Source organism: Mastacembelus armatus, chromosome 21, assembly GCF_900324485.2.
Source record: "Mastacembelus armatus chromosome 21, fMasArm1.2, whole genome shotgun sequence".
NCBI lineage: Eukaryota > Metazoa > Chordata > Actinopteri > Synbranchiformes > Mastacembelidae > Mastacembelus > Mastacembelus armatus.
The window spans coordinates 375,811-519,989 of record NC_046653.1 but is presented as its reverse complement, the minus strand read 5'-3'; the positions used below and the strand labels follow the sequence as shown (position 1 = coordinate 519,989).

General features: G+C 41.0%; 6 protein-coding genes across 19 annotated transcripts; 2 read left to right on the top strand and 4 right to left on the bottom strand.

The window, feature by feature from the left end:
* Positions 1-20,509: 20,509 nt before the first annotated feature.
* On the bottom strand, positions 20,510-38,856 carry insig2 (insulin induced gene 2). 3 transcript variants are annotated; one of them, XM_026295800.1, is made up of 7 exons: positions 38,701-38,856; positions 37,591-37,720; positions 30,868-31,040; positions 26,496-26,620; positions 26,075-26,241; positions 23,634-23,733; positions 20,510-23,453 (listed from the first exon to the last, which is right to left on the bottom strand). In XM_026295800.1, exons 2-7 carry the CDS (start codon positions 37,710-37,712, stop codon positions 23,412-23,414), a joined length of 729 nt encoding a protein of 242 aa, XP_026151585.1. In that variant the 5' UTR covers positions 37,713-37,720; positions 38,701-38,856; the 3' UTR covers positions 20,510-23,411. The 3 variants fall into 3 exon arrangements, with proteins under 3 accessions (XP_026151585.1, XP_026151586.1, XP_033181700.1); XM_026295801.1 differs by lacking the exon at positions 37,591-37,720; XM_033325809.1 differs by lacking the exons at positions 30,868-31,040; positions 37,591-37,720; positions 38,701-38,856 and adding an exon at positions 27,295-27,338.
* A 4,659-nt stretch (positions 38,857-43,515) lies between these two features.
* Positions 43,516-46,932, bottom strand: LOC113123900 (U3 small nucleolar RNA-associated protein 14 homolog A). The gene has a single exon (XM_026296263.2). It carries the CDS (start codon positions 46,859-46,861, stop codon positions 44,540-44,542), a length of 2,322 nt encoding a protein of 773 aa, XP_026152048.1. The 5' UTR covers positions 46,862-46,932; the 3' UTR covers positions 43,516-44,539.
* A 675-nt stretch (positions 46,933-47,607) lies between these two features.
* ccdc93 (CCC complex scaffolding subunit CCDC93) lies at positions 47,608-69,508 on the top strand. 5 transcript variants are annotated; one of them, XM_026296023.1, is made up of 23 exons: positions 47,608-47,734; positions 48,256-48,369; positions 48,531-48,625; positions 49,108-49,219; positions 49,540-49,638; positions 52,377-52,433; positions 52,708-52,808; positions 56,221-56,257; positions 56,472-56,570; positions 56,969-57,019; positions 57,428-57,514; positions 57,707-57,820; positions 62,057-62,119; positions 62,413-62,486; positions 64,415-64,496; positions 65,080-65,154; positions 65,325-65,396; positions 66,740-66,848; positions 66,951-67,033; positions 67,162-67,199; positions 67,350-67,434; positions 67,847-67,960; positions 68,564-69,508. In XM_026296023.1, exons 1-23 carry the CDS (start codon positions 47,648-47,650, stop codon positions 68,618-68,620), a joined length of 1,905 nt encoding a protein of 634 aa, XP_026151808.1. In that variant the 5' UTR covers positions 47,608-47,647; the 3' UTR covers positions 68,621-69,508. The 5 variants fall into 5 exon arrangements, 4 of the variants coding, with proteins under 4 accessions (XP_026151808.1, XP_026151807.1, XP_026151805.1 ...); XM_026296022.1 differs by having other exon boundaries at positions 57,704-57,820; XR_003294978.1 differs by having other exon boundaries at positions 47,623-47,734; positions 48,148-48,369; positions 57,704-57,820; positions 67,313-67,434.
* A 7,427-nt stretch (positions 69,509-76,935) lies between these two features.
* tmprss3a (transmembrane serine protease 3a) lies at positions 76,936-119,474 on the top strand. Its single transcript, XM_026295506.1, has 12 exons — positions 76,936-77,158; positions 78,649-78,762; positions 79,629-79,745; positions 95,442-95,565; positions 97,055-97,174; positions 98,963-99,009; positions 103,967-104,132; positions 105,621-105,790; positions 109,951-110,046; positions 112,179-112,321; positions 118,564-118,716; positions 119,420-119,474. Exons 1-12 carry the CDS (start codon positions 77,125-77,127, stop codon positions 119,465-119,467), a joined length of 1,332 nt encoding a protein of 443 aa, XP_026151291.1. The 5' UTR covers positions 76,936-77,124; the 3' UTR covers positions 119,468-119,474.
* A 150-nt stretch (positions 119,475-119,624) lies between these two features.
* On the bottom strand, positions 119,625-132,809 carry pknox1.1 (pbx/knotted 1 homeobox 1.1). Of its 6 annotated transcripts, none has more exons than XM_026295500.1 (11): positions 132,733-132,809; positions 131,077-131,189; positions 129,810-129,940; positions 129,360-129,531; positions 128,672-128,872; positions 128,281-128,431; positions 128,002-128,099; positions 127,540-127,668; positions 127,380-127,456; positions 126,313-126,479; positions 119,625-121,411 (listed from the first exon to the last, which is right to left on the bottom strand). In XM_026295500.1, the coding sequence occupies exons 2-11, from the start codon at positions 131,125-131,127 to the stop codon at positions 121,230-121,232; spliced, it is 1,359 nt and encodes a 452-aa protein (XP_026151285.1). In that variant the 5' UTR covers positions 131,128-131,189; positions 132,733-132,809; the 3' UTR covers positions 119,625-121,229. The 6 variants fall into 6 exon arrangements, with proteins under 6 accessions (XP_026151285.1, XP_026151289.1, XP_026151288.1 ...); XM_026295504.1 differs by having other exon boundaries at positions 128,314-128,431; XM_026295503.1 differs by lacking the exon at positions 132,733-132,809 and adding an exon at positions 132,610-132,628.
* Positions 132,810-133,107: 298 nt separating this feature from the next.
* On the bottom strand, positions 133,108-141,214 carry ndufv3 (NADH:ubiquinone oxidoreductase subunit V3). 3 transcript variants are annotated; one of them, XM_026296097.2, is made up of 4 exons: positions 141,137-141,214; positions 139,391-139,499; positions 138,875-138,886; positions 133,108-133,588 (listed from the first exon to the last, which is right to left on the bottom strand). In XM_026296097.2, exons 1-4 carry the CDS (start codon positions 141,179-141,181, stop codon positions 133,419-133,421), a joined length of 336 nt encoding a protein of 111 aa, XP_026151882.1. In that variant the 5' UTR covers positions 141,182-141,214; the 3' UTR covers positions 133,108-133,418. The 3 variants fall into 3 exon arrangements, with proteins under 3 accessions (XP_026151882.1, XP_026151881.1, XP_026151883.1); XM_026296098.1 differs by lacking the exon at positions 138,875-138,886 and having other exon boundaries at positions 133,248-133,588; XM_026296096.2 differs by lacking the exons at positions 138,875-138,886; positions 139,391-139,499; positions 141,137-141,214 and adding an exon at positions 137,987-138,867.
* Positions 141,215-144,179: the final 2,965 nt, after the last annotated feature.

Sequence of the window (144,179 nt, the reverse complement as noted above, 5' to 3'; positions counted from 1 at the left end):
AACTGAGCCCGGTTCTGCTGGAGGTTTTTTCTTCCGTTAAAGGGAGTTTTTCCTCTCCACTGTCGCCAAGTGCTTGCTCATAAGGGAATTGTTGTTTTTTTTGTTTTAGTTTTTGTAAAGTGCCTTGAGATGATTTGTATTGTGATTTGGCGCTATACAAATAAAATTGAATTGAATTGAATTGAATTGAATTCGAAAGACAAGTGAACAAAATGTGACAGGAGTTGTGGGTCATGTTCTTATGTGAATACTAAAGGTATACACATTGAGGAAATTCATTTTTAGTAAATTACTACTTTCAAAAAGCATCCTAGAAATGTTCATGCCAGTGAAAAAGTCAACGATATTAGCTGAGAATACCTGGGGTGAAGTGCTACAAACAGCAGGGGAATGTTTAGGCCATTCACCTCTGTGACTCCTATTTAGACTAGTCTTACTGGGACTCCAGGTAGGCCCACAGGCTCCCCCAGGGTTTTCCAGCCCATCTGTGAGCACGAAGTAGCAGCAGGGTTTCCTAAAAAACACAAATCATCTCTGAACCGTAGTGCTAACTACAGTACAAGGTCAGAGAATAACATCCCCTTCAGAAGTGATTTATTAAAATAAACAGTGACAGTAAAAACCTGCATAAAGTTTTACTCATTTGATTATACTTTTTTCATTTACATCTTATACATTTTAAACATTCATTTTTAACATTCAATCAACATACTTTTATCTCAAAACTGTTCTGGGTGCGTTACTATATGACCTGGATGGGATTAAACCAGCAGTATTAAACCTTGTGAAGTATACACTTCACAATCACAGTCTCTTTTCAAATATTCCCTTGCCTTGCCATCCATGCCTACTGACAACGAAGTGCACAGCCTGTCTGGTATGATATCAGAGGTGAATGTGGAGGGAGGGGTATAATTGATTTGACTTTGGCGGCAGCAAATCCCTGCGAGGTTTGAGGGCGAACGGAGGAGGAGCAGCCACAGAGTGTGTAATCACTGGGTATCCATGACACCACAGACAATAAGCCCTCTTAACAAGGCTAATCTCCATCACTGGGATAGAGGAAGAAGGAAGAGAGCCAGAAAAGGCAACAGTGAAAGAGAGAGAGAGCGACGGCCCTTTCATGGCAGCTAAATTGGTTTTTTTCTGGACTTGTAGCAGGGATTATGTGCAGTGTTAAATCCTTTAAGTGCCCCTGAATACCTTGACATTCATAAAAGCTGGTGCATAGCACAGGCAGCCGCAATGAGGATGTGAACATGCACATATGGCTGCATTATATGGGTGAAACATTTTGTTGGAGAATGAAAAACAGAAAAATGTGGCTTAGTGCTGTCAATTCGCCTTCGGTGGCAACATCTTGCAAATGTAACTAATAATTATTGTCCAATGAACTGGTGTATAAAAAGCTGTTGTGTGCACAGGTCTACTGTTGCAAAGGAAAACAACCCACTGACTTTTTGTGTCAAAATGAAAATGAGTGTTGTACAATAGCATTTTGCATGGTTCATTTTATATGTCAAGATGAGGATAGCACAAATTTTAAATGATCAGTCTTTAGGAAGTGTGTTTAATGAACAGTTAACATCTACAATCGGAATATATATAAAATAATTATTATTTTTTGTATTTTTTTTTATTCTATACTGGTAATCATCTCACAGACCTTTAATTACTCAAGGAAAGCTTGGACAATTCTGGCTCAACAGAAGAAAATACAATGATCTCTCTCTCTTTTATTTGCTGCTATAGTGCTGAACTTAATAGGAGCTTTGTAAAACTCGAGGTTTCCTTACTAGCTACTTGTGACACTTTGACCGTAGCTCACAAGCTTCGTTCATTTGTTAACATGGTGGTATGTTAAGGTAGCACGAAGAATATGGCGTTACATCAATGTTAAAACTAGAGGGCGCAAAAAAGAAGACATGAAAATTATTTGGCTGAAATCATGTTCCTTTAGAGCAGTCAGAGGTGTGCCCCTTTAGAGCTGGACTGCTGCTAAACAGTAGAGCAGAATGAATGATGTTATTGAGTCAACACGCCAAAGAACAAGTTCCTGTAGCCTCCTGTTGGACTGCTCAGAAGTAATTTGTCCTAAAATGTGTATGATGACTCAAGCCAGTGTGCGACAAAACATGGACAAAACAAAGGAAAGCAAACACAAGCTATAAGTCAAAGGGTAACATTACAGCGAACTGCAAAGGTGTGTCAAAGTCTGTTCCCCCATCAAGATGCCTTTCTGTTTTATTAACGTAGCTTTTCTGATTTACGCTCACACTCAACTGCTCAGTGTCATTAAACTAACCACTATGGGATTGTTATATTTTCAGCATTATATGCATATTATAATTTGTCTGATACAGACATGTCGTCACCTGCTTATCCAGTTTAGCTCATCAAATGTCATGTCATTAGCTAATGTCTACATCCAAGGTGGTGATAACATTATCAATAGTTTATAGAATCAATACATCATACACACTTTCAGAAGAAATACTGTTTGACTAATAAATAATTCACGTTACCATAATACAGACAAAGCATAGAGTGTATTAAACCTACGCTGGTTCGTCTTTGTCGACCATCTTAAACTCCTGGAGAAGTTGTCAATCAATCATTCAATGTAGAGTCAATCACAAAACCAACCAACAAGATTTACTGACAGAAACGTCCATGAGCCCACCCCCAAACTGTCAAAACAACCCTCATGTTTTGTCTGGCACAAAAATGTCAATCGAGCAGACAGAGCAGTCAAAGCAAATCCACTTGGTGAGCAAGGAAAATGGAGGATGAAAAACACATTTGAGGACTGTAATATTATGATAAATGTATGTGCAGCTCCTCTTTCTGTGTGTGCAAATTTCACATTTGTGCCCTGTTTTTTGCACCCTCTAGTTTTGACATGGTGTAAGGCCATAGAGGAAGGCTGACCTCTTAAAAGAACACTGGGTTTATGGTATTTTAACACAAAATGCCACAATATGTAAGTGTGTGAGGGCACCAAAGCTAACAGAATATTTGCCAAGCTATGATATCAGGACTCTAAGAATGCAAAGAATCACGGAAAAATGTTACCCACTTTGAAGTCAGTTACACAGTTAAACTAATACCTAACAATGATCTGATCATATGAAAAAGGTTAGAAATATTGAAAGACAAACAGCAGCTCTATAATTAGCTGATCGACCATGTGCTACTTGTCAGTTTAACTATCCCCTGCTCTTTCATGACCTGCAGTCCATGTACAGCTCAGAAGCTGTTATATTACAGTTTGTTATGCTATTTCAGACCACACACAAACACCATCTTGGTCTCTCTATCTCACTCTTTCTCCCTATCTCTCTCTTTCTCTCTCTCTCTCACACACACACACACAGCTGAGTGGATTACACACTGATGATTTGTGTTTGACCAGAAGCATTTAGTCACAGAGCACACAGCAATTCAAACCAAGGATTAGGACACTAGCATGTCATCTCTTTGGTCAGCAAGCATATCTAATGTTGTCAGTGATTTAGCATGTCATGTGTGTCTGTCAGTATACAAGCTAAAAGGACTGGATGGGGGTCATGTGCACACTATATAGGAAGAACATAACTGGAGAAACAGCAGCAAACAGTGGGACAGAGCTGACAAAGTTGAATTTGTTTTTAAAGCCTTATTAAAATTTGTTACAGGGATAAACACTAACCATTTAATTGTATGAAATGAAATAGTCATGTTCCAATAGTAGCACCACAGAATTACTGCCAGGAACCACCTTAGTGAAATGTGCATTGGAAATATACTTCAAGAAATGGTCACAGACATCAGTAAGAACAGATGGTGAAAATGTCACAAAGTGAACATCTTATGTAAAGGTTCAATTACAACCACACTCCATGATGTTTGTAAGCTCTACCTTCAGTCTACAACACACAAAAAGTTTACCTTCTGGACCACAAACAAGCCACTGCTCCAAACATACATGTATGCCTGCAGTGACAAATTTCATCTTCACCTCAACTTGATTTAGCTTAGTAGGCCTATATTCCCACCAGAGGAAGGAGGGGACAATCAAAATCATAGGGGGGACCGTGACAGTGCCTTTGAATCTTCACACCATCTCCTAGAAAATTTGCTTTGACCTCCATGACCAAGTGGCTGTGGAGTTTATGTCAGGGCAGGAAATCACTGTATGATGACAATGCCATATGCGATTAGACACAAACTCTAGGTCTGCCTGAATAGGAGCACAGTCTGCCTTTGTGCTTCGAGGAGGGTTCTCATGCCTGTGGTGACAAGCATCTTAATGAAAGACATTCAGTGCTCCCTAGACATGTTTTGGAAACTGTTAAGAAATTATTTAGCTCTGCAGGTGGTAGTTGTTGTCTTGGGAACTCCTTAAGAGTATATGTTACAGTTATCAAAAACCTTCTCCAAGCTAAAAGAATATTCACTCTGTACTTCTTTTAATCCATCAGGTGCTGCTGGCAGGACGTTATCATCACAGGTGACTGTAAAGCTATATGTATTGTTTGCACTTGTCCTGTATTGTTTGCACTATACACTTGTGAAGCCAAGTTTTATCCCACTCTGTTAACATTGGTCTTGACCTGTCTTTGTGGCAACACCCCAGCCTGTTGGATCCCCACTGGCTTGATGTCTATGGATATTCACTGATTTGAATGTTCACCACAAAACACAGCCCTTCATGTGTGACCAGATTATTGTTCCCGCTCTTACAAAGTCCTCACTTTGATGTGTGTGAGTCTTGCGGTCTGCAGATATGGACATCCTAAATAGAGACTGCTGGTGTGCATTTGCAAAACAAAACCTTTTCCTTTTCATTCAAGCCTTACCGCTACATCATGAAAACTTCTTTGATATTTACCTAAAATGAAAAAGATGTCTTCAAATACACAGTAATAACATTGGCCATGGCCCGTGATACAGACACAGTGCAAAAGAAAATATACAAGTGCTTTGTTGCTGAACATTATCGACTGATAATTTAATATCCTTGCAGTTGAAAAGAAGAGACCTTTCTGTGGACCCTGGTGTATTTGGGTTTGAGGGGTGTGTGGGCAAGGGGCCCCTGTCACATTGACTTTGGAGCTACCATAATGCCATGGGAACAGAGCGCCACATGGGGACACATCTTTGATTGACATACATCTTCCATGTACACTGCCTGAAGACGACAAAACAATTCAAGACGGAAGTCATCCATTAGTCTGGTCTTTAACCTCCACTTGATCCCTCTTGGTCTATTTGTGGTCTGGTCTCTATTTGTGTGTGTTTAGGTGTGTGTGTGTGTGTGTGAGAGAAAGAGAGAGAGAGAGAGATGGGATGAGATTATCTGTGGATGATATTAATGCTTATATTATTACTATAATATGTTTATATTATTACTATAATATTATTGCTTTATTAATCAATAATAATAGTAATCTGAAGCTCATAAACAAGAAAACTGGGCATGTGTTTGAAAATAGACTCATATTTATGAAGGAATTACAAATGTATTCCCCAACAGAAATTCCTATTTCCCACAATTTATTAGCTGAAACTCACTAGAACATAAACAAAATGAACAATTGTGTGCTCTGTAATTTGACTAGTGTAGTATTTATTAACCAGGGTTAAAAACACTTACAATCGGGCTGCTGACAGTGTTAGAGGGAGTTGGCATAACAATGGCACTTACTGAGAAGATGTGTAGTGTTGTGCCCCCTACTGGTCATACACATTGTGTGTTTCAGACTTAATGTTTACAGTAGACAGAAGAGAGCAGTTTAGCACAGTCTGCAATTAACACATATATGTTTTCAGTGAAACAATATTTTCCATATATTATTCTATTAGAAAGAAAACCTATTATTGTAATAATAATGGTTATAAAAATATTGCTGATGAATGTATAGGACTAGCCTGCGAAGTGTACTGACTTTACCTGTAGGATGCAGTTGTAGTGTGTATGGCTCATATTGTCAAAACTCCCATGGAAGGACCCATGTCAACAATGAATGTGTCCTAAGTATTGTGTGATTGTCCCCTCTCTTACAGCATATTTTGTGTTTCTGCCATTAAACACCATACACCAGTGCCGGTAGAAATATGAAAGTGTCCTTTTCATAGCTTAAAAACAGTCCCAGACTGTCACGGTTTAGTATGAAGAAGATATATGTGGACCCAAGTTTGCAGGTAAAGAACTGCAACCAGGCAGGCAAGCAACCAGGGAGCAGGTGAAAGCACACATGGGGTTCCTGTCTCCCTTTTCTGTTGCACCCTAACTATTACAGTGTACTTTGTTGAAGCCTTTAGAATGATCATGTCAACATATTTATTTTTATTTGCATAATAAACGGGAAATGAAATGGGATGAAAGTGATCCAGAGCTAAATCATGTCAAATCTTATTTTTTGGACCAGGATCACAAATCACATATTTGCCTCAAGTGGTATTGATATCTGCACAGCATACAACTTGCTCTGTTCCTAAACCCTCAAACTGGAAAGAGGTTTAACATATGTGAAGAGTGCAATCCTTCAGCTGCCTCCAACAGACCCAAGCCACATCACCCCAGACACAAACACATCATTCACACATGTACCGTAGTAGAGGCTAGCAAACATAAACAAAAGGCTAAGTGCACATGTTGTGTTCTCAAGTTGAATCATGATGGAGAAGAAACATGCAACTAAAGACAAGACAGCTGCCACAGATACAAAACCTCTCTTTTTCAGTTGTGGTTACTATGAAGTCTGTGAAGCAACCTTAATGCCATTCACTGACAAAGTACACTGACTGGAAATACAAAAAATGTACATTTGCCAATATCTACACTCCTTCTCATTCATGTATTTATTCCCTTGTCCTTTGTTTGCAGTCTTTCAACTATGGATGTAACAGAAGACTGAACAGAGTGTAATGAAAAACCAATTAGCTGCTTTTGGCACCAAACATTCAACATACTCATCCCACCTGAGACCAGCCCCTCACATTTATTCTTCTCTCCCCTAACGGCACAAGGCTTTGTCCAGGCTTTAACTGCTTCTCAAGGCTGTTTTGTGGCTCTCTTATTAAAAGACATGCTGACATAGCAAAACATCTATGGCTTTGGCTAGAAATATGACTCCAGGAAATACTGCTGCTGCTGCTAATCCACAAAACGCCATTTTTACCTCTATTCCTCTATACCTCTTACAGAGCTAAGGAGAGTGGAGACACCAGTAGAATAAGAGACTGATTGTGATTGATGGCTTCCCATTAGCAAGCCTGTTATTTCTCCAGCTGGGGGGAACGACCACTGAGTTGTAACACAACATATTACCTAAGTCTCTCTTCCCAACCCCAGTCAAGAGCTGCTTAAATAAAATATAGACCCTCTCTCCAAGATCCTCATTCCCCGCTTAAGCCACTCAGACTGTCATACCATCAGCTGTGATTTGCTGAGAATTCCCACATAAATAAACAGATCATTAGTATTCATATTAACTATACCCAGTGTCGGAGATATCTGCTCACCTCTCACTCTCCCCCTCTCTCTGCTTTGCAGGTCTGATTGTGGATGTATCCACTGCAGTTTCATCAGGTCTGATTTTTTTCTCCACCTTCTTCCTTTTCTCTTTGGTGCTCCCTGTCAAAATGATTGATTGGGACCAGGGCATAGAGTGTCCTGCATTACCCCAACAAATGATCTGGCCCTTGCTTGCAGACCTTGGCCAGAAAGAATCAATATTTCACCATTAAAATCTATCAAGGGAGAGTTAGGGAAGCGGCTGTCAGAGGCGACACTATCAAGCCACTGCAACATTAAACCTGACACTTGCAGCACATGAGTAATCAATATCTAGTGGTTCACAGATCATTTGTGGTCACCTTTTAAGCAGTGATGGATGTCTCCTGGGGCAGTGATTCATGTTGTGACACCATTTAACAGGGTTTTATTCCAGTTTAGACAGTCATCCCGCAGAGACGAGCTGGGGATGGGGGTATGTAGTTCCCCACCAAGACCTATTTTATAGTATTCTGCTTGATCTCAGCAATTACTGTGTGCCTTTATAGGTTTTGTGCCCCACTGTGTGTGAAAAACACAATAGTAAGTGCAAGGTCAAATCTAGCTAATATCAAAAGAGGTGTCAAAAGAGTGGCCGGAAGTGTTGGCTGCGTGGCAGGCTGGTGTGAAGGATTTTATAAACATTAGCTAGTAGAAATGTAAATAAGTCTTATGTTTAATCTGGTTCAATTGATTCTACATGCCTGTGTGGGAATTCTGTACCTGAAAATGCAGTTAAGACAGAATTCTGGAGATGATTGACCATTAAACTAATTAACTAATAGTAAACTAATGCTAATCAGTCTCAATGTCAGTGAACTGTGCTTTGATCTGATTATAGCTATGCCTGCTCCATTTAAACTATGTATTTTAAATAAAAGACTTACCTTAAATATAAGCACCAGGACTTTCACACACACACACCTGATTCCCTTAAAAACCTGCTCACTGGTCCAGCATTCCAGTAGATTACTTGCAGTGTCAGTACACTGCTAAAGGTCTTTCCAAAAAATGAACGGCTTCCATTTTTATGTTTAATTTGATACTGTAATTGCTGTAATTGCATTTAGTTGAATTTCACAGACAAAGTGACAGCATTGACCTGAACATGCAGCTTATCATCTTATCAAAATCCTTCTCGAGTGTTACAGTGCTTTGCTCTCTGAGTGCATTATTGAAGTGCATTATTGCATCATTTAATATGCCATAATGTTTACTGCCACTTCATGGTATTTCTGTCCACTTCAGGAGTTGCTGGACTGAATACAAAGCAAAATACAATACAAAAGAGGCAAGGGTCTGAATTGATGGGGTTTATCTTCAGGTAAGTCCAGTTTGAGTAACTAATCCATAAGTTTGAAGGTGTTGGAACCCAAAGACATGCATTTATAATAATATGAGACATGATTTCCCCTCCGGGAGGAGGCCTCGAGGTAGACCTAGGACACGCTGGAGGGACTATGTCTCTCAGCTGGTCTGGGAACACCTCGGTGTCCCCCTGGAAGAGCTGGAGAGGAAGTGTCTGGGGAAAAGGAAGTCTGGGCATCCCTGCTTAGGCTACTGCCCCCACAACCCGTCCCCAGATAAGGGGAAGAATATGGATGGATGGGCATGATTTTAGAGCTCTATTAGTTTATCATGGGCAGTATTTTACCCTCAACCCATGCAATTACTAGGTTCACCTGGCAAGATGATATGAAACTGCACTGCAGTAAAAAGTTAAGTTAAACTTTACTGAAACACACAGTGTTGTATCACAAAGCCCTCTAAGTCTGAGTGCTGTTTTCTGACCAAATATGGCATCAATCTGTGCTAAGACACACCGCATGTCAGTCACAAGAAGTGGAATATGCCCTGTGGATATATCTGGTGTTCAGCTCAGCCTGTGATTGGGTATTTGCTGTCCTGCCATCAAAAATGTGGAAAGAAATGTCAATAACTAATTTCTGGATGAAGATTATAAACCAGTTAATGATACATTGGACAAGGGATTCTTAAAGCGGTTGCCCAAAAACAAAAGATAAGTAGTATTGGCTGCTATTTTATGTCTCCTCTTCTGCAAATATCTGAGAAGCTCTCAACCTTGCCTCCTGACCTTCATTCTGTAAGAGGAGATAATTGCTTGTCAAGAATAAATAGAGAGATTAATGAATTCATTAGCGGTTGGGAGTTTAGCTCTTTGGAGCAACACTTACTGCTATGACACATTACGCCTATTGTTTTACTAGCTAGTTAGCCTGAACAATAACATTCACACAGCAAATTGCCTCAAACACTCATGTAAACTACAGTGAAACTGTGTCCTTATCCTAGAAATTAGCAATAATGCAAACAAAGGCTCTTCAAATCCTGATTATTCATCTTAATTACGTTTGTCTATATGAGCCTGTGTCTGTAGGAGCTCGTACAAGACAGGACACATTAATCCACATTAACAATAAACACTGTACCAGTTGATGTGTTCAATTTTGCAGTGGCACTACAGTTTGTGTGCGGTACTTGTGTCATATATATACTACCTACATTTAATTAGATTTATATAGGTTTTTAGATATTTAACGTGATGGAGACAAACAAGCGTATCTTATACAACATCTAACACAATTTACCTAAATTTCCATTTTGTTTACAATTCCAAAGTACAGTCTAGTCATAGCGTTGTAATGGAAAAATTCTAATTCACATAGTTGTGACTATAAATTTAAGGGTTGTGGTACAATACATTGATATTTTCACATGCTGGAGTAGCTTATAAATACGTATCATATGAATAATTTTAAAATTTACAATTAACATTTAAATTAATTAACATTTACAGATCTGCATCTTGACATAAATTACTTTAGACATTACTTTATTGGTTTAATGCAACCACAGGGGGTCACAATCCAGTGTCTTCATGTGCCAGTCCCAAGTCCAGGTAAATGCAGAGGGTTGTGTCAGGAAGGGCATCCGACGTAAAATTTCAACCAAACCAAACTTGTGAATCACAAATATCACTTTCATACCGGACCGGTCGCAGCCCGGGTTAACAACGACCACCACTGGTGCTGTTGACCAACAGGGTGCCAGTGGAAATTAGACTACTGTTGTTCGAAGAAGGAGAGGAGGAAGGCGTGTTCGTAGGCAAAGAGAGAAGTGGAAGGGCAGGAGTGTAGGACTTAGAGTAGGGACTTTGTCAGGGAAAACTAGAGAATTGACTGATATGATGGAGAGAAGAAAGGTGGAGATCTTGTGTGTTCAGGAGGTGGAAAGGTAGCAAGGCCTATAGATTAGGAGCAGGGTTCAAGCTGTTTTATGGATGGAAAGAGGTTATGCCCCACAGGTAGGATGTGAGTTAGAAGAGAAGGAGAAATTGTGGAGGGAGATGGATGAGGTGATTCGGGGTATCCCTAGTGGTGAGAGAGTGGTGATTGGGGCAGACTTCAATGGACATGTTGGTGAGGCAAACAGAGGTGACGAGGAAGTGATGGGTAAGTTTGGTATGCAGGACAGGAATGCACAAGGACAGATGGTGGTAGACTTTGCAAAAAGAATGGAAATGGCTGTAGTGAACACATTTTTCCAGAAAAGGGAGGAGCATAGGGCGACATATAAGAGTGGAAGCAGGAGCACACCAGTTGATTACATCTTGTGCAGACGTTTCAACCTCAAAGATATCAGTGACTGCAAAGTAGTGGTTGGGGAGAGTGTAGCCAGACAGCATAGGATGGTGGTGTGTAGGATGACTCTGGTGGTGAGGAAGATGAAGAGGACAAGGGCAGAACAGAGGGCCAACTGGTGGAAGTTGAAAAAGGAAGAGTGTTGTGTGGCTTTCAGGGAGGAGCTGAAACAGGCTCTGGGGGGTCAGGAGGTTCTTCCAGATGACTGGACAGATACAGCTAAAGTGATCAGGGAAGACAGGTAGGAGGGTACTTGGTGTGTCATCTGGAAAGAGGAAAGCAGATAAGGAGACTTGGTGGTGGAATGGGGAAGTTCGGAGATGGAAATGTTTTGAAAGGTGCCACAAGTGTTATGAAAAGATGGAAGGAATACTTTGAAGAGTTGATGAATGAGGAAAATGTTAGAGAACACAGAGTAGAAGAGGTGACTGTTGTGGAGCAGGAAGTAGCAAAGATCAGTAAGGATGAAGTGAAGAGTGGAAAGGCAGTTGTTCCTGACGACATACCTGTGGATGTATGGAGGTGTTTAGGAGAGGTGGCAGTAGAGTTTTTGACTGGTCTAAATAACAAGATCTTGGAGAGTGAGAGGATGCCTGAAGAATGGAGGAGAAGTGTACTGGTGCCCATTTTTAAGAACAAGGGAGACATGCAGAGTTGTGGAAAATACAGAGGAATAAAGCTGATGAGTCACACAATGAAGTTATGGAAAAGAGTAGTGGAGGCTAGGCTGAGGTCAGAAGTGAGTATTTATGAGCAGCAGTATGGTTTCATGCCAAGAAAGAGCACCACAGATGCAATATTTGCTTTGAGAATGCTGATGGAGAAGTACAGAGAAGACCAGAAGGAGCTGCATTGTGTCTTTGTAGATTTGGAAAAAGCGTATGACAGGGTGCCGAGAGAGGAACTGTGGTTTTGTATGAGGAAGTCTGGAGTGGCAGAGAAATATGTTAGAGTGGTGCAGGACATGTATGAGAGCTGTTAGACAGTGGTGAGGTGTGATGTAGGGGTGACAGAGGGGAGTTGAAGGTGGAGGTGGTACTACAGCCTCTTCTTGTTTGCTGTGGTGATGGACAGGCTGACAGATGAGGTTAGACAGGAATCTCTATGGACCATGATGTTTGCAGATGACATTGTCATCTGTAGTGAGAGCAGGGAGCAGGTGGAGGAAAATCTAGAGAGGTGGAGGTTTGCTCTGGAAAAAAGAGGAATGAAGGTTAGCCGCAATAAAACAGAGTACATGTGTGTAAATGAGAGGGACTCAAGTAGAACAGTGAGGTTACAGGGAGTAGAGGTGAAGAAGGTGGAAGATTTTAAGTACCTAGGGTCAACAGTCCAGAGCAACAGAGAGTGTTGAAAAGAAGTGAAGAGACATGTGTAAGCAGGTTGCAATGGGTGGAGGAAAGTATCAGGTGTGAGGTGTGACAAAAGAGTGTCAGCAAGAATGAAAGCAAAGGTGTACAAGACAGTGGTGAGACCAGCAATGTTGTCTGGTTTAGAGACAGTGGCACTGAGAAAAAGACAGGAGGCAGAGCTGGAGGTAGCAGAGCTGAAGATGTTGATAAATATCAACATACCAGTCTTGAAAACTCTCATGGTCCTGTTTGTATACAAAGTGTCCATGATGTGATCCCCTAACTGGACTTTTGAAGCTCTGAAGGTAAAAATAAAACTACACTAACTACATTAAAACAATAATTACAGTGGCAGAGGATGACAGGGTGTAAAAACAACAGTAAGGTTTTTTTATTTTAGGAAAGTATAAGTTATATGGTGTTTTAAGCGACACATTATTAGAAACAATACTATTTAGAGAATAGCTTTATGTGTTTGTTCAAAATTGCTTTATAAGCTTTATAAGGACCTGAAACAAGTTGAGAAAACTACAGAGATATTGGGTTACACTGACAACCACCCAGCCATGTTGACAAGTGTTAGACAAAGTAAGTGATGTTGTTAACAGTAAGTAAATAAGTGTAAGGGAGTGTGGAGTGAATTTAATTTAACACTCCACCATGGTTCATATTGTTTTTATTATTATCAGAAGTACCATGACTTAATTAATTATGTATTACAGACACACAGCAAGTTTCTATCATACTTTTATTAAAAACAAAGAGGAGTCTCTGAGTAGTTTTGACTCAGACAATGCATGCTGGGATTGAAGTCTCAGCAGTCCAGCCTCTGATTTTATGTCAAAAGAATCAACTACTCATGTTCATTGCTTCTGAGGTGGTATGATAATTAAAACTAAAAATTTTAGGTTGATTATTGTTGAAATGATAAAACTTTATTGGCACCATGTAAAATATCAATTTGATATTTCATTAGTTTTTCATCAGTTGTTTTATTTGCATTTATAAGTCAATACTCACAACCTTTTCTCCCGATTTTCAGCTGGCTGATCTTTGCAAATTAAGGGATCAAACCTCACCACAACTGTCCCATTGTGCCCATCTAACAGGTGCGACTAACAGGGTTTCTGTTCATCTGTTAGTCATCAGAAAAAGTGCAGTAATTCATTCAGTGATTTTTAAAAAATATTTTATTTAGACAAATTTCAGAATACACTTTAACAGAGAAATATCAGCTTTAACAGAGATGAACATAAATGAGATATTAAAAAAGAAAATAAAAACAATACAAAAAAATAAATAAATAGGCATTGTAACTAGTCAAATTATAGCAAAAGGAAAATAAAATATAGCCGCAAGCGGCGATAAGCGGCCCTAGCCTCGTGCACCCCCTGGCACGCCGCCCCCACGAGCTACCCGCGGCCGAAGCCATTCTCGATGCAGTCATTGCACCTTTAAGTTTCACCCATCCCCCAGCGAACCGCCTCCCCAAGCACCTCCCCCTGAGCGGACCACCCCCTGAGGAGACCACCTCCCCCCCAAGTGCTCCCCCTGTGCGTCCCCTTGAATTCAGACCCCTTTAAATTTTTCACTCTGTGTCATTGCAGCCATTTGCCAAAATCAAAAAAGTTCATTTTATTTCTCATTAATGTACACTCAGCACCCCATCTTGACAGAAAAAGCCAGAAATGTAGAATTTTTTGCAAATTTATTAAAAAAGAAAAACTGAAATATCACATGGTCATAAATTTAAAGGGGTCTGAATACTTTCCGTACCCACCGTAAATACAATAAGGATTTTATAAATTACTTTTCGAATCTACTGGCTGAAATCGTGCCTAAGTATGATCGAGTACTTATTCTTGGAGACTTTAATGTACACGTATGCTGTCCCAATAAACCGATGGTGAAGGACTTTTTAAGTCTACTTGACTCTTTTAGCTTTTTGCAGTGGGTATTGGGACCAACACATGAATGTGGGCACACAGTGGATCTTGTTTTATCGCATGGTCTTCCTGTTTTAAATTTAACAATTCTTGAGCCAGTGTTTTCAGATCATAAGCCTGTGATATTTGACATTACTTTGCCCTGTAGCGTTGGTAAACTTCGCGCTCCTGCGCAACGTTGTCGTGATATTAATCCGTCCACTGCTTTGCTCTGCTCCTGGTTTCATTCCACCTGCCAAACTGTATTAGATGCTGTGGCTCCATTAAAAACTAGACAGCAAAAAATTAAATCCGAGCCCTGGCTGAATGACACAACTCGTGCTGTTAGACGCGAATGTCATAGAGCCGAACGAAAGTGGAAAAAGGACAAGCTGCAGATATCGTTTCAAATAGTAAAATACTGTTGGCATCGTTATCAGTTAAGTGTGAAAGATGCCAAAAGAGTGTATTTGTCAAACATTATTCTGTCAAACTGTCAAAAGCCTCGTGTTTTATTTGGTATTGTAGATACTCTTTTCAATGCTCCTCAGACCTCCTGCATTGAACCTTCTCTTGAGGCATGTGAAGATTTTCTGAATTTCTTCGTGGATAAGGTGAATAATGTTAGGTCTCATATACCCCCTGCAGTTTCTGATGCGTTAGTCTCTGTCCACTGCTCTGCTGCCTTTTGCCAATTTCAGCCTGTGAGATTGTTGGTCAGTTGAAGCCCTCAGGTTCTCCCACTGATGTTATCCCACCTCGGTTTTTTTCTCTGTTTTAGGACCATTTGTTCTGGCCATTATCAATGGCAGCCTGTCCTCAGGTGTAGTTCCTAACATGTTTAAACATGCAATAGTGCAACCATTGATCAAAAAACCTAGCCTGGACCCTATGGGGGTCCTATCTATCTAGCTTTAGACCTGTCTCCAAACTTCCATTACTGTCAAAAGTTTTGGAGAACATTGTGTACACCCAACTGAAAACTTTTTTAGATGAAAACGATGTGCTTGAAGTTTTTCAGTCTGGTTTCAAGACTTCTCATAGCACAGAATCTGCATTACTGAGGGTTTTTAATGACATCCTTCTGGCTACAGATTCAGGGGACTATGTGATTCTAGTTCTTCTAGACTTAACAGCGGCGTTTCGACACAATAGACCATAATATTTTAATATCTTGTCTGGAGCACTGTGTAGGCATTCATGGTATTGCCTTGGAGTGGTTCAAATCGTATCTGGCTCAGAGAACTTTTTGTGTTAGGCTAAATGATTTTTGTTCCTCCGCTGCTACACTGTCATGTGGGGTTCTGCAGGGCTCCATAATTGGGCCTTTGTTATTTTCTCTGTATCTCCTGCCTCTTGGCTCCATTCTTAGAAAGCATAAAATTGCTTTCCATTGTTATGCAGATGACAAACTCTGGTTGTTTGCCTAGAAGAAGTGAAAGCCTGGATAGCGGTTAACTTTTTAAATTTTAATGAAAATAAGACGAGGTAATAATTTTTGGTCCGGGTGGCACCAGTGGGTCTTTTCCTTTTCCTGTGGACTTGGGACCTCTGGCACAATTTGGAAAGCCTGTTGTCACAAACCTGGGTTTTAGGTTAGATAACGATCTTAGACTGGACAGTCAGATCGGTGCAGTGGTGAAATCCAGTTTCTTTCAGCTGAGACGTTTAGCGAAGATAAAAAACATTCTATCAAAAGATCTCTTCACAACTTTAATTCATGCTTTCATTACAACTCGGGTGAACTATTGTAACTCTCTATATGTTGGTGTTAGTCAGTCCACATTGTCTCGTCTACAGCTGGTGCAAAATGCTGCCGCATGCCTTTTAACTGGCACACGAAAGAAAGAGCACATTATCCCTGTGTTATCCGCACTGCACTGGCTGCCTGTTCATTTTAGAGTTCATTTTAAGATTCTTTTATTTGTTTTTAAGTCTTTAAATGGTCTTGCCCCTTCCTACCTCGCTGAGCTACTACACTTGCACTCTCCTTCACGGCCGCTCAGATCGGCTGGGCAGCTGCTTCTGGAGGTGCCGAGGACACAGTGGAAGCTCAGGGGGGAGAAGGCTTTTTCCGTTGCAGCTCCTAAACTCTGGAATTCGTTGCCATTTCACATCAGACAGGCCTCTTCACTGCCCATTTTTAAATCTGCTCTCAAGACCGACCTATTCTCCTTGGCTTTTGATCCAGCATGAGTTGTTGTTTATATTCATGTTTAGTTGTGGCTATATGTTTTAATTTATTTAATTATTTATTAACTATTTTAATTATTATTAATATTGATTAATTATTATTAATATTAATTATTTTTAGTATTTCAATTCTTGTTATTGTATTTTATTCTAGTTGGATTTTTCTTATGTTCAGCACTTTGGTCAGTGGTTGCTGTATGTAAAGTGCTTCATAAATAAAGTTGACTTGACTTGACTTGACGTCCTTGAGTGGACCCCCGCGGAGGTTTGTGCCAAATTTGGTACCGTTCTGACAAACTAAGTGTAGGCACATAGGGGGCGCTATTGCATCTATTGTTGTAAGTCACATGGGTTCAGGAAAGTGGGGTCTACAATTCATCAATTGGTCCAAACCGCCCCCCAGTGAAGTCGTCCCTTGCACGTTGAGCGATTATAATAGTCCCTGCGCTGGAACTTTGGTCCTTGCTCGGGCCTAATAAATACATAATTAGAATGTCATCTTTAAATTTCATTCCTCTTTGAAAAAAATCACGGTGTATCTTCAGAGTCTTCCCACTCTTTTTGGTTCGAATGAGTGATAAGGATGGAATATACATTTGAAACAGTAAAGTTAGGGCAAATCTTTACAATTTACATTTATGTATATTGAATTTACCATAAAGGATTAATAAGTTCACTATAAGATACATATTCTTTTCCTTATGGTCAAAAAATAAAAATACTGTTTTACAGTCTTTCTTAATCCATCCATCCATCCATCCATCCATCCATCCATCATCTGTACCTTCTTATTCCTAACTAGGGTCACAGGGATCTGCTGGAGCCTATCCCAGCTCTTTTTTGGGTGAAAGGCAGGGGTACACCCTGGACAGGTGTATCACAGGGGTCTTTCTTAATATTTTCATTAAGTACAAAATTATTTTAATTGAACCTAATATTTTGCTTCATGAACACACGTGTACAAAGTCCATTTTCACAGAAACCACATTTACCATCAGAGTCCAGAAATTTTGAGAAGTATACATTGGTAGGCTATATGTTGTATAACATTTAAATGTGTGCCTCGCTGATTTTATTGCACATTTAAAACTTGTAGGCGTCACTCAGTGATCACATCTTTGATGATGACCCTGTCACGTATTTCCTAGGTAAGTGAATTCACTTCCTGTTGTTAGAGTGTTATGCTGTGTGTTTCTGTACAGCTTGTTTACAGACTAGCTCCAGTCTAACTCACCTAAAAAGTAAGTAGATTCTCTGTACAGCAGCTCATAAACAGCTACATACTCCTAGACCAGTCTAGTACCGTCTTTTTTGTCCAGCACTTCTTGCTATTTCCAGGCTTAGTGCTCGTTAGCCTGCTTGGCACCACATGTTTAGTTATTCCTCTGCCTCCTTTAGTCATAATGGGCCCTGGAATATGTGGAAACATTCGGCTAAGCAGAAGCCCACGGTTTATCGCCGGCCTGTTGACGTTTGTAACGGGTTGTGAGAAACCGACTTTGGTAATTGGCAGATCCATAGTCAGAAAGGTGAAGTTACAGACTCCAGTGACCATAATCCACTGTTTCCTGGGGCCAGAGCCATATAGAATCAGATCTGAAGCTGCTGGCTAAGGCTGATCGGAAATATGGTCAGATTGTTATTCACGTCGGCGGAAATTGGGCCACTTTCTGGGGAAAACCCGGTCTGGTAGCGAGGGATGGCATCCATCCCACTTTGGATGGTGGAGTTTATTAGGCAACCTAAAGTCTGACAATCCAGAGTGGGGACCTGGACACAGAGACTCAGTCTAAAACGCTTCTCTGCAGTTTCCTTAGAGCCGCCACCCCCCTCAAACATAGATATTGTGTCTGCTCCTTGAACATATAAATCAAATAATTCAGAAGTTAACAGAAGAGGCGTTATTCATAAAAACCTAATAAAAATTAAGACCACTCCTCTTATTGAACAGAAAAACAGAACAGTCAGATCTGGATTATGACATATTAGGTCTCTTTCATCTAAATCTCTGTTAGCAAATGATTTGATAACTGATCACCAAATTGACTTTGTCTTACTGAAACCTGGCTGCAGCAGGATGAATATGTCAGTCTGAATGAATCAACCTTCCTCAGTCATAAAAACTGTCATGTTCCTCGAAGCACAGATCGAGGTGGAGGAGTAGCTGCAATCTCCCACTCAAACTTATTAAACTTTCATCCTCAGAACAGTTATAACTCATTTGAGAGCCTCACTCTTAGTCTCTCACATCCAAACTGGAAAACACAAAAACCAGTTCTACTTGTCATTGTGTACTGTCCACCTGTCCCTTACTCAAGAGGTTTTAACTGAATTTCCACACAACCTGTCTGATTTAGTGCTTAGTTCAGATAAAGTCATTAAAATGGGAGATTATGTTGAAAATAACAGCCTCAGCATTGCATTTAATTCTATATTAGATTCAATTGGTTTCACTCAAAATGTTAATAAACCCACCCACTGTTTCAATCACACGCTTGATCTTGTTTTGACCTATGGCATTGAAACTGAACATTTAATAGTTTTTCCCCAAAATCCTATTTTGTCAGTTCATTCTTTAATAACTTTTGAATTTAAGATAATGGATCATGGAGCATTTGGAAGAAAATTCCACTACAGCAGATGTTTATCTGACAATGCTGTTAATAAATTTAAGAAACACATCTGTACCGTAAAGCAGGCATCATGAAGGCTGGAAAGGAAGTGGCAGTCCATGAATTTAGAAGAATTTTATCTAGTCTAGAAAAGTAACTCCATAAAAAGCCTCCAGTTATTCCAGGTCTGCAGCCACAGTCCTGACAGGAACTAGCAAGAGAGATCATATTTTTCCTATATTAGCTTCTCTTTGCACTTTAAGCTATTACTAGTTACCTGTTTACTTTTTACTATTCGCACTGGTACCTGTTTACATTGACTGTATTGCACTGTTTATCAGTTTACATTACTCCTACACTGTTTCACCCAGGACTTGCACTTCTAACACCCCATACTATACATTATATTTATATATATAGATATATTTATTTTTTTTATATTCCATAGCCTGCCCATATATCTGGGCAATATACTGTACATATATATTACATGCATATATTAGTTATATGGAAAACCTGTATTTATTCATTTATACACTCTACATTATTCATCTCTATTGTCTACACAACCATACTCTACCTGCACTTGGTACTTAATGCTTCTTTGCACTTCTGGTTGGATGTCCACTGCATTTCATTGGCTCTGTACCTGTACTCTGCTAAATGACAATAAAGTTGAATCTAATCTAATCTAATCTAATCTTCATTGGCTCCCTGTAAAATACAGAATATAATTTAAAATCCTTCTCTCACATACAAATCCCTTCATGATCAAGCTCCTTCATACCTTAAAGACCTCATAGTACCATATTATCCCAATATACCACTTTGCTCTCAGAGTGCAGTTCTACTTGTGGTTCCCAGAATTTCCAAAAGTGGAATGGGAGGCAGAGCTCCTCTCCTGTGGAACCAGCTCCCACGCTGGGTTCAGGAGGCAGACACCCTCTGTACTTTTAAGGCTAGACTTAAAACCTTCCTTTTTGACAAAGCTTATAGTTAGGGTTGGCTTAGGTAACCTGTACTGTAAATGAATTTCCAGAAATATTTATGCCAGCAATTATTTTTTCTTTCATAATTTATTGCTATCTGTTTTATACCGTTGTAAATCATGAGCTGTATTTTAGGTAGTGTTTTGAATATCACTGAATACTGGGAATAATAAGGTTCAAAACAGTGGGTAGTATAATACAAAACTGTTAGAAAGAAAGAAAGAAATCAGAGGCAGTTACCAAAAGGCCATAATCTTTATTACACCAAATTGCACATATTCTGGTTTCAGAGGTTGCTATATAACTATTAATCCCTGTTTAACCACAATACAATTCATCCTAAAAGAATTGTAACAATGTATCCCATTTTACTAAAGGTTAAAGTTCGTCTTGGGGAAAATATAAAAACATGCTACCCCAAAAAATGCATTAAAAGGGTTTCAATAATGTGTTTTCCATATCATGAAACCTAAAATCATAATACATTACAGAACACTATCCTGTTTTATATGCTGTAACCATAATTATAGCCATTATAGTTTATAAAAAAACAATTGTTATAAAAATGTTCTTTCCATGACCCAGTCCTCTTACTGATACAGATGTGCTATGTTATACATGTTAGTTATTTGTTTTGAATTATTAGTTTTGTAGGTTCCCAACCTATCCATCCAGCACTTACTGCATAGAGAAAATAACTTTTTTTAACACTGCTAAGCATTATAGTCAGTTTTCTCTCTGGATAACTTAACTGTAATGTACCTGCATTATAGTTCAAACCCCTAAAGATGAATTATCCAAACAACAAGAAATATGCATATGTATTACTATAGATCCTGTGTGCAATAAAGAAATCCAGAGAAGGTTTCCCAGAGAGTTGGGTGTAGGCTCTAATAATTAGCAATACGTCACACCTCTTCCACTATATGTATTAGTTCTAACCTGGTGAAACTTCTGAATTCTAAAAAAATCTAAATTGCCCATAACAAATAACCAGTTTATATTGTGTTAGTTCTATACCAATGTATGTTATATCTGTAAATATTAAGCTAGTTACACAGTTAGTTATATAGGACTACACAATCTTGACACACTCAAGATAGTTTGATTCTACTTGAAGTTTTGTTGCTTCTTTATCCAATTCACAATTCATTTTACAATTAGAAATTCAATATGCAATGTGGTCATGCAGATTGGAAATGAATTTTGCAATTCCATGTGCAAAGTGACAATTCAATATTAATTACTTAATTAATGACTTTGATTTAAATTTTAAATGAAAGCTAAAAAAAATGTGATACTGCCATGGGTGTTCGGTTTCTTTATTCAAATGTGCCAGTGAAACAGTGCCCCCAGTCGATTGCATTGTCATTTCTTTTGATGGCAAAATGAAAATGAAATGCAAACTGTCACTCCTCATCAAGGTGGGTCCACCTGTGCACTATTGACCTGGCCCTACCCGATCACTGACTGGCTAAGTCTAACTCTAACCTTGACCAACTAAGGCAACAAGTTCTAGCCAGTCAGAAGAGGAATAAATCTTTGAGGCCCTATTTACACAGCGAAATGGAATGGCAACGTCACCAGCAGCTGATTCTCTAAGAGGTTGCAGAAGCAGAAAAGAAGTAGTAACATTACTCTTCCACCTCCAAACAGACAGAACTGTATCGGCTGCCAGGGCACTGGTTGGGAGTGGGACTCAGGGTAGGTTAAATAATTAAGATTAATGTTTCAGATATAACTATGCCATCTGCTCAACAATGTGCAGCTTGGTCAGGTTCAGATATAAAGTAATGTGCAGATATAACTTGGACATGATGTAGTTCCCCAGACAGCTTATGATCCAAGTGATCGAATTTCAGCGAATTTCACAAGGCTGAAAATACATTGATGCATAGATACATAGGTGGACAGATGTGCATACCAGATGCACATGCTGGAAACATCAAGAAAAAATAAACTACTGGATAAAGAAGCTTCCATAGAGTTCTACTTAGTTAGGTCCATTATCTGTTTTCATAGTTCATAATTACTTTAATGATTTACAAAGGTTAGCCACCAAATTTTAGACAAATGCTATAAAGAAAACAAGCTGGGGTATTTGGCATTCTTGCTGTTTTGTGTAAAGCAAATGCTGCTTTTTGTCCATTTTTAAATGGCTACATACATTTGAAAAGATGTTTCTCCTGAAATGAATTACAAATAATTATTAAATAATGAATTATCAAATGGTCGTACAATAAGGGAATTATAAGAATATAAGGTAAATATAAGAAAATATCTCAATATACTTTAAGACTGAAGTCTGTATACATGTATGGATGAATTTTATCTGCCAATAAAATTTTAAAATGTTCCCTTCACTTTCAAACAAACAGCTTACAGCTTTGCATGGTTGATAATGAAGCACTGTGTTCATGTATAGCTTCACTCTTTAGGTCCGATGATATCGTGTATGTCAGTGCACGATGAACACTGAACATCCTGCATTCACATAGCCAGGGCAGAGATGTATACAATACACATCATCATTTCTAGAAAATCCAACTGTAGATATAACCTAATTACATACAATAAAAGATCTGGTATATAAATCCATATCTTTCTATACATAAATTAACCAGGCTGTGTGTGTTCTGCACTGATATGGGAAGGATGTGAACATACCACATTTGTTATCACATTTCATAAGAGCAGAATATAAAACTGATCCTGTGTGACTGTGTTTGGCACAATGGAGCCAAAGGCTTCAAACATCAGAGTTGATCTGAAGAATGATAGATGCTTTTCTGCTAATCCCTTTAGAGGTAAGCATTTATAAACTGCACAATAAATAAATAAATGAATAGATAAAAACTAATAACTCTGCTTTCATTGTTCATCTCAAGTTAGTGACTGCTCAGGGCTCTGAAAGGCCTGACGACAGCCAATCAAAAATACTGTCTTGCCCAGTGGATAGCACCAGGCAACCAATTGGGAGTTCAATTCTCATTTCACATGCCTGGCTGGCTAGGGTTAGGGCCAGCCAGTACTGATCTCTGTTACACACGGATATTTTATGATCACCTACCACTGGCTTCAAGTCGGTGCAAAGAGAGTATTGTTTTAAAAAGAGGCTGAATGGAGGTAAGACATTCATCAGTCCTGATGGGTTTTTTCCTGAATGAATTTGTAGTCATACTAAAAAAAAAAAAAAAAAAAAAAAGAAGAAGAAAGGAAGAACTTGTGAGACACATGACAGCAAAATCCACTTTTACAACCTATTTCGTTGAGTGTATACAGACAGTTTAGAGGACACAGAGCCAACTCTGGCACTTCTATGTATTGTATATATTTACTGAAATGATTTCAATTTCTTACCAAGGCTAGCTGCCGTCCTATGTTTCCCATAGTTATCACCCCTGCAAAGAAGACACAAGGTAGCCAGGAGCGAATGTATAAGAAATCTGGAGAAGTGTACCTGTGTAAAAGAAACAAATTACAGCAACTTGCAATTCTTTAAATAATGTATGCAAGCAAATAACTTTGGAATGTAATTTACTCTGACAAACTTGCTTTGACTGGTTGCATATCAGAGAAATTTAAACAGTGTTGATCTTGTAAACAAAAACATACTGCATCATTTTTAAAGTGTCATGAGGGGAGAATAATGTTTCCGGTTTGGGACATTTATTCTTGTTTTTCCTGCCTTGTCTGATTTAGTTATATTATTTATGTTAATCAGTATAGATTAGTTTCACCTGTTTTCTATTAGTCTCTTGTTTTAGTGCATAAATAGATCCCGATTTCCTTTGTTCCTCGTTGGAGGATTAATGTTGGTTCATGCTGTGACTACATGTTAGGAGGAGAGAGTTTATTTGTACACTCAGTGGCAGTGTTTCTCATGTACACCATGTAGCTGTAAAGTTTTGACGCCAAGTGGTGGAGTTGCCTTGACGGCAGTATTTTTATGTTTAAGGAGAGTGTTATCTTATCCAGGAAAATAAAGAGACTTTGCGTCCTGCATGTGGTTCCTGCACTTCCATCCTTCATCACCACCTCATAACATAAAGTCCATCTGAAATTCCAATTACTGTATTTTTGGGACTATAAGTCACACTTTTTTTACTCCTCTGTGCAACACGTGGACGAAATCGTTGGTACCCTTCCATTAAAGAAATAAAAAACCCACAATGATTTTAGCCTTAACCAGTCTCCCAGTACCTGCTGCTATAAAACACCATCACAGCCTGATGCTGCTACCACCATGCTTCACTGTTGGGATGGTATTGGGCAGCTCATGAGAGATGACTGGTTTTCTCCAGACATAACACACAAGTCAATCTTCGTTTCATCGGACCAGAGGATCTTGTTCCTCACAGTCTGAGAGTCCTTCAGGTGCTTTTTTGCAAACTCCAAGTAGTGGTCATGTTTTTTACACTGAGGAGAAGCTTCTGTCTATCCACTCTGCCATAAAGCCCAGATCAGTGGAGGGCTGCAGTGATGGTTGTCCTTCTGGAACTTTGTCCCATCTCCATTCAGGATCTTGAGGGCTCAGTCAGGGTGACCTTCGGGTTCTTGGTCACTTCTCTTACTAGGGCCCTTCTCCCATAGCCAGGTGACCAGCTCTTGGAAGAGTCCTGGCTGTGTCAAACTCCTTCCATTTGAGTATTATGGAGGCCACTGTGCTCCTGGGAACCTTCAGTGCAGCAGAAATTTGTTGCAGCCTTCCCCAGCTCTGTGCAGTATGAACAATGCTGTCTCTGAGCTCTGCAGACAGTTCCTTTGACCTCTTGATTTGGTTTTTGCTCTGATATGCATTGCCAGCTTCTATAGAGAGGTGTGTTTTTTTCCATAAACTAGAACTGAAGAAATAGTTTATTCACTGATAATCATTTTGGCCTCATATATAATTGCATTATTGATGGTTGGTGGTTTCCCCTGTTGGGAAGAGGTAAAATTTGTGATTTTTACTGTTGACAACCCAGTGGCCCCATAAACCCTTTACACAGGCCTGTGCATAGAAAGTTTAGTTTCTTATATGGAGTTTTATATGGACTATAGTGGCACCCTCATTGTCCTCTCCAGCTTTTTCCATAAAGTTATGGCCAAATTAAGAGTGAAAAATTACCCTGGATGGAAACATCCCGAACAGTACATGAGGGTTAACATACTTTGAATTTTTCTTACATTACAGAATTTTATCCACATATAAGGCTACATCTCCACCATTTTAATGTTCCTGTTACTGAAATCAACTGTTATTTGAAAGTCACTTAATGTTTCTGTTACTACCATTCTAGTATAGAGCTAAAAGTTACTAAAAAATGTTTTATGTTTATGAAATTGTTATTTAGGCTTCTTCTAATAAACCAACAGAAAAAACTCCATCTTTCCATTTTCACTGAATTGGTCCTCTGATACTCAAACACTCCTTAAAGTGTATGTTATTGTTTTTACCACTACACTTTAGTCAGTAGCATATTTCCCTTCAAGATTTTGCCATTGTTCCAACTCCCCTTAAGGGATTGTACAGGTAACAGTGGTACACTGTCTGAAGACGGTGTTGCCACAGAACAGTATTTTTGTGCAAGAACTATTATAGTTACATGTATTTCAATCTATACAAAAGTCCCATAGAAAATGAATGTATATAACAACCTACTTATTGTTGTAGTTCAGCTTTTGTTGAATTTTTGCCTCAAAGAATTGATTTTTCTCACATCAGCTTCTTTTTTGTCCTTCTAGATTTTCTGTTGTTTTCATCCATTATTTTTTTTTTACTCTCAATCAATATGCAAAGTATGTTTGAGGAAACTTACTGAAAGACTCCATTATACACCAGGAGTTGGGTGGCCAGCGTTGCCAGCAGGGCAATGCTGACCCCCAAGCCAAAGCCACTGCAGGAGCGGTCGAATGTCCACCACAGACCAATGGAGAGGGCTGCCAGAGTCAGAGACAGCTGGATATTATTGGCAAAGTCCACTTTCTGACAATGGTAGAGTCAAGGACCAAGCTGTTTAAGGCTGACAGCGCCAAACTTTATTTAAATAGCTTTGCTGTAGTCTGGTGTTGTGGTTAAGACAACTCAGCCTTTGCTAGCTAGTCGTCAAGTGAACAGCCAATCAAAGTGGTAAATGAAACTTACCAAAGGCACAGACAGGGCAAGTGTTTTTCTCACCAACATACTAGGATTAGAAAGAATGTCAGCTGGTGCATAGAGCCCCAAAGCTTTAAGGATACAGCACTTGCATGGTTGATGCCCACAAACACAGCCACACAGCGCATCACACTGGACCATTCCCGCTTGAACTTGTGTGGCTCACCTAGACAGCTGTCGATGCAGGGGTACAAGAGCCCAATCATTGCTGCGGGGGGGGGGGGGGGGGCAGGAAAACATAGAACACAAACACAAGAGGCATCAAAACCTGATGGCACACACACAACCATGGAGGGATTACAAAATAGTAGTGGGTATGGCCCAGTGGGCCAAGCAGCCTTTGTGCTCCTGGGGCAGATGCTTTGTGACTATTAACATTTCTTGTTGAAAAGTTCATAAGCCAACTCCAGGATAAATGCTCTGTCTCTTGTATTACAACATCTGTGTTGGAACAGGTAGACATGGTAGATAACCCTCTAGGGTCTGAGGGTATTTTGGGGCCATGGACAAGTTTTGACATGTGCTTTTTTCAGTTGATTTTAAACATAATGGCTAACAATAGTCTGATAACACTGTAATCAGCACAAACTGGGCTACAATAATATGTGAGCAGCATGTTTGTACGTGATTGTGTTTTTGAGAAAACAGTGTTTATGCATGTTTAGTGAAAAGCTAAGATTTTTAAGTCACTGAAATAAGACCATAAAACACATACAGAACATTGGTTCACAGGACTTTTAAGAACGACATCTTGTAGCCAAAAGTGTTTGCTTCAAAATGATGTGAAAGTCACAGAAAACAATACACTGATTTCAATTTTCTAAGTTTAGAAACGTTATATGCAGGAAGGTGTGCCTGATCATGAATACTCATGTGATTTACCTGAGAAGATAAAGACCCACATAATGAGGCTTTCAGTCAGGAATGTGGCTGCGAAGGAATTAGTGCAATACAATGCAGATGCAAACGTTCATCATCTGAGTCGTGTTCTTCCTCTGAGGACAAAGTCAACTATTCGTCTCTGTCTGGAACATACAAAGCGCTTCTTCACCCGCGTAGCGTGTCATCATCCAAATGCACAGAAAAAGTGAGTAAATTTTATGATGAAGTTTGACATTTTATGTCATTTCTTGAGGGCATGCACAGAATTACCTGGCTCACCTCAGATTATTTCCATATGAACAGTGCGCTAAGTGCGAGGCGGGATCACATTAGCTGTTAGCTGAGACAGGAGAAAACGTGCTTCTCCTTACGTTCATACAGATTAAATAAAAAAAATTATGATTTCTTTCCGACTATTTATGTGTCTGTGAAGAGAGATGAGAGAGACAGAGCAGACAGAGAGCGCACCCTGTCCCTGACCCTTTACACTTTACAGATTCAGATACTGCTCTTATCTGTATGAACAAAACTGATGGAATAATTTAAGTTTGTTTTGGCGTTATCTTCCTCCAGCTCTTACGGGGGGACACCAAGGCGTTCCCAGGCCAGCCGGGAGACATAGTCCCTCCAGCGTGTCCTGGGTCTTCCCTGGGGCCTCCTCCCGGCGGGACATGCCCGGAACACCTCCCCAGGAAGGCGCCCAGGAGGCATCCGAAACAGATGCCCGAGCCACCTCAACTTGACTCCTTTCGATGTGGAGAAGCAGCGGCTCTACTCTGAGCTCCTCCCGGGTGACCGAGCTCCTCACCCTATCTCTAAGGGAGCGCCCGGCCACCCTGCGGAGGAAGCTCATTTCAGCCGCTTGTATCCGCGATCTTGTTCTTTCGGTCATGACCATAGGTGAGAGTAGGAACGTAGATTGACCGGTAAATTGAGAGCTTCGCCTTCCGGCACAGCTCCTTTTTCACCACAACGGACTGGTACACCGACCGCATTACTGCTGCTGATGCCCCGATCCGTCTGTCAATCTCACGTTCCGTCCTTCCCTCACTCGTGAACAAGACCCCGAGATATTTAAACTCCTCCACTTGAGGCAGGATCTCTCCCCTGGCCTGGAGATGGCAAGCCACCTTTTTACGGTTGAGTACCATGGCCTCGGACTTGGAGGTGCTGATTCTTATCCCAGCCACTTCACATTCGGTTGCAAACCGCCCCAGCGCACGCTGGAGATCCTAGCTCGATGGAGCCAACAGGACAACATCATCTGGAAAAAGCAGAGATGAAATCCTGTGGTCCCCGAACTGGACTCCCTCCGGCTGCACCTAGAAATTCTGTCCATAAAAGTAATGAACAGAACCGGTGGCAAAGGGCAGCCTTGCTGGAGTGCAACGTGCACTGGGAACAGGTCTGACTTACTACCGGCAATGCGAACCAAGCTCCTGCTCCGTTTGTACAGAGACCGGATAGCCCTCAGCAAAGGGCCCTGGACCCCATACTCCTGGAGCACCTCCCACAGGATGTCACAAGGGACCCGGTCAAATGCCTTCTCCAAGTCCACAAAACACATGTGGTTGGGCAAACTCCCATGAACCCTCGAGCACCCTCGAGAGTGTGTAGAGCTGGTCCAGTGTTCCACGCCCAGGACGGAAACCGCATTGTTCCTCCTGGATCCGAGGTTCGACCACCGGCTGGATCCTCCTCTCCAGCACCCTGGCATAGACCTTCCCTGGGAGGCTGAGGAGTGTGATCCCTCTGTAGTTGGAACACACCCTCCGGTCCCCCTTCTTAAAAAGAGGAACCACCACCCCGGTCTGCCAATCCAGGGGTACTGTCCCCGAACGCCACGTGATGTTGCACAGGCGTGTCAGCCATGACAGCCCAACAACATCCAGAGACTTGAAGTACTCGGGACGGATCTCATCCACCCCCGGTGCTTTGCCACCGAGGAGCTGCCGAACTACCTCAGTGACTTTGGCTTGGGTGATGGATGGATCAGCCCCCGAATCCCCAGCCCCTGCTTCTCTTATGGAAGACGTGTTGACGGGATTGAGGAGATCCTCGAAGTATTCCTTCCACCGTCCGACAATATCCCCAGTCGAGGTCAGCAGCTCCCCACTTCCACTGTAAACAGTTTTGGTAGAGCACTGCTTCGCCCTCCTGAGGCGCCGGATGGTTTGCCAGAATTTCTTCGTGGCCGACAGTTAGTCCTTCTCCATGGCCTCACCAAACTCCTCCCATAGCCGAGTTTTTGCCGCCGTCACCGCCTCGGCTGCAACACGCTTGGCCCTGCGGTACCTGTCAGCTGCTTCGGAATTCCCACAAGCCAGCCAAGCTCGGTAGGACTCTTTCTTCAGCTTGACAGCATCCCTTACCTCCGGTGTCCACCACCAGGTTCGGGGATTGCCGCCACGACAAGCACCCGAAACCTTACGGCCACAGCTCCTAGCCGCCGCGTCAACAATGGAGGTGGAAAACATGGTCCATTCGGACTCAATGTCCCCAGCCTCCCCCGGGATCTGGTAGAAGCTCTCTCGGAGGTGTGAGTTAAAGACCTCCCTGACAGTGGGTTCGGCCAAACATTCCTAACAGACCCTCACAATACGTTTGGGCCTGCCAAGTCTGTCCAGCTTCCTCCTCCGCCAGCAGATCCAACTCACCACCAGGTGGTGATCAGTTGACAGCTCTGCCCCTCTCTTCACCCGAGTGTCCAAGAGGCCGAAGGTCAGATGACACGACTACAATGTCGATCATTGACCTCCGGCCTAGGGTGTCCTGGTGCCATGTGCACTGATGGACACCCTTATGCTTGAACATGGTGTTCGTTATGGACAAACTGTGACTAGCACAGAAGTCCAGCAACAGAACACCACTTGGGTTAGTATTGGGGAGGCCGTTCCTCCCAATCACGCCCCTTCAGGTTTCACTGTCGCTGCCCACGTGAGCGTTGAAGTCCCCCAACAGAATTATGGAGTCCCCGGTAGGAGCACCTTTCAGCACCCCCATAGGCCGAAACATCAGTGAGAGACCTATCCCCAACCCGAAGGCGCAGGGAAACGACCCTTTCACTCTGGGGGAAAAACTCCAACACGTGGCGGCTGAGCTGGGGAGCTATGAGCAAGCCCACACCAGCTCGCCGCTGCTCACCGCGAGCAACTTCAGAGTAGAAGAGAGTCCAGCCCCTCTCAAGGAGCTGGGTTCCAGAGCCCAGGCTGTGCGTGGAGGTGAGCCCGACTATCTCTAGTCGGTACCGGTCGACCTCCCGCACAATCTCAGGCTCCTTCCCCCCAGTGAGGTGACATTCCATGTCCCTAGAGCCAGTTTCAGCATCCAGGGATCGGGTAGCCGAGGTCCCCGTCCTCGACCACTGCCCAATCCACTACGCACCGGCCCCTTATGGATCCTTCTTGTCATAACACTAATCCACCTCCCAGGACATTTTAGCTTGGAGTCAAACATTACTGAGAATTTTCTGCCTTCTTTTTTTTTTTCCTCTTTTCACTAATCTAAAGGCAAGAATATAAAAATAAGAAGACGAAAAAAAAAAATAAACCACATAATTAAAGCTTCACATACCTGAAGCTGTACCACAGCAGGGTGGCACCCACCAGGCAGAGGAGAAAATACTGCTGATGACATCAGGGGGGAAAAGGGTAACGTTCCTCTGCACCTGGAGTAAGTTCAGCACCAGTGCCAGGAAGACACCAACAGAAAATAGCATAGCCCCTCGGATCATTACATTGGTGGTTCTAGAATACAGAGCAAAAGCTATCAGGAAGCCTAGAAAATGCCTACAGGATTAAGTTTTGTAGTACATCACAACTTGACAGGAAGAAAGCAGAGGCTAAAATGTAAATATACTACTCAAAAAAAACACTTAAATCACACAACAGTAATGTCCCATAGGCATTCAGTTGAATTTAGGTCACAGGAATGTGAGGGCCTGTCAGTGGTCTTTATCCCTTTGTCATCCAGGAAATGCCTATACACTCTGGCCACATAAGGTTGGGCACTGTCCTGCACCAGGAGCAACCCAGGGCCCAAAGTACCAGTGTAAGTTCTGACAGTCATTCTGAGGATTTCATCCTAGTACGTCACACCAGTCAGCATACCATTGGCTATAACATGGCTATGACATGTTATGCGCAAAAATATATCAGATAAATATTTTTTTCAATTTTTTTTTGCATAAATCTGTTAATCAACTTCAGTTCTGATCAAAACTACTAAATGTTAAAAAAAATCTATGATTTTAACTCTTTAAATGCCAATTTCATAAGTGATGTTGCAGATTTGGGGAAAAAAAAAAAAAAACACAAAATGACTTTTTTTCCATATAAAAAGTGATTGTGGACGGGATATTTTTTTTTACCTTTTATCCCAGTCTTGCAAATGTCAAAGATTAGTAACACCACTGATTTTGATGCATTGTTAGTTTTTGTGCAGCATCAGATTTTAATTTTTTCTGACTAATTTACTGTTTGTGGATGTTTTTGCCCCATTGACTGCAATTATAACAACATTTCTTGACTGCACAGCCATTACACTATATAATCATGCATTCTTGATGATGTTACAGTACAGTATTACATGTACTCTAGCCCCATTGAAAGCCTGGAATTTTTTTTTAAACATTTAGTAGTTTTGATCAGAACTGAAGTTGATTAACAGCTTTATACAGACAAGTTGAAAATTTTATCTGATATATTTTTACAACATTCTATTTTAGTGGATGTTTTCATCCTGAACATAACAAAAGGGTAGTGAATTTGAACAGTGCACAAGAGTTAACAGGGGTGGAGGGCTCAGACATAACCTGTCTTCAATCTACCAGGCTGCCCTATCATCTGTTCCAAGCAAATTAAGGAACAAATCAAATGTTTCCCAGGGGAGGACTCTACAGCCAGTTGGTGAATCAGAGGAGTCACATGAGTCCACCATTAGGTCCTAACAACCTTCATCTGAGCTCACTTCTTTTGTTCACCTAACAAGCCTATTCAGGCCAGGTGTGAAGTGAAACCAACTCAGGAGTGTGGGTCTAACGCCTCTCACCTGATTTACATAGCTCACCTAATGAGACTATGGAACTAGGAGTGGAATGAAACCAACCTGAAAAATAATTTGGCGGTTCCATACCAGCTTTCTCTTAGACTGAGGAAGCTACTTGGATGAGTAGTGAAACGTTTCGACCCAAAAAATTAGAAGTCCAGTTGCCATGACTCAACCTCTAGATAACTTCACCTGGACAACTGAGAATCTTCACAGACATGATACAACAATATTAATTCACAACCAACAGTGCATCAAATTAATAAAGAATTGTTCTAAGCTACAATCCGGTAATAGTCAAGTACCTTTCTATTTTGACCGGTATTTATTGCTATTTCCTGACTTAGCGCTCGTTAGCCTACCGGTTAGCTTAGCTAGCTAGTTAGCTTAGCTAACATGGCCTCTCCCTCTCTCTCTCTTTCTTGCTCGGTGTGCCACATGTTTAGTTATTCCTCAGCCTCCTTTAGCGATAATGATACCTGTAATAAGTGTAGGCGAGGATCACTGATTTGGAAGCGCGGCTCTCACCTTCGAACAAAAGCCAGCTAGCCTAGCCCCGTTAGCTGGTGTGGAGCCACCGAGCTCAGGGTCTGTTAGCGGTCCAAGGGCAGCTCCGGAGCAGCTCGGAGAATTAGCCTGGGCGACGGTCCGACGGAAACGTACTCCTAAGCAGAAGCCCACGGCTCATCACCTGCCTGTTCACGTTTCTAATAGATTTTCCCCGCTCAGCGACACACCTGCTGGGAAACCGACTCTGATAATTGGAGATTCCATAGTCAGGAACATGAAAATAGAGACACCAGCGACCATAGTCAAATGTATTCCTGGGGCCAGAGCGGGCGACATTGAGTCAAATCTGAAGCTGGCTAAGGCTAATCGTAAATATGGAAAAATTATTATTCACGTCGGTAGCAACGACACCCGATTACGCCAATCGGAGGTCTAAATTAATGTCGGACTCCGTAGTTTTCTCTGGACCCCTCCCCAATCTGACCAGCAATGACATGTTTAGCCACATGTCGTCGTTCCGTCGCTGGCTGTCTAGGTGGTGTCCAACAAACGTTGTGGGCTTCATAGACAATTGGGCCACTTTCTGGGGAAAACCCGGTCTGGTAGCGAGAGATGGCATCCATCCCACTTTGAATGGTGCAGCTCTCATCTCTAGAAATTTGGCCGAGTTTATTAGCCAACCTAAAGCCTGACAATTCACGGTGCAGAGACTCAGTCTAAAACGCCTCTCTGCAGTTTCCTTAGAGCCGCCGCCCCCCTCAAACCACATAGAGACTGTGTCTGCCCCTCGAACATATAAATCAAATAAATCAGAAGTTAACAGAAGAGGAGTTATTCATAAAAATTTAATAAAAATTAAGACCACTTCTCTTATTGAAAAAAAAAAACAGAACTGTCTAATGTGGCCTATTAAATATTAGGTCCCTTTCATCTAAATCTTTGTTAGTGTGGGAATGCAGACACACTCTGTGACTAGTATGCAGCATAGTGTGTAAAGTGTACTCCTGTATGTTTTAGACACGTGACAGGGTCACCGCTCTTCACTATGAGGGGAGACAAAAGGGAATAACAACACCATATAAGGTAATGGTCTGAATTCCTTTTGTGGAAAAGTACTGTCATGTAGGGCGGTGACCAAGTTACAAGATATATACATTCTATAGATTTCGCCTAGAGCTCAGATCTCTCCGTGTGTCCCATGAGGGTTGATCTCCAGAGCGCTCTGTATAGTTTGAAGAAAACCTATAATCAGCTGAACCACCCCAGCCGCCTCTCTGTACTTCCTCATCAACGGACCTGTGTAAAATGTGAGTATTCAACATTAGTAAATGATTTGATCACCAAATTGACCTACTTTATCTTACTGAAACCTGGCTACAGCAGGATGAATATGTCAGTCTGAATGAATCAACCCCCCTCAGTCATAAAAATTATCATGTTCCTCGAAGCACAGGTCGAGGTGGAGGAGTAGCTGCAATCTCCCACTCAAACTTATTATTAAACTTTCATCCTCAGAACAGTTATAACTCATTTGAGAGCCTCACTCTTAGTCTCTCGCATCCAAAATGGAAAACACAAAAACCAGTTCTACTTGTCACTGTGTACCGTCCACCTGTTCCTTACTCAGAGTTTTTAACTGAATTCCCTGACTTTCTGTCTGATTTAGTGCTTAGATCAGATAAAGTTATTATAGTGGGAGATTTTAACATTCATGTAGATGTTGAAAATAACGGCCTCAGCATTGTATTTAATTCTATATTAGATTCAAATGGTTTCATTCAAAACGTTAATAAACCCACCCACTGTTTCAATCACACCCTTGATCTTGTTCTGACCTATGGCATCGAAATTGAACATCTAATAGCTTTTCCCCCAAATCCTGTTTTGTCAGATCATTCTTTAATAACTTTTGAATTTAAAATGATGGATCATGCAGCGTTTGGAAGAAAATTCCACTACAGCAGATGTTTATCCGACAACGCTGTTAATAAATTTAAGAAAATTATTCCATCTTTGTTTACATCTATGCCAAGTATAAACATAGTGGAGGGCAGTTGCTTCAATCCCACTCCCTACCAAATTGATCATGTTGTTGACAGCGCTGTAACCTCACTGCGTGAAATGCTTGATTCTGTAGCCCCTCTGAAAAAGAAGTTAGTGAATCAGAGAAGACTAGCCCCATGGTATAATTTACATATTTGTACCTTAAAGCAGGCATCACGAAGGCTGGAAAGGAAGTGGCGTTCCACAAACTTAGAGGAAATTTTTCTAGCCTGGAAAAACAGTCTACTAACATATAAAAAAGCTCTCCGTAAAGCCAGAACTGCATACTATTCATCACTAATCGAGGAAAATAAGAACAATCCCAGGTTTCTTTTCAGCACTGTAGCCAGGCTGACAAAAAGTCACAGCTCTGTTGAGCCCAGTGTTCCCTTAGCTCTCAGCAGTGATGAATTTATGTTTCTTTACAAATAAAATCACAACTATTAGAGATAAAATTCAGCAGATGCTTCCTATACCTGCAATAAATTAATCTTCTACTACAGTAGCTCTTGAATCATCTGTAGGACCTCAGTTATGTTTAGACTGCTTCTCTCCCATAGATCTCTCTTTACATCAGTAGTTGCTTCATCAAAATCATCAACGTGTCTCTTAGACCCCATCCCGACTAGACTGCTTAAAGGCACCCTGCCATTAATGAACTCATCTTTATTGGACTTGGTAAATTTATCTCTAGTATCAGGCTACGTACCACAGGCCTTTAAGACTGCAGTAATCAAACCTTTACTCAAAAAGCCTAGTCTTGATCCAGGAGTCTTGGCTAATTATAGACCAATATCCAACCTGCCATTTATTTCTAAAATCCTAGAAAAAGCTGTTGCTAAGCAGCTATCAGAACACTTACACAGGAATGAACTATTTGAAGATTTTCAATCAGGATTTAGAGCACATCATAGTACAGAAACAGCACTGTTGAAAGTTACCAACGATCTTCTCTTAGCATGTGATTGGTATCAGAGGAACAGCGTTAAAGTGGTTCCAATCCTATTTATCGGACAGATTCCAGTTTGTTCATGTCCATGATGAACCTTCCACACAAACAAAAGTTAATTATGGAGTTCCACAAGGCTCCGTGCTAGGACCGATTCTGTTCACCCTGTACATGCTTCCTTTAGGATATGTCATTAGGAAGCACTCTATTAATTACCACTGCTATGCAGATGACACTCAGTTATATCTATCTATTAAACCTGTTAACACAAACCAGTTAACCAGACTTCAAGCCTGTCTAACTGACATAAAGGCCTGGATGACCAGTAACTTTTTACTTTTAAATTCGGAGAAAACAGAAGTCATTATATTTGGGCCAAAAAATCTCAGAAATGACTTTTCTCAAATTATAGCTATTCTAGATGGCATAACCCTGGCCTCCAGCACTACTGTAAAAAACCTTGGAGTTATTTTTGACCAGGACATGTCCTTTAACTCACACATAAAACAAATCTCTAGAACTGCATTCTTTCACCTGCGCAACATTTCCAAAATTAGGAACATCCTGTCTCAAAATGATGCAGAAAAATTAGTCCATGCATTTTTGTTACCTCAAGGCTAGATTACTGTAACTCATTACTATCTGGATGTCCCAATATCTCCATAAAAAGCCTCCAATTAATCCAGAATGCCGCAGCCAGATTCCTGACAGGAACTAGCAAGAGAGATCATATTTCTCCTATATTGGCTTCTCTTCATTGGCTCCCTGTAAAATAGAGAATAGAATTTAAAATCCTTCTTCTCACATACAAATCCCTTCATAATCAAGCTCCTTCATACCTTAAAGACCTCATAGTACCATATTATCCCAATAGACCACTTCGCTCTCAGAGTGCAGGTCTAGTTTTGGTTCACAGAGTTTCCAAAGGCAGAATGGGAGGCAGAGCCTTTAGTTATCAAGCTCCTCTCCTATGGAACCAGCTCCCAGCCTGGGTTCAGGAGGCAGACACTCTCTATACTTTTAAGGCTAGACTTAAAACCTTCCTCTTTGACAAAGCATATAGTTAGGGCTGGCTTCAGGCAACCCTGAACCATCCCTTAGTTATACTGCTATAGGCCTAGACTGCCCGAGGACCATCGGTGCACTGAGCTCCCCTACCCTAACCCCCCTCCCCTCCCCTCTCTTCTCTCCTCCCACCTCATGTATATTCCACCATTGAATGTTACTAACCTTGTGCTCTCTCTCTCCCCTAGTTTGTGCTCTCTCCCTCTCTCTCTGTTCTCTCTGTACCTTCTGCAGGTGTCCCTGGTCCTGGAGCTGTATATCGCTGATGTGCAGTTACTGGTCCTACCAACCTGCAGTGTCTATTTGTTGTTTATTGTTGCTGTTCTTTTCTCTCTGCTCTATCCACTCACCCCAACCGGTCGAGGCAGATGGCTGCCCAAACTGAGCCCGGTTCTGCTGGAGGTTTTTTCTTCCGTAAAAGGGAGTTTTTCCTCTCCACTGTCGCCAAGTGCTTGCTCATAAGGGAATTGTTGGTTTTTTTGTTTTAGTTTTTGTAAAGATGATTTGTATTGTGATTTGGCGCTATACAAATAAAATTGAATTGAATTGAATTGAATTGAATTCGAAAGACAAGTGAACAAAATGTGACAGGAGTTGTGGGTTAAAAAGAAACACACCCCTGCCTTTGTTCATCTAGTTCTTCTGCTTACACTGAACTCATGTCCAGTATACACAGACCTAACCTGTTGGTGATGTCTGAGATATACAAGCCCCGGAAAGACCACCGTGTCTGCCCAGACACCGGCCAGCGCTGCCGGCTGCAGGTCTCTGCACTGTCACTCATGGCTGTCAGTGTTGGGGACATTCGTAGGCCTAGATCAGAAAATACAGAATGATATGTGATGTCTTTATTTGCCAGTGCCTTCAGTGTCCTCTTCTGACATGCCAAACCATAGAGGCAAGGTATCAGAAAAGACAGGAAATCTATCCTAACATATGTCATACACATACACATATGGATGACTAGACTGATATTAGTATTAAAGGTTAAGGTGTTGAGGTGTTTTTGGTAATGCTGCATTGACAATGAGATAATGGCTTCATAAAATAAGATTTTTTTTATCCACATGGCAGAGAATCAGTGTGGCACAGTGATCCATTTGTTAGCACCATTGCCTCATATCAAGAGGGTCCTGGGTTTGAGTCTTTGGCCAACCAGGTACTTTCTTTGCAGTATTTACATGTTGCTTCTGTGATAGACTTTTCATCTGTCCAGGGCGTGTCCAGGAATGCCAAATTATCTACGACTAAGAATAGCAGTAAATTCTTACATTTGGCAGTTACAAACCAACATAAGTTTGGATTTTTGCAAAAAAATTACTTACCAATAATTCAATTACCAAAGTGGTTGCTATTTTTCCCCCAACTTAGCACCTATACACAGCCTCTACCGTAGCCTTGTTTTTAAGTAGTTTCATACTGTGGTACTATCTGATGATACTGACGTTACTACACCACTTTAGGAGATAATAACTTATGGAAAGCATCATACTGCACACAGCCTTAGCCCTATAAAACATTATCTTTAACACGCTGCACGTTATCACTTTTATTTTTGACGATGATTATCACTAAAAAAAGCCAACAGCGTTTGCTCATCTTTCACCATGTCTGGTAGCGAATAACGTTAAGTTTTCACAGATCAATGAAACACCCAAATTAATCAATACTGGTTAAAAATATGTGCGATGGTGGCGGACAGTAAAATAACCTGATACTAGTTAGCTCGCCTCTTTAGCTAAAAAGCTAGTTAAACTGCGCTAACACTGGCTGAGGTCAAGAATTACTCTTACCTTATGTTGTAAGACATCTCCCACGAATACGACATTTCATATAACATTTAATATATGTCAGAGTAATACTAGGCTCCGGAGAAAGAAAGTAAGAATCTGCTTTCTTTCTCCGTTTTCTGCTGAACTCGCTCCCTATTCAGATTACGTCCGGCTATCTGAGCCAATCAGCGTCTGAAGCCATGACGTAACCGCGTTAGACAAAGCTGACGTAGACACGAATGGTCCAGTTCGACCAAACACGTTTTTTGGCTGATGTTTTACAAATAGGATTCATATTTCTAAATATTACACCATGTTTTAAACGTTTTTTCTACCAGTTAAATAATCTAAATTCTGACTTTAGGGTTAAATTTCAACTTTCAGACACATAAAATAAACATCGACTATGCTGCAGTCATCCCACACGCACGTACAAACTGTTTTGTCTGCAACATTTCTGATTATTTGATATTTGATTTACTCTTGTGGATTGATAGGTTTACAGAGATAGCAGAGGTCCCAGTGTGGATCACTCCTAATCCTCAATCCCATTTACACTCCACTGTGTATTCAGAATACTGTAGCTTGCTGTTTATGATGAAAATCCACGGATTATATCTGGCTAGCAAAGGTTTATACATAAACAGGCAATTCATGCTCTCTCATTTCACTGTAGCTAACCACATCACTATCAACTGTAATTTTAATGCTATTCTAATTACTCATTTACAAAATATACAGCCAAATTCTGAGATTATAAAAGAGGTCAAATGAACAGAACTCAGGCAATATAAACTAAACAAGAAAATGACTGACTAAACCAAAATAACTAAACACAAACTTCCCCAACGCAACTATACACTTCTTTCATTCAGAGTTATCATTCTAAAGGTATATGTACATTTTACACATTCATTAAATTTGGCTTTTATTAGGCTAAATAAATAAATTGAATTTATTAAATAGATTACATTGTCACATTCTTGGCATCTGTTTTAAATGACATTTAAAGAAAATCATATTATAAACGAGCTAAATGAAAACCTTTAAATGCCTAAATACTCCAAAAGATTTCACAGATTTGGATTGTCTGGTGGTTGGCTTACAGGCTTTTTAGCATTCAGTATTTCATCAGCAGGATATTACGAGTCTCATCAACCTATGTGTCAGTAAATATTTTCACAGCCTTTTTTATTGTCATATTATCAAACACCTTTTTTTTATCACAACTTTACTCCAGGGCAGGGAGAACAATCTGAATATGACTACAACTCACTATCCTTACATTCAGAACAGCTACATTAATTTGTGTTTTGTCATTTATTTTTGTCTAATAAAACAGCTCTATATAACAGGTTCTACACACCATAGTACACAGTCCACATAATCACTTAACTACAGTAATTAGAGTGATAAAGGAAGTCTGTTAGGTAAGAGCAGGGGGCTTTCAATCAGTCAGTGGCTGATGTAGCCACGTTAACAGCCAGCAATACAATTCATTATCCTGCCTGTGCCAAACGCTAAGTACCTTTTCATTATCAGACCACTGAGTCCCACTGCTGGTTCCTTGAATATAAATGTGAGTGTTGGCGTGATGGAGTGGGCTGTGGGTGTGGATAGTGATGGAGGGGTGGGGCCAGACCCTCATTGTAAATGTCATCCCCATTGGACCATTGCAGATCCCGGGTCCAAAATAATAGGCCCTGTGACCTCTCTGTTGTCTATAATTAACCTCTAACCCCCTCACTCCCTGCCTTATCCACCAATCCTTAGACAGCCATAATGTGGGATATGCTGTTTGCCAAGCCACACCAACCTCAGCCTCAAGATTCTCACAGGACAGGCAGAGGCATAAAATGGGAAAAGGATGTGGGAGCGACAAAAGAAAATGGCTCCTCCTCTTCGGTTCCAAGGAAGGTGCCACATGTTTGGGATAACCTCACTCTGCATTATCATGAAAATGTGGAATTCTTGTTCTTTTTTACTTTTTGCTCTGGGAAAGTATGACTTAATTTTAAAAATTGTATACATTTTTGTCAAAACAGAAATTTTTAATATTATTTCAGGGCTTGGAGTTTAAGTGTGGAGACACCCTTGCAGTGACAGACATAACTCTGCCATATTTCCATGCAGCAGCAGGGGAAAAGTCAGGTTTGGACAGACTAGCTTGGTTAAAAACAGAAAAGAGAAATGAACTGCAGTACACAGGCACCTTCCCTGCAGGGGTGTACTGACATTTATCACAACAAAGAAAATCCCATGAGCAAATTTTTAGATTTAGGCTAAATAACAACAAAAAACAATAGAAAGTCAAATGTTCCCTATTAGCTGAAACTTGTACATAATGACATTTTCATGCAGGAAGACAGGAGGACATGAGACATATATTGAGAGAATCTTTCTGTGTCTTCAGCAGCATTCAGGGAGGAAAGGCATCTCTCATCTTCAGGCAACGAGAAAGGAGATATTTATGGTCCATCTTTGTCTGTGCAGATTCTTGGGATATTCAGGAGAAAATGCAAATACCCTGTTACTGGCGGCACCATGGAAGCTATGCCAGCATATTGAATGATAATGACAAAGTGGGCTATATCTCATGTGAGCAAGCCTGTGGAACAATGATTACAGATAGGCTGGTGTGTTGTTAGCAACACAAGGGATACCAATTCTAATGCTAATCACAGTTGCTGCCCATTGAAATATATCTGTACTTGGAAGGCATGAGGAAATATGATGGAATAGCCTAGTTGCACTGTAATTGTATAATGAAGTCCTGTTTATTTTGATATTTTAAATTTACATAGTGGCTTTTGGCAGGCTTGGCCTATTGCACCACCTGCTGGTCTTAGTCTGGTACTATGGCGATGAACTAGCTTGACTGTATTTTGCATGATTCAATTTGTTATTTGATGTGGAGAGCCTGTTAAAGATGTTTCATATCACTCTGTTCAAAGTGGTACAAACTAATCCGTTCTCAATACACATGGCACATGCAGTCGGATTCATCTCAGGTTTTAAAACTACCCCCACTTCACCTTACTTAGTCACATTATCTCCATCCACCTTTATTCTTCGAATGTACTTTATTTTCATTCTGTGGAGAGAAACAAGAAGGAGAGCAGAGGAGTAGTGATGCTCAGCTGCACACTCAATGTAGGTTAATGAAAGGGAGGATAGTCTGAGCTTGGGTTGGCTCTGATTGGCTGGACAGCAATGTGCAGCTTCTCAGCTGTACAACCTGTCACTGTTAATCAGAGGCCATCTCTTAACAGCCAGCCAGGGCTATTGAAGAGGTGAACCCATTGCTATTCAGGACAAAACAGATGATAAATCATTTGTACATAATTAGTGCTCAGCAAGGTTACAACTGACACGTATTTTCATCTTAATTAGGAGGGAAATTTGTTCCATTAATTTAATTTGATTCGCATCAGCAGCTCCACACCTAACTAAGTTAATCTTACACCTGTCAGGATGGGAATGGAGTTGAGCCTAGTATTGCAGAGGAAAGAGGAAAGAGTCCTCTATCAGTTTGTTTTATGCACAGAGCTCCAAGCCAGCTGGACTGTATTGAAGTTGCAGTGGAAAATAAAACTGCAGACTTGAACATCAATGGCTGTATTTCGGAGAAAATAATTGCTATGTCGGTTTCTCTCCATATTACTGTTATTCATTAGTTTTGGATTACTCCGCATAATGATAAATACAGTTAACTTAGCAGCCCTTGTCTGCTGTCATGTGTCACAGCCGATTAAATGCTGCATAAAATGATCTGGGAACAAAAATGAAATCAATATTGCTCTGCAGCTGAGGAAGGTATAAATGCTTCTTCATCATAGAACAAATATTTAAGCGGAAATCATAAATGGGTATCATGGAGAAAAACACATTCCATCATACCCTCAGCTCTCTGATTTACAGCTACAGACAGCATCCATAGTATTTGAGTGAGAATCACTGTCTTATCTTGCTGCAGTCCAGTTGGCAGCAGTAAGTCCAAGGACTTGGTCTCTTTTCATTTTTGAAAGCTGTATGAAGGTGTAGTAACTACACCAAAGAGGTAGTGCAATAGAAGGAAGGTGGGGAACATCTGATTTAGTAACTACAAGGTTTCTAATGAAATTCTCCACTGCCTCTTGAGCACTCAAGCTGACAAGCATTACCTGAACTGAGTCCATAGTCCATTATGGTATCCCCTACTGTAATAGAGTGTCTATCATCTGAAATACAAAGATGTCAGGTTCCAAAGCATGCACTTTTTCACCCAGATGTGAAGGTTTAACTGAACTGTAATAGCTTTTCTTTTAGACATTATTTCTGGCGTTACAAATGTATGGAAAATCAACATGAAAATTAACAGAGAGAAGTGATGCATAATACACATGATACATGCAAGACAGTATGTATAGCCATATTACAAAGCAATAGGGATGCTGATGTTTCCCCATAAACCGTGTATGTTAGGGAAAGATTACTTACTAATCTTCTGGTTTTTATCTCAATCAATAGGTTATTTGTCACTTGGTCTATAAAAAGTACTAGATACCTGTAAGTAAGTATTAGATATGTGTAAATAGTAATATGGGTAGTGTTGGGTAGCTTTTGTATTGTTTTTATGGTTCCTGGTGAACATTGTTTTGTCTATTATGCACTGTATGTAATAAAAGTTAATAAAAGTTGTTGACTTGACTTGAAAAAACACAAATCAGTTTCCTAAGATCAGGTAACTACTTGTCATATGACAGCCAAAGATGTGGGTTACATTCTTATGAAAAAAGAAAATAGATTAACTGAAACCAGGGATCATTGTTTAAAAACACGGCTTAACACAGGAAATCGATAATCAAATAGTTGCTGTTTAATTTTATATGATTAACTGAGTGGTTAACATTTTCAGCTGGTAATTTTTGTCATCATGTACTGTATATCAGTTACCAGCACTGTCACGCTATGAGATCACTACTAAACTGCAAAGTACAGTTTTGTCTGACTTAACAGTACATTTATTCAAGTACAGGTACATTTTTGAGATACTTGTATTAAATATTTGACTTTTCTGCTGTTCTACACTTTATACTGATGTGTTTTATCTCAGGTGCAGTATTTTTACCTGAATTTTCCTTCTGGGATTAATAAAGCCTATCTTATTTTATCTCTAAGGAGGTACATCTTTATCAGATGATAGAAACCTATAATGACTTTATAAAATACAACATATTTTACAGTACACATTTCCCCTTTAATAAAGTATACAAAGTAAACATTTTAATTAAATTAAGTTTTGATACTTTGGGGACATTTTGCTGTTAACACACTTTTTTTGAGGTACATTTCTAAATGCATTTTACATGATCCATTGGGTCACAGGGTTTGTGGGGCAGAAAAGGTCAGCAATTCAAACTACATGAGAATTTGAGATTTCAACCAAAAACAAACTTCCACTTTTTATTTTACTTTTTTTTTTTAATTTGGGGTGCATCTATGCTGGATATACCCTGAAAAGGAGAAGTCAGTGCAGCACTGCATCATTTTCAGAAAGCATTAAATCTGAAATTATTAACTATATGACAACAACAAACAGGATGAATGTGGTAGTGTACTGTACATTCGGAAAATAAACTGTATCTCAGTGACTGGATATATTTGCATCAGTATTTTAATGCCAAATACATAATTGAAAAATGTCCTACATAAGACCCCCCACATCCCCCAAATTCAGAAATATTATAACTTTGAATTGAAATAAACAAATTATCCTCCCAAATAGACCCACACAGAATTGAATGTTACAGTGTCTGCTCAGGGGTTATATATTATGATCAATTCAGCTTTATTGGTTCTTTTCTTTTCTGAGTCCATGTTACTTTGTTTTTCCAACAAACACCTGCTTCTTATCCTTCATCAGTTCCTCCCGTGCCATAGGCTCAATAATGGCACCCAGCTGGGTGATCACCTCAGGTTTGACCAGCTTTTTAACAGTCTGCTCTGTGTTCCAGGTGCGGCCCAGTGGAGAGCGGATGGTGTTCTCGAACTGTATATGGTTCTCAAAGGGAAAGGGCAACGAGTTCACTTGGTGAAGGCTAATGGAACGGTTTCTCTTCTCTGAGATAATGACGCTAGGCAGGTGTTGGTCTTTCCTGGGTGGAGGCAGTGCAGTCTTGATCCTGTGCCTCCTGCTTTTTTTGCGTGTGAGCTTAAGGCCCATCCCTCCCCATTCCCCCCACCCAGGCAGTGTTAGGTCCACCACCTTAGGCTTGCCTGCGTCCTCCTGCATCCTTTTGTCTCTAAGGAAGTCTGACATGACATCATCCCCGGCAAAGGCCTCTCTAATGAGCCCCCTTTGCTCCAGATTTTCATCTGAGTCTTCTGTGTCCTCGATTCTTGGAGTGAATGGAACTTGGATGACTTTTGTCTCTTTGGTGAGAACTTCTTTCAGCTCAATCCCTCTCTTCCTTTTTCTGTTTTTGCCTGCCTTTTGGGTTATACACGTTGGGTTTTCTTTGGTTGGGGATGGCTGGGGATGAATAGGTGTTTTACCTGTGGCTGACTTCTCCAGGCTGAGAAACTCCACATCCTCCAGAGTCCTGATCGTCATCAACCCTTCTTCCAGCTGAGCTGAAGTGTCCCTGTGGCTGGCATCTGAGGCTGCCTTAGCTTGCTCTGCTTCAGCAGCCCGACAGCTTTCTGCTTTTACTTGAAAAAGGTTTGTAAACTCTGAAAGCTCCTCCTCCTCATTGTCTGAAGCATCTAGGTCCTCTGCTGCAGGTTTATTTTCCTCCTCTATCTCCATCTCCTCCTCCTCCTCCACAAATATCACAGGGACTGTGTCAGCCTCCTGAGCACTACACAGTTTCCTCTTGCTGTGAAACTCTGTCAATAGTGCTTCCTCTTCAGTTTCTTCCACCTCCTCGTGTTTTTCAGTTGTTTCTGCTGTTCCATCATCCTCTGCTGTAAGACTGACAAGGGCACTCATCTCTTTCTCTGAGGGATCTTCAGAGAGCTTGCCTCTCATCCACGGATTTGACAAATCCAGACCTTGCTCTGCATCATTCACAATATCAGGCATCACCTCTGCATCATCACCTGCTTCCTCGTCTTCATGCTCATCGTTGAGTGATGTCACCTGCCTCTGGGTCAGCTCTTTATTCACCTCTAGCTGCTGCTGCATGGCTTTACGAGTGCCCTCATCATATTTGGCCATGATGACCTTTGACCTGGCCCATTTGCCACTGTTCTGGTGCTTCAGTGACATCCTCTCCTGCATCCTGGCCAGCTCCATTTTATTCAGCTCCTCTAAGGCACTGGCTGGGTCAGTCTTCACCATTTCATCAAACCGCTTCAGGAACTCTCTACGCTTGGCCTTGTTGTGCACTTTGTGGTATTTCTTGCTCTTGATCTTCCTCTCTCTCCGGGCCTTGGCCTCATAATAAGATTGCAAAGCACGAGCCTTCTGCAGCTCTGCACGGCGGATCTTTGCCTCCTCCAGGCTCATCGCCCTGAGAGAAGCTGTCTCAATGGGGGTCAGGATGGGGTCATTGATGGGCTGCTTGTTGGCAGACAGGAGGGCAAATATTTCCTGCTCAAGTGTAGTTTGTGCCTTCCATCCAGCCACCACCCTCTCCATGGGCTTGGGGCCAGAGGGCTCCTGATTCAGGGGAAAGACCAGCTGCTCCGCTCTCTGATTTTGTTTAATAATACTCTTCCAGCAGGACACCTTTGTAGCTGCGTTCTGAAAAGCCACATCTCTCTGGATTCTCTCACTCTCTTGCTTGCTGAGAGGACACTCGATGGTCTTTTTATTCTGCTGCAGGTGCTTAAGCTGCTTCTTGGTCTTGGCTGAAACGGCGGGGGTTTTCTTGACGGTTCCGATGAGGTCCGACAGGTCGATTTTGTCGCCCTCCCCCTCCGCAATGACCGTAAACTCAGAAACCTGGACGGCCGCCTCGGATCTCTCCCCCAGCTTTTTCTTCCTCCCACCCCCGAGAGCGCTGATGGCCTCCAGCAGCTTCTGTCGTTTTCGCTCATGGTCGCAGTCCTCTTCCACCTCACTGGTGATGTTTCCGCCTGCTTCCTGTAAGTCGCCTTCATTTTCTTCGTCGTAGACCATAACTGGCTTCCCCACCGCGCCCGTATTTGTCACCTCGGAGCGGGTTTTCAGACTCTTCTTAGAACCTTTAGCCATGCTGGAGTCAACGCTAGCCTCCCGGACTGGAGTTTATACACGTGTGCCGTAAACGGGGCCGTTGTCGCATACCACTCGCCGCAATGTCAGTAGCGCTGTCGCAAAATGTCTCCTCTTCTGCAGCATGAGTTTCAGGATTATATTTGTCTTTGCAAACCAGATCAGGTGATTACAGCTGTCACAGTTTTCCATCGGATAGTTGAGACATTAATTTAGTGTGGTATGTCTCAGTCCTACTAATGAGACCCTATTTCCCAGGTGACCCTCACTGATATTTCGTTGGACCTGATATAAATGCCTCCCTTTAATTTTCCCAGTCCATTACTTCTGCTACTGCATTTTCATTCTGCTGCTACTGCTGCTCAGTCTAAAGTTTAAAACTGTAGAGGTAATTAACATAGTAGACTTTGAAGTACAACATTTTCCACAGAAAAACTATGTAGTGGAAGTGGGCTACTACCAAACTTCAGTCAAGCCAAGTAGGATACTGTACCTCCACACTGTACTTAAGTCATGAGTACATGCTACGTAGAGTGAGTTTACTTTGTAGGCCTGCGCGTTGCAAAGGTTAGATCTGTGTATAACCTTTATTTTGTGTTAAAAATGTAGGTGTTTTATAGGGGCTATGTGCTCTGAGTCGTGCATTCCATGTTTGTAATGTGACTTTATGAAGCACAGGCTGTTGGTTCCTAACAGAAAATGTTGTACTGCCTCTTTAAGTGGGCAGGAAAAATGACACTGGTCATGTGTTGTGGTCATGTGACACGCCATCAGCAACAGCGCAACATGGCGGCGGCTACGTCTGTTTTTCACAGAGTGAGAGCTGGGTCGAAAATAGGGGCCCATTATGACCAGGAAGGCAACCTCATTCAGGTAAACATTGCTATAGTCAGCTCTTTAATACGGCAGCAACACGTTTTCTGTAAAATATATACAGTATATAAGGTATAAAGGTAGCATTTTTGCTGAGGTGAGTGGTGTAACAAGTATTGTTTATCGTCTAATAGTGCGGTAAACAACTGTTTCGAACTACAAACTAATAAACAAATGTGGATGAAGGCTGGTGGAGGACGAAACAGACAGCTGCAGCCCTGTCGGGTTGATTACCTTACTCGACAGCCTTTCAGTAGGCGGGTCGTTTCTACAGGGGTATAACAGGACGTGCGTTTGCTTCCCAGGTGGACGTAGGTTGTTTCTACAGGGGTACAACAAGACGTGCGTTTGCTTCCAAGGTAGAAGTAGGTCATTTCAACACGGGTACAACAGGACGTGCTTTTGCTTCCCAGGTGGACGTAGGTCGTTTCTACGTGGGTACAACGGGACGTGCGTTTGCTTCCCAGGTAGAAGTAGGTCGTTTCTACACGGGTACAGCAGGATGTGCTTTTGCTTCCCAGGTGGAAACCAGAGAGGACGAGGAGCAGAGCGTCAAGCTAGCAGAGATCCTAGAGCTCCTATTGGCAGCTGGATACTTCAGAGCCAGAATCAAAGGACTCTCTCCTTTTGATAAGGTGCACACTGGATTTGTTTGGACTGTTTGTTCAGTTAATATTGAGACAATATAAACTGTAAACTTAAGTACCTATAAATATTGTACAGTGAGCTCAGGAAGCTTTATGTGGTAGCGTGCCCTATTCATTGATCACCACAGTCTTCTTCCTCTTATCTTCAGGTGGTGGGTGGAATGACCTGGTGCATCACCACATGTAATTTTGAAATCGATGTGGATCTTCTTTTTCAAGAAAACTCAACCATCGGCCAGAAAATGTCAGTAATTTTTCATTTACAGGCAGACATATATTTTGACCAAGATTATATTAGATCCAAACTTTAAGTGATCCAGCAAAGTCACACTTACTATACCTGTAGGCAGTCTGGATATAAGATCAACATTACAACTAAAATTAGATTTATACCTAGCTATGTGGAAGTCAGATGATTTACTTATTTTGGAATTACTGAATTATCATTTTAGTTTAACTAGGACAAGCCTAGTGTCCTCCTTAAAAATCTTTTAATAGTTCAATAGTGATAGTTTAATAGTTCTCCATAGTTTTGTTAATAAAAATGTAAAAAGCAGGGGATAGTCTCACTTTTCCCATTTTTTTTCTTTTTTTTGTAACCTTGCATGTAATTCATTTAGTTTTGGCCACTTACTCAGTTAGTTTTGAAAACAATTTAGTAACTGGGCTTTAGGCAGACATAAAAAATAATTCCTAAAATATTGAGTGTTTTCTCTTTCCTTGCAGAGCCCTGACAGAGAAAATAGTTTCTGTTCTACCAAAGATGAAGTGTCCTCATCGCCTGGAGCCCCATCAAATCCAAGGGCTGGATTTTATCCACATATTTCCAGTGATACAAGTAAAGACATTACAAACTAAGATCCAGCTTCCTTCTGTATTAATATTCAGGCTGAACCGTGACCATTTGCATAGTCCTTTTTAAAAAAAGTGGTAGTAATAGTTTTGTCTCACTGAGTTTGAATGAAGCTTGTAAGACTTAGCTTGTGAACTGGACGTGTGTTAACATCGCAGTAACACTTCAGCATCTGTTCATAAATGTGCTGTTTTGTCAGAAAAGTCCATCCAAACAACAATGCCATTTGGAGGATGGTTCTGCATTTTCAAGGGTTTTGCACTGATACTTGTTTTTGTTCTGCTCTATGTTGTGTCTCCTGCCAGTGGCTGGTGAAGCGAGCTATAGAGACCAGGGAAGAGATGGGTGACTATGTGAGAGCTTACTCTATTTCTCAGTTCCAGAAGACCCACAGTCTCCCAGAGGTAATTCCACATCCAGTCACCAAGCCAGACATAAGCTGTTGTGCTTGGTAAAATGACAGATGATGTTCTCAGGAATTGTTAATTAGTATTAAGAGTCATTTTGATTTGGTACCAATAGTGTTTCAGAGCTGCCTGAAAATGTGAGGTTTTAGGAGTGATAAGACAAATTTTAAACCTACTTTGCCTGATGTTAAATATCAGCTGCAGTTTCCTCTGCTACAGCGGAGAGAAATCATGCTTATACATGCTGTGTAAGTAACAAAACCTTAACTGGGAGTTTAGAAGCTTATTTTCATTAGACAAACAACGGATGCACTGTGTTCACTGCTGTGTCTGTGCACTTTGGGTGATGATGCAATTTCCCCATTGTTGGACTAATAAGGGTAATAACTTAACTGTAATTAAAAAATAAATAATACTAAATCATAACAAGGAAACACTAAATCAAAACTATAGAATATTCAAGCAGAATGATGACGTATTTAGTCAAAATTTTCAGATACTAAGTAAAAGTATATAGTAGTATGAAATACCAGGAATTTGTAAATCTAAGTTATGAAAAATCAGATTAACAAAATTGTTGAAATTACATGATGGTAAGAAAGTCAAAATTGTGATGTGCCATCTCATATCCTTCTCCACCCCATGGGGAAGGATATGAGATGATCAGTCTTTACTTTTCATATATTTTTCTTATCTATGTATAAATGGGCTTCTACAGTGGGTACGGAAAGTATTCAGACCCCTTTAAATTTTTTACTCTTTCTGTCATTGCAGCCATTTGCCAAAATCAAAAAAGTTCATTTTATTTCTCATTAATGTACACTCAGCACCCCATCTTGACAGAAAAAAACAGAAATGTAGAAATGTTTGCAAATTTATTAAAAAAGAAAAACTGAAATATCACATGGGTCATAAGTAGTGATGGGCAAGTGAAGCCTCATGAAGCACTGAGGCTTTCCTAACAATTGTGCCGAAAAAGATTCAAAGCTTCGAGACTTCAGTGGCGGTGACATCTGGTGGACAACTGAAGCAATAGCAACCTCTAAAGAGCACGAATGAAGCACTGGCACTGTTTCAATCCCATGACAGCAATAAAAGTTCAGCCTCGGTATCATTTGCCCATCACTAGTCATAAGTATTCAGACTCTGTGCTCAGTATTGAGTAGATGCACCCTTTTGAGCTAGTACAGCCATGAGTCTTCTTGGGAATGATGCAACAAGTTTTTCACACCTGGATTTGGGGATCCTCTGCCATTCTTCCTTGCAGATCCTCTCCAGTTCTGTCAGGTTGGATGGTGAACGTTGGTGGACAGCCATTTTCAGGTCTCTCCAGAGATGCTCAATTGGGTTTAGGTCAGGGCTCTGGCTGGGCCAGTCAAGAACAGTCACAGAGTTGTTCCAAAGCCACCTCCTTTGTTATTTTAGCTGTGTGCTTAGGGTCATTGTCCTGTTGAAAGGTGAACCTTCGGCCCAGTCTGAGGTCCTGAGCACTCTGGTAGAGGTTTTCTTCCAGGATATCTCTGTACTTGGCCGCATTCATCTTTCCTTCAATTGTAACCGGTCGTCCTGTCCCTGCAGCTGAAAAACACCCCCACAACATGATGCTCCCACCACCATGTTTCACTGTAAGGATTGTATTGGGCAGGTGATGAGCAGTGCCTGGTTTTCTCCACACATACCGCTTAGAATTAACGCCAAAAAGTTCAATGTTGGTCTCATCAGACCAGAGAATCTTATTTCTCATAGTCTGGGAGTCCTTCATGTGTTTTTTGGCAAACTCTATGCGGGCTTTCATGTGTCTTGCACTGAGGAGAGGCTTCCGTCGGGCCACTCTGCCATAAAGCCCCGACTGGTGGAGGGCTGCAGTGATAGTTGACTTTGTGGAACTTTTTCCAGTCTCCCTACTGCATCTCTGGAGCTCAGCCACAGTGATCTTTGGGTTCTTCTTTACCTCTCTCACCAAGGCTCTTCTCCCACGATTGCTCAGTTTGGCTGGACGGCCAGGTCTAGGAAGAGTTCTGGTCGTCCCAAACTTTTTCCATTTGAGGATTATGGAGGCCACTGTGCTCTTAGGAACCTTGAGTGCTGCAGAAATTCTTTTGTAACCTTGGCCAGATCTGTGCCTTGCCATAATTCTGTCTCTGAGCTCCTTGGGCAGTTCCTTCGACCTCATGATTCTCATTTGCTCTGACATGCACTGTGAGCTGTAAGGTCTTATAGACAGATGTGTGCCTTTCCTAATCAAGTCCAATCAGTTTAAGTAAACACAGCTGGACTCCAATGAAGAAGCAGAACCATCTCAAAGAGGATCAGAAGAAATGGACAGCATGTGAGTTAAATATGAGTGTGACTGCAAAGGGTCTGAATACTTATGACCATGTGATATTTAAGTTTTTCTTTTTTAATAAATTTGCAAAAATTTCTACATTTCTGTTTTTTTCTGTCAAGATGGGGTGCTGAGTGTACATTAATGAGAAATAAAATGAACTTTTTTTGATTTTGGCAAATGGCTGCAATGACAGAAAGAATGAAAAATTTTCTAAAAACAGTTAAATTCTTTGTAGTTAGAAATCAAATTTGCAGAAACATAGCAAACCTTTTCGTAGTAAAGATTTTCAAGTGTATGTTATTGGTAGTCAGTTGTTAACAAATACAAGTGTAATTTTATCCTATACTGCATAAAATCTCATCTAAATAGGAGCTTGAAATGTAATCTTTGAAACCCTGTGGCTTAGGATGAAGAGCTTCTCCAGAGGAAAGATAAGGCTGTGAGGGCAGTTTGGGGTGTATTGGTGAGTTGTTATGCCATCAGGCTTTACATGAATTAAATGAGTACTTTTTAGGTTTTCATTAACTGTAAGCCATAATTATCACCATCAAAACAAATAAATGCTTGAAATATTTAGAACATGTACTGAATCTATGTGATATAGGAGTGTCACTTTTTGAAGTGAACTGCTGAAATGAATGAACTTTTCCCAAATATTCTACTTTATTGAGATGCTCCTGTATGAACAGTAATACCAATAACTTTCTATAGCTTTAATGAACACTGGTGTTTTGTAGGAAGTGTACAAACCACAAAGAAAGTACAGGAGGCAGAGAGATGCCGGAGAGCTGCTGGATGAGGAGTCCAGGGTTCACTCCACACTGCTGGAATATGGAAGGTAATATTTCACATCAAGTAAATGTGTCTGTGTGTGTGTACATGTCTGCACTAGGGTTAGGTATTGAGAACTAGGTGTGATGGTCATGGGCAGGTCATTGATATGCATAATATTAAGAATGACCTCACAATGATAGGTGTGCAAAGATGTGTTTGTGTGCCCTGTCACTCGTTGTAACCCCATTTATTTGCATTTAATTATGAACATGAACACAATCCACTTTATAAGTCAGCTTTGACCATGTGCATGTCAATACACATTCAGTGTTTCATTTCCATACTCTATTACTCTACTGAAATAGGTCTCAGCATGCTGCCAGCTGGAGCAACTTCACATAATACAAACACTCATGGCATGTTTAGAGATTTCACATCAGTTTCTGTACTCAAAGAGTAAAGAATATAATGTCTTCAATATGGTACTATAAATATTAAAATCAAAGAACATACAAAAAAACACTAGTGGCATCACAGATTAAATGCCCACAGTACTCTGGTTAAAATGGTTTTCAAATTGTTTCTTCCTCCACAAGGAGTTCTATAATCAAATCAAACTTGACTGTATTTTCTGGAGTATACACCGGAGTACAAGTTGCTTTTAGCAAAAACAGCCTTGTTGAACAGAAAAAAAACATATGTAAGTGTTGTGATGTGATGGTGAAGGATGAGGCACAGGACCCAAATGAAAGACAATGTTCTTTATTTAAAGTGAGAAAAGGCTCTCCACACCACACAGCGTCCAAACAAAAATACACTGCCTCTCGGCCTACACATAAGCTCTCTCTTTCTGTAACATAAGCAGTAACGTCAATACTCTTGACAGTGAACAAAAATGCAGAGGAGGTATATATACATTAGGAACAAAAGACTAATAAGACACAGGTGAAACTGATCAACAAACGAACCTAAAGCTACCTATAACTAAATCAGACAGGACAGGAAAAACAAGCACCAAAAGAAAAGTCCAAAACCGGAAACATAATTCTACCCTCATGACATGTAAGTCACTTCAGTGTAAGTCACATTTCTAATTTGACTAATTACAGTCTAAATTATCTTATGAAGAATGTATGCTAGGCATAACAACATGCAGAAGTGCATTACCAAATTCATTCATCTCTGTTAAGTAACATTAAACTGCGCCAACATTGGGGAGAAGATGAAGCAGTGTCTCCTCCTCCTCTCTCAGGTTGTCTGAATGTCAACACTCAGTCCAAACTTTGTTTCAGCTGCAGACTTTATTACCTGCACTTTGAAGTCTGCAGTATAGTTCTTTCTTTTGGGTGGCATTTTATAATAATTACTTTTTCGGCGAAACGTTATCTTCAATTGAATCGAATGCCATCTAACACTAGGACATACTGTATAAGACATTTGGATTTTTCAGGAAAAAAAATTCTAGGGAAAACACACTATTAAAGTTTTTTTTATTACAGGGCTGCCAAGTTTCACCAAAGGTTCAGAGTGAGATTACACATTTTGGGGTCAGAGCTATGGCAGCATTGGCCCTGCCCACACATAACTAAAAAACACATTTTACATAGACCTGACCAGCAAAATGAGCAAATCTAAAGAAACAGACAAATTCAGGCACATATTTATTTCTGTAAAGTTACATCAGAACCATAACTTGCTTGTGGAGAGATACACACAGAAAAAGATACTGACCATCCCCTTCACAACATCCTGATGAACCAGAGAAGCAGCTGCAGTGGACGACACACCTCACGGAGCTGCAGGACTGAACCATACAGGAGTTCCTTCATCGCCACTGCCATCAGTATGGCGTTACATCAACGTCAAAACTAGAGGGCGCAAAAATACAGGGTGAAAAATATAGATCTGTACTTTTTAACAGTTCACAAGTGCAAACATCCCACTTGCAAGCACAAATGTGAGGCTTGCGTGCACAGAAAGAAGAGCTGTGCTCTTATTTTCATGAGCTGTGAGAATATTATGTTTGTCATAATATTGCGCTCCTCAGATGTGTTTTTCACGCTCACCAAGTGGATTTGCTTTGACTGCTCTCTGCTCAATTGACATTTTTGTGCCCGACAAAACATGAGGGTTGTTTTGACAGTTTGGGGGTGGGCTCATGGACTTTTGTCAGTAATTCCTGTTGGTTGGTTTTGTGATTGACTCTACATTGAATGATTGATTGACAACTTCTCCGAGAGGTCCAAGATGGTCAACAAAGACGAACCAGCGTAGGTTTAATGCACTCTATGCTTTATCTGTATTATGGTAACAATTATTTATTAGTCAAACAGTATTTCTTCTTTGGTGTATGATGTATTGATTCTATAAACTATTGATAATGTTATCACCACCTCGGATGTAGACATTAGCTAATGACGTGACATTTGATGAGCTAAACTGAATAAGCAGCTGTCGACATGTCTGTATCAGACAAATTATAAAATGCATATAATGCTGAAAATATAACAATCCCATAGTGGTTAGTTTAATGACACAGCAGTGAGAAAAGGTGCGTTAATGAAACAGAAAGGCATCTTGATGGGGAACAGACTTTGACTCACCTGTAGGCTAACTACTCTCTGCCTTAATGATTATGTGCACATTCGTACAGGGCTGTGGCCCTATTTCAGTGGTAATAGTCATAACTACTACTACTACTCTTTTAGTATCTATCTATTACCCTTTAAGTATCTATCTTACGTAATTAACTGCTGCAAACAGAACATCCAGTGTTCAGTTTGTATACAGTATTGCTGTATGTATTACAGCTCATGAAAATAAATTGGTAAAATAAAAGTTTTACCTTGAAAACCGGAATGAATCAGACATTAAAGCCAGTTCCGTATATGTGACCATAACAATTATAATATAACAATTGACTAATTTTGCTCAAAGCTGGAATATTTTGAGAAACACTTTCATAAGCATCTCTTCTCTGTACCTGCTTCGTTGAATCCCAGTAACTTGCTGTTTAATCCACGCATCTCACTTGTAGTTTTTTTTTTTTTTTATCTCTCTTGTCTTTCATCGATCCATCCATTTCCCCCTGTACTAGTATGTCCGATTTCCTACTGTAAGTACTGTATGAATGTGTGAAGCCTTCTTGTTTTGCAAGCTTCTGAGTACTCACCATGCTTGGTTAATGTGGGTTAATGTGCCTGTCAGAGAGCACAGACAGTTTTGTCATATTTCAGGCATGATGGATGCAAAATGTTATGTTGCTCTGATGCACTTTTGTATTTAAACCAAGGAAGTTGTTTAGCATCTGACTGCGTTACTACCATTTGATGTATTGATGTTGTAATGTGGCATGGTTGTGATAGAAATCACTTTTTTTAAGTGGGGGAGTGAGGCAAAGGAAAATGTTACTGTATTTTCCCTTTTTGTTTTACCACTTTTTTCAGATTTTTTTTTTTTTTTTTTTTTTTTTCCAGGCGGTATGGATTCAGCAAGCAGTCCAAACAGGATGGGGTATGTGTTTCAAGGATTTGGCTTTTACAAAGCAATAGCTTTCCATTAGTCCGTGTGGCTTTGCAGAGAGTGTTTCAGTTTTTAGACTGTACAATGAGATACGCTGCTGCATATTTCTCATATACCCCATCAACACGATATCAACACTACTCTAAGTCCAGAGTGGAAGGTTTCAGAGTTTTCTAACCTCCATATCATGTTTTCCCTCCTCTAGGTTGATGTGGCAAAGGCTCCGTTGGTCAGTGGGTCTCAGGCAGCACCTCTTAGAATGCTAGAGGTATCTGAGGAAGTTGACCTGCAGACAGCAGAGGAAGTGAGCACTTTATGCTGTGAAAGACAACAATACACATATTAGAATTACATTCATGTAGCAAAAAATAAGGAGGATAGACAAAAAAATGTTGTAGTTCAAAATTGTGTTCTTGCAATGCAAAACATCAGCCTTCACAGAGATAATGACTGGAAAGACTAAGTTAGATAAGTTAATGTCAACTGTTCTTCTTGAATAAATTCAAGACATAAGGTTAATGTGCAGTAAAGAAACTAGGCTGGCAAAATATGAAAATATTTTATAGTAACATATTTGTAAATCATGTAAATACTCTGCAATGCATGTGTAGTTTTTATCCTGTCCCTCTATAAAGTACTGTGAAATTGAACTTTAACCTCATGTCTTGAAACATGGTTGTACTCTTTCTTTCTTTCATTCAGATTCGAATCAAAACCCTGATGACAAGCATGGCTGTCATGGCAAGTGAAGAGGTAGACAAAAACCCGTTTTTCTTTTATTCTCTTTTGTTTTGTGTCTGTGTTTGAATTGGCTCACTAGAGATAATAATCTTATATTAATAATGAACTGCTCTTCTGTTTTCTGTTTGCATTTTATAGCACCACCACTTTGTCATATTACTTACTCTCTTTTCTTAGAATTGTTTTTTTGTCAAGTTCCTGTTCTAACAGAATTTTTCCTTGTGTCTTAAAGTCACCCCCATTAATCACACTGAAAATCAACCTATAACTTAGAACACTCAGTTTCTTTAGATTATAGTTTATTAAACCTCCTACACACAGTGTCACTCCTGAGACAGTGTGACATCACAGTCACCCTCAGAGCATCAAAGCAGAGAATGACAAGTTGTAGTGTTGCCAGTAAGACTTGTCCTTGTGCAGGGAAAACTGACTGCGAGTGCAGTGGGTCAGATAGTGGGACTGCAGTCTGAGGAAATCAAACAGATTGCTTCTGAGTACGCTGAGAAGGTGAGTAATATAATAATAATAATAATAATATATAATATGAATTATATAATATAAATTATGAATAAACCACACAGTAATGCTAATAGAGAATCATTGTCTACCTCAGCTACCACCATATATTAATATTATTTAATATTATATAAAATATATATATATATATATATATATATGTTTTACATATCACTTTAGCAGTCGGAGCTGACCTCAGAGGAGCGTTCGGAGCATTTTGGTCCACTCCAGCAACACCGCAGAGCAGTAGCCTCACTCAACAGACAGATCCAGCAAAAAACGAAGCAACTAGAAGAGGTCAGAAACTACCCACTGCACGAAACACTTTATTACAACAAGCCAGTATGATACTAAAAAGACACACAAAAGATACAGGGATTTGTTGATGGCAGTGATGCAGAAACCAACTTCCTTTTTAAACCAGAAGATACACTTGTGCAACATTTTTTTTTTCTTTGTACTGAACACTTAATGACTATTCATGATTTATTTAATCTGCAGTTTCTAAGCAGATGTGTTGGCTGTTGGTTACAACTTCTTGTGGTAAACATGACTTTCGAAAGACAGTTTTTTGTTGTTTTTTTTTTTAAAGGTTTTATAAATTGAGGATCAGGATTCTAACAGTCTATTGCAGCTATGCCCTCTCCCTCTCCTGGCCATGCTCCACCATCTGTCACAGTAACAGGGGTGAGGCTGTAGCTACTGTGACAGACCCATATAGTGGCCATATAGTGTCTGTCCAAGACTGCTTAAAGACTGTGCTGCCCAACTGTGTGAGCCTCTACAGAGCATCTTCAACCTGAGTCTGCAATTGGGGAGGATCCCAACTCCATGAAAAACATCTTGTATTATTCTGGTACCTAAAGTAATGTGTCCAGCTGAACTGAATGACTGCAGGCCAGTGGCTCTCGCATCCCATATTATGAAGGTCCTGGAGAGGATGATTCTCCACCTATTGAGACTTGTGATTAAGCACACAGTAGATCCCCTGCAGTTTGCTTACAGAAAACACATTGGTGTGGATGATGCTGTCCTCTACCGCTTGTGTTTTGTCTCATCTGAAAGAACCTGCAAGTTATGTGAAAATGTTCTTTGCTTTTTCAAGTGCATTCAATAACATCCAACCAATCATCCTCAGAGAAAAGCTCAAAGGGATGGGGCTGGACAGGAAGGCCACGGTTCAATCTCTGGTAGTGTTTTGAGCAGCACAGTGGACTGCTTGGGCTCCATTCCTGTACACGCGAATGACGCTATCACCACAACACTCCATCTGGCGCTCACTCACCTGGATGTCCGGATGCTGTTCATTGATTTCAATAATAAACAGAAAACAAAGAAAAAATATTTTGACAGCGTTAGTGCCATGGAGAATGTGAAAAGAGGCTATAAAACAACAATTATGTTAGTCACAATGACAGCTAAAAAGTAAAATTAGACAGTTGCCCTTAATTTCCTCATCAAACACTGATGGTGAAAAAAGTTCACTTGTCACACTCCTTTAACTTGGGAAATGTTGTCTATTGAAATCACTAATTGCTGCCAGAGGAGTTTTCATCTACATATATATCAAATTATGTAATGAAAACTGTTATTAGTGCACACACTCAAACACATGCAGTCTCCATCTGGTTACTGTAAATGTAAATATCAAGGTACCATACTGTACTTTGCGTGAGCAATTAGTTTCCCTCTTTGTTAAGGTACTTAATGTTTCATGTTCATGTGTACAACAAAAAATTTTCTGTCCATACACAATAATTTGCAAAGAAGGCAAATGGTTTTACTAGTAAGACTTACAGCAGTGTGTGTAACATAGGGGACAATGTGCATTTGGCAGAAAATTTCCCACTGGTTTGCGTTGCAACCAGAAGTTATGTCTCAAGCCATCAGCTTTGGTTCTTACAGTTTAATGTGCAAATTACTACCCCTCTTTCTGACGCTGTAATTAGTTCCGCTTTGCTGCAATCTGTAGCCTTAAGAGTTAAGCCCAGAATGATAATGTCTAACGACGTCACTGATCACTCCCCTGTCACTCTTTAAATTACTTATACAACTTGGCGTATTTGTTGGCGAGGTGCTTTGAAAAGTTTGACATGTTGGCTCACTTTGTTTGTGTAGGTTTGAAATGTATTTTACCAACGGGCTTTGCCCTGACTCTCATCTAAATGTATGGAATAATGCCATGTTTCACATCTTGCCCATTTGCTTTGTTTACACACTGTAGATGGTCGGAAAGTTGCTGCCATGCCTTTTTTTTTTTTTAACCATGAAAGCTGCCTGCAGCTCACAGAGAGAAGCATGATAGAGAAATAACATGGCCACTGTTCCTGGAGTGAAGCTGGGTGCTGCACACACATACAGCATGCCCACTGCTTCACAGCAACTTAATTTCAAATATACGCTCTTATTAAAACTATTGTTCCAGTACCAATACAGCAGAGTATCATGATATGATGTTAGTATCGGTACACTGTGCAGCACTAAGCCCCACAAGGTTGCATGCTCAGCCCACTGCTGTTCACACTGCTGACTCACAACTGTGTAGCAGCACACAGCTCCAACTATATTTTCATGTTCGTTGTTGACACAACCATGGTGGACCTCATCAGCAAGAACAACAAGTCAGCCTACAGAGAGGAGGTGCAATGGCTGACGGACTGGTGTCAACTCAACAACCCATTTTTGAATGTGAACAAGACCAAAGAGATCGTTGGTACCTCAGAAGTACTCAGGGATGACATCTCCCCCCTACACATAAGCAGATCCCCCATGGAGATCGTCAAAAGCAACAAGTTCATCTGTGTTCACCTGGAACAGAATGTCTCCTGGTCCCTCAACACCAGCGGAAGCTCAGCAGCAGCTCTACTTCCAGAGGAAGCTGAGGAAAACACATCACCCTCCACCCCCCCACACAACGTTCTATAGGAGGACTGTCAATAGCATCCTATGCAGTGACATCCCTACACAGAAATTGCACCGTATCAGAACACAAGGATCTGCAGCAGGTAGTGAGGACAGCTGAGGAGATCATCAGGGTTTCTCTTCTCTGCATCATGGATATCTACGCCACACGCCGCATCTGCAAAGCCACTAGTATTGTGAATGACCCGACATACCCATCACACACACTGTTCACTCTGTTGCCATCTGGAAAATGGTACTGGAGCATTCAGGCCCTGACAGCAAGGCTGTGCAACAGTTTCTTCCCACAACCAATAAGACTATTGAACTCTCAGGGAAAAAACTAAATCCACCCACACACTTGCATCCGACATCTTTGTACACTTCACCTATACTCAGTGTTTACATTGCATGCTGTCACTTTGAAAAATACTCTCATTATGTTGCTGCACTTCACTTGTTGTACTGCCCTAGTCTGTGTTGGGTTCTTACTGTCCAATATGTAGTTTGTGATGAGACTGAATATTATTCAGTGTTCACTGTCCCCAGTGCCCTGCTGTTGGCACTTTGCTACACTCTGGCACTTTATCTATAGCATAGTCTTATGTTTCATTTGTACAGTTGTAGTTTTTTTATCTGGCACCTTATGTATAGTGCATTCTTGTGTTCCTTTTGTACAGTAATGGTTTTGTACAGTAGTAGTCTTGTGCCATCTGATGTTGTTATATGTAGCACCTGGGGTTCTGGGGAACGCCGTTTCTTCCACTGCATACTGTGCCAATGTATGACAAATATAAACCTCTAACCACAGTGCACACAGCAGACTTCATGTACAGTTGTGTTGTCACATTTAGAGGTATTCTGATGATAGTGCCATTGTTGTGTGCATCAGGAATGGATAGGAAGAGGAATACAGAGGCCTGATTAAATTTAAATTAAATAAAACTACCTCCTACCGAACATCTCTAAAACCAAGGAGATGGTAGTGAATTTTCAAAGGTCTGAGCCCTCTCCTCATCCAGTCAACATCTGTGGTGTGGATACTGAAGTGGTGCAAGCATACAAATATCTAGGCATGCAGGTGGACAATAAGTTGGCCTGGTCACTGAACACAGATGTACTATATAAAAAAGTGCAGAGACAACTTTTCCACCTAAGACAGCTTAGGTCCTTAGATGTCTGCAGGGTAGATGCTGTACATGTTTTACCAAACTGTGCTGTTTTATGCTGCAGTCTGCTGGAGAGGCAGCATAAAGCTGAAGGATTCATGGCAGCTTGACTGAACAGTACAGGACATCCTTCATTCCCACTGCTATCAGGCTCTACAACACCTTAGCCAATGGCAGATGACTAATGACTACTCTCACTACTGATTTAGTAATTACCCAAATTTGGAAATGAATAAAGCTCATCTCATTAATTGATTTCAGGAATAAAAACAGGCATTTGTTCCTACTCAAGCACACTTGACAAGCTTTATGTTTCTAGAGTTCTGAAATCTAAGTTGTAGATGTAAACAAAAATATAGCTGTGTGTACACTTGAGTAATTAAGATTTTTACCATTACTGATTTACTGGCGACAGGGAATAATGTGGGCTAGCAGTAACATATATTTATATATGTTTTGACAGCTACAAGCCAGGCATGCTGAGGTGAAAACAGGCTGCGATGGGGCCAAGAAAAAACTGATGGAGGTGAGACAATGCTAAAATATGTGGAGCCAACCAGCTGTTTCGATTGTTTGTTACCATCTATTTAGTTTTGTCACATTGGCATACACATGGAATAAACTCATTGTGAAAGGCAGTCGAAAATTGAATAGGGCAGTAGAAAGTTACATCGCCATTAAAAAAAAATCCCTACAATAAGCACATCATCACACAAAAGTGTGTTTTTTAAAAATTAAGCATCAGGAACATTTTTTAAGATGGACCAATTACCAAAGCTTTTAACTGTTGCTTGAAACAGGATTTGTGTGTCTTCCCAGGCTACAGAGCAATCGGAGAAATTGGAAAAGGAGTTGAAATCGTTAGAAGAAATGGAGGAGCAGGCAGATAGTAGGTGAGTGGTGGAGAGTAATTATCTCTTATTTCTTTGTTTCCTTTTTGTTCAAATGCAACTTTTGTATATACGGGTTCAGTAAGCAAACAAACCAGTGATTTAAAAAAAACAACTATGTTTTATGAACTTGTAGCAAAAGATAACAACCCAGTATTTATTCAATGTGGCGATTCAATATTCAACTCACTTTCAATTGTTTTGGTTAAAAATTTAAATGCACACAAAATCAATTCCATGTGATATTACAATGGGGTTTGGGTTTATTCCCCATGGATTGCATTTTCATTGTCACCACACTCTTTTGCTGTCAAAATTCACTTGAAATTCATGAAACTCATCAAGCCCAACCTCTGATTGGCTAACTGAAACCATATTATTGACCAATCAAGTCATTTTAGGTGTTCATCTGTTTATATTATGTAAAGTGACAGTGTACACATATAAGTCTAGTAAACAGAATAGTTTTGAGTCTTGGTATGTTATTTGTTCAAAACATTTGACATTTTTAATTATGTGGAAATTACATAAAATCAGAACTGCATCTGACAAGACAACTGAACCATCCATTTGCCAGAGTGACAGGATGAGTTCCATCAAGTGTTTCCCATTAAGATCTGATAATAGCCTATTTTTTTAATCAGAAATGGGTTAACCCCCGAAATGTGACTGTGAAAGAGAAGGTCTGACATTGAACTGGTCTCAGTTGGTTTCCGCACATACTATGTGCCAAGGGAGTTTACATATATAGTCGCCATTGTTGTTAACGTTCCACCGAAGGCGGCACCTGCAACCGCGTGCGACGTCATACACGATGCCGTTGCTAGGATTACAGACCCAGCACCCTGATGCATTCATTGCAATTACAGGGGATTTCAATCATGTCTCTCTGTCCTCCTGCCTGACTGACTTTGTACAGTATGTCGACTGTCCAACATGGGGAGAAAGGACATTAGATCTGTTCTGTGCTAAGGTCAAAGAAGCCTACAGGGCTGTACCTCTTCCACCACTAGGTAGATCTGATCACAACATGGTCTATCGTGCAGAAGCTTCCTGTTACCACCAGGTCTTTCAGGAAATGGTCAGTAGAGGCAAGAGATTCATTGAGAGATCGTTCTGAGAGCTGGTGGTAGATTTTAGGAGAACAAAAGCACCAGTCCAGTCAGTCTGTATTGATGGACAGGAGATATAGACTGTACAGACCTTCAAGTACCTGGGGGTGGTACTGGATGAAAAACTAGAGTGGTCTGCCAATGTGGATGCAGTGTACAGAAAAGGGCAGAGCCGCCTTTTCTTGAGACGGCTTGGTTCGTACAGTGTCTGCAGTGACATGCAATGCATGTTATACCACACTGTCATGGCAAGTACACTGTTATATGCTGATGTCTGTTGGGGGAGTGGCATTACAGACAGACTGCAGGTGCCTGGACAAACTGGTGAAAAAGGCCAGTTCTGTGCTAGGCAGGGGGTTGGACCCTCTCAGAACTGTGGAGGAAGCTGCTTTCTATATTGAAAAAAATAAACACCCGCCCCCCCCCAGCTAGCAGCTGCAGTAGGAGGCTCATCTCACTGCGCTGCAGAACTGAGAGGATGAGAAGATCCTTTGTCCCCAAAGCCATTAGATTGTATAACAGTAATTATTAGTAATGTAGTATTATTATTAGTAGTAGTAGTAGTAAAGTGATATGTAATTGTTGATAGTAATTGATCCCTTTTATTAGTAATTGATGTTATTGATATGTTATTTATGCTATTTATGTTATATGTTATTGATTTGAGTGCCTTCATCCATTAATTATATTTCATATTTTATTTTATAGTGGAATCTCTGTTAAAGTTATTAGTTAAAAGATACAGGACAAATTGAATTTTTCCAATGGGGATGAATAAAGTATCTGTCATGTCATGTAACATTTGGTTCTACTGAGCAGCTTGCTGGAGAAGCTGAGGGCTCTGGTAACAATGAATGAAAATATGAAGCAGCAGGAGCAGGAGTTCCGTACACACTGCAGAGTGAGTACATCACACACACTGTGATGCTAATGCTGTGTTCACACATATGGAAATTAAAGGCTCAGCCAGTGAGAGCTGCCATTTATTATTAATGAAACCTGCTTTTGCAGCCCAGCGCACCCCACTGAGCTTTACAAATTCAAAAGGTAACCTGCTACACTAAGAGGGATAAGTTGAGAAACACTAACCTTTTAGTTGACACTCTGATACACTATAGCTGTGATTCCAGTGGAAACGTAGTAGTTCTTACTACTCTACCATATGATGGAAGTTTAAACACAATACAAAATTTATTGCTGTGGAAACATTGCTAACATACACAGCAATACATAATATGGCAGGTAAACCTGAAAGCAGCTGTTCAGTTTCAGCACAGCATGTAAAATACATGCTCAACCCAACACATCTTCACAACTACAGGTTCACAGAGGCCTGATACAGTCAGCTGCTTCTTATCTGTGTGTGTGAATGCACCATGAATCCTGTTAATATTTCTTGGTGTCTGTACTACATACAAGCAAAAAATTTGTTTCTGTATTATGACAAATTGGTAACATGCTTTTAATATGGATGATTTGTCCAGGAAGAGATGGCTCGTCTACAGCATAACATTAAGGAACTTAAGATGGCATCAGGCCAAGATACACAGGAGGCAAAGGTACATGTTTATTTAGAAGTAAAGTTCTTATTCATTATACTGTATAAAACACATTCATAAAGACTTTTTATTTGAAGATTGGCATCCTCTGCCTGTGGAGAAGTTAAACCCAACTGTCATAGGAACATGTTTAACATGTGCTTTGTCTGCTCCTCTGTTTCTATTGTCAGGAGAGGAACCAACTGATTGACGAACAGTACAACACAGACAGAGAGAAACTGCAGAGGATCCGTGTGCTTATGGTAACATAACAGAAGATTAGATGGCATTAGGTCACAGTAGCAGATAGCATATTACACAGAAGAACGAGTCAAATTGTAAGCACTGATAGTAATAAAGCAAACTGTTGACCGTAGGTTAGCAGAGCAATATCAGGTATAATAATTAAAAATATTTAAGTTAAGGTTAATTATATCTGATGATTTTATTAGTGTTTACACTAGAACCTGTGTTAAGACTGAAAAGTCTCTCAGACAATATGTCGGCCATCATAGGACACTGAAACTGCTGAATTCTATTTTTTAGTGTTGACCTCAGTGATTCAATTCAATTCAATTTTATTTGTATAGCGCCAAATCACAATACAATCATCTCAAGGCACTTTACAAAAAAACCCCAACAAATCCCTTATGAGCAAGCACTTGGTGGCAGTGGAGAGGAAAAACTCCTTTTAACAGAAGAAAAAACCTCCAGCAGAACCAGGCTCAGTTTGGGTGGCCACCTGCCTCGACCGGTTGGGGTGAGTGGATAGAGGAGAGAGAAAAGATGGAAAGTACATTCACCCTAGGACTGTATTCAGACTATTTAAAAATTAGCTGCTACTGTACGCTACTTTACACTTCTGCTTCACTACATTTCAAGGGGAAATTTTGTGCTTTTCACTTCTGTTTTTGATATTTGAATATGTTTTGCTGATAAAACCTCTATTGTTTTAGTTGGTGGGCAGACGTTTTCTACAGATATCCCAAACAGACCCGGTTGCAGCTAAATGAACATAAACGTGTACTGCTCAATAAATAAAAAAACATAAGAGAACACACAATCCTGCATCAGCTTTTGACAAACAAATTATTCAAGATGAAAATCTTTTGTTCAGAACAAAATAATCAACCCATGGAGGGAATATCATACTGAAAATCAAAGTGAAACATAGAAATCCAAGTTGCATCAATTTGATCTTATACTGTGACTCAAAAGAGTGGATGGCCTCCAGTTGCCTATATGGCATTGTCCTGCCACAGGAAGAACCCAGGTCCCATTGCACCAGCATAATGTCTGACAGTTATTCAGGCCCTGTTACCCCTTTCACCCCTCTCATGGTCAGTTTGGTCAGAAATATGCACATCAGTGGCCTACTGGGGGTCATTTGGTAGGGTTTTCACAGTCGTCCTCCTGTTCCTCCTACAAAGTAGCAGATATCGGTCCTGCTGCTGGGTTGTTGTCCACAGTTTGAACTGAAATATGAGAAGTCCTTTCTCTCCACTAACCCCAGTTAATGTTGTTGCTCTCCAGATTCATTGAGTTCTGTGCATTTAAAACATTGTTGGTTTTGTGCTGTATCACTTTGGACTCTTACTCTGTTCAGGCTCGGAAGAACCGCGAGATTGCCGTCCTTCAGAGAAAGATTGATGAGGTGCCAAGCCGGGCCGAGTTAACCCAGTACCAGAAGAGATTCATTGAACTATACGGCCAAGGTCCGTTCCTCTTCTGTATGGGGCCTAACCAGGGCCTAAACTTAATATGTCATTCTGGGACAAAAACATTTAATCTCTGATGCTTCTTCTGGGGCCTTTCAGTTTCTGCAACGCACAAAGAGACCAAGCAGTTCTTCACTTTGTATAATACATTAGATGACAAGAAGGTTTACCTAGAGAAGGAGGTAAGTAGCCACAGCAGTCATTTGTTAGAAACACTGGAAACATTTATTTTATCATTATATAGTCAACAAATTAAAGCTGAGACAGTTATACAGATATTGGTGATCAAAAAAGGTGCTTTCATTCATAGGTAAATCTGCTGAACTCCATTCACGACAACTTCCAACAGTAAGTATAAATGCAGTTGTGGTATGTTCATGATATAAAACACTCAGGTATTAAATGTGATAATGTAGTGAAGACTACAGATTTGTTTTCCTGTCACAAACATGGTCTATCAGTAATCTATCAGCTCTAATCTGCCTCAATGGTGTCCAGGGCCATGTCATCTTCAGCAGCCAAGGAGCAGTTCCTCAGACAGATGGAGCAAATAGTGGAGGGAATCAAACAGAACCGCATAAAGGTATAACTTGCTTTAAAGAATTATTCTACTTTGTTAGACCTGGGTTTCAGTTTTCTGAGTTATTGGTTATTATTTTTATGGCTACAGTTTATTGCTGAGATGAGGAAGGGGTCAGGTTAATTGTGACTCTACATTTCCTATAGATGTGAATGTCAGTGTTTGTATTTATCAGCCCTGTGATGGACTGGTGATCTGACCAGGGTGTACCCCAGCCTTTCACCCAATGTTAACTGGGATAGACTCCAGCCCCTTGCAGAATAATCACTATTAACAAGATGGATGGATGGATGGATGGATGGATGGATGGATGGATGGATGGATGGATGGATGGATGGATGGATGGAGTTCTAACATCCCTTCCACCATTTTAACACAAGCTACAACTACTTTTATCTACCTGTTTCCTTTTTAGCTGGAGAAGAAGAAGCAGGAGAACAAAATGAGAAGAGATCAGTTGAATGATGAATACCTGGAGCTCCTTGACAAGCAGAGGCTCTACTTCAAAACTGTGAAGGACTTTAAGGAGGTAAAGTAAACAGTGATGTATGTGCTGTAGATGAAGTTCTTTGACAGCTTAAAGTTAACATTGGTTTAAAATAACAAGAACACACTTAAGATAAATACACCTATTTGATTCAACACTGATATTAATGAAGGTACCCTCACTGATATAAGTGGGAAAGATATAAGTGGGAAAATATAACACCTCTGATTATAACACAATAACAAACTGCAGCCTCCAAAATGGCTATAAAGTTAAATCAACACACATTGAAACAGTTTCAGACAAATTATTCCCACATTGTGGTTTCAGTGTAAACAAACATAATTACCTCGTGAATGTGACAGCTAGAATCACCCTACAGAAATATCTGCAATGTTTCTAAAATCTTCCCTTACAAATGCAAAATAAATACATGTATTTTCTGATGCACATATTTACAGTGAAGTTACTTGTTCTTTTGTCTTGATAGTGCTTTAAATCCTGACCAACATCAAACTTGATATGAGACATGAATGCAGCATAAATATTTCATAGTTAGAATATTTTGAAAGTAAATCACTTATTCATTTATGTATTGACCCCAGATAAAACACTAATTTTTTGTTTATTTATTTTGTTCACTAGGAATGTCGGAAGAACGAGATGCTCTTGTCCAAGCTGAGAGCTAAAGGAGCCTCTTAGCCCTGTGATACGCTGTTGTTGCTTGTTTCTGTTTGATGTAAATTAAATATGTAATCTGCATGAGATCAATTGATCAGATTCACCTATATGGATCATTTCACATTCCAGTTTCATCATCACTCTACAGATGTAACCCAACATTTATGACTTGCATCCTTAAAATCTTGTAAGAAGAGTTTTGAACATTATTACATTACTTACTGTCCCATTCACATATTCTAATGTCAACAAAGCCAATATGCAACAATCTTTAGCAGCCCTACAACAGTCCTCAAAATTATGACAGTTTATCTGACACACTTTCACCATGCAATTGCAGAAATAACGCTTGTTGTGATTCACACATAACTAGTATTTGCTTACACCTTTAAAGTTGTGCTTGCCTTGCTGTAAGTTCACCCATGTGTTTATGCTGATCGTAAAGTGGGAATGCTACCTAGAAGAAGCTCCCATACACTCTAACAGAGATGACTAAGAAAAGCAAAGTTCCTGTGATATTGCCTGACAGATTTTTTATGAACTAAAAAAATAATGCTGATCCTACCTACCTCCTGAAGTTTGAGCTCACCTCATGTCTTACATTTGTCACTGTCACCATCCAATGAACATTTATGAGTAGTATTTAATGAATAAAAGAATTCTTCTGCTAAACATTTAAATGCCCTTGGTGTTTTTCATCTTAGATAAGGCGTGTACTATCAGACATAGTGTGCTGATTGAAGACAGTGTTCTATCACAAGTCACGACAGTATTGTCAAAAGTCACATGATGCTTCTGTGAAGGAAACATCCTGTGTATTACCAAAGCACTTCAGATCTCGTGCTGCATATGCAGCATACTGAAACATCTGTTCTAACAAAGTGACTACAAGTCATGGTGGGTCTGTCATTTAAGTGTCTGTGTTCAGTCTGGTTCCAGACTGACAAAAAGCAGGATCCATTTCTCAAACATGCTGAGGTGGTGGTTCATTTCACATAGCTAATGCAGCCAGGACCCTCCAGCCACAACCAGGCAAGGTTTGGTTCCACACCTCTGAATCACTGCACACATCAGCAGTTCAATTAGATTTGAATGAAGTGAAGCAAAAGGGCAAATCAGTTGTATGTTGTATCAGCTACTCAAATATAGCTATGCTGAAGTGACATTTGGAAACCAACTGCTGTTTTCTGCTGTTGGTCTCATCATATTTTTTTTTTGGAACAGCATTAGTCTTGTTTATCCCTTCAGAGTATTTTGTAATCTATATCAGTTGCCATATTTACTTTTTATACAGTGACGTATAAATAGTCAGTCAGTCATTACATAGTATAATGCAACCACAGAGGGACACAATCCAGTGTCTTCATGTGCCGGTCCCAAGTCCGGGTAAATGCAGAGGGTTGTGTCAGGAAGGGCATCCGACATAAGATTTAAGCCAAATCAAACATGCGAATCACAAATATCACTTCCATACTGGACCGCTCGTGGCCAAGGTTAACAACGACCGCCACTGGTGCTGCTGACTTACAGAGTGCCAGTGGAAATTGGACTACTGTTGGTCAATGAAGGAGAGGAGGAAGGCGTATTCGTGGGCAAAGAGAGAAGAGGAAGGGCAGAAGTGTAAGACAGAGTAGGGACTTTGAATGTAGGGACTTTGTCAGGGAAAACTAGAGAGTTGGCTGATATGATGGAGAGAAGAAAGGTGGATATCTTGTGTGTTCAGGAGACCAGGTGGAAAAGTAGCAAGGTCCATAATATAGGATCTGGGTTCAAGCTGTTTTATCACGGTGTGGATGGAAAGAGGAAGGTGGAAGTTGAAGGTGTGATGCTGAATGTTGTCAGTGGTTATGCCCCACAGGTAGGATGTGAGTTAGAAGAGAAGGAGAAATTCTGGAGGGAGATGGATGAGGTGATCCAGGGTATCCCTAGTGATGAGAGAGTGGTGATTGGGGCTTGTTCGTGAGGGAAACAGAGGTGACGAGGAAGTGAATGGGGAAGTTCGGAGATGGAAATGTTTTGACAGGTGCCACAAGTGTTATGGAAAGATGGAAGGAATACTTTGAAGAGTTGATGAATGAGGAAAATGTTAGAGAACACAGAGTAGAAGAGGTGACTGTTGTGGAGCAGGAAGTAGCAAAGATCATAAGGATGAAGTGAAGAGTGGAAAGGCAGTTGGTCCTGACGACATACCTGTGGATGTATGGAGGTGTTTAGGAGAGGTGGCAGTAGAGTTTTTGACTGGTCTAAATAACAAGATCTTGGAGAGTGAGAGGATGCCTGAAGAATAGAGGAGAAGTGTACTGGTGCCCATTTTTAAGAACAAGGGAGACATGCAGAGTTGTGGAAAATACAGATGAATAAAGCTGATGAGTCACACAATGAAGTTATGGGAAAGAGTAGTGGAGGCTAGGCCAGGTCAGAAGTGAGCATTTGTGAGCAGCAGTATGGTTTCATGCCAAGAAGAGTACCACAGATGCAATATTTGCTTTGAGAATGCTGATAGAGAAGTACAGAGAAGGCCAGGAAGGAGCTGCATTGTGTCTTTGTAGATTTGGAAAAAGCGTATGACAGGGTACAGAGAGAGGAGCTGTGGTTTGTATGAGGAAGTCTGGAGTGGCAGAGAAGTATGTTTGAGTGGTGCAGGACATGTATGAGAGCTGTAAGTATGAATACAAAGGTATTGGCATCAAAATCTACATAAAGGAGCAAAAGGTATTTTAACAATGTTATGTGTTATTTTATTTATATGTTTTGAATGAAAAGGATGCGTTAAATTACTATGCATGCTTTATTTGATTCTGAAATAAATAATAATAAATAAATAATAGTTGATGTAGTTCAGTAAAAAGTACAAGATTTGCTCTCAGTGGCAGTAACAACGTATGAAGAAGAGGAAAATGGAAAGTACAAATCAAATAGGATAATACATGGGTAAATGTACTTAGTTACTTTGGAATACTGCCTGTGGTTATACAACATGTTCATGTAATGTATTCTAACTCACATGTAATGTATCTGTCCGACTAGTGTATACCAACATTTTTTTTAATTTATGTGTATTATGTGCATCATGCTCTTCTGCTTCACACTGTTTCTCTGCTCCCACTATCAATGCAACTCAATCTCAGTATCACAGTCTCAATGATTGTGATACTGAACAGACAGTTTGCATGTCTCTTGCCCTTCAGAGGTCTGATTGGGGGACATAAAAACAAGTTCATGTATGCAAGCTACACTCAAACAGTAGTTTGGTATTTTTCCCATCATTCCATGGTTGAAGTAAAACAAAAGCAGGAAAACACAGTTGAAGCTGTATTAGTGGAAATATGCTGCTTTCTGTAGCAGCTTCAGCAAAACTCTTCAGTGTGTGTTTGGTAGAATTAGTAATGTGTCACTGATAATGACTGTGTAGAGCTGACTATCTCCCTGTGCCCATGTCAGTCAGTGCTTCAAAGTCACAGAGGCATTGCAGAGATAAAATGAGGACGTGGGTGTAGTAGAGATGAGCAGACGAGGCGGTACAGCTCCGCAGTAGAAGAGGAGAGACACACTCACTGTACCTAAACAGTGGCCCTCTGTCAGTGGTTATGGCTGTGTGTAGGACAGGACAGTGGTCTGTGGGAAGGAGTCTGAAGTGTTTCACTATGAATGTTTCTTTGCTGCTGCTCCTGGGTTTTGGTATGTGTGATCAGCAATTGGGAGCAAAAAGACAAGAACGAGAGGCTTCACCTGTAGATCATGGCTCTCGGCTCCAAGGCCTCTGGAAGCATCACATGCAGAGCTCCCTGCTGAAAGGAAAAGGTGAGAGAGCACTTTTAAGTGATTCATTTACTCTAACAGTTGAAACCATTATTTAACAGATTTTCTCTTGATTTTGTTTTCCTGTTTTCTCTGTTTGTTTGTTTTTTTTTTTTTTGTTGTTTCAACATGCCAAAATTCATTCATCCATCCACTGTTTGTTGTGTGAAATGTAAACATGTTGCGAAATCTTAGCTGCTGTGAAAGAAAAGCTGCTCAGTGAAAGTAACTTATTTGTCTAGGGTGGGACACTGAATTTGTATATTGAATTCATTAGTTTTAGTTTAGTTTCAGTAGAAATGTATGCATATGTTTAGACTTTAACTAATAATATTTCCCTCCATAAGTTCTGAAGTCTTATCTTAATATCTAACAGAAATTGCAATACAACTGTGGAACAGGTGGACAATCCTAAATTGTTAGGTGTGACAGTATCTTCCCCCAATAGTGGGAAGACACTCTAAATGTAATTTTAAAGGCCCAGCAGGGTTTTCATTTTAAAAGGTGCCATGTGTAAAATGTGAAAGATTTAACAGCGCACCGTGAGAGGAGGCCCACTCCCTATGGAGATTTAAAAGGCTCATTCTTCTAAGATTAAGTAAATGGAAACACAATAACAAACTGCAACCTATAAAATGCAAACAGTTGTGTGCATGGATGTCGGTCGATGTGTGTAAAAATGCTGGCCTGGGTTTAAATTATTAGTATTGTTATTATTATTTTAATTGGCACTTGGTATTTTGGCATCTGTATTAACTTGTTTTAAATGTGAGTGCACTGAAGTAAATCCTATGAACTACATGCGTTGATTGATTGATTGGTTGATTGATTGATTGATTGGCTGACTGACAAAAAACTGTGACCACATTACATTTCTTAACCAAATATTCAGAAACATAAAGGGTTACATAACAGTATTCTGCCCTTTCACATCCATATGCTGATTATGCCTCTTTAGTCTTCATGTATTACCACATATTTTACATCTGACAGAGCAGGTTTGCCAAGTACTCAGCAAACAGCATATGTAAAGCTGCAGAGTATGTTTATATTATATTTCAATTTATTTGCATAGAACCTGAATGAAGGAAGGGAAAAATCACAATGTCATTTGCCTCAAGAATTTTTACAAGAACACTGCCAGATGTTCCCAATACTTTGTGCTTTCCTTTTTTTTTCATGAAAAGAAATAGAGACACTTAATCAATTGCAGGTTCCACCACAGCCTCCTGGATGTCACCATCAGGGACAACACATTGTCAGTGTCATTTATCCACAACAAATCATCTCTTTACAATGCAGGTTTTAATTCACATTTAATCAGAGAAGGCGTCAAACAGCAGCTGCTTTATTGCCGTGTCGGGATTGGCTACCATATCCAGATTCTGCCCAGTGGCTCTGTGGGAGGTGTCCACAAACCCACTGAGTACTGTGAGTTCAGTCTGCATGTATGAGCTCCTACAATGGTCATGTTTTAAGTTTTAAAACCTGCCTGTATTCAGTGGTTTGCAGTTTTATGTGAGATGTCTTATCAGAAATATATTTTAGACGCAGTTCTTATGTGAAAAGTACATCCAATCTTTTATGGAATAGCTTTCACCTGCAAGTTGTTCTACAAGGTTGGCTGAAGGTGTTTGCTATGAAGCATGGAGTGGTGGGAATCAGAGGAGTCAAGAGTGGCCTGTATCTCTGTATGAGTGACGAAGGACTGGCATATGGAGCGGTATGAAGTAATACAGCATGCTTTATGTATGTCATGTACACTTATGTGTATTTTGAGAGAAAGGGTGTACTTTTTCAGACCTGTATCAAAAAGAAACATGGTAAATGGCTGCATAATGGAATAACTCTATTTAATAATAGAGAATTTCTTCCAACAGATGCAGTTTTCTGATGACTGCCTGTTGAAGGAGAACCTGGAGGAGAACCACTACACTACATACTCCTCTCTATCTTACCCAGGCATCTACCTGGCTCTCTCCCATAAGGGAGACCTCAGGAAGGGCAACAGTGTGGGCCGCCACCAGTCCTGCACCCACTTCCTACCTCGGAGAACATTGTGATTAAAGCCCACTTCCAGCTTGGAGCTGAATTATAAATATGGTTGTTTGCAGTGTAGCTCTAGCTTGTAAGGAAAGCAAAAGACCAGAAAATTGCCTCCACATGGTCACCACATCACTCTAAGAGCCAAAACAGGTGGCATCCTTTGGATCTTTACCTGAGCTCGAACTCTGCAACACTCTCATCCTGTTGACTCTGCCTCAGGAATGTTCAACCAACAGTCAGGTGAATTCTTATACAGTATAGAGTTAACATTTCGTTTAAAACTGTCACCTGAACATATGCAATACAATCAGCTCTGTAATTAGCAGGCCAGCTGGTGGACCACATGTTGCAAATGTACAGGATATACAGACTTGATGATTTTTTAGTTCTAACAAATTTTTATTAATGGAACATTAATCTCTAAAATTAACATCAGGAAATTTATTAGGAGGCATAGAGAATAGGGACTGAGATAGGGATTGTTTCTTGGAAAAAAATGATGAACCTAGAATTTCCATCTCTTGCATTACCAGAGATGAAACGCTTACATTTAAAGAAAGAAACTTAGCTTCAGCCTTCAGGCAGAGCCGTTACCAACTAAGTGCTCAGCAGCTACCTGCATATCTACTTACAGCACACTGTACACTATACAGCAGATGGAACTACAAAATACAAGAATATTTTGTAATAATAATAATATCCTTGCACATGCATGTTAAAATATACCAAGAATATCTTTTTGTCTAATGTTATTTAGGTTATCAATAATTTGAGTAGAGGGTTGTCTTCTCATATAACCAATGTAGCATTTAGCTGCCATATTTTATGTCTGACATCTTAGAATCTTGTTTTTGGTGCAGAGAGCAGATACACAAAGAATAACTGCTGAACACAGTGGGGCATTATCAGCTAAAGAGCCAGACTTCCCTCAGAAGATGGTGAAGAAGAGGTGCAAGTGAGGGAAATGTACATTAATCAAGTAATCAGAAAAATGACTGCAAATCAAAAATTATGTTTTTAATTGTCTGTTAGATGTGTAAATGGAAATTTTTCGCTAACAGATGTGTTGAGTTTCTACAAAGTCATGTACCTGAAACTCTATGCAAACCACAGTATTGGTCTTATTTATTTTTGTTTTGTAATTTTATTTATTTTGTTTGAGAATTAAATACAAGATCTATTTTTTAAATAAAATATTATGTTAAAGAGAGCTGGGCTGGATCTTTAGATATACAAACTTTCCACAAATTCAGAAAGGGAAACAGAGAACAGTTATGATGATAAGTTTGAAGTGAGTGAAATAAAAAAAACTTAAACAATAAATGCTCAAACCTTTTTTTAAATAACTGATGATTATGTGATGTTGGACACTCAAGAGACAAGCTAATTCACCTAAATAGTCATTACCCAGGTTTATTTAGATAATTTACCAGGAAATATAATAATTAATTAATATGTTTCCTGCCCCTCTAATGTTTTTTTTATTAATCTCACTGAAATTTCATGTTAAAAAAAAAGTTGCCCTTTGGTTTCCCCTACTGATATTTAACTTAGTTAATTACATGTCCTATGTTCTATATTTTCAGTATTTCAGTATTTTTTCAGATTTTCAATAATTATGCTGACCAATATTTTAACATTTGACACAAGAAATAATTCCCATAAAATTGATATGACATTTGACATTTTAAAAGACAAAACTATGGACTATTTGGCATACTATTTCACCTTCCTCCACCTGTTTTCCCACAGGGTTTCCAGGACACTTTGGGGACAAATAAGCATGTAACTCTATGCCCACAGTGTGGGGGGTGCAGAGTCACCTGATCCCCAACTCTAAGTAGCAGCACTCACCTGCTCAGGTGTCTGAAATGTAGGTACAACAGGTGGGGAACCATTAATACACAGAGAAAGAGAAGGACAGCAAGAATAGGGAGTTGGGGGATATGGTCATAGACAAATCACAGTTAAGCGAGGACAATGGCATAATGACAAAAAGCTTTGAGGACATCAGTACGTTGGACATAAACTCAGGAATACAGCTCAACCAGCATTTTTTCTTGAGAATTTCTGGGTTTTCTCTTGTTTTTTAGTCATCTCCACTGTCATCTCTTTTTTGCAGATCCTGCTGTCAACACTACTGCTGCTGACACATCATCACCTTTATCAGTAAGTGGGTAAATTATAGTAAAAATATATTAGAGTGCTGAATCAGATAGTTCACAGAACAGTCTTATCATTGTGAATTGATTCAGTGTTTTGGGGTTTTTAAGCAAAATTTGAGCATTTTATAATGTTTTCTTACACATTATAGATGGGATATAATATTTTTATTATTATTGTCCCAGGTCAAATAGTGCCTATACCTTATGTTTTTCTCTGCTAGCTAAATCTCTGCATGTGTTTCTGATATGAAGATGCCACATTTTAAATAAAACTAAAACAAAAATATTTTCATAATTTTGCTCCATGTTGCCCCCTTTTAGGAACCTAAAGTAGAGGCACCAGAGCAACCAGATTCTTCTAGGATTGAGGTGGTCTCAGTGACGGAGGAAGACCTCCCATCTATCGAGACTCCCAGTACGCTGATTGTCAGCCCCCTGGGTAGCCTTACTGCTGACCCCCAGAACGATTCCGTCAAACCAGAAGAATCCCAACATCCAATTGCACCCACGTCACCCATGCCAGTCACCAAGGTGCAGCCATTTATCCACGGTGAGACACTGTGATGTTCTTGAGCTAATGGTACAGCATGAAACAGTATTACTCAATGGAAGTGTTGAATCAGTGAGTGCATGATGATGTGAACTCTGTTATGGGGATCTGTCCCAGATTAGGTGATGTGTTACATCATTTAGCTCTTTGTTCCTTAGTCCTCTTCACTTTCCCCTTTCACTTTCTGAACCAGAAAGCTCTGTGGATTTTTTATTTACCTGATCTGATTTCATTAGAGAGACATTAGAATGACTCTTTGATCAACAGGTAAGACGTTTGTAGTTATCAGTCAGATCAACTGTGTGCATACATGACATTGTCCAGCTTGGTTTGTAAATGGAAAAGACAGATATTATTTAATAGTTTTCTGGTGGAAAAAAATGACAAAAAAGATCCAATCCAAGCTTGACTTTATGACCAAGCGACTCATGGAGCTTACCCAACACCTGGTAGCTTATTCCACTGTGCCATAGAGCTTGATTGTTTGCTTGCCAGAAACTATTTGAAACAAGTTACTGAGCCACACTTTGACACAGGGTGACATGTTTATTCACTGCTACAAACTGTAAACACTGTAGTTTATTTTGATTTAGTCTCATGTGCATTGCCATAGAAAGTCCCTAGAGCATCAAATATGTATTCATCCACTACTAAAAACCCTGAAGTCCCAAACAAATGAACTGTTTGCTCCTGTCTGAGTAACACTGGCTAAAAACTGTACTTGCAATACATCCATCCATCCATTTTCTATAAAAATTAGTCCAATCCAGGGTCACAGTGTCACAGGGTGTTGGTGGAGGGGTGTGAAGGAGGAGAGGTGAGGACCCAAATGCAGGACAAACCAAGGTTTTATTTCCCCCTGGGACATCCAGGGCTCAAGACAATGCCAAACTAGAGAACCCGATTACACGGTAAGACTCGAAAGGACCGAGTGAGACGGTCACAACGCAAAAACACACTTCAGCATACGAACACCAACTATAACTATAACAATAACTAATGCTTCGGCAGAGGACAAAGGAAGAGGGGAGGTATAAATAGAGGAAACACAAAAGGTAATCAAACCCAGGTGAAACTAATAAACACATAACTAACAAAGCTGCCAGGGACCAGAACACAGGGAAAAGGAAGTCTTAACAAAATAAGAGTCCTCTGGCAGGAAGTTCCAAGGGGCTGGAGCGAATCCCAGAAGAGAGTAAAAAACCATCCAAACACCATCCAGGGGCCACAGATTGAAAAAAGAAGTCCTGTATTTATCTCTTTTTAAGGTTTATATTTTCAGTAGGAATTAATGGACTTTTGTAGTACAGAATATTAAATAAAACTTTTCCAGTCTGTTCTGACTGAAGAAACCTGATTATTACTGTGATGAGTCCCAATGTTTTATGACTCAAATTCTGTTTCATAATTTCCTACTGTAAGTGCTATAACGTCAGTCCATCCATTATCTACAGTACACTGCTTATACATCAACAATTTTGTCTCAACAGAGAATGACTTGGAGAAAAGCTGGAAGACCCAATTACTTGACCACCACCTGAAGCTGCTAATCAGTTTATGCCTCTTTGCAGTGGTTTCTCTCGCTCTCGGCATTGGCCTTGGAGGTGAGGAGCTCGGTGCTGTGTGAACTTTATCCATGTAGCAAGAATAGAGTCAGTGTAGCATGAACTGCCTTTGCTCCATCAATAATTCATGCGATCCTTGTTATATAATTTAGGTCCCTCAAACACTGTGCAGTCAGAGAAGCCACTGAATTCTTTGTTGCAGTAGCTTCTGCAACTTGTGTTATCTCATTTTGCATTATTCTCTGCATTCTTACTCTGAAATTAACTTTATTTCTGAAAAATGGCTTCCACTAGAGCAAATTCTGGGACAAACTTCAGACTTAATTTTTACAAAGTTCCATAATGACTACTTAGAGGGCACAGCAAAACAGCTTGCATGAAAGAAAATGACAAGCACAGCAGATTATCTGTAACAGTTGAACTGTAAGTCGGAATCAGACGCATGATTTAAAATTCAGAACAGGAAGCTCTAGTCCAAATAGGGTACAGACAACCTCAGGATTAAAACGAGAAGCAAACAGGTGCAGCGTAGGCAAAGGCTAAGGCTAAATCCAGGACACAAATAAATGGCTGACAGGCTTTGGCAGAAACACACACTCTGGCAACTGACTGATGAGAGCAGAGATGAGCTGTAGTTGAGAGTACATGGGAATAAAAAGCAGAAACCTACTGATAAAACGTACCAATGCTTCTGAAGTGTTTAACTTTCTAGTTGTAAACAATGGAGTATTATGCTGCAGTACAACCATGTACACTGTTATTACTTTCGAATTAGGTCTAAGTTTAGGTTAGATTTAGGGTATGGTTTTATTGCAATGACTGAAGTTAATGTAAGGGGATAGGCACACCATAGTCAATAAGTGCTCTCATAATGACAGCTGTACAAATGTGTGTGTGTTCTACAGTGGGACTAAGCTGTATGGGCAAGTTCCGCTGTGGCTCGTCATCTCAATGCATCAGCCCCTTGGCTCAGTGTGATGGAGAGGTGCACTGCCACAATGGAGAAGATGAGCTCAGCTGTGGTGAGACACACACACACATGTTCATAGGATCTGATCTGCTGGTAACTGGATCTGGTTTTAAGAGTCATTCAGCTAAACAACAAACACAACATGTATCAGAATGAAAAAAAAAAAACCCACGGGACCCCTTTGTGTTAAAACATACTGTATACACCAAACTACAGATGCCTGAATAAAATAAAATCTAAATTTATATAACTATATTTCATTAATAAAGTATTGCTAAGGTGCTGTAAACTCTAAGGGCCTTAAAATGCTTTTGCACAAAGAGACAAACAGAATTTACAGCAACAATTGCTCACAAGACCTGAATGTGTAATTATGCAAGACGTATATAGTATTTCAACGAGAATATCTAAATGTGTCTTTATCTTTTTAATTATTTGTCTAAACCTTGCTGCTTATTTCAACTCAATTCTCCCTTCACTTAGTTTTTTAACAGACAGTGTGTTGCTGGCCAAATTTCTGTCTTGTTTTCCTCTAATTACAGTTGTCTTGGGTTTTCTTGGCCTCTTTTGTCAAAACATATTATCTTCACACTATCCAGCCTTCCACCCACGTTTTTTACAATATGCACTTTTTATTCTGACCTGCCTACAGACAAACATGGCAGGTTATCAGCTTTAAGACTTTATTCATTACTTCAAAAATTCCTCCCTGTGGCCATCAAATTGTTCAACTCCTCACTTCAACATTTGTACATAATATCATATTTATTATTATAATATTATTATTATATTATATTATTATTATATATTATATTTATTATAATATTATTTATTATTATAATAGCACTTTATGTACTTGTTTTTTGATATTATAATAGCACTTTATGTACTTGTTTCTTGATAGTTGTGTTTTTATGATTTAGTTTTACTGCATTTTCATATGTTATTTAACTTGGAGCTACAGCAACTGAACAACTTCCTTTAATGATGAATAAAGTATTAGAAAAAAAAGAATCCCAAAAAGTCTTTCTGTATCAAATGAAATCAATTTATAAAGCATATTTTAAAACAACTGAAGTCCACAATAACAATAAGTCAGACAGGCAATACATAAACACACGTTATACAAATTACAAACAACCCCATAATATATACAGTAAAATGGACCAAAAAAAAAAAGGTAAGGAATAAACCTAAAGGTAACAATAGTAGTAAAATGAAGGACACCCATAAACAATCAAAAGCAAATGAGTTTTTAGTTTCACTTTGAACAAGCTGCTGAAAAGTGAAATGTTGCAGCTGCATTTACCAAATTTAACTTGTAATATTTAATTTTAGCTACATATGTTGCCTCACAACAAAAAGGTTCCAGGTTCAAATCTTATTCCACCTTGGGTCCTTTCTCGGTGGAGTTTGTACATTTTCCAGGCACTCCAGCTTCTTACCACAGTCCAAAGACATGCAGGTTTGGGTTTGGCTAATTGGTGACTCTAAATTGTCCATAGGTGCCAGTGTTTGTCTGTCTACGTGATGGATTAATGATCTGTCCAGAGTCTTCTTGCCCATTTTCAGTTGGGATTGGCTTTAGGCTTCTGCAACCCTGAAGGGGAAGTGGTAGATATGAATGGATGGATATTACAGTGAATGTTCTAAAATGTATGTACTGTTTGTGAGGAAGATATAGATACAAAAGATAATTACTTTTTTCTTGTAAATAAACATCGACTCTAATGGAAACTGAAACTGAACCTTGGGCTGCAAGAGCTATTTCCTCTGGGTCTGGGAGGTCTTAACTAGCAGATCTAGCTTGTCTGTATCTCTGGATTTGTACCAGAGCCTGACCCTGTTTCCGGGTAAGTGAATCACGTCCTATTGCAAGCATGTCCTGTTGTATAGTTCGTCTACAGATTAGCAACAGACTAGCTATAGTCTAACACACCTAAAAGCCAACTAAACTCTAAATAATTCATTAACTGCTACATTCCGGTACTAGTCAAGTACCTTTCTATTTTGACCAGTATTTATTGCAAATTCCTTACTTAGCGCTACGACTAAACTGTCTTTGCACTACCATGCCATTTGCACACTTCTGATGCTGCTTTGATCAAACTGTCTTGCATTATCATTTGAATGCCATTTGAATACTTCTGATGCTACTGAGTCAGTATCACTATGAAGTGCATTTGGTGTCCTCATCAGACTCACTCAGTCATCATGAAAATGTAGCAAAATAATGCAAGTCTGAGGTCTTATTATAAGTGGCCAAACACGTGCACACATATCAGGACAATGATAAGTCTCTTAAAATGTGTTTCCTTCATTTTATACAATTTCTTTTCATTGGATGTACGTGATTTTGGCATGTCCCACACACTGCTCTGCTAACTACAGTGTATGTAATAAGTGGTTAAATGATACTAAATCAAAAAAAATTTTACATGGTTTTATTGTCCACAATAAGCTATTTGATAAAACAAGTCATTTTGATCATGTATATTGTATTTTTATAATCATATTGAACATTTTGCATGTGTCCCTGAAATTGCTGCCCACCCTGTCATTATGGGGTAACTGCCCCTTTACGAAACCCACTGATGTTTTCAGTGACATCACTACGAGCATTTTGTCTTTCTTCAATGGAGGCTGAAGCAGTGGTGAGTTGCAGAGTAAGTATTTACACTTACGTTTCATAACTTTCATCATATTATGTGTAGTTGGATGTTGTCAAGCTTAACATGTCCACTCTGTCATAGTGAAATATCAATTGATAGAAAAACCTATCAGAACTTTGAAATATATTTGTAAAACAGTACACAGTCAGCTTGCTAACTGTAGCATGTTGCTAAGTGAAGGTCCAACATGTGCTCATTAAATGCTAACATTAGCCAAAAATGTCCACCCTGTCATTGTCCACCCTGTCAGCAAGCCTTCCATGACAGGGTGGACATGGTTCATGACAGGAAGGACATGTGCATAGTTTAGGCCACATGCTGATAATGTTACATATATTACAACAGCTATTACACACATTTTATACAGGACATGCTATACATAGTAAGAATGGACAATATGGACAATTTTTTCGGTGATACCGGTATCAGCAAGCCTAGTTTGTTAAGGCAAGCCTAGTTTACCGGGACTGCCAATTAAAGTCTGGGAACATTTTGAATCATCTTTTTCAAGAAATGAGATCAAAAGGAGCTGAGATAGCAAAGAGATATCAGGAACATCGTGATGCTGACCCAGACAGAAGAAGAAAGTACCTTGAGAAAGAAAGAGTCAAATGGAAAAAAGACAGAGAGACTGGAAAGAAGAAGGGTATCAATGAGCTCAGTGAGAGAGAGAAGAGGGCAAAAAGAAAGAAATGAAGAGAGGCAAAAAGTCAAGCCAGAGCCAGAAACAGAGCCAGTGCTTTGCTACAGTCAGAGACACCACCCAACTCCCCTGCTGAAACTCCTGAAAATCAGCGTGAGCCAGGGCCCTCCAGGTTAGATCATTGGAAGTTTAGCTGATGAGACTTATTAGAAAGTTTAGATTTATTTGAAAGACAATTATCAACTGTTTATGTCCCCATAAAATGACATATTGATAACTAACTTGCTAAAATCTTATAAAAAATCCTTACAAATATTTTGTGTTTCAGGCAACGGCGTCAAGGGGAAAGCATTTGAAGGAGTTTGAAGAGAAAACTGAAAAAACAGATTGAAATATTAGAGGCACAGCTCACAAAAGAGAAAAGTAAAACTGCGAAATATAAGAAGAGGTACCATCGGGCCAAGAAAGAAAGTGCATCCAAATCACCATGTACAAAAGTCAATGCTTTGTTGGCACGTCAAAAAGTGAATTCACCCATCAAAAGAGCTCTTCTTTTCCATACATCCCTGATTGAAAATATTAGAAGAAAATATGAACATGCAAAAACAAACAGAGAGAAGCAGCTGATAGCAAAAGTGGTCAGTGGAAACATTCTAAAGAAGTATAAGCTCCAAAAGCATGCCCAGACTGCTTTTGGCTACTCTAAGAAGATAGCAAAGTATCCTGTGGATCTGACCTATCGTGGGAGGAGGTGCTTCAGTCGAAATGAGATTAGGAAGAACGTTACATCATTTTTTCTTCGAGATGATGTTAGTCGAATGACAACTGGCCGCAAACAAACAGTCACACGGCTGAAGAAAAAAATGCAAAAGAGGTTGCTTACTGATACAATGAAAAACTTGCATAGGAGGTTTCTCTCTGAGCACATTGGCCACATGTCATACACCTCCTTTTGCCGTCTCAGACCCTTTTGGGTGGTAACCCCCTCTTCCTCTGACCGTGACATGTCTCTGCAAAAAACATGAGAACTTGCAATTCATTGCCAATGCCTTGCAGAGCCATGGGTTACTGTCCTCAAGAAACATTGAGGAAATGTCTGAAGCAACCATGTGTGACCCGAAAGCCAAGGTATGTGCTTATGGTGAGTGCAGTGAATGCCTCCTAACTTGTCACCCGATGCTGAAAACCCCTGGGTAAGAAAACATTCGTTTATTTCAGTGGATGACAGAGAAGATCAAGAAGGATGAGAAGGTGTCGACAATAACAGTGAAAAGGGAGATAACAACAACAGAGCATGACCTTAACACAGATTTCCAGGAGAGGCTTCTCCATTTTAGGAGCCATGTCTTCAACATCAAATGGCAGTTTGATGCCTACAGGGAGCTCAGGAGGAGTCTAAAGCACAATGAGTCCCTCTTGCATATAGATTTTAGCGAAAATTACTCATGTAAGTACAGCGAAGAAATACAATCTGTGCATTTTGGAGGCTCACACAAGCAGGCCAGTCTGCACACTGGAGTGCTTTACACCACTGGTGAACAAGCGCTACACACCTTCTGCTCCATATCACCCTCCAGAAGACACGACCCTGTGGCCATCTGGGCCCACCTTGATCCAGTTCTGAAGGTAGTGAAAGAACGACACCCTCAAGTCAGCACACTTCATTTTTTCAGCGATGGGCCTGCAATGCAGTATCGACAAAAGGGAAATTTCTTCTACCTCTCAACGGAACCCTACAAGTATGGCTTCAAAGAAATAACGTGGAATTTCTTTGAGGCTAATCATGGGAAGGGGGCACCAGACGGTGTGCGTCAAGAGGTCAGCAGACCGGATTGTAGCCCATGGAGACATTCCTGATGCCCAGAGCTTGTATAACAAGCTGAAAAGCCTGGACACATCTGTCGAGCTGTTCTTCTTCCCAGAGAGGGATACTGAATCAAAGCCTGAGGTACCTGCAATAGCTGCCGTAAAAGGCACTATGAGAATCCACCAAGCTATCAGTCTGACACCCGGCCAAATGAAATACAGAGACATTTCATGTCTGTGTAAAAGGGAGGAAGGTGTTTTGGACTGCCCCTGCTTTAACCTTCAAGAGGTCACTCTAGCTAATGTTCCTGTTTCATCTGACAAGTCCCCAGCATGTGGAAGGACACCAGATAATCCTAGGAGACCAGAAATGATTGAGGTAAAGCACATTGGGGAGTGGTGCGTCGTTAATTATGACAATGAAGCATACCCAGGTATCATCATGGATGCAGAAGGGCAAATGGCCAAGTCTTCAGGACGACATCTGTTGGTACCATGACTGGCAGGTACTTTGCATAATACCAGAACCACAGGGTCTGAACAAGCGCTCTGTACAAATTGAAGCGTCTGCATGGAAGTATGTGGAACAGCAACTGCAGAACTGAACCATGTCTCTGCAGAAAGGGAGAGACTGTTTGGAGATGCGTCCAAGTGATCTTTCTGTAATATTCTGTTTCAACTGTTCTCCACTTAAAAAACATTTTTCTTCTTGTTCTACAGTTGAATGTTTTACTTTCACTGTGCAGAATGATGTTTGAGTTGAGTTTAACGCTAGAAGAATGAGTTTAATGCTAAAAGGCCACATTAATGTCTCATTTTAAACATCTTTATTCAATGGCTGCGTACAGGTAGAGTGGATCAAAACCAGTCTGTTCAACTGGTAATTTCCCCCTACATGGGAAAAGGCATTTTTTTTACATAATTTTCTTGCATTGTTCCTTGCATTTATGAGGCCATTCAATGACATTTCACAGCGTGTCCACCCTGTCATGCCCAGGTTCCACTCTGTCATGTCACTGTCCACCCTGTTATTTTCATGTTCTATGAAAATAAACAAATTATTTTCACAAGTTAGCAACATCTTTTGTGTGATTCCTTTATAAACAAATGAGGGCCAAATAGTATTGTTTGAAAGTTTGACCAGATATCTTTGTTGTTAGATTTTATTTAGAAAAGAAAGTGCAACTCCCGCAGATTTTACAGAGAAACAAATAGTTTGCCATAATTTCATTATTATCCAAATACTTTTTCCATTAACTAAAATATATTGTTGAGAAAGTGACTAAATAGTTTTCTGAAAATGTACATTTTATAATCACTATGTAATTACAATGTATTTATTCTGCTTTGAAATTGTCCATGACAGGGTGGACATATTTTGCTGTTGTTGAATACTTACATGTTTAACACAGGTCCATTGATGAGGAAGTACACAGAGGCGGCTGGGGTGGTTCAGCTGATTATAGGTTTTATTCAAACTATACAGAGCGCTCTGGAGATCAATCCTCATGGGACACACGGAGAGATCTGAGCTATAGGGGAAACTATAGGATAGCTATAGCTGGTGACCACCGCCCTACATACCAGTACTTTTCCACAAAAGGAATTCAGACCATTACCATATATGGAGTTGTTATTCCCTTTACCTTCCCTCATAGTAAAGACATAGTGAAGAGCGGTGACCCTGTCACGTGTCTAAACATATAGGGTTACACCTTACACACTGTGCTGCAATACTAGCCACACAAAGCGTGTCTGCATTCCCACACTGTTTACATGTAAATTGTCTGCTTGCAGTTAATTTATAAAAAGTGTGGGAGCTTGACCAATATGCATTTCTAACAGCATAACATATAGTTAATACAATGAATATGAAGTTCAATGGAAAATCTCAGCTTTTTTGTTGGGAAATGGGGAAGTCTCAAAGGCACCTTATGGTGATATTGACTCTACTATGACCCTACTGTCTTTGCACTACCATGTCCTCTACTTTACAAACTTATTCAAATGTCTATTTATTGATGTTTATATATAGAGATATGTCTACTATTTCTTTTTTTAACTATGTCTAGTTTTAAACTTTAGTATAGTTTTTACTATATGTCTTGTCTTCACTGTGGGATGCAGGGAAACGTAATTTCGATTGCTTTGTATGTCTGGAACATGTGAAGAATCGACAATAAAGTTGACTTTGACTTTGACTTTAGCATTCGTTAGCCTACCAGTTAGCTTGGCCGCCCAAACTGAGCCCGGTTCTGCTGGAGGTTTTTTTCTTCCGTTAAAGGGAGTTTTTTCCTCTCCACTGTCGCCAAGTGCTTGCTCATAAGGGAATTGTTGGGTTTTTAGTTTTAGTTTTTGTAAAGTGCCTTGAGATGATTTGTATTGTGATTTGGCGCTATACAAATAAAATTGAATTGAATTGAATTGAATTAGCTAGCTAGTAACTTGGCTTCTCCCTCTCTCTCTCTCTTTCCTGCTCGGTGTGCCACATGTTTAGTTATTCCTCTGCCTCCTTTCGTGATAATAATACCTGTAATAAGTGTAAGGTTCTGGTAGCTTTGGAGGTGAGGATCACTGATTTGGAAGTGCAGCTCCGCACCTTTGAACAAAAGTCAGCTAGCCTAGCCCCGTTAGCTGGTGTGGAGCCACCAAGATCAGGGTCTGTTAGCGGTCCAAGGGCAGCTCCGGAGCAAGCCCGGAGAATTAACTTGGGTGACGGTCCAACGGAAACCTACACCTAAGCAGTAAGCCCAGAAGCAGAACCCATGGCTCTGCCTGTTCACGTTTCTAATAGATTTCCCGCGCTCAGTGACACACCCGCTGAGAAACCGACTCGGATAATTGGCGTCAGGAACATGAAGCTAGAGACGCCAGCGACCATAGTCAAATGTATTCCTGGGGCCAGAGCAGGCGACGCTCAGTCAAATCCGAAGCTGCTGGCTAAGGCTAATCCTAAATATGGAAAAATTGTTATTCACGTCGGCAGCACTGAGTTTATTAGCCAACCTAAAGCCTGAAAATCCAGGGTGGGGACCGGGGCGCAGAGACTCTGCAGTTTCCTTAGAGCTGTCCCCCCCCCTCAAACCACATAGAGATTGTGTCTGCTCCTCGAACGTATAAATCAAATAAATCAGAAGTTAACAGAAGAGGAGTTGTTCATAAAAACTTAATAAAAATTAAGACCACTCCTCTTATTGAACAGAAAAACAGAACAGTCAGATGTGGATTATTAAATATCAGGTCTCTTTCGTCTAAATCTCTGTTAGTAAATGATCTGATAACTGATCACCAAATTGACTTTCTCTGTACTACTGAAACCTGGCTACAGCAGGATGAATATGTCAGTCTGAATGAATCAACACCCCTCAGTCATAAAAATTGTCATGTTCCTCGAAGCACAGGTCGAGGTGGAGGAGTAGCTGCAATCTTCCATGCAACTTATTATTAAACTTTCATCCTCAGAACAATTATAACTCATTTGAGAGCCTCACTCTGAGCCTCTCACATCCAAATTGGAAAACACAAAAACCAGTTCTACTTGTCATTGTGTACCGTCCACCTGTCCCTTACTCAGAGTTTTTAACTGAATTCCCAGACTTCCTGTCTGATTTAGTGATAAAGTCATTATAGTGGGAGATTTAATCATTCATGTAGATGTTGAAAATAATAGTCTCAGCACTGCATTTAATTCTATATTAGATTCAATTAGTTTCACTCAAAATGTTAATAAACCCACCCACTGTTTTAATCACACCCTTGATCTTGTTCTGACCTATGGCATAGAAATTGAACATCTAATAGTTCTTCCCCAAAATCCTGTTTTGTCAGATCATTCTTTAATAACTTTTGAATTTAAAATGATGGCTCATGCAGCGTTTTGAAGAAAATTCCACTACCGCAGATGCTTATCTGACTACGCTGTTAATACATTTAAAAAAATGATTCCATCTTTATTTACATCTATGCCAAGTATAAACATAGTGGAGGGCAGCTGCCTCAATCCCACTCCCTACCAAATTGATCATACTGTTGACAGTGCTGTAGCTTCACTGCGTGAAATGCTTGATACTGTGGCCCCTCTGAAAAAGAAGTCAGTGAATCAGAGGAGATTAGCCCCATGGTACAATTTACATACATATATTTGAAATTTTTCTAGCCTGGAAAAACAGTCTATTAACATGTAAAAAAGCTCTCCGTAAAGCCAGTACTGCATACTATTCATCACCAATAGAGGAAAATAAGAACAATCCCAGGTTTCTTTTCAGCACTGTAGCCAGGCTGACAAAAAGTCACAGCTCTGTTGAGCCCAGTGTTCCCTTAGCTCTCAGCAGTGATGAATTTATGAGTTTCTTTACAAATAAAATCACAACTATTAGAGATAAAATTCAGCAGATGCTTCCTATACCTGCAATAAATGAATCTTCTGCTACAGTAGCTCTTGAATCATCTGTAGGACCTCAGTTATGTCTAGACTGCTTCTCTCCCATAGATCTCTCTGAATTTACATCAGTAGTTGCTTCATCGAAATCATCAACGTGTCTCTTAGACCCCATCCCGACTAGACTGCTTAAAGACACTCTGCCATTAATCAATTCATCTTTATTAGACTTAGTAAATTTATCTCTAGTATCAGGCTACGTACCACAGGCCTTTAAGACTGCAGTAATCAAGCCCTTACTCAAAAAGCCTAGTCTTGATCCAGGAGTCTTGGCTAATTATATATGGACCAATATCCAACCTGCCATTTATTTCTAAAATCCTAGAAAAAGCTATTGCTAAGCAGCTATCAGACCACTTACACAGAAATTAACTATTTGAAGATTTTCAATCAGGATTTAGAGCACATCATAGTACAGAAACAGCACTGTTAAAAGTCACCAGTGATCTTCTCTTAGCCTCAGATAATGGACTTTTTTCTATACAGCACTAAGGTCCTCCTAGACCTTAGTGCTGCATTCAACACTATTGACCACAACATCTTATTACAGAGACTGGAGCATGTGACTTTTATCAGAGGAACAGCATTAAAATGGTTCCAATCCTATTTATCGGACGGATTCCAGTTTGTTCATGTCCATGATGAACCTTCCACACGAACAAAAGTTAGTTATGGAGTTCCACAAGGCTCCGTGCCAGGACCAATTCTGTTCACCCTGTACATGTTTCCTCTAGGCTATGTCAGGAAGCACTCTATTAATTACCACTGCTATGCAGATGACACTCAGCTGTATCTATCTATTAAACCTGTTAACACAAACCAGTTAACCAGACTTCAAGCCTGTCTAACTGACATAAAGGCCTGGATGATCAGTAACTTTCTACTTTTAAACTCAGAGAAAACAGAAGTTTTCTCTGTATTTGGGCCTAAAAACCTCAGAAATAACTTTTCTCAAATTATAGCTACTTTAGATGGCATAGCCCTGGCCTCCAGCACTACTGTGAAAATTCTTGGAGTTATTTTTGACCAGGACATGTCCTTTAACTCACACATAAAACAAATCTCTAGAACTGCCTTCTTTCACCTGCGCAACATTGCCAAAATGAGGAACATCCTATCTCAAAATGATGCAGAAAAATTAGTCCATGCATTTGTTACCTCAAGGCTAGATTATTGTAACTCATTACTATCTGGATGTCCCAGTATCTCCATAAAAAGCCTCCAGTTAATCCAGAATGTCGCAGCCAGAGTCCTGACAGGAACTAGCAAGAGAGATCATTTAATCAGTCTGTGGGTTCAGGTCCCAAGAAGACACCTGGAAAGCCACGAATTTAACGGCTTCAGGATGTCAAACAGCAGGATGTCAAACAGCAGCCCAAAGTCTCTTTTTGTCACCTCAGGTTGTTTACGTGCAGTGTGGTTACCCCCAGATGAAGAAATATTATTTCAACTGATGAAAGCAGACATGGCTATATCAGCAGCTTATCCAGTATAACGAAGCTGTCGCACCTGAATAACACAAAGTTATGGTGTTAATGACCAGTGGTAGTGAATACTTTCATTGGATCCTTAGTCTTCCTGTGTGGCTTCAATCCATCTGTGAGATCATTTTTAATTTTATTCACAATTCCAGCCTATTGTGGAAACACGTCTCTCACTGTGAAAGGGACAGAGTCCACTTGAACAAGCTTAGCTCCAACCTGTTAATTTGCAGTCTTGATACATCAGCATGACCTTTGTATCTCACTCTGACCCTCCCCCTCAAACACCTCTGCAGCCTCTGTTCAACAATCTGATAGTACCACAGTTACTTTAATTCCTTGCCCAAATTTGTCTGTTGAAACTACATATTGGCAAGTAAACTAACAAATTGGCTAACAAAAGCATTATGGGGGCAGCATGGTGGCTGAGTTGTTAGCACTGTTGCCTCACAGTAAGAAGGTCCTGGGTTCTCAACCCGGCCTTTCTGTGTGGAGTTTGCATGTTCTCCTCGTGCTTGCGTGGGTTTACTCCGGGTACTCCGGTTTCCTTTTTGCAGTATCCCTCTTGGCTATGTCTTTTTTAATTTCCACAGACTTGTAGGATGCTGTGATGGCTTTGCTGTAATCTATGGGAATTGATTTACATCTACGCCCATTAATTTTAAAATATTTTCTAGCTTTAAGGCTTACTCGTTTAAAATAGGTAGTAATACCCCTGTGTTATGGCTCATTGCATATCTCTCTCCAATTTTAATCCGGTCTCTTCAAGAATTCTCTAAACTGGTCTCCTCAATGAACAGGGCAGCATGGTGGATTGGTGGTTAGCACTGTTGCCTCTCAGCAAGAAGGTTCCTGGTTTGAAACCCAGCAGGGGCCTTTCTGTGTGGAGTTTGCATGTTCTCCCTGTGCTTGTGTGGTTTTTCACAAGGTACTCTGGTTTCCTCCCACAGTCCAAAAACATGTATGTCATGTTGATTGGTGACTCTAAATTGCCCATAGGAGTGAGTGTGAGTGTGTGAGGTTGTTTGCCTCTATGTGGCCCTGTGATGGACTGGTTTCATTTTGTACCGTCCACCTGTTCCTTACTCAGAGTTTTTAACTGAATTCCCTGACTTCCTGTCTGATTTAGTGCTTAGATCAGATAAAGTCATTATAGTGGGAGATTTTAACATTCATGTAGATGTTGAAAATAACAGCCTCAGCATTGCATTTAATTCTATATTAGATTCAATTGGTTTCATTCAAAACGTTAATAAACCCACCCACTGTTTTAATCACACCCTTGATCTTGTTCTGACCTATGGCATCGAAATTGAACATCTAATAATTTTTCCCCCAAATCCTGTTTTGTCAGATCATTCTTTAATAACTTTCGAATTTAAAATGATGGATCATGCAGCATCTGGAAGAAAATTCCACTACAGCAGATGTTTATCCGACAACGCTGTTAATAAATTTAAGAAAATGATTCCATCTTTATTTGCATCTATGCCAAGTATAAACATAGTGGAGGGCAGCTGCCTTAATCCTACTCCCTACCAAATTGATCATGTTGTTGACAGCGCTGTAACCTCACTGCGTGAAACGCTTGATTCTGTAGCCCCTCTGAAAAAGAAGTTAGTGATTCAGAGAAGACTAGCCCCATGGTATAATTTACATGTTCGTACCTTAAAGCAGGCATCACGAAGGCTGGAAAGGAAGTGGCGTTCCACAAACTTAGAGGAAATTTTTCTAGCCTGGAAAAACAGTCTACTAACATATAAAAAAACTCTCCGTAAAGCCAGAACTGCATACTATTCATCACTAATAGAGGAAAATAAGAACAATCCCAGGTTTCTTTTCAGCACTGTAGCCAGGCTGACAAAAAGTCACAGCTCCGTTGAGCCCAGTGTTCCCTTAGCTCTCAGCAGTGATGAATTTATGAGTTTCTTTACAAATAAAATCACAACTATTAGAGATAAAATTCAGCAGATGCTTCCTATACCTGCAATAAATGAATCTTTTACTACAGTAGCTCTTGAATCATCTGTAGGACCTCAGTTATGTTTAGACTGCTTCTCTCCCATAGATCTCTCTGAATTTACATCAGTAGTTGCTTCATCGAAATCATCAACGTGTCTCTTGGACCCCATCCCGACTAGACTGCTTAAAGGCACCCTGCCATTAATGAACTCATCTTTATTGGACTTGGTAAATTTATCTCTAGTATCAGGCTACGTACCACAGGCCTTTAAGACTGCAGTAATCAAACCTTTACTCAAAAAGCCTAGTCTTGATCCAGGAGTCTTGGCTAATTATAGACCAATATCCAACCTGCCATTTATTTCTAAATCCTAGAAAAAGCTGTTGCTAAGCAGCTATCAGACCACTTACACAGGAATGAACTATTTGAAGATTTCCAATCAGGATTTAGAGCACATCATAGTACAGAAACAGCACTGTTGAAAGTTACCAACGATCTTCTCTTAGCCTCAGATAATGGACTTGTTTCGATACTTGTCCTCCTAGACCTTAGTGCAGCATTCGACACCATTGACCACAACATCTTATTACAGAGACTGGAGCATGTGATTGGTATCAGAGGAACAGCGTTAAAGTGGTTCCAATCCTATTTATCGGACAGATTCCAGTTTGTTCATGTCCATGATGAACCTTCCACACGAACAAAAGTTAGTTATGGAGTTCCACAAGGTTCTGTGGTAGGACCGATTCTGTTCACCCTGTACATGCTTCCTTTAGGATATATCATTAGGAAGCACTCTGCTATGCAGATGACACTCAGTTATATCTATCTATTAAACCTGTTAACACAAACCAGTTAACCAGACTTCAAGCCTGTCTAACTGACATAAAGGCCTGGATGACCAGTAACTTTTTACTTTTAAACTCGGAGAAAACAGAAGTCATTATATTTGGGCCTAAAAATCTCAGAAATAACTTTTCTAAAATTATAGCTACTCTAGATGGCATAGCCCTGGCCTCCAGCACTACTGTAAAAAACCTTGGAGTTATTTTTGACCAGGACATGTCCTTTAACTCACACATAAAACAAATTTCTAGAACTGCATTCTTTCACCTGCGCAACATTTCCAAAATTAGGAACATCCTGTCTCAAAATGATGCAGAAAAACTAGTCCATGCATTTGTTTTCTCAAGGCTAGATTACTGTAACTCATTACTATCTGGATGTCCCAATATCTTAATAAAAAGCCTCCAATTAATCCAGAATGCCGCAGCCAGAGTCCTGACAGGAACTAGCAAGAGAGATCATATTTCTCCTATATTGGCTTCTCTTCATTGGCTCCCTGTAAAATATAGAATAGAATTTAAAATCCTTCTTCTCACATACAAATCCCTTCATAATCAAGCTCCTTCATACCTTAAAGACCTCATAGTACCATATTATCCCAATAGACCACTTCGCTCTCAGAGTGCAGGCCTACTTGTGGTTCCCAGAGTTCTCAAAAGCAGAATGGGAGGCAGAGCCTTTAGCTATCAAGCTCCTCTCCTGTGGAACCAGCTCTCAGACTGGGTTCAGGAGGCAGACACTCTCTGTACTTTTAAGGCTAGACTTAAAACCTTCCTCTTTGACAAAGCATATAGTTAGGGCTGGCTTCAGGCAACCCTGAACCATCCCTTAGTTAGTTATGCTGCTATAGGCCTAGACTGCCCGAGGACCATTGGTGCACTGAGCTCCCCTACCCTAACCCCCCCCCTTCTCTCCCACCTCATGTATATTCCACCATTGAATGTTACTAACCTTGTGCTCTCTCTCTCCCCTAGTTTGTGCTCTCTCCCTCCCTCTCTCTCTCTCTCTCTCTCTCTGTACCTTCTGCAGGTGTCCCTGGTCCTGGAGCTGTTTATCGCTGATGTGCAGTTACTGGCCCCACCAACTTGCAGTGTCTATTTGTTGTTTATTGTTGCTGTTCTTTTCTCTCTGCTCTATCCACTCACCCCAACCGGTCGAGGCAGATGGCCGCCCAAACTGAGCCCGGTTCTGCTGGAGGTTTTTTTTTCTTCCGTTAAAGGGAGTTTTTTCCTCTCCACTGTCGCCAAGTGCTTGCTCATAAGGGAATTGTTGGGTTTTTAGTTTTAGTTTTTGTAAAGTGCCTTGAGATGATTTGTATTGTAATTTGGCGCTATACAAATAAAATTGAATTGAATTGACCTGTCCAGGGTGTACCCCTGCCTTTCACCCAAAGAGAGCTGGGATAGGCTCCAGCAGATCCACGTGACCCTGGTTAGGAATAAGCAGTTATAGATAATGGATGGATGGATGGATGGATGGTCTCCTCATTCATTCATTCATCACTTGAGCTTGATCATCTAAGTAATGATGAATTAACTAATTAATTAATTAATTTAATTAAGTCTGTGATAGTATAGCACCTTGAAGCGTAAAAAAGCACAAGCTTTTCAAGAGGTTCATGATCAAGTTTCAGAACTTACTTTTAAACAAATGTACAACTAATGATATTACCATAAAATAATGTAATATTATTTATATATAATCAAGCCATGAACCTCCAAACATTGTGGCAAAAACATCTAATAGCAACTTTGGTCTAAAAAACAAAAGACCTGATTTTGAGCACTGAAGGTCCTCATTGCATTTTATGTTAACCTTCTGCCCTTCTTTATTTATCTAACTTTCTGTCTGTGTCTCACTCTGTATGTTGCTCTGTTTCACTCTCTGTCTTTGCTTCAGTGCGCCTGAGTGGGCGGAGCTCAGTGCTGCAGGTTCAGAAACAGGGACTATGGAGGACAGTCTGCTCGGATGACTGGAACAACTGGTTGGGGGTCTCTGCCTGCAAGCAGCTGGGATACCCAAGGTCTTGGACTTTGACTCAGAAATTTCTGTTTTTTCTGTTCACTCCCAGCAGCATTTATATGCTATGGTCCAATGGTTATGTTCATATTCCCCTTTTCATTCAGCCTGTTGTTGTGATCTGCATTACCCCCTGTTATTTATCCCATACAAGTTCAGGACAGCTTTGAAAGGTCAGCCCACTGGTATGACGGTTCAACATGATTGTCCAAAGTGAAATACATTAACAAATATTAGACTGATCACCAAGACGTTTTGTAGAAAGTTACTGTCCCCACAGGCTGGATCTCTATGCAACTTGTTGAATGCGTCAGTCCATGCTAATTTACCATGCTAACATAACATAACATAGCATAGCATAACATTATGCCTTTCTTCACTGCAGGACAATTTACTCGCAATTAATAACGTGTTAAGAAGAGCAACATTTTCTATGTGGTTTTTATTCAAACCAGGCATATTTTTTACCACATGCCCTTCCAAAAATCCTGTTAAACCATCAGAAGGAAGGATACTAAGAACAAGAACAAAGTTAGTTCTCACCAGGACATTTCATACTCCACGAGAAACTCAAGTGCAGACCTCCTGGGAAGTCCCTCCCAGTGCAGCACACGTCATGGGCGCTAAGCATTGTGGGAATCTGACAGAAACTACAGTACAGCGGATAAGATATTGGATATTGCCATGTTTTACGCCAGACACTCTCCTCTGTACACAACATTCAGGCTACCTCACAAATTATTAGCCACTTGTGTGTCTTCATATTCCTTAAAAGACATGTTATATGAATTTTCATACTTCCTCACTGCCTCTGGCAGCTGTTCCTCAAAACTATCCATTGCTATGACAACCAATAGTGGAAAAAGCATGAATGACAATATTTCCGCTTTCCACATGAACCACTTCAAATTTCTGACTAATCACACAATAGCTGTTGAACACCACACTAGAAAACAGTTCTGCCCAGATGATGTGTCGAGAACAAGCTTTTTTCAGTTCAAATGCTTAAATGCCAATGTTTTATTTTTCAGTTTTGATTTTGTTTTCAGTGCCGTGGTTTAATTGTCACCATTCTGGTTCCATATATATCTCTCTCTGTACCTTCTGCGGGTATCCTTAAGCTATCCTTATTTGTTGTTTATTGTTGCTGTTCTTTTCTCTCTCCTCTATCCACTCACCCCAGCCTGTCGAGGCAGATGGCCTCCCAAACGGAGCCTGGTTCTGCTGGAGGTTTTTTGTTCTGTTAAAGGGAGTTTTTCCTCTCATCTTATGTAGAGTGCGTTGAGATGATTTTGTTGTGACTTAATTGAAATCAAAAATGGAAACCTTTGAATGCAATTGCAAGAGAAAGTCAAAAGCATATTAACATTTAAAACAGTGACCAGCTGCCCCCTAAAATTTCAAAATATTGCTGTGGGTTTAATGTTTTGAGTAGCCTCAAAATGGGGGCATTGAGTCAGGCTCTGTTAACTTATTTGCTGTGTGTCTGTCAGGTATGTCGAGTCATTCTTCATCTCCCTGACCTCGATTGAGCAGGACCTTCAGAACAACCTGGTGTCCATCAACCTGAATCAGTCACAGATCATTAAGCTTCAGAATGCTACATCTTTCAGGTATAAAGCACATCCCCATTTGAATTTGAATTTGAATATGTAAACCCCTGTGATGGACTGGTGACCTGTCCAGGGTGTACCCCTGCCTTTCACCCAAAGAGAGCTGGGATAGGCTCCAGCAGATCCCTGTGACCCTGGTTAAGAATAAGGGGGTATAGATAATGGATGGATGGATGGATGGATGGATGGATGGATGGATGGATGGATGGATGGATGATGGATGGATGGATGGATGGATGGATGGATGGACGTGTGAACCAACTATGCTAATCCCTGGTGATCACTGACACATCCAAAGCAGCTCCAGTTCAACCAGATCTCTTAATTGAATCTAAACTGTTGAATCAAGCCAAATCCAGCTCAGTTTTTATTTTCTTCAAAAGTTCCATGTGTTTCTAACAAGTACCTAGGATGCAGCAATACATAGCTGATACAAATTAATACAATAATAAAAACTGCTGCTCTCATCTGCAGTCTTAGACTGGTGCCTCCAACCTACTAAAAGAAAGAGAGAGACTGAGGGAATTGGACCCAGTTGTGTCACAATCTCCTACATGTAGTTTTTCTCGCTCGCCGAGTGGACTTGCTTCGACTGTTGTCTGTGCTTGATTGACATTTTTGTGCATGACAAAACATGAGGGGTGGGCTCATGGACGTTTCTGACAGTAAATGCTGTTGGTTGCTTTTGTGATTGACTGGACATTGAATGATTGATTGACAACTTCTCCAGAAGTCCAAGACGGCTGACAAGTGTAGATTTAATACACTCTGTGCTTTATCTGTATTATAGTTTTGATTCATCATCACTATTTTCTCATGCCCAGGTGGAACTCTGTTGAAGCACTACTGTATTCTCTGTCTTCTACAAACACTAGCCACTAGCTATATCAACTGATAATACAACTGCTTTATTTTGAAAGGAAAATTTCTATAGTTTACTCAAAATAAAATTGCACATTTTTCCAAATAAAGTAAAGGTTAACTTGGTTTACAAGTGGTGTAATGTCATTATTGTGTGAAAAAAATTATCCATCCATTATCTATACCCACTTATTCCTAACCAGAGTCATGGGGATCTGCTGGAGCCTATCCCAGCTCTCTTTGGGTGAAAGGCAGGGGTACACCCTGGACAGGTCACCAGTCCATCACAGGGCCACATAGAGGCAAACAACCTCACACACTCACACTCACTCCTATGGGCAATTTAAAGTCACCAAACAACCTGACATACATGTTTTTGGACTGTGGGAGGAAACCGGAGTACCTGGAAAAAACTCACACAAGCACAGGGAGAACATGCTTGTACAAATGCATCTAAACAGGAAAGATCTATTGCTTTTCCTATTGAGGAACCTGGAATCCATTGAATGAATTTGTGCAACATTCATGAAACAACAATTCATAACATGAAAAAATGGCAAAACAAATGAAAACTTGTGAAAAAAATACCAGCTTACTAAAATTTAATCGCTCAGACTCATTACCATTTAGTATTGCGGTGTCGTGATGTCTTTTTGTGCCATAATTTAACACATTGTGAAATTTTCAGAGCTTTTTTTCAAAACATCTTTTTTTTTCTCTGAATTTCTGTCATGAAGTGTCATGACACCTAAAAATGATCATGCAATACTTTTTAAATGATCATTACAAAGAAATGCAAAAGCAAACAGCTTAACATGTAAACTGCACTTTAAGCACACAAGTAAATGTTTTTAAAATATTCATTGAGCTTGATGAGTGTAATTGCATTTCACTAACTCTTGACCTTCACCTCTCTTGTCATTACAGTAAGACTCAGTGCAGCTCAGGGAAGGTGACCACTCTGAAATGTTTGGGTGAGAAAACATACTGTCATATTTGTTGTAATCTTCTAGTTCTACTCTTTTTTTCTATGAGGATTTATGATAGTGTCAAGATGCATTTATGCCGTCATGCTTGTGCATATGGTTCTGCATCTTGTGTGTGTGGTTGCTTAGAACAGGCACATGTTTGGGGTGGTGGTGGTGGGTCGACAGACTTGAGCCCCTGCCCTTATCCAAAGTTAATCTTTCCATAACTTCTACATTCATAAAACAGTAGCAAACGTTATAATAGAAGATTTTCCTTGTTTATTTGCCCTAGTCCTGCCATTAGACTAATAGCTTAAAATAATTGCATTTTGGACTCTTGAGCCCTTTCAAAGCACAGATTAAGCACAGATAAAGCACAGATATTCATTATGATCAATGAATGCCTCCACAGCAGACATATGGAGCACCAGTCCTGCAGTTACATATATATTTATATGGTATAATAATAGGCTCTATAGAGATAGATACTTCTTTTATTCAATTGCAGCCCCCCTGTGAGATCCTCTCTGCACATCCCTGGTCAGTCTGTTTTTAGATTGCCTTTACATTCAGGATGATGTGAAACATTATTGTAACTTACATGCAAATAGCAAGAGGTAAAATGTAATAAATGATATGGAACCAGTGTGTGTGCATGAGTGTTATTTATATGACTTAAGTTTGTTTGTTTATTTGTGTCTACATATACTGTAACAATTGGACTTGTCAGGAGGACAAAAATTTAGTCTGTGGAAAGTTTCTCCTTGGCAGTTCTAAGCAAATGACCACAATATCATGAAGATATTTCAATTTCAAAGCATTTATAGTCATATGCACAGTAAGGAAAAACATGTTTCCCTGTACAATGAAACATTTTCACAGTGAATGCCGAATTCAAGTAGCAATACAATAACCCTCATGATATCCAGTTTTTATTAGCTTAGATATTGAACTGTGTTAAAAACTGGTGATGATGAGGATGTAGCCATTTAGTATTAGAGACCAATGAAATATTATGTGTTGCATTATGGGTAATGTGGGATTCAGTATTTTTGTATTTTAGGAACTAAAATTTATTAAAATAAGACATCTAAGCTGCATTGATTTTGAACATTATTTTGTAACTGTATTTTTGAATCCCCGAGCATTATGGACATACTATATTAAGTCACTGCTGTGCCTCTTTAGATATAATAATTTGGGAATTAAATCCATCCATCCATCCATCTTCTTTCACTTATCCGGGGCCGGGTCGCGGGGGCAGTAGCCGAATCATGGATACCCAGATTTCCTTCTCCCTGGACACTTCCTCCAGCTCTTCCGGGGGGACACCGAGGCGTTCCCAGGCCAGCCGGGAGACATAGTCCCTCCAGCGTGTCCTGGGTCTTCCCCGGGGCCTCCTCCCGGTGGGACATGCCCGGAACACCTCCCCAGGAAGGCGCCCAGGAGGCATCCGAAACAGATGCCCGAGCCACCTCAACTGACTCCTCTCGATGTGGAGGAGCAGCGGCTCTACTCCGAGCTCCTCCCGGGTGACCGAGCTCATCACCCTATCTCTAAAGGAGCGCCTGGCCACCCTGCGGAGGAAGCTCATTTCAGCCGCTTGTATCCGCGATCCTGTTCTTTCGGTCATGACTCAGAGCTCATGACCATAGGTGAGAGTAGGAACGTAGATTGACCGGTAAATTGAGAGCTTCGTCTTCCGGCTTAGCTCCTTTTTCACCACAACGGACTGGTACACCGACCCGCATTACTGCTGCCGATGCCCCGATCCGTCTGTCAATCTCACGTTCCGTCCTTCCCTCACTCGTGAACAAGACCCCGAGATACTTAAACTCCTCCACTTGAGGCAGGATCTCTCCCCTGGCCTGGAGATGGCAAGCCACCGTTTTCTGGTTGAGTACCATGGCCTCGGACTTGGAGGTGCTGATTCTCATCCCAGCCGCTTCACAATCAGTTGCAAACCGCCCCAGTGCACGCTGGAGATCCTGGCTCGATGGAGCCAACAGGACAACATCATCTGCAAAAAGCAGAGATGAAATCCTGTGGTCCCCGAACTGGACTCCCTCCGGCCCCTGGCTGCGCCTAGAAATTCTGTCCATAAAAGTAATGAACAGAACCGGTGACAAAGGGCAGCCTTGCCGGAGTGCAACGTGCACTGGGAACAGGTCTGACTTACTACCGGCAATGCGAACCAAGCTCCTGCTCCATTTGTACAGAGACCGGATAGCCCTCAGCAAAGGGCCCAGGACCCCATACTCCTGGAGCACCTCCCACAGGATGTCACGAGGGACCCGGTCAAATGCCTTCTCCAAGTCCACAAAACACATGTGGACTGGTTGGGCAAACTCCCATGAACCTTCGAGCACCCTCAAGGGTGTGTAGAGCTGGTCCAGTGTTCCACGCCCAGGACGGAAACCGCATTGTTCCTCCTGGATCCAAGGTTCGACCACCGGCTGGATCCTCCTCTCCAGCACCCTGGCATAGACCTTCCCCGGGAGGCTGAGGAGTGTGATCCCTCTATAGTTGGAACACACCCTCTGGTCCCCCTTCTTAAAAAGAGGAACCACCACCCCGGTCTGCCAATCCAGGGGTACTGTCCCCGAACGCCACGTGATGTTGCACAGGCGTGTCAGCCATGACAGCCCAACAACATCCAGAGACTTGAGGTACTCAGGACGGACCTCATCCACCCCTGGTGCTTTGCCACCGAGGAGCTGCCGAACTACCTCAGTGACTTCGGCTTGGGTGATGGATGGATCAGCCCCCGAATCCCCAGCCCCTGCTTCCCTTATGGAAGACGTGTTGACGGGATTGAGGAGATCCTCGAAGTATTCCTTCCACCGTCCAACAATATCCCCAGTCGAGATCAGCAGCTCCCCACTTCCACTGTAAACAGTGTTGGTAGAGCACTGCTTCCTGAGGCACCGGACGGTTTGCCAGAATTTCTTCGTGGCCAACAGTTAGTCCTTCTCCATGGCCTCACCGAACTCCTCCCATACCCGAGTTTTTGCCACCGTCACCGCCTGGGCTGCAACACGCTTGGCCCTGCGGTACCTGTCAGCTGCTTTGGAAGTCCCACAAGCCAGCCAAGCTCGGTAGGACTCCTTCTTCAGCTTGACGGCATCCCTTACCTCCGGTGTCCACCACCGGGTTCGGGGATTGCCGCCACGACAGGCACCCGAAACCTTACGGCCACAGCTCCTAGCCGCCGCGTCGACAATGGAGGTGGAAAACATGGTCCATTTGGACTCAATGTCCCCAGCCTCCCCCGGGATCTGGTAGAAGCTCTCTCGGAGGTGTTAGTTAAAGACCTCTCTGACAGTGGTTTCGGCCAAACATTCCCAACAGACCCTCACAGTACATTTGGGCCTGCCAAGTCTGTCCCGCTTCCTCCTCCGCCAGCGGATCCAACTCACCACCAGGTGATGATCATTTGGCAGCTCTGCCCCTCTCTTCACCCGAGTGTCCAAGACATACAGCCGAAGGTCAGATGACATGACTACAAAGTCGATCATTGACCTCCGGCCTAGGGTGTCCTGGTGCCATGTGCACTGATGGACACCCTTATGCTTGAACATGGTGTTCGTTATGGACAAACTGTGACTAGCACAGAAGTCCAGCAACAGAACACCACTTGGGTTTGTATCGGGGAGGCCGTTCCTCCCAATCACGCCCCTCCAGGTTTCACTGTCGCTGCCCACGTGAGCGTTGAAGTCCCCCAACAGAATTATGGAGTCCCCGGTAGGAGCACCTTTCAGCACCCCCCCGAGAGACTCCAAAAAGGCCGGGTACTCTGCACTGTTGTTTCGGCCTATGGGCCAAACAACAGTGAGAGACCTATCCTCGACCCGAAGGAGCAGGGAAACGACCCTTTCACTCTGGGGGGAAAACTCCAACACGTGGCGGCTGAGCTGGTGAGCTCTGAGCAAGCCCACACCAGCTCGCCACCGCTCACCGCGAGCAACTCCAGAGTAGAAGAGAGTCCAGCCACTCTCAAGGAGCTGGGTTCCAGAGCCCAGGCTGTGCGTGGAGGTGAGCCCAACTATCTCTAGTCGGTACCGCTCAACCTCCCACACAAGCTCAGGCTCCTTCCCCCCCAGTGAGGTGACATTCCATGTCCCTAGAGCCAGTTTCAGCATCCAGAGATCGGGTCGCCGAGGTCCCCATCCTCGACCACTGCCCGATCCACTATGCACCGGCCCCTTATGGATCCTCCTGCGGGTGGTGGGTCCACAGAAGGGCGGCCCCACGTCACTCTTTCGGGCTTTGCCCGGCTGGGCCCCATGGGGGGAGACCCAACCACCAGGAGCTCGCCTACGAGCCCGAACCCCAGGCCTGGCTCCAGGGTGGGGCCCCGGCTTCGCCATGCCAGGCGACGTCACAGTCCTCGATTGTCGCTCCATAAGGGGTCACTGAACCGCTCTTAGTCTGGTCCGTCACCTAGGACCTGTTTGCCTTGGGAGACCCTGCCAGGGGTCAACATAAAACATAGCTCCTAGGATCATACGGGCACTCAAACCCCTCCACCACAATAAGGTGGCGGTTCAAGGTGGGGTGGGAATTAAATAAAAAATTATTCCAAATTATAAATTATTATTTTTATTTTTTGGGGGGGAATTAAATAAAAATAATTTAGAATTTGGGAACACTTTTAAATTTCATTTAAAAAAACAGTAAAACTGTACTGTAACCTGTGTCAAGGAAGAATTACGCTCTGTTCTCTAAGGCATAGTGATGTGGTAGAAGAGCATATATCAAAAAGATCTGTTAAATCTGCAATAAAATACCACTGTAACAGTTCTAGGGTGTTTCTTTTTAGCGGCGATCAGAGAGAAGCCTCTCAGACATAAGATGATTGGTTTTGACTAATATTTACAATAACAAATACCAGTCTCATCCTGGTATATGTGAACTGGCATTGTGAAATTGCTGACTTTTGACCTTTGTGATATGTCTACAGAGTGTGGCTCCAGGACTCAGTACAACACGCGTATTGTTGGAGGTAACATTTCCAAGCCAGGTCAGTTCCCCTGGCAGGTCAGCCTCCGCTTCAATGGTGAACACCTGTGTGGAGGCTCCATCATAACATCACTCTGGATCCTCACTGCAGCACACTGTGTCTATGGGTGAGTAATATAACTTAAGTCTCAGTATGTATGCTAGTGAATAGTGTGCAAGCACCTAAAGGAGATGTGTAATATGACAAGTGTAAATAAAATTACATGAACACCTTTTAGGTGGGTAAAGCTTCCTGTGACTTATTATGACTCAGGAGAAAACTGTCCCTCTCATTTTTCAAAATCCTACTTTTTCCTGTTTTACTGTTTCAGTTTTATTTTCTGAAACCTCTAAACATCTGGTACACAGGGCTGGAAATAGTACTTTCATCTCCTCTGTCAGATCACATTCAACATCTAGCTATAAATAAAAAGTGAAAGTGGTGCAACAGTGGATTAAGCTGCAGGAGGCAGTGCAGTCATTCTTGCAGTTTCAGTCAGTACATCACACTTACAGTGTACTGTTAGTGAGAATCTCATGGATTATTCTATCAAGTTTATAGTGTTTGTGTATGCTTGTTAATCTCTTCTCGTTCCTTTGAGTGCTTTGTTTCTTACTCAACCTGAGTTCCTCTGCCAGAGGTCTGAGAGTTTGAGGGTTCTTTGCAGTGTTTTGACTGCACCTGGCGAGGCATTCTTCTGGACAGAGATTTCCACTGTTGTTCCTGGGTTCTGGAGTCACTCTTCCAGTTTAGAAGGCACAGCTCTGAGTGCTCCTACCACCACTGGGACTACTTTGGCCTTCCCCTGCTCCGATGAAATGCTCGCCACTTGGATGTACTGTTCAGTGTATTCTACTTGATAGTATATCAGGTGGGAGGGCATTGCACAATGTAGGGGCTGCAACAGCAAAAGTGTGATCAACCCATCTCTTACATCTGGACTTTGGAACCTCCAAGAATAATTGACTAGACCTAAGCACCTAAGTGCTCTATGATCCAGTAGGTAATTAGGAGCTATAGGCTGTTGACTGCTTTGAAAACAAAACTATTCTAAAAGACACTGGAAGCCAGTGAAGGGGGTAGGTGATGGGGTAATAAACTGGCATATGGGGATATTATTGTAGCATAATTATTTGTAGAAAAATAACTTTGAGAGCAGCATTTGGGTTTAACCTGTTAAGTTTTGCATCTGTGTTTTTACACTGCTAGACATGAGACAGTTGTTACATGCTGAAATAAATGAAGTTTCAGGCGTGTGTAGTTTTATGGGTTCGTTTTAATCTTTCTTTTGTCCGCATACATCACAGAAGCACTTATTTGCAGCACACACAAAGCTCTGCCTGTGTTCCCTAACTTCACACACAGACCTATTCTTCTGCTTCTCATCCTCACATGCACATTTCTTCAATCAGTTAGATCACTAGAACTTTGTTGAGCATTAATCACAACAGATGAAACAATTTTATGCATTTGCACCAAAAATGCCTTTAAATCAGATTTTATACATTAAACCCATCATGAATTTAGAATAAATAACCATCATAATGAACTATAAAAAATAAAAACAATGGGATACAAATGATGCTTCACTGGTTCTTCTTCTGTACTGTCTCAGGTTTGCAGATCCTTCTATGTGGACAGTCCAGGCTGGGCTGACGGAACAACTGGTCCACGGGGCACAGTCTCTAGCTGTGGAGCAGATCATATACCATGCTCACTACCGGCCAAAAGGACTGGACTACGACATTGCAATGATGAAACTGGCCACGTCACTTACTTTCAATGGTATTGATGTCCTCTTTTAAAAATCCTGCACAATCTCTTTCTTGCCAACTTTCTTACTCGCTTTGCATACAATCATCCATAGTACAAACTATCAGTCTCACTAGTGGAAGGTCAGCAGTTCAATCCTCAGACTGGCAGTATATTATGAAAATGCAGTTTCAGCCTCAGTTCATGTCCGTGCTCCCTGGACATGGAGTGTGTGACTAATGAACGTGCTGTAACAGGTGTGTGACACCTCAACCTACTGTAGAACCAAGGCAGCAGAAAGGTCAGGAGCCAACTAAAGAGAAGGGTGTCGAGCTGACTGGAGACCAAGCACCAGAACTGGCTGTGGAGCCAGCATAGGTGCATAAGGGGGAGGAGGCTGAAAAGCTGATTGACATGTGGGAAAGAGAGCAGCCTGGAGTGATTGCTAGAGAGTTGCCAATGGTTGTGAAGTGGGCTGTGGACCTGGCTAAGGTGTAGGCTGAAGTAAAGATTGAGATGTAGGCTCAAGAGCTGGGGCTTGCTGTGGAGCTGGAGATGAAGCAGGCTGGGGCTCACATACAACATCAACATTGAGAAATCAGAGAGAGGTTTAATAGGTCACCTCATACTGTTTAGCAAAGCAGTTGTAGTTGGGACAAAAGAATTTTAAAATGTATTTGTCCTACATCTTGGCAGAGTGTACCTATGACCAGATGGAAGCAGGTTGTACTCTGCAAACAGAGGGTGACTACGGTCTGATAAAATGGCCTGGGTGACGGTCTGATGGGAACATACTCCTAAGCAGAAGCTCACGGCTCATCACCTACCTGTTCATGTTTCTAACCGATGTTCCCTGCTCAGCGACAAACCTGATGAGAAACCAACTCTGATAATTGGCGATTCCATAGTCAGAAACGTGAAGCTAGAGACGCCAGCGACCATAGTGAAATGTATTCCTGGGGCCAGAGCAGGCGACACTGAGTCAAATCTGAAGCTGCTGGCTAAGGCTAATCGGAAATATGGAAAAATTGTTATTCACGTCAGCAGAAATGACACCCGATTATGCCAATCGGAGATCACTAAAATTAATGTTGAGTCGGTGTGTAACTTTGCTAAATTAATGTCGGACTCCGTAGTTTTCTCTGGACCCCTCCCCAATCTGACCAGTGATGACATGTTTAGCCGCATGTTGTCGTTCAGTCGCTGGCTGTCTAGGTGGTGTCCAGCAAATGATGTGGGCTTCATAGACAATTGGGCCACTTTCTGGGGAAAACCCGGTCTGATAGTGAGAGACGGCATCCATCACATGGTGCTGCTCTCATCTCTAGAAATCTGGCCAAGTTTATTAGCCAACCTAAAGCCTGACAATCCAGAGTGGGGACCGGGACTCAGAGACTAGGTCTAAAACGCCTCTCTGCAGTTTCCTTAGAGCCGTCACTCCCCTCAAACCACATAGAGATTGTGTCTGCCCCTCGAACATATATATCAAATAAATCAGATGTTAACAGAGGAGGAGTTATTCATAAAAACCTAATAAAAATTAAGACCACTCCTCTTATTGAACAGAAAAACAGAACAGTCAGATGTGAATTATTAAATATTAGGTCTCTTTCATAAAAATCTCTGTTAGTAAATGATTTGATAACTGATCACCAAACTGACTTTCTCTGTATTACTGAAACCTGGCTACAGCAGGATGAATATGTCAGTCTGAATGAATCAACACCCCTCAGTCATAAAAATTGTCATGTTCCTCGAAGCACAGGTCGAGGTGGAGGAGTAGCTGCAATCTTCCACTCAAACTTATTATTAAACTTTCATCCTCAGAACAATTATAACTCATTTGAGAGCCTCACTCTGAGCCTCTCACATCCAAACTGGAAAACACAAAAACCAGTTCTACTTGTCATTGTGTACTGTCCACCTGTCCCTTACTCAGAGTTTTTAACTGAATTCCCTGACTTCCTGTCTGATTTAGTGCTTAGATCAGATAAAGTCATTATAGTGGGAGATTTTAACATTCATGTAGATGTTGAAAATAACAGTCTCAGCACTGCATTTAATTCAGTATTAGATTCAATTGGTTTCACTCAAGGTGTTAACAAACCCACCCATTGTTTCAATCACACCTTGATCTTGTTCTGACCTATGGCATCGAAACTGAACATTTTAATAGTTCTTCCCCGAAATCCTATTTTGTCAGATCATTCTTTAATAACGTCTGAATTTAAGATGATGGATCATGCAGCGTTTGGAAGAAAATTCCACTACAGCTGATGTTTATCTGACAAAGCTGTTTGTACTGTCCTCACTGAGGTGTAGAAACATCAGCTAGACAGCGAGCTAAACTCTTACTCGTTGACAAGAAGTGTCCTTAATGTATTTTGAAGCTTTATTTACACTCTCCAAGTCGTACTGAATACAGAGTGAAACTGAAAAGAAACACAATACAGTCCACAATTACCTATCTTGCATCATTAATTGCATTTTAAAACCCAAAGTGACTGATAATAAGAAAATAAACCGGTACGTATTTCCATACGTTATTAGCGTCGTCAGTGTAAAATGCTACATTCTTGTTACTAACGTTATGAACTCTCGTTGTATGGATTAAATTCAAACATATGTAATCAATGCTTTCAAAACAAATCATCTTACGTACAAGCGTTGCCTCTGCAGGAATCCAAGTACGTATATATTATCCTTGATGTTTTACACTCTTTTAAGCATGTTGATCGGACCTTTTTCTATAGTTCTCTTCCTGCTTCCGCTCTTTCCCGCTCGATCGGGTTTCAAAATTAAAGTTCCGTTTAACTCGCTAATTAGATTTTCAAAATAAAGATCGGTATAAATAAAGTACAAACCGGAGGTTCGTCTTATAAAATGAATTTAAATGCCTGAAGGGCAGAACACTGTTAATAAATTAAAGAAAATGATTCCATCTTTATTTACATCTATGCCATGTGCCAACACAGTGGAGGGCAGCTGCCTCAATCCCACTCCCTACCAAATTGATCATATTGTTGACAGTGCTGTAGCCTCACTGCGTGAAACGCTTGACACTGTGGCACCTCTGAAAAAGAAGTCAGTGAATCAGAGGAGATTAGCCACATGGTACAATTTACATATTCGTACCTTAAAGCAGACATCACGAAGGCTGAAAAGGAAGTGGCGTTCCACAAATTTAGAAGAAATTTTTCTAGCCTGGAAAAACAGTTTAACATATAAAAAAGCTCTCCATAAAGCCAGTACTGCATACTATTCATCACTAATAGAGGAAAATAAGAACCACCCCAGGTTTCTTTTCAGCACTGTAGCCAGGCTGACAAAAAGTCAAATAGTAGATAGACAGTCTCAGTGCTGAGACTATTATTTTCAACATCTACATGAATGTTAAAATCTCCCACTATAATAACTTTATCTGATCTAAGCACTAAATCAGACAGAAAGTCAGGGAATTCAGTTAAAAACTCTGAGTAAGGGACAGGTGGACGGTACACAATGACAAGTAGAACTGGTTTTTGTGTTTTCCAGTTTGGATGTGAGAGGCTCAGAGTGAGGCTCTCAAATGAGTAAAATTGTTCTGAGGATGAAAGTTTAATAATAAGTTTGAGTGGAAGATTGTAGCTACTCCTCCACCTCGACCTGTGCTTCGAGGAACATGATAATTTTTATGACTGAGGGAGGTTGATTCATTCAGACTGATATATTCATCCTGCTGTAGCCAGGTTTCAGTAAGATAAAGTAGGTCAATTTGGTGATCAGTTATCAAATCATTTACTAACAGAGATTTAGATGAAAGAGACCTAATATTTAATAGTCCACATTTGACAGTTCTGTTTTTCTGTTCAATAAGAGGAGTGGTCTTAATTTTTATTAAGTTTTTATGAATAACTCCTCTTCTGTTAACTTCTGATTTATTTGATTTATATGTTCGAGGGCCAGACACAGTCTCTATGTGGTTGAGGGGGGCGGCGGCTCTAAGGAAACTGCAGAGAGGCGTTTTAGACTGAGTCTCTGCATCCTGGTCCCCACCCTGGATTGTCAGGCTTTAGGTCGGCTAATAAACTCGGCCAAATTTCTAGAGATGAGAGCTGCACCATTCAAAGTGGGAAATAATATATGTATATACTGTACAATACATTGTGACTGATACTCTGGGAGATATAGTTCATTAAAATTGCTCTCTGCAGGCTTTGTGGAGCCTATCTGCCTGCCTAACCATGGGGAGGAGTTTGAGGAAGGGACCATGTGCTGGATCTCTGGATGGGGTGCAACTGAGGATGAAGGTGAGTTTGAACATGGAAAACTGTCACTCACCCAACTACATTTTGAATTTGAGCTCTATACAGACTTACAGTGGGTACGGAAAGTATTCAGACCCCTTTAAATTTTTCAATCTTTGTGTCATTGCAGCCATTTGCCAAAATCAAAAAAGTTCATTTTATTTCTCATTAATGTACACTCAGCACCCCATCTTGACAGAAAAAAACAGAAATGTAGAAATTTTTGCAAATTTATTAAAAAAGAAAAACTGAAATATCACATGGGTCATAAGTATTCAGAGCCTGTGCTCTGTATTGAGTAGAAGCACCCTTTTGAGCTAGTACAGCCATGAGTCTTCTTGGGAATGATACAACAAGTTTTTCACATCTGGATTTGGGGATCGTCTGCCATTCTTCCTTGAAGATCCTCTCCAGTTCTGTCAGGTTGGATGGTGAACGTTGGTGGACAGCCATTTTCAGGTCTCTCCAGAGATGCTCAATTGGGTTTAGGTCAGGGCTCTGGCTGGGTCAGTCAAGAACGGTCACAGAGTTGTTCCGAAGCTACTCCTTTGTTATTTTAGCTGTGTGCTTATGGTCATTGTCAGGTTTACGCTACACTGACATGGTTCTTTTCCCTGAAGGCAGTGAAACACACGACAACTTTGTACCGAGTATATACTCTGCAAGTGAAAAATAGGCCTCAGTTGCAGATGGAGAGAAGAGACTTTCTTCTCTCCCCCATGCGACCTTGACTCTCCTTCGCCCCCAGCCCCCTTTCACTGAGCAGTCCTTTATTTTTATAGTGAGGAACAAACAAGGCACATGATGCGTGGGTGCAGTGAGAAGTTTCAGCTCATCATTTACACAGGACAAGAAGTTATGTGGTTTATCTGGTAAGATAGACACCTGCTAACACAAACATGGTATTGTCTTCAAATCATGTTACACAATGACAATTGTACTTTTGACCTCATGACCCCAACAGTCATTGTCCTGTTGAAAGGTGAACCTTCGGCCCAGTCTGAGGTCCTGAGCACTCTGGAAGAGGTTTTCTTCCAGGATATCTCTGTACTTGGCCGCATTCATCTTTCCTTCAATTGCAACCAGTCGTCCTGTCCCTGCAGCTGAAAAACACCCCCACAACATGATGCTCCCACCACCATGTTTCACTGTAGGGATTGTATTGGGCAGGTGATGAGCAGTGCCTGGTTTTCTCCACACATACCGCTTAGAATTAACGCCAAAAAGTTCAATCTTGGTCTCATCAGACCAGAGAATCTTATTTCTCATAGTCTGGGAGTCCTTCATGTGTTTTTTGGCAAACTCTATGCGGGCTTTCATGTGTCTTGCACTGAGGAGAGGCCTCCGTTGGGCCACTCTGCCATAAAGCCCCGACTGGTGGAGGGCTGCAGTGATAGTTGACTTTGTGGAACTTTCTTCCATCTCTCTACTGCATCTCTGGAGCTCAGCCACAGTGATCTTTGGGTTCTTCTTTATCTCTCTCTCACCAAGGTTCTTCTCCCACGATTGCTCAGTTTGGCTGGACGGCCAGGTCTAGGAAGAGTTCTGGTCGTCCCAAACTTTTTCCATTTGAGGATTATGGAGGCCACTGTGCTCTTAGGATTCTTGAGTGCTGCAGAAATTCTTTTGTAACCTCAGCCAGATCTGTGCCTTGCCACAATTCTGTCTCTGAGCTCCTTGGGCAGTTCCTTTGACCTCATGATTCTCATTTGCTCTGACATGCACTGTGAGCTGTAAGGTCTTATATAGACAGATGTGTGCCTTTCCTAATCAAGTCCAATCAGTTTAATTAAACACAGCTGGACAGCATGTGAGTTAAATATGAGTGTTACTGCAAAGGGTCTGAATACTTATGACCCATGTGATATTTCAGTTTTTCTTTTTTAATAAATTTGCAAAAATTTCTACATTTCTGTTTTTTTCTGTCAAGATGGGGTGCTGAGTGTACATTAATGAGAAATAAAATGAACTTTTTTGATTTTGGCAAATGGCTGCAATGACACAAAGAGTGAAAAATTTAAAAGGGGTCTGAATACTTTCCGTACCCACTGTATTATACTTACTATAATATAAAAAATGACTTGGGTATGTGTTGTCCTGCCCCTTTGTAACACATGCTGACATGTTATTTCCAGGAGACACGAGTGTGGTTTTGCGCTTTGCCATTGTACCACTTCTGTCGACTAAGACTTGTAACCAGCCAGAGATTTACAAGGGTCTCATCTCCTCCTGGATGATCTGTGCTGGATATCTGGAGGGAGGAATAGACTCATGTCAGGTACAGATGCAACACCAAAGTTCACTGATTTGAAAGCAGCTGAGAAGTCCCTTGCAGTAGAAACTGCTACAACAATACTACTGTATTTGTCTTGTGGATAATGACATGTTAACAGATTACAAATAATAAAGAAAATACAATCAAAAAGTAAAAAACAACCTATTTACAATGCTGAATAAGGAAAAGCAACTAAACATAGTCCAAAATATTAAAGATGTTTACTTTCCTGTAATTATTTGCTCAAAGAGAATAAAAGCTAAGGCCAAATAATAATCTGAATAATTGTGCTGTCAAAGATGATAAGTTTGTACAGGACCAACACCACACAGGACAAAAAGGGTTAATCATGAGACAGTGTCTTACCTTGAAGAACTGAAAGAAATGTTTTTGGATATATGCTTCTTTTTATTATCTCATCAAAGGCTATAGGGACTTTGTTTGAGAGGTTAGTGAAGGAAGAAAAACCCTGTGAGACCCTATGTCTCAAACCCTATCTCAGGCACCTGGTTCAAATTCTGAGTTACTCTATCCACTCACCCAGACGAAGGTGGCCACCCAAACTGAGCCTCGTTCTGCTGGAAGTTTTTTCTTCCATTTGTGGCGTGCGGGGGAGCGATGATGATGAGCACTACGATTTGGACAACGCCACCCCAGGAATCCCACCTGGGGAATCTAACTGGAGAAAAGATATATAAAGGCACACAGATAAGCTCTACAAAATGGGACAATAGACCATGTTCCAGTTCACTGTAAACGGTAAGAGGTCACTAACACATAACCATTAAATTACTTTATTAATAAACAAATTGAGGAAAAGGATAACCCACAATAAGACCCCTTACCCCAAAACACCCTCTCACCCAAATCAATCCCAGGAGCCAAGGCTCGGCCGTGTGGGAATAAAGACCAAAGGGAAGCTGTACTGAAATTAAAAAAAAAACACCCAAAACACAGCAAAAGAATAACTAAATTGTGCACCACAAACCAAGAAGAGGGGAACCACCACCATGGACATCCACCACCTCGACACCAGGGCATTGGCTCCTGTCACACACAAACAAAAATTACTACAAACAAATACAATAACCAAACAAAGCAAATATACAAACAATTAACACATACAATTCACTCCAAATCTCTGTGCAGTACAGAGGACCACCACCATTAAAGTTGCTATAAAGCAAGGATCGAACACAAACTAGTACGAGCTACAAGCCGCAAAACAACCCAGTCCAGTAGTTGCAGCATGAATAATAGTCAGTCCGGCTCGTACACAAAGAAAAGTTAATCTGCCCCGCAGCTCAGGTGCACCACCCACGCTGGGGCTGAAGAGAAACTCCGCAAGAGACCCAGAAGGAACAGGACCACGGCAGAGCGTCCAGCACCCAGAGCAGACACACAAGTGAAGCAGCGGCAGACATAAGGATGGCTATGCAGCCGTAGGGGAGTAGCCTCCATATGCAGCAGCAGTAGTTAATAAAAACAAAGGCAAAACAGCAACTTCACTTCGAACTGAAGGCAGCTCCTATAAGGAAGCAACTCAGGAAACGCTCCAGTAACGCATCAGTAACGAGTGGCGAGTCTGTCCGCGGTTGAATGAAGCGTCGATAAACGCAGAAGCGTACAGTCGGAAGCCAAACAAAAAATGATATAAGGAGGGCACTTTTATAGGATGCCAACTAGCGCGAATGGCCAATGAAATCCGGGCTTTAAGTGACCGGTTAGTCTGCTGCTCATACTGCCACACATAAAAGGGAGTTTTTCCTCTCCACTGTCGCCAAGTGCTGGAGGGATAAATAAGGGATTTGTTGGGTTTCTACATAAAATGCCTGATATGGAGTTTTCACCACCCTCTGGAGCACCTGCTGCTCAGCTTTAGTGCAGCTGGAGAGCCACACTAACAGTCGATCAACACACACTCAATAGCACAGTGGTAAAAGTTTACCATAAGCCTTTTGGGAAGTTTGATTGTTTTTTAGTTTACTCAGGTGGGATAGACGCTGCTGGGCCTGTGCTATGGTTGAGGCTGTGTTTGTACCCGAGGATGTAATGTATTGCTGACTACTTCCTGTGGGGTGACGTGAATTCTGGTGGTGATTAAAAAGAAGGAGAGGCTGCTGAACAAAGGTGAAGAGCTGACGCTGGCCAAAGCAGTTGAAATTCCCCAGCAATTCGAAATGTCACAAATTCAAATGCGAATTGTTAGAGAGGAAGATGCACAGGTGTCACAAGTTTCAACCAGACCTATGTACAACAACCAAAACAAAAAGGAATACAGTCACAAGCAGCAAAACCTCACACAACCAGTGCAAACCATGCTAAATAAAACAAAGAACTGCTCAAAGTGCGGGAAAGACCCAAAACACAAGTGGAATCAAGGTAAATGTCCTGCAAAAGGCTCTATATGTTCAAACTGTCAAAAACCAAATCACTGGGCATCAGTTTGCCGCGGCCGCTCAATAAGTACAGTCAATGTAGAGTCAGCCTTTCCACAGAGTGAAGAAGACATTCTGGACATAAACCTGACAACAGATGATGTTCCAATAGTGACACTGACAGAGGACAAGTGGTTAGCAGACATTGATATCCTGTCACACAAACTGCAGTTTAGAATAGATACAGGGGCATAATGCACTACACTGACTCTGAACTGCTATCAGTCACTAAACCACACGTGGGAGCTGAAAAGCTCCAAAAGAGTGCTCAGGACCTACTCAAACCACAAGATAAAGCCAGTTGCTGCAGTTGACCTTCCACTAAAGTACAAAGAGCGTAAAGGCACAGCAGAGTTTGAAATAGTGGACATTGCACAAGAGAATGTGCTTGGTGGCACAGCAGCTGAGGCCTTAGGCCTAATTGCTAGACTGGACTCACTACAAGACAGCAGTGTAGTAGACAAAGTGGGTACTTTTAAGGACACTATCACAAACCGGAGCCCACCTGCTGGCCTTGAAAACTTTCCGGAACTGACACGCACTACAGGAACACTGCCAGGCAAATATACAATAAAGATTGACCCCAAGGCAAAACCTGTGGTACATGCTGTGCGCAGACAACCAGTAGCACTCAGAGCAAAAATAGTGGAAAAGCTAAATGAGATGGTCAGAGATGGTCATATCACCAAAGTCAACCAACCAACTGAGTGGGTGAGTTCAATGATTGTAGTCACTAACAAGGACAAACTCTGTATATGTATAGATCCAAGTGACCTGAATAATGCTATCAAACGGGAGCATTACCCAATGCGCACAATTGAAGAGGTTGTATCCACTATGCCCAACGCAAAAGTCTTCTCTGTACTAGATGCAAAGTCAGGTTTCCTGCAGATTGAGTTGGATGAAGCATCATCTTTCCTGACAACATTTAATACCCCTATCGGAAGATTTAGATGGCTGAGATTACCCTTTGGCATAAAATGCGCACCAGAGATATTCCAACACATCGACCAAATGCTAGAGGGCATCAGTGGCGCGACTGGCATAATGGATGACATTCTCATTGCAGCACCAACAATGACAGAGCATGACAGAACACTCAGACAAGTTGTGGAGAGAGCTACAAGCTACAATCTGAGGCTAAACTTCAACAAGTGTCACATCCGCCAGTCAGCAGTGCCATACGTGGGGCATCTAATAACAGCTGATGGACTAAAACCAGATCCGGCAAAGACAGAAGCCGTGCGATCCATGCCGAGCTCATACATCAGGCTCACCTGGGAATGGTGAAGAGCAAACAATGTGCACGTGAAGTGTTATATTGGCCAGGTATGAGTGCGGAAATTGAGAACATGATCAGAAGCTGTTGTAAATGTGCTGAGATTCAAAACAGACTTCCCAAACAGCCACTCATGCCAGCGGAAACACCTGAGCTACCATTTGAAGTAGTGGCCTCAGATTTGTTCGACTTTGAGAACAAGCAGTACATTGTACTAGTGGACTATTATTCAAAATACATCGAAGTTGAACTGTTGAAAGATCAGTGCAGCCGCACTACTATTGAGACCCTGAAATCTCAGTTCAGCAGACATGGTATCCCTGCCATTCTACGAACAGATAATGGCCCACAGTACGCATCAGAGGAGTTCAAAGAGTTCTGTCAAAGTTATGGCATTCTACACAAAACATCTTCACCTCACACACCGCACTCCAATGGGGAAGCAGAGCGGGCAGTACAAACTGTCAAGAGACTCTGGAGCAAAGCAACTGACAAACATCTTGCTCTACTGGACTATAGAACAACACCTCTTCAGTCAGTTGGCCTGTCACCTGCTCAGCTCCTTATGGGCAGGAGACCCCGCAACAAACTGCCCACAGCTCGTGCACTACTTAGACCCATGACCTATGACTCCCTCAGAGTCAAACACCTACTAGACAAAACTAAAGATACCCAAAAGTTCTACTACGACAAGAAAGCGACTCGTCCCCGCGCAGACCTACAGTCTGGAGACGAAGTCAGGATGGCACCATATCCTGGTAACCACAAGTGGACCACTGGAGTCGTAGTTCAGCCGCACAGCTCACCACGGTCATACATTGTGGACAGTAAAGGCAAGCTGTTTCGCCGCAACGTGCAACATCTCCGCAACACCACTAAAACAGCCGATCGGTCCCAGCACGTTTTGTGTGAAGATGAGCCCTGGAAGGAAACGCCAGCTGAGGAGCAGCAGACAACAGCAGCCCCCTCAGAGCCACCTCCATCACTTCCTGAGGTACCCCAGCGCTCACAAGCCCCAATGGGTGACCTCTATCGTACTAGACGAGGCAGAGCTGTAAGACCGCCTGAGAAGCTGAACTTATGAACTGTTGTAGTCAGAGACAGGCGTGGACAGACGCCTGGTGGAAGCGATGTGCTAGTAACTTCTCCTTCCTAGTTTAGTTCGATTTATTGTTCCTTTCATAAGCTAAAATATTCACTGTGTGTTAAGCTTAATGGAAAGTGAGAGCTTTATTTCTAGGTGAGAAGCTAAAGGATAATTCCAGTTGGGATAATTTTCAGAAATACCTTCTCAGGTTATTATAGTTTTATTATATTTTATTTTATTACTGAGAAAGGGGGATGTAATGTATTGCTGACTACTTCCTGTGGGATGACGTGAATTCCGGTGGTGATTAAAAAGAAGTCTAACGATACCTCCCGCCTCGTTCCTGTCTTAGCTTAACTTATACGCAATATAAGTACATTACAGAGGACAGATCCTCCGACACAGTCAGGCCCAGGAACTTGAAGCTGTTGACCCTCTCCAACACCTTATTCTCAATGTGGAGTGGAGATTGACTGAGCTGCCTAGATTCACGGAAGTCCACAATTATTTCCTTTGTCTTCATGATGTTCAGAGCTAGGTTGTGATTTTTACACCACCCAGTCAGTAGTTCAACCTTCTTCCTGTATGAAGTGTCGTCATTGTTGGTTATAAGACCAAGCACTGTTGTCATCTACAAACTTAATAATGTAGTTGGTTAGATAGGCGGGAGAACAATCATGTGTGTAAAGTGTGTAGAGCAGTGGACTGAGCACACATCCCTGGGGTGCTCCAATGTTAATGGATATAGTGGATGAAAGTTGCTCACCTGCTCTAACACACTGTGAGCGGTTGGTTAGAAAGTCCATAGTCAAACTGCATAATGGGGGTTTACAGACCAACATTGCATAGTTTTGTTTGGAGTCTGTTCGGCAAGATTGTGTTAAAGGCCAAACCGAAGTCAACAAAAGATGATGCCCTGAGATGTAGTTTTGTTAGCTACTCTGCAACTGCACACTGTGACCCAGCCATATGATAAGGTAAAACTTGTAGAGACAAACTCTACTACATCAGAGTTTTACACATAAGGTATTAAAAAGCAGTCTTTATTTACATTTGTATTGCTGACAGTTGTACAATAACAATGTGTGTAAAGATTTTCAAATGCAGTTGAAGTTAGAGATGCAACACAAAGATGACATTTTTAGGAAATTCACAACTTCAAAAAGTTAAGTTCAATTAAACCAGGTGGTGTTTGTGCTCAAATAAACTGAACTCTAACTGTGGTAGCTTTATTTTACAGAGAAACAGAAAATGACAAAAGAATAACCTTTATGTCTTTGCATGTTTAGTTACTAACTTTTTTTTACTAAGTCTTTTCCAGGAATTGACTACGCTAGAGATCTGTTTCATTTCTTGTAGACTAAGGAATGTTTAAAATAAAATGTCACCATGAATTTGACTGCTGGGTAGTCCTTTTGTATGTATGTGTATGTTTCCTCAGGGGGACAGCGGAGGTCCTCTGGCCTGTGAGGAATCATCTGTATGGAAGCTGGTTGGGGCAACCAGCTGGGGTATTGGCTGTGCTATGAGGAACAAGCCAGGTGTTTATACTCGTATCACACAGTCACTCAGCTGGATCCGCCAACAGATGGAGGTAAACTGTGCCCTCTTTTAGAACCTGCCTCTTCATAATAAATTTTCATATTCACTAACAAAAAACAGTCAGTTGTTTAAACAGAAATTCCAACAGCTTTCATATCTCTTCATTCAGAAACTTAGGAGCAAACTCTTAACTTTTAGTGCCCTTTTGCAAAGCGTGTTAGTGGTATGTTATGTGCTAACATAAGACTCACAGGTACACAGCCCTGTCATAACACCTACCTTTTTGAAGATCTTAATGTTTCAGGTTTTGGTCACATTGTGAAAAATATATTTATATAATTATGTTTGAGGTCTTGTACTGGACTCGTATGTACAGTATACAAAGGTGTGTCTATTATTTTACCCTACTCATGTACGTAAATCGAAGTATAAAAATATAGTAGAAGAGCCTGTCTTTATGAAATGACTCTTGATATTGTGCATAGCGGCTCACTGTCAGACCTTATTCAATACAATAACCCTGCAGTAATGCAGAAGTGTACAGTAGTTATAGTTTTAATTTTAGCTGTTTTTGATAGTAAGTTTTCTGTAAAAAGTACCATTGAACTTTCTAAGACTATGACAATGTTGGTTACAGTATGCAGATCTTTGTGCAAGATTGGTCACTGTAATATTTCTCTTACCAGAGGCATAGACTGTTCCCTGTACATCTTTCCACGGCTTTGTCCATTTGTGTAAAAATGTTTGTCTTTCAGAAAGGAGAGGCTCAAAATTCTGTTACAGGTCTGATCACAGACATCTGACTCACAGGTATTGTCACTGGTTTCTGTTTGAATGTTTCCATATTTGACCAAAACTTGTAGAGACAAACTCTGCTACATCAGAATAGCAGAGCCTCTGGACCAATCAAATCCTGTTTGTGGACAAAGCCAACACAGCAGAGTGAAAAGATGATCCGAGTAGAGAGTTAGGCATTGTTTATTCCAAAATAGAAAGCTCTAAGGCAAAACAGACAAGAGAAAAGTGAACAATGCATCATAAAAAGCAAGACAGATGCAAGTGAGAACTGACCTTGGTGAGCGCCCACCCAATCTCTACACCCATCAAGCCTCTGGAAATTAACCATTTCAAGTCTCAACATTACAAGGGATATAAACCAGATTTCTGCAACTATTGTTGTACAGTACAATTTTCCATATATTCAAACAAGAGGCACCCCAATTTGTGCAGTAATAACAAACTGATAAAAGATGTTAAATCTTTCACCACATGTGTCTGCAGTGGCAGGGGGACTGACAGAGGCTGCCGTGCCAACTTTTCAATTGTTCTGTTTTAACCCCGGTAACATGTATGTAAGTTTAATGCGTGCAAAAAGTCCACTGCTTCTTGTTGATGGAGTTGAAATCACTATAAAAATGTCCCACTCCCAGGGGTTTCCATCTCAGACCCTTTTGATTGTGTAATTACCATGGTGTTCTAGATTGTGCATTTGAGAAAATGACATCTACGCTACTACTGCAAAAATGATTAAAAGATGTAATCTATGGTATACACAATGTGGGTAAAACTGGAGCACTGCAGTCATGTTACTGTGTAAGCTAACAGATGCTGCAGTATACAAAGGAAAATAACTAACAATGCTTTACAGAACCACAAGTGGTCTGCAGTTTAGTGTCTTTTTGACCAATTTCAGGATAAGACATTTTTTGTGCTTCTTGACAAGAATTAGAAAAAACATAGGTAAGGCCTTGTTACTACTGTAAGTTTAAAACCAATTTAAATAGCAATTTTCATCAGCATTCATTTCCTCTTTTTTTTTTTTTTTTTTAGAAAACTTCAAAGAACCCTGGAAAACAGGGTTGCTAGCTTTAATTATGAATCTGTACATATATATTCCTTACAAAACAGAGAACACACAAAAAAAACCCCACTAATTTTGTATGTTTCAATATAAAAATAAGCATCTCTCGTTTTTTTCGTTTTTTTTCTCCAATCTCTCGCCTTCAGCGCTGCTTGGCCCTTGGGCACATGTAAGAACCATGAAGTCAGTCTTAAAAGTACGCACATCTACTCAAAACACAAGCATGCAAAAAGTGAAGACAAATCCTTACAGATACAACTTTAAAGTGTTGGCATTCAAAATGAGTATTGGGGGTGGGGAACAGGAGCCTAGAGAGGGAAAGGGGGAAGAGAAAAAAAAAAAAAAAAAAAAAAAAAAAAATCAGTCAATGTTTATTAACAGAGCATACAAACTTGCCTAGGGTGTTTTAAACACTTTTTTTCTTCTCTTTCTTTGATTTAATCTTTTGAGCTTAAATATACAAAAAAGTGCACTCTCCTACATCAACTAAATAACTGAAAATGGTTTCTGAAATGAAACTTCTGATATACACACAGAATTCAGCAGGGTGGAAGGTTGGAAGTATGCAGGACTGTTTCTCTTATGTCCTGTAGTTTTGTGCTATATGCAAGCCAAATGTGTGTTTCTTTGTAAAGTGATTCACATGTTCAACTATTTCACGTATGTCTTGTGTATGTGTGCAGATCACTGTATCAGTAAGTGGACTACTGCAATGAGTCGCTGTTGTCCAGGCCCAGCCTGGCCATGTCTGCATCATCATCCTCGTCTCCGCTGTCCCCTGACTCGTCTTCACTGTGGCCTCCCAGCATCACCTGCTGCACTGCCAGTGTTGCACCATCTGACGTCAGGCTCTGCAGACCCTCCACATTCATTGTCACCATTGTACCTGAGAGTAAGAGGAGATGACAGGAAATAATTACTCTTTAAAAGCCTCTTACCAAGCTGGAATGAAAAATCAAATAATTTAGTTTTGCACAAAAATATATATGGTTCAGAGGGTGCTTCCACTAGTGTTGCTATGTCCAGACATATTAATCATTTCATTGTGAATAAACCCTATAAAGCTATAAAAAAAAGAAAATTCTGTATTTGTAGTTGAAAAGTTAGTGTATTGTGACCTTGCTTTCAACTCCAATAAACATTAAAAACTATTCAGCGCTTGCCTTACACCTTTTTGCAGCCAATTCTTAACTGAATGAATGAATGTTTCATGCTGTTTCTCCTGAGTGATACCTTTGACATACTCCTGTGACAGGGCAGCCCCCTCCCCACTAACTGTTTCCACTGTTCTTACTCTGGCACCGCAAAGCGTAGCAAAAGATTGAGATTTAAAAAGGGAAGCATTTTGGACTTCAGGGGAGGGTGCTTTTGGTTGCAGTGAGGGCCACATCCCTGTGGTAAATACTGTATTTTTAAATCTGTAAATTTGTAAATAACACTGGCTTTGGATTTTCACTGTTTGGAAGTGGAATAAAATATAAACACCATAAACTAAATTGTTGACTGGCTAGTGGAGTCATTGGTTTTATGGGAGAGAACCCACAACTCCAGAAAGGCAGGTGTGTCCAATCTTAATCATTCTCTCTCTCAGTCTTGCTTGTATCACAGTAAAGGAAGGTCTGAAGAAGTGAGTACAATGTGGAAAGTGTGTAAGTGATCCACAGTGCAAGCTTTTTCAACTAAAAACCAGTTAGGATTGATAAATTTGTGGGATCCTACGGTTGTACTATTAACTCTCCTGTTGTCTTCGGGTCAGTTTGAGCCATTTTCAAAAGTTAATATGTGATAACTTTGGTTTTCTTCCATATAATTAACTAAAAATGACATGGATGGTTCCCTACTATAAGTGTAAAATATATGGTAATATGTTGGAAACAAGTTCACTAAAAAGGTGACACTAAAAAATTGGTGATCATTTTATACCTCATGCTTTATAAGCAGTCAAAACAGAATGGGTAAATTTGACCCGGGAGGATAAAAGGTACATCGTATTGTCTTCAAATTTACTACAATAATATGTTGGAAGATTAGACTTAAAACCTTCCTTTTTGACAAAGCGTATAGTTAAGGCTGGCTTCAGGCAACCCTGAACCATCCCTTAGTTATGCTGCTATAGGCCTAGACTGCCTGAGGACCATCTGTGGACTGAGCTCCCCTACCCTAACCTTCCCCTCCCCTCATCCCCTCTCACATGTATATTCCACCATTGAACGTCACTAACTTTGAGCTCCCTCTCTCCCGCTCTCTCTGTCCTCTCCCTCCTTGTACCTTCTGTAGGTGTCACTGGTCCTGGAGCTGTATATTGTTGATGTGCAATTACTGGCCCCACCAACCTGCAGTGTCTATTTGTTGTTTATTGTTGTTGTTCTTAATCTTAAATTAATCTCAAATTTAATAACTGCTGTAACAACTGAATTTCCCCTTGGGGATTAATAAAGTACTTCTTCTTTTCTCTCTCCTCTATCCACTCACCCCAACTGGTTGAGGCAGATGGCCGCCTAAACTGAGGCTGGTTCTGCCTGACGATAAGTGACCACAATGGGGCAGTCGTGGCCTAATGGCTAGAGTCGAACTTGTAACCCGAAAGTTGCTGGTTCAAGTCTCAGGACCGGCAGGAATTGTCGGTGGGGCGGAATAGCCAGTGCTCTCCTCATCTTCAATACCATGACTGAGGTGAGACCCTTGAGCAATGGCTGCTCACTGCTCCGGGTGTGTGTGCACTTTGGGTGGTAATTGAATTTCCCCATTGTGGGACAAATAAGGATAATAAAATTTTGCACCTATAGTATACTCTACTTTCTTCTGTCCAGTTCATCCAAAACTAGCTTCATGGGACCTCTTCGTGTCAGTTTCTTCCAGGAAACTGTACTCACTGACATCTTGGCCTTCTTTGCAATATCTATACCTCTAAGGGATATAATGGTCTGTTTTCCTTTGATAATGGTCTTTTCTTACCATTATAAAAGGAATATACTGCTTGCTGCAGAACACTATAAATATTGCTGAAGAGGGTGCAGTAACATAGATTGTTCCAACACTGCTTTTATACAGACATTCAAGGCTCATTTTACTTCCATTGCTGCAGAACAGCAATAGAACTGAAGAGTGAAATAAGACAGCACCCTCTCTTCCAGGAGCATATCCACCCAGGCCTGTTTCCACATATAGAGGTGAATTTTACAAAAACACAGCTGTGCCATGAAGTTCTCAGCTCCTTCACAGGGATCGCACCGACCCATTGGTTCAGGTATGGAGGCCAAAGGAAGGAAGACATACATTTGAAGACAGCCCTGACCTGTGGCTACCCTAAGTGGGCTTTCAACAAGGCAACATCGTCATCAGGCAGAAGTTAGAGTGACAAAGCTGAGACTGAGGATCCACAGAGGAAAAACCTGGTTATACCCTATGTATTAGGTATTTTAGAGAGGCTTAAATGGACTTTTGGGAAACAAATACCAGCTCACTTCAAACCTACCAACACACTGAGACAGAGGCTGGTTCACCCTAAAGACACCAAAAAAAAGAGGAGCAAAGTAGTATATGCTGTCCAGTGTCAGGAAGAATGCTCAGAACTCTACATTGGAGAAACAACCACTTAACCGGAGGAGCAGCTCCTCAGGACCACAGTCCGCTGTGCACCTCAATTTAAACGAAACAGGACACTCATTTGAAGACAGTGATGTACATATTTTGGACAGAGAAGATACAGTGGGTACAGAAAGTATTCAGACCCCTTTAAATTTTTCACTCTTTGTGTCATTGCAGCCATTTGCCAAAATCAAAAAAGTTCATTTTATTTCTCATTAATGTACACTCAGTACCCCATCTTGACAGAAAAAAACTGAAATGTAGAAATTTTTGCACATTTATTAAAAAAGAAAACTGAAATATCACATGGTCATAAGTATTCAGACCCTTTGCAGTGACACTCATATTTAACTCACATGCTGTTCATTTCTTCTGATCCTCCTTGAGATGGTTCTGCTCCTTCATTGGAGTCCAGCTGTGTTTAATTAAACTGATTGGACTTGATTAGGAAAGGCACACACCTGTCTATATAAGACCTTACAGCTCACAGTGCATGTCAGAGCAAATGAGAATCATGAGGTCGAAGGAACTGCCCAAGGAGCTCAGAGACAAAATTATGGCAAGGCACAGATCTGGCCAAGGTTACAAAAGAATGTCTGCAGCACTCAAGGTTCCTAAGAGCACAGTGACCTCCATAATCCTCAAATGGAAAAAGCTTGGGACGACCAGAACTCTTCCTAGACCTGGCCGTCCAGCCAAACTGAGCAATCGTGGGAGAAGATCACTGTGGCTGAGCTCCAGAGATGCAGTAGGGAGATGGGAAAAAGTTCCACAAAGTCAACTATCACTGCAGCCCTCCACCAGTCGGGGCTTTATGGCAGAGTGGCCCAACGGAGGCCTCTCCTCAGTGCAAGACACATGAAAGCCCGCATAGAGTTTGCCAAAAAACACATGAAGGACTCCCAAACTATGAGAAATAAGATTCTCTGGTCTGATGAGACCAAGATTGAACTTTTTGGCGTTAATTCTAAGCGGTATGTGTGGAGAAAACCAGGCACTGCTCATCACCTGCCCAATACAATCCCTACAGTGAAACATGGTGGTGGGAGCATCATGTTGTGGGGGTGTTTTTCAGCTGCAGGGACAGGACGACTGGTTACAATTGAAGGAAAGATGAATGCGGCCAAGTACAGAGATATCCTGGAAGAACATGTACATTAATGAGAAATAAAATGAACTTTATTGATTTTGGCAAATGGCTGCAATGACACAAAGAGTGAAAAATTTAAAGGGGTCTGAATACTTTCCGTACCCACTGTAAGTGGTTTGAGAGAGGAGTCAGGGAAGCTACATATGTCCAAGTGGAAAAACTCTCCCGTAAAAGGGGTGGAGGGCTCAGACATAACCTGTCTTTAATCTACCAGGCTGCCCTTTCATCTGTTCCTAGGAAATTAAGAAACTCTTCACGTGTTCCAGGGAGGACACAGTTTACACCTAGTTTTTCTTTTCTCTCTCCTCTATCCACTCATCCCAACCGGTCGAGGCAGACGGTTCTGCTGGAGGTTTTTTTTTCCCCATTAAAGGGAGTTTTTCTTCTCCACTGTCGTCAGGTGCTTGCTCATAAGGGAATTGTTGGGTTTTTAGTTTTAGTTTTTGTAAAGTGCCTTGAGATGATTGAATTGTAATTTGGCGCTATACAAATAAAATTGAATTCAATTGAGTTATGGATCAGAAGGGTCACAAGAGGCCCTAGCGACCCTCATCTTTGCTCAGTTTCATTGTTCACCTAATGAGCCTGTTCTGGCTAGGGGTGGAGTGAAACCAACCCACAGGATAAACTTGAGAACTTAGAAGAACCCACTTGGACGAGCGGTGAAAAGTGCAACAAGAAGAAGTCCAGTTGCCACAACTCCAGATTCTAGATAACTTCATCTGGATGACTGAGAATCGTCACATATTTGTCAGTTTGTAGTTTTTTGGGCTCTGTGCTCCAGCACATTTGATTTGTCAGACTAAGCTGCATTCCCCTTACTGAAGACCAGTAAAACTGGCACTTGAATGTAGTGTCCTTTATTTCTAATTGAATGTATTGAAGCAAAAATCCCAAAGTACAAATATGTGTAACTGTCCAAACACTTACCACCAGGGAAACCCATGCTGATAGCTCTGACTGTTACGTTGGGTTTTGCTCTATGTGATTTTTACCCTTTAATTTAAATACAAACTGTACTACTGTACGTAGAAAACATTGTGCTGTACCGTCTGGCATGGTAACTTGCTGCTGGGTGCCTCCCCCAGCAGCAATGGAGTCAGGCCAGAAGCGTTGCAGTGGCCGGTTTTGAGGGGTTTTCTTTTTAGTTTTGGGTGTCTCAGAGGAGCTGGCATCCAACATGGGCTGCAGGATCCGCCTCCGTGCATTTATAAACCTGGAGAAACAAAATGACTACAGTTGGATCTTCACTATATGTGACAATATTGAAGGTAAAGGGTTCTGTGGTTTCCTGCAGGTGTTGTAGACATTTACACCAATGGTCCTGACAAGCTGTGCCCATTAAATTCCCAGAGTCAAGAAATAAACTTAGTCCAAGATGAATGTAAATGTAGGTAGCTACATAGGTAGAAAAAAAGAGGTTGCCCATCTATAGTCAAGGCAGAACTCTGAACACTATACTCTGGTTTAGTAAAGTTGTGGGACTAGAAAGAAATCTACACCTTATATGTGCTGTTTTTGTTTTAGAAAAGAAAAATGAATTTACACAGCATATCTGAGTCCCATCTGTTATGTATTAAAACAGCTTTAATTTCAACTTAAAACAACTGTGGGCAAACTAGAATGAGCTGTATATTCCCCAGAGGATTTTAAACACATATTGATTAAACACCCAGAATAGAAGCAGAGATTCAGAAAGTTAATTCCTGACATTACAAACAGCAAGTAAATTGTAATACCTTCAGACATGTTAGCATGAAATAAAAGTAGATGTTCCTGGCACAATCATGCCTACTAACAAGATGCATGAATAAAGGTACTTAAAACTTAAAAGTTACCTAACCTCCTTTTGCATACCCAAATTATACTAGTTGTTATACTTACATTTTAAGGGTTATATTGATGAGCTTGGTATCATTGGAAAGGAAACACTTTCTCGTTGTTCTGTGACTTTTCAAATTTGGCTAAAGATTTTTGGTAATACATCTGGAAACATATCTTTCTATAGGTCAGCCTCACAGGTGGGCAGAATGACAACATTTCAGGCTGGACATGGCACAGTGCAGTTTTGTAGTTTTGGTTTCTTTCTTCATGGGCTATCAGGTTCTAAACTCACCAGTTGTTGACCTGCAGAAGTGTCAGGTTTGTCTGAGTGGCAATCTGTTTCTTTTCATCCTCTGTTGGATATGGATGCTACAAACAAGAGCAGGAAAGACAGAGTTCAGTGTTGTGTTTTCAGCATTACACAAGCAAAAAATTGTTCCACACAGACTCACCCCAATGTGCTGGAACAGCCATGAGCGCATGACATTAGTGGCGTGTTTGGGTAGAACGCCACGTTTGTTCTTGGTTGAGTTGTCATCATGATTAAAGAGATTCAAGTCCTGGTGAAACTGTAGCTGGAGCTAAACAAGATATGTTCATTAAGCACTTCCACCAACACCACACTGGCCTGTTCAAATCCCAGTCCTGGTACATGTTCATCCAATGTAAATTTTAAATTAAACTTTGTATTTCATTTATGGGTGTGGTTTTCTGGTGTCTATCTCAAACAAAATACTTCAATCCTGAAAATACTTTCATCAGAACTGTCATAAAAAATTTAAATAACTACAACTACTTTGGGAATTTAGACCAGTGGTTCTTTTTTTTCTCTGTTAGGCCCTGTTTGGAAGCCAATAAAATTACATGACTTTACATTGTACATCCTGTGTGATATGGTTATGTGCCTGCCCTACCTGATTGTTTTGGACACGTATTGTCCCAGGAGAAAGAGCCTGTGTTACCACCTGGCCCTGAGGAGTGACAACTGTAACAGGCTGATACACTGTGCCACCTGAAATTAACATACACACACACACACACACACACACACACACACACACACACACACACACACACACACACACACACACAAATATAAATCTGCTGAGCTGTAAGGTCTGACTGTAGTGTATACCAGTGTACTCCAGTGGTACATGACAATATCTTAACTGCAGTCACAGACATACAAGTACCTGAGGGAGGGGTTGTATGCCATGGTGACATACCTGCAACCATCTGGGTGGGGTTGACAGCTGTCACAGTAACGTTCCCCTGTTGCAGGGCTGAGGCTGGAACCATAATTTGACCCTGGGGACTGATGGTCCCTGAAATAGAGCTGGGGGTCTGCATAATAGAACATGTACACACAACATAGATTTGGTCAAATATGTAAACATTTTTAGGTTAGTGGATTTTTTTTTTTTGCCTGAATTTGATGTGCTTATATTGACTCATGTACATTAAAGACAAAGAACCTGACCAAAACAATAGCATTGTCAGTATCTAACATTGGACTTCAGACACCAACAGATCTAAGTAATAGGGGTGACTTATTCTCACACCCAAATTTGTGATGATGCATACTTGAGTCTTAGTCGGTGAGAAGCTCTGGGCCTGGCCTTGTACAGGGGAGTATGGGCTGCCTGGCTCCCCACTCAGCAGAGTTTCGCTGTTCATCTTAGTCTTGAGGCAGGCAATGTAGCGGCTACAGAAGTCCTTGCACAGGTCACTCACCTTTTCCAGCTCAAGTAGGTGGATCCGCAGCACCTGGATGGCTTTCACCATCTGGAGATCAATACAAAAAGGTTCATGTCTAGAAAAGTGTCTTTCTGAAGATGAATGTTTTTCCGTTCTTGTGTCGTCTTTAGCGCTCTTACGTTCAAAATTTTGACATGTAATCCAGACGATCAGTCTCACTTTGCATCTTGCACCCTTGTGTCCTACTTTGTTTCATAATTTCTATTTCTTTTGTTGCTTGTGTGTGCTACTGATCAGTGTTGGGAGTAATGCATTACAAAAGCAACACCCTTACAGTTATATATTACATCTTTTTTGTAACAAAGTAATTTAACACTTCACTAATAAAATTTTGGTAATATTAGAACCATTACAATCTCAGTAATAAACATTACAATACATTTTAACCTGAAATTAAGTGGTGTTAGTTGTTTTTTTTTTAATAAAGTACAAACAATGTAATACATTCTAGCACCAAAGAAAAACTCTGAGGAAAATAGAAAATAAATACCCCTTATAAGCAAAGGTATCTCACCAGGTTGTCGAGTTCAGGGTCCTCGCTGAAGAAAGGTTTGCCCTCTTTCTCCTGATTGCGGACAAAGTTCTCAATGTCCACATCAAAGCTCGCTGACGTAATGCATTCAGAGCTTAACGTGGACTGTTCACACTTCTCAAACAGCAAAGCTAACAGAGGGAAGAGGGGATGCCTGTGAACCCACACACACACACACACACACACACACACAATCACACACACACACACAGGAAATAGGACAAGTTACGAAACACTGTTTTCAAAGGACGCATTATATTTTCACCACAATAACAATGTGACTTGAGGGAGATAATGTGAGGTTTCCTATTAATAGTTTCATGGTCAATCTGAAATTAATGATGTTCAAACACCGAAAGAGAAGAATATAGATTTGAGGGTTATGGTTCTGGTTTTCTCTCTCTCTATATACACACAAATAATTAGCTGTACCGATATATTGAGGCTTTGTCCGCGTCCATGGGTGTCTGTGCCTCTGTTGGAGTTGGGCTGGGTGCCTCTGCCAGTGTCCCCTCAATAAACTTCTGCTCTGAATCACTGTCTACCTTCACCACACCTAGTATCTGCAAAAAAAAAAAAGAAGACGTGAGGAGAGAGAGCAACAGAGCGACAGAAACTGATGAAGATGTGAAGATGAAGGTGGAGAATTAAAGACGACATCACATGAAGACCAAGAATAGCAATGCTTGACAGCAACACTTAACAAAAGCTTGCTTTAATATGAACCCTTCAAAAAGTCATTAGGAAATGGTTTGCAAATGCATACAGCATCAAAGTGGAAAGAGGCATTGATATTGTTGTGAGCTGCTAGTTCTGTATTCCTTTGGCGTCACCAATGCTATTTGTTAAGAATGACTTGATCATCTCAAGCTGTTTGGGTCTTCTGACATTACTTTGTGAGGACAGTGTGTTAAGATTACATCCCGATAGCAATGTTACAATAGCAATGTATACCTAACTACTCCCAAACCTGGTGTTAGGATCTTATTTGCAATTTAGAATTGCAGAACCCAGCAGGTCACCTGTCACATGATACAAATAAAAAGACACTGCAAAGGTATGCTCTAACTTTTTGATTAGGAGTCAAGTTTTTTCCACCCTTTATTTCACACATTTTCATATTGTTCTCATATACCAATAGCTCAGGATCTTTCCAAGGAGTATGAATCCCATACCCAACCATGGGTTAAAAATAATAATTTTTGGGGGGGTGTAAAATTACTAATTAGTCACAATACTCTCAGCTCAACACCCCCAAATTTAGCATATGAATAAAAATATTTTGCAAGCAATTCACTAAAGCAAAGGCACAGAAGTACTAAGCAGAGCATTATACTGCATCAGTGTCCCTCATACTGTGATGTATTTGTGACGGCCTGCCACAGACAGACAAGCACACTGCTAACAGATTGCTAAAACTGATGTAATAGCATTGCGTGCTCTACTGTCACATGCATAAACTGTTTTCCTTTGTTTGGGTATGCAGGCTGACTTATATCACCATTAAAAATAAGAGGAGGACTCATGGGCAAAGAGTGCATAATAATGAGAGTTGTAGCCAGTAATAACTATAGTTATTACAACTTTTCACTCTTGCACTTGATTATCTGTTGCAAACAAGCAAAAATGACAGTCCAGCCAGATGGAGCAGATTGTGTATGTCTCCAGGTACCAAACCAAATTTCTCCCTCTCACCCACCTGCTGCTCTCCCTTTGGGTATTTGTCTATGGAAACCGCCTGCGCTGCCATCACGTTCACTGCAGATGCTTCAAGCACCGGTGCATTATAGAGAGCGGGGACAGGTGGCAGACCTATACAGTGCACATAGTGTAAGTTAGATGGCCAGAATGTACAACAGCGTTTAATAATGTCACTGTCCTGCTATCAGTATGAAACATCATGATCAGCTTTTTAAACGTGAACTATAGTTAAATGGAGAATACACGAGTTTAATTTCTCATTGTACTGTAAGTAATTTCTGTTTAATATTAATGTAGATTGAAGTAAAACTATAGTGGGAATTAATTGTTAAAGTACTATGATTAAAAAGTCTCTAAAAATGAATGGCATTGAATTAATGTAACATGTACAGGACAACAGAAGTAGTAAAAAAAATGTAACTAATATCTGAGCATGACAGGAATATAAACATGCAAAAACACAAGAGTAATGTTAATGTTGCAACATGGACTGCGTTTATTGTTTATGTCGAATGTTCTTGTTTATTTATAAACATGTCTGTCCGCAGCAGTCTTTACAGCTTAATACAGAGACTGATGTTGTTATAACAGTGAGCTCTTGCCTTAATATCTTGTAACCGCTGCTAACACGACAAACTTAGCTTGTAACTTAGCCGCGTTAGCTACACGGCAGGGGGAGATTAAAGTTGAAGTCAACTAACGCTAGAGGATAATTATCGTCAGCTGTCGTATGGGTATAATACTGTCACAGACACCTTTGCTGGAGTATGCCTTGTTTCCACTATATTTAGCTAGTTAGTTTATTGGCGTGTAACCTTAACACCACCTTCGTGTTAGCTCGAGGTTAACCAACAGGAGCGACCATCTGGCCAGCTAACGTTAGCACAGGAGCTAACTGTTAAATGTTTCTCACCCAGCTAACGTTAGCACAGGAGCTAACTGTTAAATGTTTCTCACCTGCTAACGTTAGCACAGGAGCTAACTGTTAAATGTTTCTCACCCAGCTAACGTTAGCACAGGAGCTAACTGTTAAATGTTTCTCGCCCTGCTGCGGTGCAGCCAAAATGCAAAGCGCCATATTTAGCCAGGGCAATCACTTCCAAAAACAACCCAACTAGCCACGTACAAAAAGCCCACTGCGGATTGATACTAAACGGGCCGTTCAATCAAATCAAAACAGCCTCGGCCCCTTGAGCGTTTATTGAATAAACATTGGAAATGAATATGCATTTTGTCAGCCTTGTAGAGTAATTACACTGCAATGATCATAAGAGGCACTGGCTGCACAACAGGCTGGCCCAGTTCATCCTCAAATCCTTCCTACATCAGTCAATCAATCAAACGGGGACAGCTACCCTCTCCTTCCCCTCCCCTCCGCGCTAACGACAGAACTGTCGGGCCTAGTTTCCAGCTCTCTCGCCCTTTGCTTTTCCACAATCCTCTGCCCCCAAACGCCGACATATTTTTTACCCCCTCCCTTGTATAGTTTTTTTTTATTCTTCCCGGAGCTCTGCCGCTTCTGCCTCCCTACCGCAAACAACATCCACTGCCCTGCCTAAATCCGCGTTCCTCGGCCTGGGGCATTTTTGCGTGCGGCCCAGATTGTTTGATTGATAGGGAACGGAAAAAAGAGGGATTTTGAGTGACAGCTTACCTGAGTGCCAATCTTCGTCACACTGACAAGCGGCTGCAGCAATCGGGACCCGCAGTTGTCGCGTTGCGTCATCGCGTAAGGGCACGCAGGGGCGCTGTGTTCATAAATATGTATAGTGGGCGGAGACATGACGTCCTGCCTGTCAGTTCCTCTGCATTCTGCTGCTGTTTATTAGGAGACACTGTTCACCGCTGTAATTTACATTTTTCTATGTACACCTCCAGCTTTACACTCCTTTATGCAGCTCTTGTCAGATTAATACACAAACATGACGTGCTGTTTATCCCTAAAAGAATGCATACAGACAGGTTAGGGCATTATGTCCAAGCTTGTCGGCAGGAGAGTCAGAATTGCAATTAAATAGACACTGATATACCAGTTGCTCATTCAGCTTTATTCAAATGAGCGCCCCGAGGCAGAAAACAGAATAAAAGAAGTGTTTGATCTTTGCCTGTCCGTTTATATGCCTATTTCTTTCCATAAGACAAAACAGAATCACACCAGGCAAAACAGACTTCATGTCTTAATTGTGTTCTTTAATAATATATCATTTAAACAGCTGGATTTCATGCAGATCTACCAGATTAGGATCATCAGACAGAAAGAGGGACAACACCGTAACATCATCTTCAACACTGCAAAGGCTTTAGATTGATCAGGGCCAGGCCTTCGCCACACCAGGTCTTTCAGTGTCTGGGTGAGGGTCTGCCAGAGGAGGGCTGAGGGAGACGAAAATTAGCCATCTCTATAGCCAGGTCAACGAATGTGTAGTGGGTGTATCTGTGGTGCTGGTAGTTTTTATAAGTGCTGTTGTCAAAGGGTTCTTCGGGCTGTGGAGGTACCACTGCTGCAACCTCTAAAGAAGATGGACAAAAACAAAAAGGCATGTTAAAAAGTTAAGTTAGGTACAAAGATTAGAATCTTATATCTTCTCCCTGTTCACGCATTAAAAAATAGCACAGTTAGCCCGATGTTTACTTGTCAGAATTGCAATGATATGTACATGTCCTTATCACTGTACTTAATACTTGACCTCAGTATTTGGCTTGCTTTCTTAAGTACTTGAAAGATATTTTAAGGGACAACACATTTACATATTCACACAGATATACATACAGTATGTTGTTTATTGTGGGGCATTTCCTGTGGTGGCAGGCCCCATTATTCCCAACAATGTGGAGACACACTGGTGTGAAAAGCCATAAAGAACATGTTTGTGTGTGAAGAGAAAAGTACAGAGCCCCTTAAGTATCAGGTGGAAATTATTTTTTTAGTCCTGGTTTTGTGTTCCCTGACAGTACTTTTGTGTTACCTCGCAAAAAGTTTTGCATAGTGTGCATTACAGTAGCTTTACTGAGCCCTTGAACGCAGCACACAGGACACATTCACTTCCATCACATTTTGAAAGGTAGCTATTGAGGGCCACTTCAAGGTACAGTCTTATGCAAAAGTTTAAGCACCCCTTGATAAAGTGATTTTGGTGATTTTTTAATTGAAAAGATGTTAACACTCTCTCTTGGAAATGTAAAAAAATGCAGAATATTTTCAGCAAACATTGATGCATAGTTACTTCTTCTACCATAAATTGAACAAAAATAAAAACATTATGGCACTGTGCAAAAGTTTGGGCACCTACATAATCAGTACATAGTAACACCTCCTCTGGCAGAAATCACAGCTTGCAAACGCTTTTTATAGCCAGCTAACAGTCTTTCAATTCTTGTACTTGGGATTTTCTCCCATTCTTCCTTGCAAAGCGTTCTAGTTCTGTAATATTCTTTGGTCATCTTGCATGCACAGCTCTTTTAAGATCTACCCACAAATTTTCAATGATGTTTAGATCAGGGGACTGTGATGGCCATTCCAAAACCTTCAGCTTGCGTCTCTTGAGGTATTCCATAGTGGATTTCGAGGTACGTTTAGGATCATTGTCCTGTTGTAGAAGCCATCCTCTTTTCAGCTTTAGCTTTTTTACAGATGGTGTGATGTTTGCTTCCAGAATTTGCTGGTATTTAGTGGAATCCATTCTTTCTATGCAATGTTTCCTGTGCCACTGGCTGCAACACAACCCCAAAGCACGATAGATCCACAGTGATAGATTGGCAAGGTGTTCTTTTCATGAAATGCTGCTCCTTTTTTTCTCCAAACATGCCTTTGCTGATTGTGGCCAAAGAGTTGTATTTTAACTTCATCAGTCCACAGCACTTGTTTCCAAAATGCATTAGGCTTCTGTAGATGTTCTGTTGCATACTTCTGATGTTGGATTTTATGATGGGGACGCAGGTAAGGATTTCTTCTGCTGACTCTTCCATGAAGGTCTTGTCTGTGCAAGCATCGCTGCACAGTGGAACGGTGCACCACCACTCCTGAGTCTGCTAAATCTTCCTGCAGGTTTTTTGCAGTCAAATGGGGGTTTTGATTTGTCTTTCTGACCAGTATACAAGCAGTTCTCTCCAAGAGTTTTCTTGGTCTTCCAGATCTCATCTTGACCTCCACAGTTCCCCTGAACTGCCATCTCTTAATTACATTTCTCACTGTGGAAACTGCAAGCTGACAACGCTTTGCTATCTTCTTGTAGCCTTCTCCTGCAATGTGGACATCAATAACTTTCATTTTCAGAGTCTTACACAGCTGCTTAGAGGAACCCATGGTTGTTGAGTGTCCACAAGTGTGTGCACAAGGTTTGAAGAGTCAAAGTATTTGTAAAGCTTTAAATCTGGCATTTACTAATGACAGCTGTTGCCATGCATCAGATCTAACGAGCTGATTAAGGTCTGAAACCTTCAAAAAAGAATCTGAGACTCTGGAACTCTCAGAGTGCCCAAACTTTTGCACAGTGCCATAATAATGTTTTTTTTTTTTTTTATTTTTTTGTTCAATTTATGGCATAAGAAGTAACTATGCAGCAATGTTTACTGAAAATTATTGTGCATTTTTTCCATTTCCAAGAGAGACTGTGTTAACATCTTTTCAATTAAAAAAAAAAAAAAAAAAATCACTTTATCAAGGGGTGCCTAAACTTTTGCATAAGACTGTAAGTCGGCTGGTATGAAAACGAATATATGATTAAAGAAAGACAAAGCCAGTTTAAAGTCAATCTGCGACCTCATTACGTTTTCATCTTGTTGAAATGAAGGAAGCCAGCAAAATAGCCTACCCGGACGAAATGTGACAACAAGCAATGGGTTGTAATGGGACGCATTTAGCAAGTGGCTAATTAACGTTATTAATGCTGTGTTAGCTAAGCACACAATGCAAATCTTATTGCGTGCAAACGCAAAACACAGTCTAAAAAAATTATTTCCGCCTGATACTTAAGGCACGCTGTAGTAGAAAAGTGCTTGGTGCAGTAAAGAGATAATTATGCTGCTAGAGGCATGCATGCCATGGATTTTAAAAATTGCAGTAAAAACGATTTTGTTTTGGAAAGAACACATTGATACTTTTGGTCTAACAAAGGTGTGCAATGTTCTTTAAAGACCAATTTGCTGTCATATCTAAATCTGTCTGGAAACCACCTTAGCATGCTGTGACAGTAGGATTATGCATGTGTAATGCAGAGAAAAAAAGTTGATCACACACACATCTGGGGGAAAAAATACATTCAAAAATATATTTATAGCTTTTTCAGCAATCAGTGCTGTGCTTCCTTGAAAGCTTATGAACAACACATGGTGAAATTAATGACCAGGGTGAGGCGGGAGGGTTGTTTTAGGAAGCAGAATTACCCAGTTGGTCAGAGAAATGTAATTAAGGGCCATAATTACAGGAATGCTTATGATTTGAGCTCGTAGGATCCATTTCTGAACACTAGTCAATAACTGAAATTCTGTTTCTCATTGTAAATATGACCTAATGCATCTTGAGAACCCTGTAAGTCAGCTTCCTGAAGTAGTTCCATCAACTCCAACCAATACCAGCTCTGCTTGTCCAGCTGCTGTTAGGGATAGGACACCATTTAACACCTCTTCACTCTAACCACAATACAACAATGTGCACTCTGACATCACTGATAGAAATAGCATTATCTGGATCAATGAAAAAACTATAACTTGAAATCTTAACATTAACACAGAAAACCTGTAACCCTATGTTTCTTTCAGTGGTGTTTTAAACAACACAGGAATGAGCAACATATTAAAACAAAACATAAATATTGAGAGACTGAAGATGGATTTGGCAGCTGCCAAGAGTGGCTAAACAGGTTGGAGTAATAAAAAAAAAAAAAAAATGAGTGGTAGATTCCTAAGGGACAAAGTGGAAGAAAGCAAAAACATGAGCAAGATTAGTGTCACAGTATGCAATAAGCAACATCACCTTAATCATTCATTGCCAGTATCGGGATAAGTAGTGTGGGTGCGTCAAAGACAGCCAAGTTAAACTGCAATTTGCATAATGCAAGCAGAGGCAATATTCAGATAGTAGCAAAATGCTGAAAATGTAAAAGCAATGCACCAAAAAGACCTGCTGGCACAGTTTAAAAAAAAAAAAGAAAAAACGAGCTAGACCATCTCATGAAATACCACCACACTAGAAACCAATGCAACAGGAGGTTAGATGATGTAAAAAGCAAAAACTGACTTTTTAAATGTCCAGGAATGGATATTTAAAATGTCATTAAAGCAACAGCAACTAACCTGTACTGAGAGGTTTGATGCCTGGTAAATACCTCAACAGTACACATACAGTGTTATGAGGGACAGAGAAAAATGTGGTATTCTGTTAGCATTTTTCCACCACGGGAACTTAAATTATAACCTGCAGCTTTCCAGTACCGTAACGCAACAAAACCTGCAGGGCCGATGTGGTCAGTTTAACATTGTTTTTCCACTGCATTTTTCCCTCTGTCAGTGTCTGAATAAACAGAACAGAAACGTGAAGAAATATCACATCATCATCTCCCACGGTCAACTAACCGACGTCCGAGTTTATGTCTACACAAAGCCTCTGTGAGTGTGTATTTGAGATGTGCCGATACTGAAGTTTAACCCTTTGAGCACCCGCCACCTCCCCCAGTGAGTTCCATGTCATTTATCTTGTACTACTTCCTGAAGGGTCCCAAATTTGGCTCCTGGAAGTCACCTCCAAAGCATGTTGAGGCCAGTTCAAGTAAAAGCAAAACGTGGGACAAGGAGTAGAAATTTTGTTACGGGTCGGTAAGTTCCTGCAGTGGAAAAGGCCTATGAGGGGTCTTAAAGATTCACAAAAAAGAGAGAGAAACAGAAATTTGGGGGCAGGGTGGTGTAGTATATACCCTCAGATAGTTCAGCTGGGGCCTCTGTCTGCAGTTCTTCCCCTGCCACTTCAGCTACGACTGGAGTATGGCCGACCAGCTCCTCGGGGTTGACAGGGGCAGAAACTTCAGCCTTAGCCACTACAGGCTCTTCAGCTGGGTGAGAGGCAGCAGAGGCATGCTGTGTGGTGCCAACAGCAGCACTGGTTTGGGCTTTTTCTGAACTTGAACCCTCTGTCACATTTTCAGCCAGAGTTATTACGTGGGTATCAGGGACAGCAGGAAATTCAGTATCTTCTATTACTTCTGGAGCAACTTTCACTTTGGTACTGGTGGCAGTATCTTTTGGAGTGTCATCCGTGATTGTGCACATCTCAAGGGTGGAGTCCACTAACTCCTCAGAGCCAACATTGGTTGCCTTGACAGTAGCTGGAGCTGCTCCTGTGGTTGTTATCACTGCTGCTGGAGCTGCTCCCTGTACAGCCTCAGCAGCAGTGGCAGGTGTAGCTTCAGGTTCTGGTGGAATTTTTTTATCGTCATTAGTCATGGTTTGAGTCTTTTCTTTTGACTTCTCACCCTCATCCTCAGAGTCAGACTTAGAATCTGAGTCAGAATCTGAGTCAAGATCTGAGTCAGTGGTTGATGAGGAGGGCAGCTGTTCAGCTGCTGAGTCACCAGGCTCAGAGGAGGTCACAGCAAATGGGACCACATCATCTGAGGTGGAGGCTGAAATTGGCATTTTGTCTGGTGCTGATGTTTTACTATTTGCATCAGCCAGGAGCTCAGCTGTTTTGTCAACTATTGGTGGAGATGTGTTACCTACAGACTGCGTTAGGAACATGTCTGGCTGTGAAAATCTAACTGGGAAGGCAACTGCAGTCTTGTAGGCTAGCAGGGTTGCTCTCTCACCTGGAGCCTCTGCTGCAGAGGAAATGGTAAATGGAACATGTGTGGTTAATAACAACAAGCATTTACAGTAAAACTGCTAAAATACCAGTGTGCCTCCAAATATACTTTCCTGGAATTTTGCAACACAAAATTAGAAAAAACAATTACGGCAACATATGAAGCATTCCGGAATATATAAATCATCAAACATATATTCACAGGAAGACACAAGCAGACCATTTTATTACCAACTTAATTTCAACACTGAATTATTCTTAGAAGAACGGATAATTGAAGAACTGAAAATGTTAGACTTGCTGCATTTTTACACTATAAAAAGAAAAAGATATTAATGAATTAAATGGATTAATTAATTTAATTAATTAAAATCAACATAACTGCAAATGGTATATACATACATATAGTATGTAACATTCACAAAAGTAAAAAAATATCAACAGATAATATTAACCAGTTAGCAAAATCTAAAGCCTAAATGTGAAACTTTATAAATGTAACAGAATCAGATGGTCTTACTCTTTGCGGCCTTTGCCTTTCTTGCTGGTTTCGCAGGGTCTTCTGTCTGAGTGCAGAATGATGCAACCAAGCGACTCCTCATTATGCCCCAGCTCTCCAACAGGAGACACTGCAGAAAACCACAGACATGTTTTGGTTGTAGTCCCAATACACTGCAATATAACCGCAATCATGAAAAATGCAGCAGAAGAGATACAAAAAGACACAAGGCAAAAATGATATGAATTAAATTTAACCTTTTGCTTGAAAAGAACAGGACTCAAATGTGACACAAAACACAGACATCATATTCTATGCACTCAATAAATCACATAACACCTATTACAACTTTCTTTGGTTATTTACAGAGGCTTCAGGAAGTATTCAGATCTCTCCATCTTTTATACCCTTTATTGTGTCAGACTTAATTTTAAACTAAAACATTTCAGTTTTTCTATGAGTCTTAGTATTGCACCTACAAGGAGGAAAAAGATTCTCTGTTCTGATTAGACAAAACACCTTGGGCAGAACACCAGGTACTACTTACCAACTGCTAACACCATCCCAACAGGATGGTGTCAGCATTATGCTACGGGGGCTTTTCAGCAGCAGGGACAGGGAGACTGATCAAAACTGAGAGGCAAGTTGAAGTTATGCATCACCTTTAGGTACAAAGGCAAAGTACACAGCCCAGACAACACTGAAGTGCCTTCTGAACACCTCCGTTTTTTGGCTGGTAGTGTCAATGAGACATTTCATTTTTTAATCAAATTGTAAAAAAAAAAAAAAACATTAACAAAATCTGAAAACATGTTTTTACCTTTTCATGGGTAAGTGGGGGTAAACTGTTGTTTAAAATGACAAATTTATTGATTTAAAAATGTATGTGTGCAAAAGATGAAAGAGTTTCAATACTTTCTGAAGCCACTGTATTTGCCACTGTGAATATCAGCTTTTGTGCCAACTTGTTTTAAAGAAATTTGAGTAAATTGATCAAATATTGTAAACTTACAATACAATTACACCAAAATTACATCCCAGCTGGAGAGCTGGAGAATGACTCAATCTGTGCATGAGGCTCTGACAAACCCACCCATGCACAGGGAGAACATGCAAACTCTACACTGAAAGGCCCCTGATGGGTTTCAAACCAGGAACCTTCTTGGTGTGAGGCAACAGTGCTAACCACTAATCAACTGTGCTGGCCATGACCAAAGACAAACAATATATATATCTTCAACTACACCAGAGAGCAATATAGTTTTATATTATATTCTTATACCCTTGCAAATATTCTTCGCTGCTGTTGCATGTGTGTCTAATAAAGGTCACCTTACCTTATTTTACATTCATTAAAATCAGAAATTATTAATTAATATAAAGCAGGGGGTTAGAAACCATTGGTAATGGCTGCACTGTATAATAGAAAATAAAAGAAAATTAGTTGCTGTAACGAGAAAGGGTGACAGCTGAAAAACCAGGAGCAAAACTGACAAATTTAGCACAAAAATCTGGAGGTGAAATTACACCAGTAAAGGTCGAGAAGCTGCAGTCAAAGCCAACACAGTTCAGAAGAAACGCTTATTTTGTCAGATAGGCCCGTCTGCATTCACCACAACCTGCGCGTCCACAAGGACCAAGGTCAGCAGGAATCGGGCCTCTGGCAGATCTGGGACAGCGGATTATGTCCAGTAAAGTGTGTACTGCTCCTCGGTGCCGACTGAGGCCAAGCAGGCCGTAAAGAAACGCTGTCAGGCCCTGACTTACCTTGGCAGAGCGCGTTCGCCCGACCCGCAGCAAGGAGGTCGCCATTTTGCACTCCTAGTTACGCTCCGATCAGAAATTCTGGGCAAGAATAATGGTTCCACATCCAAATTAGAAAAAACAGGAAAAAACGACAAATGCTAAGTGATTGCTTTATTTTGTCTGACTTAAAATAATATGTGTTGAGCCATGGCTGGTAATGCGTACATTCAACAGAACAAAGTAATTTCCACGGTTTCTGCTCAGATAAGCTGTACCTGTTTTTAGGATAAGCAAGGTAACACTCACATCGGCTGGAAATCAGACTGGAAAAACAACACTGGTATTGAAAAAAAAACATACATCAACAAAAAGTTGAGTTTTTTCCATTTCCCAGTATAAATGCTTGATACCAGTGCTTTATTTCTCAGCTCTGGTTTTGCTTATAGTGGGAAATTTTTCAGTGTCAAAGTTTTAAGTGGCTCCACAGTTGTTCAGACACATGTCTAGGTGTCTCATAATGGAATAATGAAGTAAGTGAAAGTGAAGTGAAAGTGACTTATATGGCCAAGTATGGTGACCCATACTCGGAATTTGTGCTCTGCATTTAATCCACCCAAGTGCACACACACCCGGAGCAGTGGGCAACCAATGCTGCGGCCGGGGGGCAGTTTGGGGTCCAGTGCCTTGCTCAAGGGTCTCATCTCAGTCGTGGTATTGAAGGTGGACAGGGCACTTGCTATTCACTCTGTGCCACCGGCAATTCCTGCCGGACCTGAGACTCAAACCTGCAATTTTCAGGTTCCCTAGCCATTAGGCCACGACTGCCCCTGTAAGTATATATATATATGAAACCACAAAAGCTACCAAAAAGCTTTTTGGCTCTCCGTTACAAGATCTACTGGCTTTACTTGCTCATCTTCGGCTTCTTGAGACAATAACGTTTACTATATGTGATTGGGGCGTAGCTCAGTGCTTACTTACCCACAATGGGGTGTTTTCCTGCTCCACCATCCATAATGTAAATGTATGAACTGCAGGCGTTATACTATAAATTACCTCCAATATCAAATGCCTACCTCAAACTATCCTATTACTGAAAGTGTTTTATATGCACTCATTCTCCTTTAATCTTATTTCAAGTTCATTTTCTATTTTATTTGACTTTATTTTCATTTTTACCTATGTACTTTAACTTGTCTTTCATTTCTGTAATGCACTCTAAAATACTTTGCGTATGAATTGTGCTATACAAATAAACTTGCCTTGCCTTACTTACTGGTACTTACTGGTACTTACTTATTAGTGGGGTTTTCTGCTGGAGACCAATGGAGTCCAGGATTCCCCTTTTTTCAGACTGTACTGTATTTGTCATTTTAATAAAAACATTCAGTTTATCAGTTTCTGTATGTGTTCTGTGCTGTCACTGACTGTCACATCTTCACCATTTCTATTTGAGGATCTTACGATGAGTGAAACAGAGCTGCTCTAAATGCCATGTGGTCAACCTGTGGTTAAACACTGTACTGCACTGCTACAACTAAGGTACAGAGTTAAGAGTGTGTAAAGGCAAGTGTCTGGGCTGGAGTGCCTGTGAATGTTTGTTGTTTTAGTCGTGTCATGACTATGTATCCATACATATACGGTTTATAATGCTTGGTATTGATTATACAGTAATACAAATTTATCCATCCATCCATCCATCTTCTTCCGCTTATCCGGGACCGGGTCGTGGGGGCAGTAGCCGAATCAGGGATACCCAGACTTCCTTCTCCCTGGACACTTCCTCCAGCAATTCCGGGGGGACACCGAGGCGTTCCCAGGCCAGCCGGGAGACATAGTCCCTCCAGCGTGTCCTGGGTCTTCCCCGGGGCCTCCTCCTATTGGGACATGCCCAGAACACCTCCCCAGGGAGGCGCCCAGGAGGCATCTGAAACAGATGCCCGAGCCACCTCGACTGACTCCTCTCGATGTGGAGGAGCAGCGGCTCTGCTCTGAGCTCCTCCCGGGTGACCGAGCTCCTCACCCTATCTCTAAGGGAGTGCCCGGCCACCCTGCGGAGGAAGCTCATTTCAGCCGCTTGTATCCGCGATCTTGTTCTTTCAGTCATGACCATAGGTGAGAGTAGGAACGTAGATTGACTGGTAAATCGAGAGCTTCGCCTTCCGGCTCAGCTCCTTCTTCACCACAACAGACCGGTACACCGACCGCATTACTGCTGCTGATGCCCCGATCCGTCTGTCAATCTCACGTTCCGTCCTTCCCTCACTCGTGAACAAGACCCCGAGATATTTAAACTCCTCCACTTGAGGCAGGATCTCTCCCCTGGCCTGGAGATGGCAAGCCACCTTTTTCCGGTTGAGTACCATGGCCTCGGACTTGGAGGTGCTGATTCTCATCCCAGTCGCTTCACACTCGGTTGCACCGCCCCAGTGTACGCTGGAGATCCTGGCTTGATGGAGCCAACAGGACAACATCATCTGCAAAAAGCAGAGATGAAATCCTGTGGTCCCCGAACTGGACTCCCTCCGGCCCATGGCTGCGCCTGGAAATTCTGTCCATAAAAGTAATGAACAGAACCGGTGACAAAGGGCAGCCCTGCTGGAGTCCAACGTGCACTGGGAACAGGTCTGACTTACTACCGGCAATGCGAACCAAGCTCCTGCTCCATTTGTACAGAGACCGGATAGCCCTCAGCAAAGGGCCCCGGACCCCATACTCCTGGGGCACCTCCCACAGGATGTCACGAGGGACCCGGTCGAATGCCTTCTCCAAGTCCACAAAACACATGTGAACTCCCATGAACCCTCGAGCACCCTCGAGAGTGTATAAAGCTGGTCCAGTGTTCCACGCCCAGGACGGAAACCGCATTGTTCCTCCTGGATCCGAGGTTCGACCACCGGCTGGATCCTCCTCTCCAGCACCCTGGGATAGACCTTCCCCGGGAGGCTGAGGAGTGTGATCCCTCTATAGTTGGAACACACCCTCCAGTCCCCCTTCTTAAAAAGAGGAACCACCACCCCGGTCTGCCAATCCAGGGGTACTGTCCCTGAATGCCACGCGATTT

Bases quoted from the DNA above. Each gene is read 5' to 3' on its own strand.
- insig2 (XM_026295800.1), bottom strand. From the start codon at position 37,712: ATGTCCCCAACACTGACAGCCATGAGTGACAGTGCAGAGACCTGCAGC. The intron at 26,242-26,495 runs GTATCCTTAAAG...TACCATTGTCAG, and splicing joins GCATCAACCATGCAAGTGCT to AAAGTGGACTTTGCCAATAA. The intron at 23,734-26,074 runs GTAAGTTTCCTC...TCTTTTACACAG, and splicing joins GTGTATAATGGAGTCTTTCA to GTACACTTCTCCAGATTTCT.
- LOC113123900 (XM_026296263.2), bottom strand. From the start codon at position 46,861: ATGGCTAAAGGTTCTAAGAAGAGTCTGAAAACCCGCTCCGAGGTGACA.
- ccdc93 (XM_026296019.1), top strand. From the start codon at position 47,648: ATGGCGGCGGCTACGTCTGTTTTTCACAGAGTGAGAGCTGGGTCGAAA. The intron at 67,034-67,161 runs GTAAGTAGCCAC...TTTCATTCATAG, and splicing joins AGGTTTACCTAGAGAAGGAG to GTAAATCTGCTGAACTCCAT. The intron at 67,435-67,846 runs GTATAACTTGCT...TTTCCTTTTTAG, and splicing joins TCAAACAGAACCGCATAAAG to CTGGAGAAGAAGAAGCAGGA.
- tmprss3a (XM_026295506.1), top strand. From the start codon at position 77,125: ATGCCAGTCACCAAGGTGCAGCCATTTATCCACG. The intron at 99,010-103,966 runs GTGAGAAAACAT...ATATGTCTACAG, and splicing joins GACCACTCTGAAATGTTTGG to AGTGTGGCTCCAGGACTCAG. The intron at 118,717-119,419 runs GTAAACTGTGCC...TTTGTCTTTCAG, and splicing joins GGATCCGCCAACAGATGGAG to AAAGGAGAGGCTCAAAATTC.
- pknox1.1 (XM_026295500.1), bottom strand. From the start codon at position 131,127: ATGGCAGCGCAGGCGGTTTCCATAGACAAATACCCAAAGGGAGAGCAG. The intron at 129,941-131,076 runs GTGGGTGAGAGG...TTTTTTTTGCAG, and splicing joins ACCCAAAGGGAGAGCAGCAG to ATACTAGGTGTGGTGAAGGT. The intron at 126,480-127,379 runs GTGAGTTTAGAA...TTGTTTCTCCAG, and splicing joins CTTCTGCAGGTCAACAACTG to GTTTATAAATGCACGGAGGC.
- ndufv3 (XM_026296096.2), bottom strand. From the start codon at position 138,806: ATGTTCCTAACGCAGTCTGTAGGTAACACATCTCCACCAATAGTTGAC. The intron at 133,589-137,986 runs GTATATACTACA...CATCTTCTTTAG, and splicing joins CCCAGCTGAACTATCTGAGG to AGGTTGCAGCAGTGGTACCT.